At 41.6% G+C, this 143,024-nt stretch overlaps 8 protein-coding genes across 24 annotated transcripts; 6 read left to right on the top strand and 2 right to left on the bottom strand.

The window, feature by feature from the left end:
• Positions 1–976: 976 nt before the first annotated feature.
• LOC112848306 (uncharacterized) lies at positions 977–6,390 on the bottom strand. Of its 5 annotated transcripts, none has more exons than XM_025911942.1 (5): positions 5,346–6,390; positions 4,426–4,479; positions 2,522–2,677; positions 2,182–2,277; positions 977–1,932 (listed from the first exon to the last, which is right to left on the bottom strand). In XM_025911942.1, exons 3-5 carry the CDS (start codon positions 2,624–2,626, stop codon positions 1,615–1,617), a joined length of 519 nt encoding a protein of 172 aa, XP_025767727.1. In that variant the 5' UTR covers positions 2,627–2,677; positions 4,426–4,479; positions 5,346–6,390; the 3' UTR covers positions 977–1,614. The 5 variants fall into 5 exon arrangements, 3 of the variants coding, with proteins under 3 accessions (XP_025767727.1, XP_025767726.1, XP_025767725.1); XM_025911941.1 differs by having other exon boundaries at positions 2,522–2,577; XM_025911940.1 differs by lacking the exon at positions 5,346–6,390 and adding an exon at positions 4,937–5,177.
• A 4,279-nt stretch (positions 6,391–10,669) lies between these two features.
• LOC100709402 (HRAS-like suppressor 3) lies at positions 10,670–12,405 on the top strand. Its single transcript, XM_003460478.3, has 5 exons — positions 10,670–10,742; positions 10,945–10,961; positions 11,077–11,185; positions 11,388–11,641; positions 12,231–12,405. The coding sequence occupies exons 1-5, from the start codon at positions 10,721–10,723 to the stop codon at positions 12,324–12,326; spliced, it is 498 nt and encodes a 165-aa protein (XP_003460526.2). The 5' UTR covers positions 10,670–10,720; the 3' UTR covers positions 12,327–12,405.
• A 12,853-nt stretch (positions 12,406–25,258) lies between these two features.
• On the top strand, positions 25,259–33,570 carry LOC102080023 (GTPase IMAP family member 4-like). Of its 10 annotated transcripts, XM_025911889.1 has the most exons (7): positions 25,657–26,411; positions 28,129–28,206; positions 29,716–29,771; positions 30,223–30,467; positions 31,249–31,282; positions 31,800–31,859; positions 32,007–33,570. In XM_025911889.1, exons 5-7 carry the CDS (start codon positions 31,261–31,263, stop codon positions 33,095–33,097), a joined length of 1,173 nt encoding a protein of 390 aa, XP_025767674.1. In that variant the 5' UTR covers positions 25,657–26,411; positions 28,129–28,206; positions 29,716–29,771; positions 30,223–30,467; positions 31,249–31,260; the 3' UTR covers positions 33,098–33,570. The 10 variants fall into 10 exon arrangements, with proteins under 10 accessions (XP_025767675.1, XP_025767679.1, XP_019220980.1 ...); XM_025911890.1 differs by lacking the exons at positions 25,657–26,411; positions 28,129–28,206 and adding an exon at positions 25,259–25,390; XM_025911892.1 differs by lacking the exon at positions 28,129–28,206 and having other exon boundaries at positions 31,252–31,282.
• A 4,390-nt stretch (positions 33,571–37,960) lies between these two features.
• Positions 37,961–61,907, top strand: LOC100702798 (GTPase IMAP family member 8). The gene is made up of 5 exons (XM_019365403.2): positions 37,961–38,297; positions 46,205–46,239; positions 53,587–53,640; positions 54,774–55,406; positions 55,850–61,907. The coding sequence occupies exons 2-5, from the start codon at positions 46,218–46,220 to the stop codon at positions 58,603–58,605; spliced, it is 3,465 nt and encodes a 1,154-aa protein (XP_019220948.1). The 5' UTR covers positions 37,961–38,297; positions 46,205–46,217; the 3' UTR covers positions 58,606–61,907.
• LOC109194514 (uncharacterized) lies at positions 58,656–60,614 on the bottom strand. The gene is made up of 2 exons (XM_013267832.3): positions 60,309–60,614; positions 58,656–60,176 (listed from the first exon to the last, which is right to left on the bottom strand). Exons 1-2 carry the CDS (start codon positions 60,588–60,590, stop codon positions 59,523–59,525), a joined length of 936 nt encoding a protein of 311 aa, XP_013123286.2. The 5' UTR covers positions 60,591–60,614; the 3' UTR covers positions 58,656–59,522.
• A 12,006-nt stretch (positions 61,908–73,913) lies between the features above and the next one.
• On the top strand, positions 73,914–96,445 carry LOC109194522 (GTPase IMAP family member 8-like). Of its 4 annotated transcripts, XM_025897201.1 has the most exons (8): positions 73,914–74,663; positions 84,861–84,932; positions 88,048–88,163; positions 88,274–88,393; positions 89,285–89,333; positions 90,562–91,719; positions 91,843–92,153; positions 95,053–96,445. In XM_025897201.1, the coding sequence occupies exons 5-8, from the start codon at positions 89,315–89,317 to the stop codon at positions 96,067–96,069; spliced, it is 2,505 nt and encodes an 834-aa protein (XP_025752986.1). In that variant the 5' UTR covers positions 73,914–74,663; positions 84,861–84,932; positions 88,048–88,163; positions 88,274–88,393; positions 89,285–89,314; the 3' UTR covers positions 96,070–96,445. The 4 variants fall into 4 exon arrangements, with proteins under 4 accessions (XP_025752986.1, XP_025752985.1, XP_019220974.2 ...); XM_025897200.1 differs by lacking the exon at positions 73,914–74,663 and having other exon boundaries at positions 83,847–84,932; XM_019365429.2 differs by lacking the exons at positions 73,914–74,663; positions 88,048–88,163 and having other exon boundaries at positions 83,847–84,932.
• Positions 96,446–109,248: 12,803 nt separating this feature from the next.
• LOC100704245 (actin, cytoplasmic 1) lies at positions 109,249–113,531 on the top strand. The gene is made up of 9 exons (XM_003444484.4): positions 109,249–109,400; positions 110,440–110,564; positions 110,648–110,776; positions 111,060–111,170; positions 111,351–111,435; positions 111,642–111,803; positions 111,934–112,125; positions 112,571–112,752; positions 113,072–113,531. The coding sequence occupies exons 2-9, from the start codon at positions 110,442–110,444 to the stop codon at positions 113,213–113,215; spliced, it is 1,128 nt and encodes a 375-aa protein (XP_003444532.1). The 5' UTR covers positions 109,249–109,400; positions 110,440–110,441; the 3' UTR covers positions 113,216–113,531.
• Positions 113,532–129,998: 16,467 nt separating this feature from the next.
• On the top strand, positions 129,999–137,157 carry LOC100702261 (HRAS-like suppressor 3). Its single transcript, XM_013270883.2, has 6 exons — positions 129,999–130,241; positions 131,883–131,973; positions 135,139–135,194; positions 135,334–135,442; positions 135,621–135,868; positions 136,696–137,157. Exons 2-6 carry the CDS (start codon positions 131,937–131,939, stop codon positions 136,789–136,791), a joined length of 546 nt encoding a protein of 181 aa, XP_013126337.1. The 5' UTR covers positions 129,999–130,241; positions 131,883–131,936; the 3' UTR covers positions 136,792–137,157.
• The last annotated feature ends 5,867 nt before the right edge of the window (positions 137,158–143,024 follow it).

Here is a 143,024-nt window from a genome sequence, read left to right as displayed (position 1 = left end):
TCACGAAGATGGCCCCAACTGACAGCGTGCTCAGTGAATACCTCAGGCAGCAGAAACCCAAGAAAGAGGAGGAAGGCGAGGAACCATCATGGAAGGACAGGCCCCTGCACGGTATGTACCACCGGCAGATAGAGGAGGTGGCTGATATCCAGAAATCCTACCAGTGGCTGGACAAAGCTGGACTGAAAGACAGCACAGAGGCACTAATCATGGCAGCACAAGAACAAGCTCTGAGCACAAGATCCATAGAGGCTGGGGTCTATCACACCAGGCAAGACCCCAGGTGCAGGCTGTGTAAAGATGCCCCAGAGACAATCCAGCACATAACAGCAGGGTGCAAGATGCTAGCAGGCAAGGCATACATGGAACGCCATAACCAAGTGGCCGGCATAGTGTACAGGAACATCTGTGCCGAGTATAACCTGGAAGTCCCGAGGTCAAAATGGGAGATGCCCCCAAGGGTGATGGAGAATGACCGAGCTAAGATCCTGTGGGACTTCCAGATGCAGACGGACAAAATGGTGGTGGCTAACCAACCGGACATAGTGGTGGTAGACAAACAGAAGAAGACGGCCGTAGTGATCGATGTAGCTGTCCCAAATGACAGCAATATCAGGAAGAAGGAACACGAGAAGCTGGAGAAATACCAAGGGCTCAGAGAAGAGCTCGAGAGGATGTGGAGGGTGAAGGTAACGGTGGTCCCCGTGGTAATCGGAGCACTAGGTGCGGTGACTCCCAAGCTAGGCGAGTGGCTCCAGCAGATCCCGGGAACAACATCGGAGATCTCTGTCCAGAAGAGCGCAGTCCTGGGAACAGCTAAGATACTGCGCAGGACCCTCAAGCTCCCAGGCCTCTGGTAGAGGACCCGAGCTTGAAGGATAAACCGCCCGCAGGGGCGTGCTGGGTGTTTGATATATATATATATATATATACACATACATATATATACATATACACACACACACACACAGGAAAAAAGAACCATGTCAGTTCAACATTGTTCACAATGATTTATTTTAAACAGCTTTTTTGTGAATCACACATTTAGCAGATTCCTTCTCTGAACACAGTGAGCTGAAATCTGTTCTACATTCAGTGGATAAAACCTGGATGCTAACAACAAGAAAAATGTACCTGCCATACAAAGAATAAAAGTGGCTCAAGTGAACGCAGTGCTTTGCCTTTTCAGAAAAGGTCAAATGACAAAAATAAAATTAAGATCCCAAAAAAATATAAATCCTGAAAAAAAAAAAAAACATTTGCACTGTGACATAGTTTTTAACATCTTATTTTTATTCCAAAAAATTTGGGAAGATTATAACTAAAGAGTGACCAAAAAACATCCATAATTTAAATAAAAAGGTTTCAAAAAGGATTGCGCTAAAAAAACAAAAACAAAAAAACAAAACAAAAAACAAAACATACAGAAGATACTCTCCCATTTACACCTTAATGTGAATCTGGAAAGTTAATACAAAAACACAGTTTATGGTCCAAACATTATTTATGAACAGGAATGTCAACACAATGTAATGCCGCAACTGAACCTTTTGATGAGCATTACATGTCACTTAACAAGTCTAACACTTTAAGAACAGCCCTGTGAAATTTTGTCTACAATGAACAGAGGTCATTTTTCAGTCTTTGAACCTTGACAGAAAGGTTTCCTGGATCCAGCTCCTTGAACACTTTTTGAAATGCTTCAAATGTGCATTTGAAATTCTTGGGGTATTTCAGATCCAGAGCATAGCACAGTCCCAAAAGATAGCAACAGGCTTTGCTCAGATTCCCAAGTTTGCCCAGAACAGTAACGCCTTCAATAACAATCCCCACATCAGTAGGCTCGCCTGACCTGTCTTGATTCTGCAGCAGGTAAATCTTCATCACCTCCTCAGCCAAAGCCTCTTCAACAAAGACAGCATCAGCACCGTCCTTTAAAAAGAGAAACAACTGTTTTAAGCTCACATATTTCCAAACATTGAAACAAAAAGTTTCATTTGTATGACATCACCGGTACTCATAATATGTGGACACTGTGCTCCAAAATCTTTGAGCAAATGCTATTCTTTTGTATGCTTTGAAGTGGTTTTTTTTCTTTAGAACAGTATCTTAAAACTTTTCTATGATCTCACAAGCTAAAATAAACTACTAATATTCCTAAAACAGATTTATTGCACCAACCTCAAAGGTTTTGATTAAGGCACTTGGATCCTCTCCCAGATGGTCAATGAGACATCTGATGATGACTTCTTGTTTTTTCTCGATGGAATTTCCACTCTGTAAAACAGGAAGTCTCAACTGAGGCAAAATTTGCACATTTAAAACATGACTTACCATTTCTAGCTTAAACATAACTATTTTTTTTCTGTTGTTGACCTGTTTTCACACCCACCATCAAGGTAAGAACACCTGTGGAGCTAAAATATTGAATAGAAACCTAAGAAAAGCCGTTTTTAGTGGAAGGGCCTCTTCAATGCTGTGTTGGAACGTTTTTGTGGTTAGAAAATGCAATCTTCCTTACCTGAAGCAGAAGGTTTAACTGTGCCCTGTGGTGTTGTCCAGCAGCACCTTTCTTGGCTTCAAACAAGGACAGGAGTTTGGATGAATACAAGTCCAACGACGACATGAACTTTGGTTCAAGGTTCAGGGTCGTGATCCTATGAAACTCTGCACTGACCTGGATGGGAGAGGACAAAAAACAAAGGACAAAAAATCTGAAGGCCAAAATTCTGATTCAATCAAAAAAAAAAATCTTTAAGTGGAACTACCATTTTTTGCAACCTGGACCTTATTTTCTAACATGCAAAGGATTAATTTACTCATCCAGACATAAATCCATATAAGTGGAGTTGTTCAGTATGCAGACTAAAGCCTTAACATAAAGTATTATTTTCCAAATTTCAAAGTCATCCACATAGAGAACAAGGGAAATACTTAAGTCCTCAATAGCACAAAGTTGGTTTTGCTTGAAATATTGTCCATTGTGGAAAGAGGATAACTGTGAAGTGTTCAAATGTCTAGTTAATATACTGTTAATATCTTCTTTACTCAGTAACAGCTGCAAGGACTGAAGAATAGGCACATACTGAAAAGTGGAATTCTTTTCTGGATCCAAACAGTATTCTACTGGTTCAATAACACAGAAGTTTTCCTTGAAATATTTCTGTCTCTTATATCTTGAAGCAAAGGGACCATCGGGACTAAGGGCTGCACATAAAGGACTACAGTGACATATTTTTTCAGCCAATTCACTGACAAAAGACTGATCAATATTACAGTTATTCTTAATAAGAATATCACTTATTGACTTTGGAATATACTGAAGTGATAATGTGCAAATATAATTGAGCTGTTCCACCAAGTCATCCACACATTTACCAGAAACATTATAGATGCTTTCCAGTTTTAACAAGAGCACACCAATATTTTTCAAAATTTCATTTGTTGTTTCCCTTTCACAACCAAGTTCAATGGTGACATCCAAGTCCTCGTGATCTTCTAATTCCAGTGCTGGTAAGAAGATTTCATTAGATGTACTGACAGTTTGCTTTGAAATCAAGTTAGTTTTAAAGTGCTTCCATGAACAAAATCTGTGCTTTCGACTTCTGTGAGTCGCATAAGTCCCACAAATGTTTGTCTTAAACTCACAACCATCAAAAACACACTATGGTTTCATGGCTTTTCAAATGGGAATTTATATGTTGAAAATAGTCTTTTGTGTTTGGGTAAAAAGAGTCACAGATTTTACATCTAATAGTTGGAAGGACCTCACACTCTTCCGTTTCATGCGAACTGTGAGACCTAGACAAGTGTGAGCGTAAGGCACCCCATGTCTTAAAAGAGCAAGGACAATTCAAATGAAGACAGGGTATGGAATAGCCATGACCAAATGTACCATGTTTCACTCGATAATGTTTGAGTAGTGACACTTTTGATGACTCCTCATGTTTGCAGAGTTTACACTGCCATCTCATCACCTGTGACCTAAAAAATTGTGAGAAAATATGTCTCACAGTATGAAGATGACAGAATGGTGTATAACCATATTTACATAGTTTTTGTATGATTAACTGATTGAATAACCAATACTCACTACCAATTCAGGTGGAGGATACAACTTACAAATAAGTCAACATGGAACAAAGTACAATACTTAACCACATTGAAATAATCTGAATCACATCACCACGCTGTATAAATAAAAAGATAGTATGGTGACACTAGATGACAGACCATGAACTCATCAATATATTTACCGAACTGAAAAATTCTCAAAATTTAGATTTGGCATTTGTATGACTAAAATAACCCACCACAAAACCAGTATAAATATTTAGGTGGTATCACCATCCACTACTCAGCTTGTATAAAACAATATCATATCATTCCAAAATTTAACACATCAAGTCCTCTGAGTAAAATTACCTGCTTTACTTTGTAGTTGATGCAGATTTTTTTCTCCTGGTGGTGAAGATGGTGCTGAAAAAATACAAATCAAAACTTTATCATTACAAAACATGTCACTGAGTAATCTGCCATAACATCAATCTCTTATAAGAATTTTTAGCTTGGATTGAAATAAACATTTATTTATGTAAATTGGGAATAACTATACTGGAAATGATGGTACTTTTGGCTTGACCCAAAGGACCAAAGCTTTTTTTTTTTCATTATTTTCTGGGATCTGAAAGGAAGTAGGGCCCCGAGTCTAAATTTACTTAAGTCTTAATTTACATAGGCCCCATTTGGACTGGCCCTGGATGAGGTAATCTGCTGACCCGGGCGGTCCTCTCAGCGTTCTCTCAAAAACTGGCCCTGTTCGGGACAAAGCTGAAAGCAGCGTCTTATATGCTCTGAAAGCCCCCACATAGAACAAGAAAGCTAAGCAGCATGGTTGCTGCTATGAACTGTTCCGCGGGCAGGTCTTCTTAGTTACCAAAGCCATTGATGACGTCTGTTCATCTCCTCCTGAACAACCTGACAGAGTGAGTCAGGCCGCGTGACTACCGCAGCTCCCGCACCGCGACTCAACAGGGCCATTTTCTAGAAATGTCTGAGCACACCTGCTTTCACGTGGTTCCTAAAATGCCCCCGATTAAACGGTCAGGTCGCTGGTACCGGGACATTCCGGTCAAATTACCCGGAACGCAGATAGCGACTCAGAACGTAAAAGGATAAAAGGGCACGGTTTCCCGCCGCCTTGACTGGAAGACGGGTTGAAAACTTAAATTAACGTGCACAAACACACTGCGAAAAGTGAGCCACCATGACAAACGCTTTCTTCAAAACATGTTATAAAAGAACGGTGTGGATAAAGACAGCTAATGTAAGAATTGGTCACTTACCTGAAAACGTTACCAAGTCTGCAGTGGATGTGTGTCTGTCTCGTTCAACGTGCAGAAAATCTCCCATGAGGCCATGCTCCTCGCGTGCGGTACATGCCAAAGGTCATTAGTCTTACTCAAAGTTTTAAGTTAGTACTGGGGGACAAAATTATATTGATTTTGAACCATTAATAATTAAAGTTCAAGACAATGATAAGTATGAATACCAGTGTCTCAGTTATTTTGAGTACTTTCTATGAGATATATTGAGTAGATTTAAATAATGCACCCTGTGTTTCAAATACAGAATTTTTTCTTTTAAATAAACTTGACCAAAAGAGCTCAGTTCAACTCAAAAACTGGTGTTGAAAATTTAAGCATTCTTTTCAGTATTTTCAACTCAAGATAACACTTTTGTGATTTTCAAAGATTTAATCAAGGTCATCTAACTTAGAATTATAATGATATTTACTAAGCCCCTGAATAATTTTTTAGGGTGCAGTAATATCTGCTGTAATAGTTACACCTTGATTAAATCTAACGAGTGTCTGATACCAAAATTGTTTACACAGAGTTTGTGTACTTGTAGAGTGTTCTTGCTGTAGCCATTACTGTTCTGGGACTATCCACCATTTGACCCTAGAACTGAAGAAGCTTCTCGGAGGAGAGGTGAAACGTCTTCAAGTAACTTAAAGAAGTCCAGACGCTTTTCTTTCCAAGCTCCTTAGACCTCAGGAAGGGCCCGTCCCAGTACCTGGCATGCTCTAACCAAGAGCTGATAAACTCAACCGGCCAGACACTGTGCCTGGGCAGCCAGCAGGGGGCTGTCCCGGGGACAGGTGAGAGCCGCCAGAGGAGAGGATGGACACAGTGTCAACGTCCTCAGAGGCAAGGCCCAGAGGCAAGACCATGGGAGGGAGCCATGGGAGGGGCCCGGTAAATAGCAACAGGGGAGGGGACCCAGCCCCCACGACGCGACAGCTCCCCAAAAATGAAGCCAAAACGTCTCTATCGCCCCCTGGTGTCTGGCTGCAGTATAGGTCATAAACCCCGCCTCCCCCATGTTAGTGGATGGGACTGGGGTCAGACTAAAATTAATTAATTCTCCTCAGATAATTTTTTTCCAAAGATTCTTTCTTTTGTTATCAATAGTTCTCATCACGCTGATTGATGTCCAAGGGGTCTCCTTTCCCATAAGTTTGATTCTAATTCCTACCGCGGTGATGTTAAATTGGGGTGAAACGTCATCATAACAGCTTTGACTGCAGTCACGGAGAAACTTGCGTATCTGTGTTCGGGAATAGCAGATAGAGCGTAGACTCTGAGAGGAGGGCCAGCGTTTACGCTACGAAAACACGACCGAGTGTTTTAACCTGAAAGCCTGAGGTGTTCTTCAGTAAACTGGACTACCCGACAGAAGGACCCGAGGCCCCGCTGCACTTTTTCGGTTCGTTTAGCTGTGCAGGTGAATGAATTTACTAAAGAAATCAAGAGAAACGTTCCGGGCTGCTCAGTCACTAATGACTGTTACTGTACTTTTATTACAAGTATTATACTGTAAAAGCAACAGGCTGCACGCTGCTTCAGCTCCTGTGCAGAGCTGAATATTAAATATGTGCAAACAACAGCATGTTTTCAGTCTCTTGCCACATCTGTAAAGACAGTAACATCTTTTTTAAAAGCTTGTACTTCAGTAACTCCTCATTAATCAGGAACTATGGATTAAAGTACTGTAGTGTACTGTAATACTGAAAAAATGTAAGAGAAGAACTTCAGATCCTGAGTGTGTGAGGACAGAAGAATCAGCTTTATTTCAGTTTTGAGGGATAAAATTTATATTTGAGTTTGATGGTTCTGTTCTCTTTGTGATTACAGGAGCTGCCCTCAGATTCAGACCTCAGCACCACCCAGTGACAGCAGACAGATCATCCAACATGTTCACATGTTAACTGCAAAATGAACTGATGAAAACAGTACAAAAAAGTACCACATGTGCTGTAGTGAAAGCTGCAGCTTTATTGATAAAGTTAAAGAGAAAAAAACAAAAGGATTAATCACTCATGTAACTGTGTCACTATATATCAGCATTAACAGGACCTCAGTTTGGTGTTTCACAAAGCTGCTGATCTCAGACCTGCACAGCTTCCGCTTTAAACACTTGATGTACTCAGCTGCATGAAGAGCACGTTTGAGTTTCTCTGACACAATTAAATAAAACCTGATGAAGGTCAAAGGTCGTCACTTGTATGTTGAACTACAAACTTGTCATCTGGAATTTTTTCACAGTTTTTTGCAGATAGTGTGTTATTTACCATAAAGTGATTCAGAGTTATTCATACCAGAGTAACCAGAGAGGATCATATATTTTTAAATATATAACTTTCTACAGGACTGAATATAATATCTTTATGTAAAAGTCTGGAGCCTCTGGGGAGTATCCGAGTATTTATAACATTACACAAACCAAAGGTCTCCATCACAGTGTTCATGAAATGCTGGGTTTATCCATCTCCTGGGGCGGGCCTACAGAGGAGTGCTGAAGATTTCCCTGTGAGGGAGCTGCTGGTGAAGATCTTGAGTCCTGCTTGATCAGTGCGATGAGCTTCAGTCTTCCTGGTGTTTCTTAAATGATGCCTCTCTCAGTGGGTCAACAGAACTTCTGGCACAGGACAGCTGTGATGAAAGAAAAGGAAGAAGTTTCTCCAAACCTCTGGACCCAGGAAACCCAGCTTGGTCCTGATGGTCTCCCTCACTAGTTTCTCTCCAGGGTGAATGTAGCTGTGGATATAATATGGACTCTATTATTAAATGAAAAGAACAAATTAGACTACACTACTGAAACGTTCTGCTGATGTTTTTAAAGTCTCCATGTTACCAGGCTGTAGAGGGCTCTGAAGATTTAAACAGTTTCAGATCCATTACACTCACAGTCTTATGTTAAAATCTCAAAGGACAGCATTATATTTTTGATATTAACAGTAACTCTGTAGAGTGTGCAGATGATCTCATCACTGTGAACATAATATTGTGTTTCATTAAATATTATTCAATGTGTGCTGTGCCACAGTGCACATGACAGTAGCAGGCCTTAAGTGAAGATCATTTCTTTAATCTTAATCCAGCATTAATAACAAATTACACTGTAAGGAAATCGCAAAAAGTTAAATCTGTTCTGAACAGAATCAGCTTTTTGAGATTTCCTTACCTTGATGATTGAGCACGCATCAAGACAAACTGTAAGTTGTGATTTCTTTTAAAACGCGACTTCAAACCTGCAGCATTTAACCCGCTGCAATCACTTCTGGCACTGCACTTCATTCTTCCTTCTTTTCCCTTCAGTGGATCCTCGTCACTCATGAAAAACTGGAAGTGAAACTATTCTTACTGTGTTTTTTTCCCCTACTTGGCTACTGTGACCTGCTGTATGATCACAAAGCTTTTACAGCGACTCTGACACCTTCCTAAAATAAACCGTGCAGAGCAGATTGGGTATCTAGTTTCATTTTTCTGAAAGCAAATATAGATGTTGGCCCCGCCGACCTGGTGGGTGTCTGGGAGGGGTGCGATCCTAAATGCTGCAACTGTGCATTAAAATAAAGAGGCACACAAGCTTGTTTACAACTCTGACTGCAGGATTTATGAACAACAGAAACTCATCAATCACTTCCAATGATAACCAGCATGGCAGATGTTGATACACTGTCACAAAGGGCATGAACAACTTCAGTAACATGACAACTGAAGCATCACAGAGTGAATCTCATGACCATGAATGTTCACAGTCACCATTATAACAATATCTGTTCTATGGCCACAATAAACCAGTATTTCATCCACTTATGCAAACATCTGCATCACCAAACACAATAAACTACAGACTCACAGCAAGTGACTAGCAAATAACCATTGATATAAATCCCATTACTGAAACATGAGAAGATTTCTTTAAAGATGAAAATCACCCAAAATATCACATCTGGTACATGAACATGAGTGTTACCTGGATCCCAGCACAAACCAGTCCAGCAGTTAAAAATAAAGAATATTGGATTAATGTGAGTTAAAATTCACATTAGAAATAAAAAAAAATAGTGATTGATAAAAGATGTTTATTGTATGTTTTACTAAAGTTAAAAACGATGCATAACAAAAAATAAAGGTTCACTGTGTGGATGATGTGCTGCATGAGTTAAAGTGTTGCTCATAAGGAAAACATGAGAAACACTTTAAGTACACAGGTATGTCTTTCAGTTTTGTTCTACTGCAAACTTTTAATTTCACTTTTACACTGACTGTGATGATGGGCTGGTCCACGTGGATATATAGCGCTTTACTCTGAGGACTCAGAGCACTTCTCTCTGCAGCACTGACTTCAGCAGGTGAGTGGAATGAAACTCAGACTTATCTCTGCACATCACACAAACACATGCTTCACTCTATTTGAAGGTCCTAAGTAAATATTTGGTTTTACTTCAGATCATCAACTTTCAAGTCAAAGTTATAAGATTTCTCTGCTTAAATATAAAACATTACCAGGAACATGATAACTCATAAAAGTTATTATAAAGCATAATAAAGTTATTGAATTGTGTTTATTTTCAGGAGTTTCAAAGTGATGATAAATGCTTTTAGAAAGATTTACGTTAAGTCTTAATAAGCTTTTTTGATGGTGGACATTAGTGGAGTTCAGGAACAGCCACCGATATTTCATTCTCATATAAAATTTCCTGTAAGCTCATCTCCATCTCTGCATGTCGCTCCGTCTTCATCAGCTACTCTTCTTCTTATTTTGCTCTCAGTGGTTCTTTTTCACTGTGAGAAAACGTTGTTCTGTGGGAGGGAAAAATTTCTTTCCTTTTTTTAAACTTCAGAATTATTAACTTCCGGTTTCATTCTTGAATGCATCAGTTATGACTTCAGAATTTCAGCTGGTGAATAAATGAAGCCCACACTGGGTCATTTCAATCTCAGCTCTGAATTATTTGTCCTTAAATCACAGTGTGATGAGGCAGACATTTGAGATGTTTCCACTGGCACTGACAGGGATGCTAATGAAGTGTGTGTAATGTAATGTATACTTCAATAATCCCTGTAGGGAAATTAGTCCTCTGCATTTGACCCATTCACTGAGTGAAGCAGTGGGCAGTCACCAAGGTAGCGCCTGGGGAGCAGTGTGTAGGGACGGTACCTTGCTCAGAGGTACCTCAGGGTAGCCTTTCAGTGGATTCAAACCCCCAACCTTCCAATCATGGCGCGACCACTTTACATACTGAGCTAATTGTGTTTTTGTGTGCGAATGTGTGTAAAACTGTTACAGTTAAACTCAAAATGTTCTTTGTTTCACCAGGTCCATTAAAAGGTTCAGTTCATCGTTTGTTTCTACGTTTGGAGACATCATGGGATCATCATCGTCTTCTTGTGAGTCTGTAACTGTTTCTTAGGATGTTGTCATTTCTCATTTGCCACAATTTACTTTCATGATTTCTGAAAAAGACAGAGAGGGAACTACTTATTGCCAAAATATGGTTCAATTAATCCAATAAAATAAAAAGCAAACATTTTCTCTCTTTCTGATGATCTGTACTAAAATTATTATTATTATTATTATTATTTTTTGCAGATTCTGGAGGGAATCAGGTAAGTCAGACCAGTCAGACATGAAGACTGTGACATGTTACTGAGACTGGTTGTAAAAATAATTTAATTATTTAATTGCAGAATTTAATTTGTTTTCCTTATTTTCTACTCCCAGAATGACAGGGAGCCAGAGCTCGGGGACTTGATTGAGATCTTCCGTGACAACTATGAGCACTGGGCTGTGTACGTTGGTGCTGGCTTTGTTGTTCATTTTGTAAACCACTGTAAGTTTCAATCCTGACCTGCTACCAAATATCAGCTGATCTAACAGCCCACATTCATTCACTGTGTAGTTTTCAGACCACAAACAATATGTTTTTAGACTAGACTGTCACAATGATCCACTTACCAGAAATTAATAGGTTTGCATTCAGTGAAGAAACTCTTCATAAGCCGTTTTTATTTTCCTCTGTTTTGTCCTGAAAGCTGGAGTCTCCAGCGGCAACCCTGTCCAAGCTGAAAATGGCACTGTGCGGAAGGAGAAGTTATGGGATGTGGTGGGAAAAGATAAATGGAGAATCAATAACAGCATGGACAGGAAATATAAGCCACGCCCAGCTAATGTTATAGTGGAGGATGCTAAAGCAATGGTGGGCAAAGAACTTGGATACCACCTTGTCGAATATAACTGTGAGCACTTTGTCAAAGAGCTGCGGTGCGGTGTGGCCGAATCACTGCAGGTGGGTTAAACCGTGTTTCTGCTTTTCAGGAAACAGTCTTTATGGAGCTGCTGTGAAAAAATGAAATAAAAAAGGCACCAATGTTAGTCTGCTGCTCATGGAAGAAGCAGCTTTACATTATTAGGACAAGTAACAAAACCAATAACACAATCATTGTGGTGTGTGATATTTTGTCAACTAAAACCAGATCATACATGACACTGATGGCAATTAGTTATAATATTTAGACACATGAGGGTGAAGCACACACAGAGAAATGGATTTACTGCAGTTATAAGCTGATAACCAGCAGAGCTGTGAGGGGCTGCTACTCAGATTTCACTTGTTTTGACAATTTTGTATTAAAAAGTTTCTGACAGGTGACCAGAATTATTGATGGCATAATAATTTAAAGAAATAAAAATTCCCATAGTCATAGTAATGCACCATGAAAATGATCGGCATGACCAACAGCTGACAATGCTCATTCACTTGTTCATGTGTTTTTACTAATATCTCAGAGTTGCTGAAAGTTTCAGTGGTGACTGATGACAATAATCTGCTCATAATGTTCCTGCAGAAAAACTAAAAGACGTTTTTCCTCCTGCAGGTGGAAAAACTAGCAGCAGTCGCACTCGTGGGTGGTGCAGGCGTTATCGGTCTGGCTGGCGCTATGGCATCTAGAAATAGACCCAGCCCATTTTGACTTCACCTACTGATCGTGATTCCTGCTGTTCATTCATTTTAAACAAATCATTTTGAACAGTCTGGAGCTGCTGTTTCTCACACACACACACACACACACACACACACCTGTTACCAGGACTGCGCTCTTCTGGACAGAGATTTCCGATGTTGTTCCCGGGATCTTTTGGAGCCACTCGCCTAGCTTGGGAGTCACCGCACCGAGTGCTCCGATTACCACGGGGACCACTGTTACCTTCACCCTCCACATCTTCTCGAGCTCTTCTCTGAGCCCTTGGTACTTCTCCAGCTTCTTGTGTTCCTTCTTCCTGATGTTGCTGTGATTCAGAACTGCTACATCAACCTCTACGGCCGTTTGCTTCTGTTTGTCTACCACCAGAAGAAGACGACGAATAAAGTAGTTGAAGCGTATAGAATAAAATGCTGTATCAATGTATGATTAAAACGTGACTTGTTAGTGTTTTGAGGTCAGTGAGACTAGATAAGTGTCAAAAATCAAGGCTGTAAACAAATGTTTGAACTTAAATCAAAGAAAAATGAGGCTGAATGCAGCCGCACTACAATAGGTTAACTGATGATCAGGTACATGATTCCCCAAATGCTTTATCTTAAATTTAAAAGAACTTGTCATCAAAATGTAATATTGACAACAATCAGCATCAATATTTCTGCACAGAACAGAGCCATGAGTCCATTTTCCAACAAAGAAATCCAGTGAGAGAGCGATGGCAAGCTAGCAGATGATCTCTGAGACTGAGGAAAAAGACCAACAAAGTCCCGCTGAGGGAAAAACATGAGAAACAGAGGCAACTGGAAAACCACCGGCAAAACAATCAGTCAGCGAGTTAGAGCCAGAGTTTTATTGCTGCATGTTACTGATTGAAAATGTGGGAAACCCACCATCTCCAAAATAAAAACAAAAACTGTGGGAAACCAGGAGGAAACCAAAACTCTGTAAACACACAATAGTAGACAAACACACAGACAGGAGACAAAATATAGAGGTGTTGTTCAGCACTGGAGGGAGGGCGACCACGACAGATGACACCACACGCTCTGCACTGCATTTTTGATCTTTTGGAGATGAAATAAATATTTTATAACACAGTGGGTTCATTCTGAGGCAGGAAAAAGCTTTTATTTGTGTACAAACCTTCAGTGATCCATGAATGAAACTGTGTCTGAGAATAACAAAGTTTGTTTTATGGATGACTTTTGTAACTGACAACACAGGCACGGCTTCTTCAACACGGGGCTTTGCTGCATTTATTGAACGCCGTGAAAAATAAAACACAAAGGCTTTAAGCACTTCAGTCCAGGGGTGATTCTAGGATCAGAGCTTTGGGGGTGCTGAGCACCCAGAGAGCTGTCCATCCAGGCAAGGTAAACTTTAGTCGTCATGATGAGACTTCTTCCCTGTCTCTGTCAGTCGCTGCATCTTTAAATGTCTCCAGTTGTCCAGTTGATTGTCTCTTTGGTGCATTTAAACCCCTGTTCCTCCCTGTCCTCGTCGTCTGTTGTCTTCATCTCCATTATCAGTCATCATAATTTTACCACCTCTGTGCGAGTCTGCAAATTTCTTTATTAAATCATGAGATTCTTAAATTCATCAAGTCTCTGTGTGCCTGGGTCCTCGTCACAAAACATGACATCACTGTTTTGTGCATTTTAACACAATTTAATCCCACATTTGTGAAAGAAAAGCAAAACACTTTTTTGAAAAGTCTGTAACAAAACCATCAAATCAGAGAAAGGTTATTTAAATGCTGCAAAAGAAGAATGGACTGGAATTTTAAAAAATACATATTCTAACCTTAGTTACTGCGGGAGAATAATGAATGATGCTCACAGTGAGTAAAAAGTAAACTGAGTGCATTTTTTGGACAGAGATTCACTTTTAATGTGTGTGTATAATATAATACAGACACATAAAAAATACACTCCAAAAATAGAAGAGTCCTTGAAATGTACAAAATATTATTAAAAAATTTGAAAAATGGAGACACCTTGGCCTATGGTACAATGTATACAATGTATGAAAAGAGTGCAGATACTACTATGGCTCTGCAGATTTTTTCTTTTCTTTTAACCTACCGGTATGTCGCCTCACCTTGAGGTTGGCAAATCTGTCTATCACATTTTGGTGGTCAAGTCTCTCAAGCATCTCTTTCTCAACTGACATCACAGCCAGGTGCTGGAGTCTGCTTTGACCCATGGTCCTTCTCAGCCAGGTATGGAGCTGACTCAAGACACTAAAAGACCTTTTACAGCTGCAAACTGGGTTTGTTAGGGCAACCTGAATAAATGGTAAATGGCCTGCATTTGTATAATGGCCTTTATTTGCTACATTCAGTCATTCACCCACACACTGGTGTAGCCACAGCTGCCCTGGGGTGCACTGACAGAGGCTGCCGGACACTGGCGCCACTGGGCCCTCTGACCACCACCAGTAGGCAAACGAGGATATCTTGCCCAAGGATATTTGGCCTGCAGCCTGAAGCAGCCTGGGATCGAACCACCTACCTTCTGGTTAATGGCTGACCTGCTCTGCCACCTGAGCTACAGCCACATAATATATACAGTTTTCAGTGTCCAGAAAGTTGTACAATGTTAACATATCTGGGATGGCACCAGCCTCACTCTTGAGCTTCAAAAGGTTTTTGGCAACCGTGACTTCCTCTGACTGAAGCTCAATATGGTAATGCAGTGCCAGGGCTGACAACCCAGTTTGTTTTGCAGATTCTGTATAGCAGCTTTAATGTAGGGAGAACACAACTTCCAGATTGTATGAGTAAAATTAGTTGGCGTTTTTTCTTTGCCAGTTTAACAGTTTCTGTTTTGCCTGTTATTATTCCCTGTTTTCTTACCTGGTTCTTCCTGACCTTGTACTTTCTCCTCACGTTCCCCTCTTTCCTCTCTCCCTCTTTGGACTGACAATCATACACAAATAGATGGTATTCAATTAGATTAAAAAAAAAAAATTATTAAGATCACTAATAAAAAAAACCAAAGCACATGTACATCTAATAAAGGATATAAATATTGAAACACTGATCCAACATTAACCTCCCCCTGCTCTTGTGTCCTTTCTTCACTTCATCTATCAAATAAACCTAAAAAAAGGTCAAACAAACTACTATTAAAAAAAAAAAAAACACTACAGAACCGGACCGGAGCAACTCCAGGTCACAACATGATAACTAGGCATGAAGAATGCATCACTTTTCCAGGTCCAGTGTTTATGCTCCCGATCAAACTGAAACCTTTAATGCAGATTAATTTCACTGATCTGTGCTTTTCTTAGAGTTACACAGATGTTTAGTCCCAATTCCCTGAGTGTCTTTCTATTGTGTGTTTGTATGTTAACTTCCATCCATCCATTTCCCTCCGCCAAGGGCGTAGATTTGGCATGGACGGAAGGGACATGTCCTCACCAATATCCAGCGATTATTGAATTGTCCCCACCAATAATTTGATCTCCTCGAGTAAAGAAAAACAAACCCGATAGAAAGAGAAAAACGATCTGTCAATGTCTCATTCACCTAGTGGTGCACAAAGAGTTAAATAACGTTCTATACTGGAGTCCTACCTCATGTGACAAATATATCCAATGTGATTGGCTGTGCCTTTCAGGGAGCTTTGTTTAGTTTTAGCAGCGGCAAGCCTGCGCTGTGAGGACCTGCAAGGAGGAGAGGAGGATGGCAGCAAAAAGGAAGAACCTGGATATAAGAAAGTATTTTTCAAAGAAACCTGTAAGTCACTTGTAACCGAGGACAAGGTAAACGGGGCAAAGAAATAAATTGATCATTTATTTATTACACTAATTAGACATACAAATTCCCAGTTATTTCCAGACAGGACTTACAACTAGGGATGGGTACCGGTACCGGTTCTGACATAAACGGTAGTAACCAGACCGAAAAGCAGCGCACATTTCGGTGCTTTTTTTTTTTTCCTGAGCCAAATCTAGCCAATCATTTTACGTTTCCGAGGATAGTAGGCGGGCCCAGGTACGTACGTTCTTTTAGAGCAGAGCTACAGATTAAAAATGCCCAAGGCGAAGCGGTCAAAAGTCTGGCTGTACTTCACAGCAAAAGATGCAAACTCAGCAGCCTGCAACAAGTGCTTTAAGCTGATACTGTCAAAGGAGGTAACACCTCGAATCCGATGAAACACCTGGCGACGCATAGCGGGTTTTTTAAAGCCGAGGAATGCACCGTATTTGATAGCTTGCTGCGAGACCTCACACCGAGCACATCTACTGGGAGTGTGGTGCCTGTTATCGGACCTGGAGTTAGCAACATCCCCCAAAAACTCGAAGAGTAGAGTCCTGGCCCCTTAGATTACATTAGTCTTGATACAGCCTCTGCCACCACATCAGATCAATTGCTCTGGGCTCCTTTGATCAGCTCCATCACCTAGTGGGGGTGGGGGGTCATAGTTTGGTCCTGCCTTCACTGTTGTGATTGGTGTGGGGGTAGGGACAGGCTTAGGGCGTCGGGGGGTTCCCCAGGAGCATCTTCCTTGGGGGGCTCAACCCGGGGTAGCGGTCATTGCCAATTAAGGGCTCTGTTGGCTCTTAGGTGACGGTTTCCTCGTGGCTGCGTGCAGCGGGGCTAGGGGAGGGTCTGTGCTGACGGACGTGGGTTACTGACCTGGTAGCCTGGCTGCCCCTGGGTGGGTCCGGGATGGGCGTGAGGTTCTGGGGCGCTCCGTCTCTCGGCTGGGACCCTGGCCGGGCCTCGGAGGCTAGTGTCCTGGTTGGTGTGTTGCCGGGGTTGTGGGCGGGTGGGTTTATGGGGCCCAGGGTGCCGCCAGTGCATCGAGCCACCTGGGGGGCTCTTCAACTGGTGGGGAGGGGGGGGGGGGGGGGGGGGTGTCACATCTTGCAGGAGCTTTCGTCTCTTCAGGAATTCTCTTTGCAGGAGGGGGAGATACAGGAGAGGTGGAGGAAGATCTCAGCCTGGGCGTCTATTGTCTTGTGTAGTCTGGAAGATGGGTGGATGATGGGGTGGGTGCAGTTTTCTCTGTGGTGGGGTCGGGTGGACTGTCCCGGGCTCTGAGGGGCCGGGCGGCGCTGCTGCCTGGGCCCCGGTCCGGATGGGCCTGGGCCCCCTTTCCTTGGTGGATTGCGGAGTGTGGGGGTGCCTACTGGGGTCAGCGGGGGAGCTGGCCCCAGGGAAGGGTCACCTGCCCCTCCCTTCCTTCCCTACCCATCTCCAGCTGCCTCCCTCTTCCCGCTCCACCACAATCACCCACACATGCAGGGCCCTGGAGTAAAGGTGTGTCACCAGGGTGCAGAGGAGGCACCCCCCCGTCCCCTTCTGGCTGCCTGTGCCTCAATTTTGTCCCACAACTTAGACATTCACATTACTCACACTCTCATTACACATACATATAGGATCTTGGGGGTGGGCACGCTACACGGAATCCAAATTACCATCAGGGTGTACAACCTCACCCCTGGCGTCGTTGCCCACCTCTCAATTTTAAATACACGTAGACATTGAGGGCTAGCAGGAGGGGCTATGCGCTTACCTGCTGCTCTGGCAGGAAGCTCCACGCCCTCCTGGGTTTTAAATGCACCTTAGAACACACATACATCAACACTACATATGAGCGGGTGGAGGGAGGTTTGGAGTCTTCTCACACCCCTGTTCTCTGCGGCCTGCTGGAGTGGGGGGGCCAGGAGGAGGAGTTGGCCATCTGATTAGGGTCTGGATTGTGGGGCCTCCCTGCTGCTGCGGAGTCGGGGCGGTCTGCTTCTCTCCACCGAAGGGAAAAGGGTAACACCACCTGTGTCTGGGTGCAGTTTCCCCCTCCAGGGACAAGGGTACCTAGACCCGGTTCTTAGAGGGGAGTGTGATTGTGTGTACAGTGTCTCTTTATGTCTGTCTCCACGTTGGTTGAGTGTGGAGTAATTGCATATGAGAGCATGAGGGTGGGAATGGATGTTTGTATCTGTGTGTGCCTGTATGTCTGTGTCTATATGTCAGGTTGGGTATCAGACGCCACCTCTCTGGGGACATCTCAGGTCCTCCAAGGTTTGGAGGTCTATCTCCCCCCACCACTTCCCCTGCTGGTGGTGGACGCCCTCAGACATTGGTGCGTTGGTGGCTCTTTGTGTCCGGGGGTGGGCGCCCAGGTACACACCGGCTCACTCCTTGGCGGCTGCTTATCGGGGCCTGGAGCCTGGGGCTCGCTCAGGCCACTTCAGAGGTGGGGTGCCCTCGGCCTCTCGGCCCGGAGCTCGGTCACTCAGGCACAGCTGGCTGCTGGCGGAGCTCACGGGCACGTCACTGCAACCCCCCCTGACTTCTGCTCCGCGGCTGCTGAGTGACCCCTCATCTGGGACTCTCCTCAACTTTTTCTGGGACAGTGGCACGGCTGCCCCTCTGTTGGTCTTCCTTGGTCTCTTGTGTTCTGGGGGCCTCTGGATGTCTGGAGTTTTGATCTCCTCCATACCTGCTTCATGCCCTGGAGGTCGGGGCTGTGGCCCCCCCACACCCTCTAGCAGATCATTACATGAAGGAACCTTTTAAAAAGACAAGCGCGTCCATGCTCACAGGTGTACACACGGGTGCTCACACACACAAACTACACCCTTTTTGGCTCCTACCTCAAAGCACACTGTGCGCTGTCGATCTTACGTGCTGCACAATAACGTTTAACATTTAGTATTTACTGCCATATTCCCATGTATCATTGTGATGTTGTTTATTCTATTACTCTTGTTTTCTTCTGCTTGTTTTCTTTTTTCTTTCTCAACAGGTGATCCAGGTGGTCAATATGTATTTTTTGTCTGCTTATTCTGTTGGTTTTTGTTTTTTGCCCTTTTTCCCCGTCCCTCTTCCCAGCTGATTTTCTTTCCCTCAGTAAAGTCTGTCCCGCATACAACAAGTGAAAATAAAATAAACAATTAAAGGTGAATCAAATAGACCATTACGGCAAGGCTGGGATGGTCCATTTGGTAAAGTAAATCCGTTGGGCATCTTTCTTCGCCTTTAGATAATAATTCTGATGGCAAAAGAACCAAACGGGACAGGCGAAAAAAAAAAAAAAAAAAAAAAAAAAAAGAGTCCTGGCCCCTAGCCCTGTCAGCGTAGCAGAAATGATGACGGATGATGATGGCGGCAGCAGCCGTTCTTCTCTGCGTGAGTAGCTAAATGTTGTTCGTGTCTAATTTACGTTGAGTAGGCTAACCACGTTATTAAATTAATGCATGTAAAGTGAACTAGCAAACACCGTCGTAGTTACATGCGGCTGTCTTCTTGTTTGATGGCAGATGCTCCCTTCACCCTGGCCAAAAAGGCTAAAATGACCAAAGAAAAAGTGGAAAACAGTTAAACATGAGAGGTTTTTGGACCAATTTTGTTTTTTTCCATTGTTTAAGCACTGCTTCCAGCCAAGAGTGATACCATTTATGCCCTATAGCTGCAGAAAAGGCTAACATTGTTATCTTTTTACAAAAAAAACAGCTGAACATGAGAGGTTTTTGGATCAATTTTGTGTTCTCCATTCTTTAAGCACCGGTTTGAGCACCGTTTAAGCACCGGCACCGTTTCAAAAGTACCGTTTTGGCACCGGTATTGGATAAAACCTAAACGATACCCATCCCTAGTTATTATTCTCTAATATATTAAAAGGTTATGAACCTACTGAGATCATGAACTGGAGCCAGAGATGACCAAAGTGAAACTGAAAATTTCTGAGCTGCAAAAAATGTTTGAAATGTATTTACATGAATTTGTTCATTTATTTTCTGTAATATACTTGGATCGGTGTGGTTTGAAAAACAACATACCAGGTTCCTTACTATAATAACTCAAAAACATTCTCACGTCACAAAAGTGAAACAGGTCTTCTTTAGTTTGCAGAAGAGCTTCCAGTCAACCTGCATTGCTGGCGCACTGTACATAAGACAAACTGTACTCTACATTTTTTCTTTGTTGAACAGAAATTATCCAGAAACATTTTCAAAAAAATTTCAGTATGAAGTAGCTGAAAAGTAAAACACTCCAGAACAAAAAAAAAGTTCCAATAAAAAAAAAAAATAAATAAGTACCTAAATTCTGGCTATGATTCTATCATCAGTTACTTTGTCACGTCCGTGATTACTGTAATGAAATCCTGTCCTGGATTAAAGCTGAGAGACTAAATGGCTCCAACAAATGCAAATCTCTGTTGTAGGGTTCCCACTGGCAGCAGAGCATGACCTGGAGGTCTTTGAAGAGGAAGGTCATGCTGTCAGCGGCTGGTGTAACTCACCTGCAGACCACATTACCTTTGTTAGAACCAGAATTTGGATGGGGGAGCAGTCTGTGGCAGGGTCAGCCTGAAAGAATCTGTTCCCCCTGTAACTTTACTGTATAAAGAGCTAACATCTCCAAAATTCCAGGAGTAATAAGTCATTATAAGGAGTGTTTGTGAACTAAAATTCAAGCATACAAATTGTTGCAAGGCCAGCCTGATAGAATGTAATAAAATAAACACTGAATAAAGCTAAGGCCCAAATGATGTATAACTCTGGCAGATCTAAATTTAAAGTGCTTTTCATTTAAACAAAGAGTAGGTTGGAAACAAGGCAGGTGTGTCTCAAAATATAATAGAACAATGTAAAAGGAGTAAAAAAAAAATCTGTTTTATTTACACTGTATTAAAAGTGGCATGTAGAAAATTATTTATGCTCTTCTCAGGATCACTGTAAAAAGTTTTATTGGTGTTCAAGCGTTCAAACCTATTTTAAAACAGCTGAACAGCTTTTTGCATGTTTCTACTAGTATTTTGACATTCTTCATTGGTGAAGAGGGTGCACGGTTTCTCTATCAGATTCAACATAGAACTCTGGTCAGGATTACTTCCAGGCAGAAGATTATTTAGTCATTACTTAGAGCAGGGCTGGACTGGGACAAAAAATCGGCCCGGGCATTTTGACTAGAGACCGGCCCCCCAGGTATTAAAGCCATAAAGCCTTTGAATGAAAACAAACGCTGTTGTGACAGTGATGTACAGTCTTGTTGGTATATGTATGATTACTATACATTTTACGTTAGATAAAAACTTTGGTTGTAAGATTCAGATAATTATTTAATAACAGCTAAACACTTTAAATGAGAATAAGAAAGTATTTCTTTGTGCCCCCCTTTCCCTGTTAATGCCCTACCTGGCCCCCTGGCAACACTTTGCTAGACCCGCCCCTGCACAGTTACCAGCTGTCAGCTGCTTAGAAAAAGGATCCTGGTGTTATTTGTCTCTCAGAAACAGTTCATAATTTCAACTCATCCATGTCACCCAAAAGGTAAACCTGTTTCTCCATCACCTGTTCAGCTCTGATGATTCAGTAAGGACATCTCCTGGTTTCATCTGCATGTTTCCCTCTCACCAGATATACAAACCGACATCATGACCAGCAGCTTTACAGCTGTGGCTCCAGCAAACATCAGCTGATACTAGAAATTAATATTAAATAAATTCTAACAACAGCTGATCAAGCTTAAACCTGCTGCTGTTGTTTAGCGCGACATCTGGCGGTTTCTTCTTTCTGGCGCAAAGTGGGCGATAAATAAACAAGAGAGAAAAGCCGATCAGCTGATCATTGATCAGTTTCATGATTGAAGCAGAAACAGGAGAGGGATGGGGGAGAATGAGAGAAGAAGAGGCAGCTGTGCAGCGTAACGACAGAATAAATCCAGCTTTGTGTCTTTCTCCATTGTAGCTGAAGTCCAGGACAAACTGTTCCTTTTCAGCTCAATACGAAATGCGAAATATTTTCTCTGAATGCAGGACGATTCCGTCTTTTTAGTACGCAGTAGGAGTTGTAACTGACTGTAAAAAGTCAGCACAACGAAAATAAACTCCACCTAAACTTGGTTTATATCTGACCCAGATAGACTGCAGGTCATAACTTCTTACCTGAAGTTCAGTTCACCTGACACTCGGACCGGCGGCCGCCTCGGGTCTCTGCTCCTTTTGCCTCCCCTCTCCCTCATCCACCTGCTGGCCTCCACCACTTGCTAATGTTACCGAATCTGTGGAAGCTCCGCGATAGCCACCACCACACAACTGAGTTACTTTTACACACCGGCAAATGCCCGGAGGGCTGATGGCCAGTCCAGCTACGACTTAGAGCAGTGGTTCTTAACCTTGTTGGAGGTACTGAACCCCACCAGTTTCATATGCGCATTCACCGAACCCCTCTTTAGTGAAAAGTAATTTTTTTTTTTTTTTCAAATTCAAGACATAGATATGTTTTTTACTGGTGCACAAAATGAGCCGTGCATGAACATCACCTTGTTCAAAGAACAAAACCAACACAATGCATGAACTTACAACAAATTACATACCTGCAAATCAGTGTGACTTCTGCTGTTGCCTTTGAGAGACCAGTTCAGATATGCGTGGCTTCACCTTGGCAAGTGCCAGTCTCATGTCATTTTCACAGCAAAGTCTGTTCCTTTTCTTCGTTTTTATGTCCAGCATCGTCGAAAAGGATTGCTCGCAAAGATATGTTGTAACAAATGGTATAAAAAAATCCAGGGCTTTCTTAGCAATAACTGGATACTTGTCCATTTGTCGACACCAAAACGTTGAGAGCGTTGTTGTTCTGAAGACTTGCTGTTGAACCTGGCTCTGCTGAATTTCAATGATTTCGTCAAGGTATTCATCATTGACATCTGCTGTCTCAACAGCAAACGTGAACGGCTGTCTCACCCATGCTGGATATGACTCTCTTGTAGGGAAATATCTCGAGAGAGACTTTACAAGCTCATCTAAGTGCGTTGCAGTTGTTTGCTTCAGTTCCATGGATACAGACATATCTCCGATTCCAGACACATCTTCGACCTTACTTACACAGTTGTCCAGAAGGGGGAAGTTTGCGAAGTTGTTGTTCTCTGTTCGTTGTTTCCATAACGTTAGCTTTTTTTGAAAAGCCTTCAGGTGTTCTTCCGCTTCTATGATATTGACTCCACCACCCTGCATCTGCTGATTGAGATGATTGAGAGCTGCAAATATATCAGCCATGTACGCTAAAATGAGAAGGAACTCAGGATTTTTGAAGCAATTTGCATGACAGTGTTGGTGCTCTTGCAAAAACAGGGCTAATTCCACACGCATGGCAAAAACACGATTCAGCACCTGTCCCCGGGATAACCACCGAACATTAGAATGGTACAGAAGTACCTCGAATTCAGAGCCCATTTCTTTACACAGCTCACTGAAGATGCGGTGCCTCAGAGCACTATTTCGCACATAGTTCACACATTCCACCACAGTTTTTAATACTTCTGCCACTTTTGGAGGCAAGGTTTTTGTTGCCAATGCATGCCTGTGCAAAATACAATGAGTCACAATGATGTGTGGTGCATCGGCTTTTACTAGCGCACCAAAGCCAGAGTTTCTTCCCAGCATGACTGGAGCTCCGTCTGTACAAACTGCAGAAACCATGTCCCATGAAAGATTGTTGTCTCTGAAGAAGTCATCCACAAGCTTCTTCACGTCGGCTGCCTTAGTTGTTGTTGTAAGAGGCTTACAAAATAAAAAATCTTCTTTTATCATGTCATCTTTCATATAGCGCACAAAAACAGTAAGCTGTCTTAGATTAGCAACGTCTGTGCTCTCATCGAGCTGAAGGCTGAATTTTGCCGGGCTTGAAATCAGATCAGCGACTACTTGAGCCAAGATGTCTTTACTCATGTCTTCTATTCTGTCGCTGACGGTGTCATTTGAAAGAGGAATTTGGGATAATTTACCTTCGGCCACTGTTCCGAGTATCAGATTTGCCATCTTTAACGCAGCTGGTTTCACGAGTGTTTCACCAATGGTGTGTGGCTTGCCCTGCTTTGCGATCAGGTAAGCAACTTCGTATGATGCTGTGAGGATCGGTTTGTTAACGGGTACAAATCCAAGAGCAGGCAGAGTGGGTCTTTCATCGAATCTGGCTCTCTTCACCTTGAATTCAGCAAGTGTTGTGTTCTTGTATTCCCCGTCTCCATGCAGCTTCAAGAAGTGTTCCTTTAGTTTTGCCGGTGCGAGACTAGAGTTGCTCAACTTGGCATTGCAAATCATGCAGATAGGACGCTCACTCCCATCACGTTCCGTGATACATGTGAATCCATACTGTACATATTCGTCCGACCACTTTCTTCTTTTGCCCGACATAGTTAGTATGGATTAAAATGTTAAAATAAATCACACGAAGTACTACCACGACATTCACATGTTGACTACTGCGCGCGCTACATTCCCCGCAGCCCTGATTGGCCAAGCAGTGTAGTGTGACAGTCTGCAGCCAGTGATGGCCAGAAGGGGGCGTGTCATCACCAATTTACATATAATTCGGGTGTGTCTGGACCTCTGTGACCTCCGCGGTGGAGGCTCTGCCGAACCCAGGTTAAGAACCACTGACTTAGAGTAAACCTAAATACGGCAGGGGGATGAATCATTTGGGGCGTATCCAACAGTGTCTGTTCTAACGTCAGGTTTCTTAATTCACACCACGCTGCCAGAATCTGTAACCTCCATCTGGTATTTACATATCTTTAAGATTATGATTAGTTTCTGCTCTTCTGATCTTTGTCTTTTTCAGTCTTTCTGCCACAGTCTTGCACAGGGTCGGCCCACAGCTTCCCTGTTAGGCTGAACAAACGCACTCTATGGCAGAACACAGAGGAGCGCAGGGAATGCAGTGCTCTTTATTTACAGTGTCAGGATTATCTACACAGGGTGGGAGATTGCGTACAGTGAAAAATAAACGGAGGGAAACCAGGGAAGGGGGCTGACACGCACTCGGAGGGAAAGGGGTAATTGGCGCACGCAGGGTGGATCTACGAGAAAAAGGAAAAACTAAATTTTAGGGGAGATACCAAACAAACGGTAAAATGTGGCAATAAACATGGGGAGAGTGGGAGAGCTCACTTGTCACACTGGCAGTACAGGCTCGGACGAGAATCTCCGGGATGCGAGAGAAAGCTGAGATTGATCTCTATAGTGATCCCGGAAATACGGCTTCACGAGCAGCTGACAGGCAAGCGCGTGATGGGTCCGACTAAGGATACAGAACAACAGGTAAGCAGGCAAAATCCAAAACATGGGTTGGCCGTAATGCACACCGCGGACATTCACAAACACGTTCCCACTCAGAGAGGCGACAATACTCCGACACCAGACCTCTGTCGCGCTGCTCCTAAATAACGCTCCATCAAATGACGTCTGATGTACCGCCGGTGTGCCAGCATCCCGTGACACACCGCCCCGCCTACCTGCGCAGAAAGAGGAGGCAAACCCATGACACCACACCAGAGACACCCACCAACTCCTAATATCCCCCCTATTTGGGAGGAACCGATTCTCTCAGGCTGACCCTGTCACACTGTCCCCCCTGTCAAAATCATAGACAAACAGTGTCCCACATTCTTGTTCTTCAGATACAGAAATGTGTTTTACCAGAATAAAATAGAAAGCTGTTTTCAGTGATGAACTCAGAAAGCTGTATTTTTGTTTCCAGCAGACATAACGTTTGGCGATGTGAACCAATCAAAGCAAACAGTATTTTTTATAGGACATCTGGAAATTAACTCAGAGCCGTTTACTTGTTGAGAACATGAGCTTCAAGCTTATATGAATCACTTCACACAGTCGTGATGACCTCTTATTAAGGAAAACGCCCTCAGTTTGTTGAAATAATCCACGTGAAAACATAAATGTATCATTTTCTGTTGTAACCCACAAACTGAACTGTAACGTAACGACACTTTCACTTTCTCAGTAAAGTAAAACGTCACTACTTCCACGTCTAGTTGTTGGAATGGAGGCGGAGTCCACTGGGTCCGCTCTCCATGTCTAATGCGCGCTCCCGACGGAGGGGAAACAGATCCTGTTGGGGATACTGATCCACCGGAATCCAGCCAAAGTGGATTCTGGAGTGTTCCCATCCTCCTGTTAGAGATCCTCCATCTGAATGTAGCAGGCCTACTGGCCCAGATCTATGGGGCTGATTTCCTCTAATAACGCCCAGTGAATTGACTGATAACATCCGAAGCGGGCGTTCCTTTCTGACTGTGGAGGTAAAAAGACATAACTATTTCAGGTGAGTAGATGCAACCAAAAATAAATAAGAAAAGAGAAACATATTCTCAGTGTTGAGGGACAGAAACAGTTGAACTGTGATGCATGATTCTTACTTCATTCTTGTGTTGTTAAAGTCTGATTATATTGCGTTATATTAAAAACATTGAATTTTCTCAGTCTTCTCAGTGAATGGTAATTTTGAAATTGGTCTGTAACTGCTAAGCAGAGAAGCATCAAGCTTGGGGTTTTTTTTTAACAGTGGGTGAATAACAGCATTCTTACAACAAACAAGGACCTGACCAGAAACCAGTGAGGTATTGATAATTGTGAGCACAGGGACCAATAGACTGAAAGACATTTTTAAACAAAGTTCCAGGTAAAATATCAAGAGAGCAGCAGGATGCTTTCATCGAATTAACTAACTTGAGCAGCTCAGGTAAGGACACAGGGAAAAATCTTTCTAAAATAACAGGCCAGGGTTGAGTTGGAGCAGACAACAGGTACACAGAAGGAGAGATACTGTTCCTCACATTACTGACTTTTTCAACGAAGAAACAAAGAAGATTTTTTATAATCTTCATTCGATGAAATTGGGACAGTAGGTGGAGCAGGAGTAACAATATCACTAATGGTGCCAAATAACACTGCTCTTTGAAACTAGGTCTGAGAAATAGGCAGCCCTCGCACCTCAAACTGAAGTGTTAAAAGAAAATAAAAGGTCCTTTAAATGAAGGAGATGGACATGCAAAAGAGTTTTCCTCCATAATCACTCAACTTTACGGCAGGAACGCTTTAAACAGCGAATGCTGTCATTTATCCAGGGGGACGACTTTGAAACAGGAGCTAGTCTGGTTTTGACAGGACAAACATCGTCTAAAATAGAAAGACAAGAGTTATTAAAAAGATTTGTTAGAAGATGAACATCGTTATGAGGAGATAAAACTAAATTAAAAGCATCAGCAGTAAAGGAGTTTATGATGCAAGAGCTAACCACATGTCGAACAGGAGAGAGGGACAGATGGAAAGACAAGTTAAACAGAATACAGCGATGGTCCGAAATAAAAATGTCCTCAGAACAAATAAAACCAATGTTTAATCCTAAAGTAAAAATGAGGTCCAGTCCTTTGGTGTGTGTGGGACCAGACACATGCTGTGTAAAATGGAAAGAGTCCATGACACTAAGGAAACCTCTGGCAAAGAGGTCAGTCACCATCAATGTTTATGTTAAAATCCCCGACTATAACCAGTCTGGACAGCTTCAAGGTGGAGGATAAAAAGTCACCTAACTCCTTTAAAAACAGGCTATTTAGGCCGAGTGGACGATACACTACAGCGCAGTAAAATGGATCTTTATGTCCAACTCTAACAGCTGTAATTCAAACAATGAAAAATGTCCGACCATTACTGAACGACAGTGAAACCGGCTTCCAAACACAGCAGCAACACCTCCTCCTCGACCGGACGTCCGCGGCTGGATGGAAGGAGAACCCACCCGGGCAAAGTTCGATGAGGGATGAGTAGTCACTGTCGCGCTGCCAGGTTTCAGTTATAAAAAATCCAGTTTTTTGGAAAGAATAAAATCGTTCAACAAGAACGTTTTATTAGTCATTGATCGGGCGTTAAAAAGCGCCACGCTCAGTGAGGCAGAAGTCAGATTATTAACAGAAGCCCCAGAACAGTCTGAGTCTCACCTGGACACCTGCTCTTTTTCCTCTCCTCCTCCGTGATTTGCATAGACCCAGAAAGGCACCACTGATGACGCCTGACGAAGACCCAGACACCAGTGATAGAAAATACCATCACAGGAGGATGAGGTATCTTGACCCAACACAGAAGATCGGATAGATAACAGCGCCAGGCGATCATAGACCAAGGCAGCCAACATATCAGTGACAAAAAGCAAAAGGAAAAAGAACAGCACTAAAGCAAAGCGATACAAACTACAGCCGACTGGTGGTTGGTTCCACAACAGAGGTCTTATTTTTCCTGCTACCATCAATCTCAATGAATCCAGAGCCAAACATGAGTTTGTTCGTGGCCAAGCCAGAGATTTTGGGATCTGATGTATTGTTAACATAAATCCTGTGGCACAAAAGAATTTGTCACTTGAACCTAAATTTCCTTGTTTTGGGAACAGTTTTCTGTATCGGTTTAAGTCTAGTCTTTCTTCTTACATGTAACTCTCGTACAAACTGAATTTTTCTTCCAAACATATATGTTTGGAAGAAAAATTCAGTTTGCTTTTTTCCAAAGCTGCTGTCCCAGCACCTTAACACTGACTTTGTGTTAGGACTTAATTACCAGAGAACTGTGATACTGGTTATATGAACTGGATCTGCACCGCGCCATCTTTGTTTTTAGTGATCATGCTCTGTTTGAGTGTTTGAGATTTTGTCTTTTCCAGAGAAATATTTTGCAAATCCAGTTCATAATATGTGAAAGGGGAAAAACTGTATCCAAACACTGTAATGAAATACATTTTTGCAAGTTAATCACTGTGCAGGTAGACCCTAGAACAGTCGCCAATCAGTTGTAGGGGTTACACAGACCTCATATTCACACCTACGGACAATTTAGAATCGCCAAGTAATGTAACTCATGCATGTCTGTGGACTGTGGGCTGAAGTACTCAGAGAGAAGGCACATGGAAAGCAAGCAAAGTCCACTCATCTCACGATAAACTTCAAAAGGAATTATGAATTATGACTGATTGAACTTTTTGAATTACATTTTTTATGTACCTAAAATAGCTTACATTAGTAATTCTAACATTCATTAATTTGTGATCAAGGCACTGAAACCTGGGTTAATGCTTAGTTACTACAGTACTGTGATAGTGGATACTGTGACTGTTGTAAGTCAATGACTGACAATATTAAATCATAACTTTAGTTCAGTGTGACTCAAGAGAGATTCAAGTTCCACCTTTATATGATTATGAGGTTTTTATAAAGTCTGAGGTGTAAACACGACTGCGCTGCTCCTATTGGCTGCATCACTCACAGACCTCTTCCTTAAAGCGGTGGGTGCAGCAGTCATTCCAATATGATTTAAAGCAACCTCCAACCTGTGCAGGTGTACCCTGCCCCTCACCCTTTACCAGCTGGAAAAGGCTTCAGCCCACCCTCCAATCCTGAGTTGGATAAGTGGAAGAAGATGGGTGGATGGACACCAAAACATTTTTCAAAACATTTTTATATAAGCATTTTTACATAGGTGTGTTTCAAAAACGATCTGTGTGGTAAATAACTATTTTATTTATTGTCTTCATGAAGAAATATTCATCTTATTTCTCTCAACTGCTTAACTGCTCTCATTCCCAGGTCATCAAATACAGCCACCACATCCAAACCATCTGCATCTCACAGACACACACCAGGTAACTCTTCCTGTCTATAAAACATTTGTTGAATTAAAGTAAGTTTGCACAGGTTTCAAAAAACAGTATAATATAATGATATATACTTTATTTATTTCCTGTATGTGAGGACTGTTTACTGCTGCCACACACATTGGCTGGCAAATAGGAATGTGGTTCTCAAACTGGTATAAGTACAAAATACTTTAACATCTTTTTCAGATATTCAGTCTCTTAGACATCAGTGTACAGATAGGAATAGACAAATATGATTCATGTAAATATGAACACTACAAAATATAATCCTAACCCTGTGGATACACAACAGATACTACAGTATGACATGAGATATAAACACAGAATCATGGCCAAACACATAGAAATAAATTAGATCATAGTTATTCTTTTATGTTTTAGGCTATTGCTAAATAACAATAGCAACAAATTAACTTCTTTCAGCTCTCCCCAACAGGAAGTATAGGTTGGGGAGAGAAATAGAAGAACTCCCTATAGAACTGATATCGACAACAAAGCCTACAGTATGGCGTTGATAATGTCTGAAACAGCTTGGAATGAGGAGCTGGGGTGGGAGTGGGTGAAAAACTGGTTTTTCAGGTTTGGACTCAGCAGACATCGTAAACAAGTAGTTCCTGCTATAAGCCTCTGAATATAAGAACAGCTTGGACCCCACAGAAGACCATCATTATTCACTGCCTGGTGAGGCGTGCTATAAGAAGAAATAGAAAATGCACCAAAATATTGCTCTGGATTCATACTAATGTATAAAAATTATGTGCACAGATAATACAGGAAAGCCTCCATGACATCACGAACTGGTTAGAAAAGTCCTGTTATGAAGCCTGAGCTGAGCATTTTCACCTGCAGGAAATTACACGTTCATTGGTTCATTTCATCTTTTCTGACTCTAATAATGAAGATAATTTACAAAACAAATGAAAGTTTTTATTTAGTATGACCTGAATTCATCAGCTGATCCCATAAACTCACAAGGAAAGTATTTACTGAGGTCAGAGCGAGGGAGCTGAAAGCCGTTTTCCTTCCTATAAACATCTGTACAACTGAAAGTCTTTTTGCGTCCAGAGGAGGCGCCCTCTGCTGGCCATTAAAAAGAATGCAGATTTCAGGCAATCCCACCTTGGCTTCACTTATCATTTTCAGAAGCTAGATCCAGTTTTATAAAAATATCTTGTAGAGTAGCATAGATGTTTCATTTCTTTTTATTTACACGCCTTATTACAATCAATAAACTGCATAGAATCTACTCAACAGGTCCTTTAGCTGAAACTGGATCAATAGTTCTTTTGGAGCAAAGCATAAAGAAATGAGGGCATCACTCAACTGTTTAACACAGTATATTATATGATATGATATTATATTATATTATAATTTTTTTATCTGTTTCATTCACATGAAACTTTATGGACAGTGTGTAATTAGACAGAGTAAATACTGTTTAATTATTTTCTCCTGTTTCCAGCAGAGCGACGTCATGGCGACTGCAGCAATGTCTGGTGAGTCAGAAATATGCAGCTGCCTTTCTGCTGTTTTCATCATGAGTAAATATATTTTAGTTGTATATGATTCTCTGTATGTATCATTGTAGGGTCTACCTTACAGTATAAAGCGCTTTGAGGCGACTGTTCTTGTGATTTGGCGCTTTATAAAAAAAACTGAATTGAATTGAATTGAACATGATCAAAGTTTGTAGTTGAGTATGACACATACACACGGGTATGATGGAGGAGCTGAAACAGCAGGCAGGGATGCAGTGGAAGGATACAGTAAAGGTGTGTTTGGGACGTCATGTGGGGACACTTCCAACTCTTAGATGGCACCACAATGAATTGCTGCCAGTGTCGAGATGTTGCTGTTTGTTTTTGAGCGTTTTCAGTTTTTCATCAGTTTTCATGTTTATTCAGAAACAACAGCAGGTTGGATTTACATGTGTAAGCTGGCACAGTGCAGGTTACATGTGAACTGTTAAATTAATGTCTTGTATAGTTTTTTAAAAAATCTTTCTCATCACAGATGATCAGCCGCCCCTGAAACGCAGGTGCAGGAACAGGATAAATTTCCTGCCAACACACAGTGAGTCAGACCAGTTCTGCAGTTTAAGATCATATTTTGCTGTATTCCGTTATTCTACAGATGCTGTGGAAGAAACTTAAACCCCTGAATGTAATGGGTGCTGAACTAAAGATGAATATTTGTAAGTTGCCCTCTGCATCTTTGCAGTGTCTGAGCTGAAGGTGGTTCTGCTGGGGAACAGCTGCTCTTTGAGGAGAAATGTTAGGAACGCCATCCTGGGACAGACCAATTTCAGCACTGAGGAAGAACCAGACTGCTGTTCATCTGTCAGAGGACAAATGGAAGACAAAGAAATAGTTCTGATCAACACTCCAGATCTGCTGCTTCCAAACATCTCTGAGGACAAACTGAAGGAACACGTAGAAACCTGTGTGAGGCTCTCTGATCCTGGACCTCATGTGTTCCTGTTGGTTCTACAGCCTGAAGACTTCACTGAGGAGCACAAACGGAGACTCTGCAGAGTCCTTCAACTGTTCAGTGATCGATCATTTGATCATTCGTTGATTCTGATATCAACATCCAAAGAGGAGGTCTCAGACATCACAGAGCAGTATCCAGCTGTGAGAGAGATGAGGAGCTTGTGTAGAGACAGATACCTGTTACAGGAGAAATCTGAACTTTCAGACCTGTTAACACTCATGGATCAAATTATAACAGAGAACAACGGAGAGCATCTGAGTTGTGATGGATTTGATGAAGCGAAGGATTTCTGTTTCATGAAGAGATCTGAACACATCAAACCATCTTCAACTCTGGAGCTGTTTGAAGAACCAGAGAAAGAAAAAGAATGGGAGGAAGAATTTGAGTGGAAACAAAATGAATGGTGGGAAAAACGACGCCTGCAAGATGAACAGAAATGTGAGATGGAGCAAGAAAAACTTAAAAAGCTTTGGGAAGCGTATGAAGAAGGAAGAGAAAAATATGAAAACAAAAGAAAAGAAGCTGAAAGGAGAAGAAAGCAGGAGGAGAAGGAGAAAACAGAATTAAAAAGAATGGTTCATGACATAAAGAAGAAATATGGAGAGAAGGTCAGAAAACAAGCTGAAAGATTAAATAATAAATACACCAGTGAACTCGAAGCCCTGATGAAAAAACATGACGAGGAACTAAAAGCTGTGAAGGAACAGCACGAACAGAGCCAACGAGAAAAAGAAGAAGAGCTGAACGACCTGAAGAGGAAATATGAAGAAATGAAGGATTCATCCGAGAGACGCAGAAACAGCTGTTCAGTCTGCTGATCATCCAAACACAAACTCTAAATACGACAAACCAATCAGACTCAAGAATGAAACAAATCTAACATCCAGTTTTACAGAAACACACTTTACCAACATCTTCTAAAAGAAAGTCTCAGCGCTCAGCAGCCACGTCGGCATTTCTTAAACAGTTATTTTGAAGCATTATTAAAATGAACTTCAAAGTCAAGACATGAAACTCCGTTTAGAGAATTACCAGTAAGAAGCTCTAATATAAGGTTTTTGTTATTTTCATATTCAACACTGCTGTTTTTCTGTTTTGACTTCAGAAATATAAGAGTTATGGTTCAGTGATGGGATCACGTGAAGTCTTTTTATCAGCAATGTTCAAAATCTCTGTTTCCTCCGTTAAAGGTTTCAGCACTTTTGTGAGTTTCTTCTTTGTTTTATGTGATTTGATTAAATATAATACCACATGCTTTAATTTAATTAATAAATGAATATCTCTCATTCTTTTCATGTACAATTTAATCCATGTGAAGCTCTGAACCAGTCAGAAAACAAGTTTATCAGCTTTTAGGACATTTCGTCAAGCAAACCGATGCTTTATGATTACAGTCCAAAAATGCTGCAATACAGTCAACATCACAAAAACCTGATTCACAAACCTGGAAATGACAACAGATTGTTTCAAAAATGATTTGATTTGAAAAAAAATTCACTTTGATGATCTAAAAATTGTAAATAAACTTCCCTGACTCAGCGATTTCTTCTCTGGTGATGAAGCTTTCTCTTCCATCACTTTGAGACTTTGTTGGATAAAAAATGATTTCATGTTTGTTGTTCTGTTTCCTGTTGATAGCAAAGTGACTCCGGATCAGATCCACAGGCTCTGAACAGAAACACAAACTAAGTCCGATCTGAGCCTTCGTGGAACAGATCAGGACCCGATCATATCTGGACTCGGTGATGAACCAGCTCATCCTTCTTTGATCCATTTTGGATTCATTCATAGTGGCTGACTTTTCCAACATGAATAAGCTCTAAGTAAGCTCAGTCATGTCTTAACTTTACTGATAAATATTTACATCCAGTAAAGATACTTTTGAAGTATTAATTAGTAATTAATGTTTACTCAACAGTTACTGAATAAATGAAATCCTCATAAACTGTAGCAAAAACTATTTTTATTTAATAAAACTCAAACTTATTGACTTTCACTTCTGTTTCAAGACCTTCATGCATTATTAGACAATGGAAATCTAACTCTCTGAAGAACAAAACTAAGGAAAGAAATGTTTTGGGTCATGTACTAAAGAACCAGTGTTCCATAACATGGATTTTAAGATTCAGGTATAGGAACAGCTGCTCAAGCAGATTTAGCATCATTTGTGGAAAGTGGAAAGTTCAGTGATGGTAACCAGCGAGTCCTGGATCTTCCCGTCTCCTTTTTCCCTGCTGGCTTGCTGGCATCGTCACTATAGTGACTGTCCTTTCTTTGAGTTGTTTTACTCTCTGTTTTCTCTCCTGTTCAGTTTCCTTTCTCTCTCTTTTGATTCTTCTTTTCATTGCTTCCATTTCTTCCTTGTGCTTTCTTTGAAGTTCCTCCTCCTTACTCTTCATCTCTTCTTCCTTTTCCTTCAGAATCTTCTGCACTTCCTTCTGCATTGTTGCCTCAGCCTCTTGCTGAGGCATCTTGCTCAGCTGCCTCCATTCTCCTTCAGCGTGTTATCAGCCTTTGTCAGCAGCTCTCTGAGTTGTGTGTCTGTCTTGTCCTTATTATTAAAGAGCTGATATCTGCCTCCACAATCATGAATCCGTTTTTTGTAAAACACTGTCACTGTTTTTTACATAATGCTGAACTGAATCACTGAGATCATCTCCTCTGGTGAATAAAATGATCACGAAATCTTCAGATATTTAGTGTCAGAACAATTATATTTTTTATGGTAAAATCCACAAACGTGTTTAGCGAAGTATTTTTATAACTTGAAATGTAAATATATATTGTAAATTTAAAAAAACTTATGCATAAATTCTGCAAACAGCAAATTCTACCAACACCTCAGGCATTTTGTCTATAACCATTTAAAACTACTCAAGCTAAGATTACAGAACAATCAGGTGTCACAATAAGATGTGCTGGGATTTATTTATATCCCTACAGCTAATATCTCATAATTAGCATCACATATTAATGTGTTGTCTTTTACTGCACAGTGTATTGTATAATAGTTTCAGATTTGCTCTGATACTAACAGGCATAAACAGAGAGAATCATTCTCACAGGAATGTGGCCTCCATCATAGATCAGGTGTTAGGACATGGTACGCACTCTACACCCCTTCTTTAACTCTACAGGCCTGACCGGAGAACAACATATGGTTGTCATGGTAACAGGAACGTTGCCCAGAAAGCTGCAGAAGAAGAAACATGAGCCAAAGTGGTGGATCTCAGCCTGTGGCGTTCCTCCAAATGTCCTGTTTATCACACATAATAAAAAGCATTTACTGTCTGGGTGTGGGGTTCTGTGTTTGTTTGGGTCTCCTAAGTTGAGCAGAGAGACACAGCAGATGTTTTTTTTTTTTTTTACTTGAACCCTCAACTGTTAAATAAATTTAAGAAAATGAACTTTGAGTATATTTGTCTTCTCTCTCTCAAAAATGAACCCAACAGATGCCCCACAATATAATTTGTTCTACTCCAAAAATAGTTTCTGTCCACCACAAGAGAGAAGAGAAATCACAAGCCTGATACCAGCAGCCCTGACAGCAGGAGGTGTATCACTCTGCCTGTTTCCACCTGGAGACAGCATTTAAATTACAATCTGCCTGCACTACAAGAAAACTGGCTCATATGAGGACGCCCCAGGAAAGGAAGACCAAGAGTCATTTCTGCTGCTGAGGATACATTCATCTGAGTCACCAGCCTCACAAATCACAAGTTAACAGCAGCTCAGATTAGAGCCCAGATAAATGCCACACAGAGTTCCAGTAGCAGACACATCTCTACATGTTCAGAGGAGACTGTGCGAATCAGGCCTTTATGGTCAAATAGCTGCTAATCTTTTGGATTTGACAATTTTATGCATGCTTTTCCTAAAACTATTGAACATTCAAATTGGACATCTAGTATTTGAAAAATGTTTAAAATTGTAGTCAAAGGAGTTTGCAAAGAAAAGCGTCTGGACTTCTTTAAGTTGCTTGAAGACGTTTCACCTCTCATCTGAGAAGCTTCTTCAGTTCTAAGGTCAAATGGCCGAGAGTCCCAGATTTAAACCCAGTGGGAGTATCCCCCCAAAGAGGGACAAAGGACCCCCTGGTGATCCTCTAATCACATGCGCCAAGGTGTGAAAGCGGGTGTGGGTCCCAATCAGCCAGGCTTAGACTACAATGACCTGGATGACTGAGAACCTTCACAGACATTTTTAAAATTGTAGCACAAATTTTGCACCACACTAACTTTAACACTCACTGCTCTGTACTGAGGAAACAGTGTTACAGCACACAGTTGTATATGAGCACAGTCTGCGCATTGGGTTAATGTTTGGATTTGAAATTTAACTGAAATTTAATCAATATATCTTAACCAAATTATGCTTTGATGAATAGCACCTGAAATTCTCCGAGCACACCACTGACTGCTGAGATTTCACTTGTCACGTAAGCCGAGTGTTGTGATTTCAGATGAATTTGCTTTGATTACGTTTTCTCTCTCTCTGTTGTATCACAGTGTCTGCGTTCAGGATTGTGCTGCTGGTGAAAAACAAGCACAAGAAGACAAAACTTGGGATGTACTCCTAAAGTACCTCCTGTCACCTCTTCCTAACCTCTTTTCCTTGACCTTGATGACATTTTCGTTAAGGTCAAGGAAAACAGGTTTTCATGAAACAGCCAGGAAATGAACAGAAATTAGCTTCTTTTTTTTCGGCTTTGTTTGTACTGATGCATTTCCCCTCTGGATAAATTTGCAGTCCTAATTCTCAGAACCTTTGGCAGTTATTTCTTATATCAAAAGCATAGTAATTCTTCTTCAGTCTCCTCTCATTTGTCTGAACTGTTGCACTGTTTTCACAGAAATCAAACAGATTTTTGAGCTGCTAATTTGTGCCGAATGCTGTTTTTAACTGAAGATTTGCTGCATCTTTGTATATAAATTACAGCATATTGTTAGGTGATCATCTTGCCAATGTGACATCACAATATTTTGCCTCACTTGGTAAATCTGCGAGATCTACAGAATATTGTATTTGTTTTAAATGTTATGTTGTTATGTGGTGCATGTGTTTTTGACTTTTGCTGCCATCATGTCAGGTTTCTCTTAAAAATAAGATTTTTAATCTCAATAAGATTTTTACCTGAATAAATAAAGGATTAATAAAAATAATAATAAAATAAAAAATCTGTCCCAAGGCATATAAAATTAAACACATCTTATTTTCTTATATTTACCTGCTGTGTAGCTCCTTTCCTTTCTGTTTAGGATTTCTGTGACTGCAGTAAAATTTCCTCCAGCCATCACCTATTCCAGTTGACCTGGACTAAAGTAAAAATTAATCCTAAAGCAAAGGACATTACTAATGAACACTGATTATACAGAACAATAAACATACTTCTTTTTAGTTAATATAGATTACAATCTTGAGCTTATTGAGCTTAGTTTTCTGCCTGCTTCAGCAACAACTCAGCAAAAACTAGTTTTTATTCCGCAGTGTGATATTCAGAGTTCATCTGAGAGTTTAACAGACTATTGTTAAAACATATAAATATATCAGCAGGTTATGGGTGAAACAAAAAATGCAGTTACAATGAACATTTCCATGATCTGGGCAACTGATGTCGCTGGTTTTCATAAATAGTCGGATGATCCGTCGCAATGAATTATGGGATGGCATTTTCTCCTCCCTTTTCATAAAGGATGGTCCAGTGTATCCTATGCTAAAGGAAGCAATAAAGGAAGCATTGAAGCTCCTTTCCTCAGTGTTTGGAGAATTGGAACAGCTCTTACTGTGGCCACCACGCAGATACTTCCGCGTCACGTCTTTCAGTAGGAACCTTTCTAAGCAAATCGGAATAAATTCCGCCCTCGAATCAAATCAAGCTGAACGTTTTAAAACGAAAAAGAAATATATAGACGAAAAGCTGGATGCAGTCAGTGCGTTGGCTATATTGACTGAGTTTAATAATAATTGATTACTGGCTGCACGAGAGGACAAATTAGTCGCATGACCGAAGAGTCTCTGGTGAGTTTGTGTTCAACCCATTTTTGCTGATAAAACGGTGCATGTGCTGCAATCAGCTTCGTTAAACAAAGAGACAGAAATAGGCTTCTCTATCTCACTGAACTCCTGATTTTAGGAAGTTTTTGTGACTTCAGGTTTAGTTTTAGTTCAGATAAATGCGGATTTGACACGGAAATGGCGTAGGGTGTACAGGGGCGGATCTAGAGAAATTTTCTTAGGGTGGCATGAGGGTGGCCCCCCACAAACACATATGCAGGTGGTTACGGTAAATATAAATATAGTCTATAACTTAATTATTGTCTGTAGCCCACATAATTACACACTTTAGTTACATAAAACATGTGAGTTTTGATGTTATCTACTGTATAGCCTGTATAATAAATAAACATGTAGCCCAATAAGTATAAAATCCAGAAAGCTACACAACATGGGGCGGTTCATTTACAAACACAAGTCTAACTTAAGTTTCACTGTTTTTTGTTAGAAAACTATCAAATTGTTACAGCTTAAATTACACTAAATGTCAGAAATCTGCACTGTCATGAACAAAAATGTAAACCTAATTTTTCATGATTTGTTGGATTCACCCTCTGAGGTCTGAAATACAATCGGCCACTTTTGACTCCTTTTGAGTTTACGTTTGTATTTCACCCTCAGATTGTTTCATTTGATTTTTTTCCCCTTGCCTTCTTTGGTATCATTCTTTTCAGCTCAACTGAATTGAGTTATTTTTTTTTTCACTGACATACTGCATTAGTATCACTGATCTGAAATCACACAAAGAACCTACAATCCTAGTCGTATTTTTTACTGTAAAAAAAACACAGACATGTTGAGTTAATTTTTATAACTTGAAATGCAAATATAAATTGTACATTTTGTAAACATATACAACTATTTATCTAAAAATGCAGCCAATACACCTGCTGTTTTTTTTTTCATTTTATGCAACCATTTAAAAATATTACTAAAACTAAAGTGAGAGAACAATCAGGTGTTGCAATAAGATGCCCCACAAATGATATGTGCCAGTAAAAGACAGAGGAGAACAGCACAGGGATAAACCTGCAGGCCTGACAACAGCAGGTGTATCACTCCGCTGGTTTTCTACTTAGTGACAGTGTTTATGTTGCAAATGTGCCTTAGTGACATTCATTAGTGCCCTCACTGACACGCAAAACAAAACGACTACACAACAGAACAACTACACAAGACAAGACAACACACTAAGTATAAACTCCACACTAAACGTCACAAATCTCCCACATCTAAAAACTCTCCCTCTCTCTCTCTCTCTCTCTCTCTCTCACTCGCTCGCTCTGTCTCGCTGCCGTTACCGTCACTCCCAAAACTTTTCCCTCTTCCTAAACAACCAAATCCCAGGTGTTGACTTTTTTTTTAATTGGTCAACATGGTACATTTTTCCACCGATAGGAAAGAGGTGGATTTTTTTCCTTTCTTTACTGTTTTCGCGCTGTCCTTAGAAAACGCTTAAAACACACACACACACACAAAAACGTGACGACAGTATTTAGAAAAAAGCGTGGCTTATATATATTATCATAACTCTGGATTTACTGGCCTGTAATTAAAATTTAAAAACTTTGAAGTCCGAAATTTCAATGTGGGCTGAAATACAGACTCAGCGTGGCTGCAGCTTGTTGCTATGTCAGCTTAGATCAGTCATGTGATTTAGAGGTGCAGCGTGTCCGTGGACCACAGAGGGTTAATAACACTCACCTTCCTTCCATTTCCAGAGTGTAACATCCAACCACCTGTGTAAAATCTTTTTTTTTTTTGCCTGTCCCGTTTGGTTCTTTTGCATCAGAATTATTGTCTAAAGGCGAAGAAAGATGCCCAACGGATTTACTTTACCAAATGGACCATCCCAGCCTTGCCGTAATGGTCTATTTGATTCACCTTTAATTGTTTATTTTATTTTCACTTGTTGTATGCGGGACAGACTTTACTGAGGGAAAGAAAGGGGAGAAGGAAGGAGGGAAAGAAAAACAGCTGGGAAGAGGGATGTGGAAAAAGGGCAAAAACCAAAAACCAACAGAATAAGCAGACAAAAAAATACATCTATCAATCACCTGGATCACCTGTTGAGAAAGAAAAAAAGAAAACAAGCAGAAGAAAACAAGAGTAACAGAATAAACAACATCAGAATGATATATGGGAATATGACAGTAAATACTAAATGTTAAACATTATTGTGCAGCACGTAAGATCGACAGCGCACAGTGTGCTTTGAGGTAGGAGCCAAAAAGGGTGTAGTTTGTGTGTGTGAGCACCCGTGTGTACACCTGTGAGCATGGACGCGCTTGATTTTTTAAAAGGTTCCTTCATGTAATGATCTGCTAGAGGGTGTGGGGGGGCCACTGCCCCGTCCTCCAGGGCATGAAGCAGGTATGGAGGAGATCAAGACTCCAGACATCCAGAGGCCCTCAGAACACAAGAGACCAAGGAAGACCAACAGTGGGGCAGCCGCGTCACTATCCCAGAAAGAGCTAAGGAGAGTCCCAGATGAGGGGTCACTCAGCAGCCGCGGAGCAGAAGCTAGGGGGGGTTGCAGTGACGTGCCCGTGAGCTCCGCCGGCAGCCAGCTGTGCCTGAGTGACCGAGCCCCAGGCCGAGAGGCCGAGGGCATCCCACCTCCGAAGTGGCCCCAGGCTCCAGGCCCGATAAGCAGCCGCCAAGGAGTGAGCCGGTGCGTACCTGGACGCCCATCCCCGGACACAAAGAACCACCAACGCACCGATGTCTGAGGGCGTCCGCCACCAGCAGGGGAAGTGGTGGGGGGAGATAGGCCTCCAAACCTTGGAGGGCCTGAGATGTCCCCAGAGAGGTGGCGTCTGATACCCAACCTGACATATAGACACAGACATACAGGCACACACAGATACAAACATCCATTCCCACCCTCATGCTCTCATATGCAATTACTCCACACTCAACCAACGTGGAGACAGACATAAAGAGACACTGTACACACAGTCACACTCCCCAAGCGTACTCTAAGAACCGGGTCTAGGTACCTTTGCCCCTAGAGGGGGAAACTGCACCCAGACACAGGTGGTGTTACCCTTTTCCCTGTGGTGGAGAGAAGCAGACCGCCCCGACTCCGCAGCAGCAGGGAGGCCCCACATTCCAAATGCACCTTAGAACACACATACATCAACACTACATATGAGCAGGTGGAGGGAGGTTTGGAGTCTTCTCACACCCCCGTTCTCTGCGGCCTGCTGGAGCAGGGGGGCTAGGAGGAGGAGTTGGCCGTCCGACTGGCACCTGTGTACCAAGGGCGTCGATTTGGCATGGACGGAAGGGACATGTCCCCACCAATATCCAGCGATTATTGAATTGTCCCCACCAATAATTTGACCTCTTCGGGTAAAGAAATACAAACCCGATAGAAAGAAAAAACGATCTGTCAACGTCTCATTCACCCAGCGGTGCAGAAAGAGTTAAATTACGTTCTCTACTGGAGTTCTACCTCATGTGACAAATATGGCCAATGTGATTGGCTGTGCCTTTCAGGGAGCTTTGTTTAGTTTTAGCAGCAGCAATCCTGCACTGTGAGGACCTCCTTGCAGCAGGAGGATGGCAGCAAAAATGAAGAACCTGGTTATAAGAAAGTATTTTTCAAAGAAACCTGTAAGTCACTTAAAGTCAAGTTCACTCATAAAATGTGTCCGTCATAATAACGTTGCAAGCAATACCAGGCCATACATGCCAACCCTCCCGATTTTTCCGGGAGAATCCCGAATTTCAGTGCCCCTCCCGAAAATCTCCCGGAGCCACCATTCTCCCCAAATTCTCCCGATTTTCGACCCAGACAACAAAACTGAAAAACCATATCCTAGATTGGCCCAGCCAATTCCAGTTTCCAACAATGGCTACTACTACTGCAGCTACTTAGTATTAATATTACTCTTATTACTCTTTCTGGGTCGCAAAATAAACTTTTAACATATTTTCAGGCGAGAATGTAGCTGTGTAAACCTCAAATAACTTAAACATGTTATTGTTTGGCCTTTTTCAGTGTTTTATTTGTTCGTGAGTAAATCGGTTTGGCTGAGATTAAAGTTATTAGATTAGATTGAATAAAACTTTATTAATCCCTCGGGAGGGCTCCTCTGGGGTTTTCACACAGCTGAATAAATGTCAAACAGAAAACTGATTAAACAGAAGTGTGAGATGGTCGAGAATCTACGCAATATATTATTTTATTTAGACAGCAAGGAGCAGACGGCAGAGGTGACGTAATTATGAAGGCTAGACCCCCCCCCCCCAATTTCACAGTCGCTCATTTCCGGTCTACCCGGCTTTCGGAGGACCCGGCCCACTTAGACCGCGAAGGCCGGGTGGACGCAGCCTCTGAATTTGGACACCCCCGGAACAGGCCGGTGACATTTAACTTATTTTTTCCGATAAGTAAACACTGTAAAAACCCCTTTGAATGTCTCCCTAATTCTGAGGTCTCAAGGTTGGCAGGTATGTGCTAGGCTTTGGCCCACATCAGTCTAAAACTGTATGTAACCATGAAAAAAGTGTTGCCATGTCCACCAGGACAGTATAGTATAGACAGTATAGTATAAACAGTAGTATAGACTCCTTCACATAGTGGACATTGAGTTGTTGTGTGGGGCACCAGTAGTCCATGTCTGTTGCTGTAACAGTAGTTCATGTTTAGAATATAAAATCCCAGCTCACTGATTTGATCGGGGCAATAGTGCCTAAAATGTTGCATAATTTTGCTGAGAGATCTTTTACTTTGTGGTAATCTTAGATGAGTAGTTTTATGGACAAAAACCAGCAGGTCATTCAGTGTTCCCTTAGTGCTAATGTGTAAGAGATGTTGGTGCACTATAACTGAAGTAATGTTGTTAAGTCCTTAAAGTCATATTCTTTTATTGTCATGACTGTATTTGAAGCTTTTTTTTATTTTTGTATGATACCTGATTTATATGGAATATGACTGAAGTAAACTAAACTCTAAAATCAGTCATTTGTTTAATAGTAAATTAACATTATATAATTCACATATAAAACTATGAATTGTAATTTTAAATGGTTTAAAAGCATGTAGAAGAGCATATGTAGGCAAGTATATTTCTCCTTTTTTTATCAAGAAGCAAAGACAAAAAGGAAAAAAAAAAGAAACAGGGCAGGGTTCGGTGGTTGAATCATCCGTCCCCACCAATGCCAAAACCAAATCTACGCCCTTGCTGTGTACAATCTGAAATTCCCATGGTGTTGTTCAAAATATGCTCTGGCACAATCATAAGCATCGCTTGCTACTGAAAACAAGAAAAAACCCGGTCCTGCTATGGGCTGAACCATTTGTTAATAGCGGAGGGGGGAACACGATGCAATATATTCAGTTTTAGCATTTATCTTCACTGTTGACTGTAACTACGCTCAAACTGTTAATGCTATCTTATTTTAATAAACAACACTGTCATATGCAAAACTGGGGTGGCACTTGGGGTGGCAAGGGATTATTTTAGGGTGGCACTTGCCACCCCATGCCACCCTTCTAGATCCGCCCCTGGGGGTGTAGTATTATTTACTCGGGCACGTCCGCGTACATATTTGACTGACATATATTTGTTTCCAAGGTTACTACTGCACCACAGTGGAAAGTGCACATAACTCAACTATAACTGAGCAAAGTGATCAAAAGTCAGACTGAATTTAAGAAGTCGTTGGCCTGTCCATCTTCATTAGTTCCTATTTAGCACACCCAAAATGCATGTCCACTTTAGTGCTAATACTTCTATTTGATTTATTTAATATTCTCATTGTCATTATGTCATCTCTGGAGCCTGCACACGTACATGCTGCTTACAAGGATGGGCAAGTGTGCAAGTCTCCTGTAAGACTCGTTTTCATTCTTCCTTTGGGATAGTTGCTTGCTCTCTAACTTTGTTGCCATCTCTTCACCTTATGTTTTCTCTGGTGAGTTCAGAGAGTTATAGACACAGTAGTGTGAAAAAGTGTTTCCTCCAGATTTCCAAGTTTTTGTATATTTTTCACATTTAAATGTTTCAGATCAACAAAAAATTTAAATATTAGACAAAATTAAGACAAGTTAACACAGAATGCAGTTTCTAAATGAAGGTGTTTATTATTAAGGGGAAGAAAATCCAAATCTACATGATGCTGTGTGGAAAAGTGATCGTCCCCTGAACCTGATTGTTTGTTGGGCCACCCTTAGCAGCAACAACTGCAATCAAGTATCTCTGATAACTTTAAGTGAGTCTTTTACAGATTTGTGGAGGAATTTTGGCCCACTCAACTTTACAGAATTGTTGTAATTCAGCCACACTGGAGGGTTTTCGAGCAGGAACTTCCTTTTTCATGCCACAGCATCTCAATCCGATTTAGGTCAGGACTTTGACTAGGCCACTCTGAAGTGTTCAGAGAAACTGAAAATACACCTGTGATAAACCACAGTTAATTTATGTTTTAACATTCATTAATGGTAATAGCAAATTTATACAGCATATTTCATTATACACGAACTCAGGCGATTAAAAACGGGAGGGAATGAAAGGGAGTGAAACCAGCAAAATAAAACTTTACAAATATGTCTGTGAAGGTTCTCAGTCATCCAGGTTATCGTAGTCAAAGGAGCTTGCAAAGAAAAGATTATCTGATTATCTCTACTATAACTGGTTTACGACACCAACTGTCTGCCATCTATAATCCAGTTTTGAGTTCCCTCCCCAGACGCCTTAACGCCCACTCACATCCTCGGCCATCTGACCTCAGGAAATCACATGACAAGGTGGGGCCAGGTTTCACAATGAGCTCACCCGAAACCCTGGCTGATTAGGTCCCACACCCGCTTTCACACCTTGGCTCATGTGATTAGAGGATCACCAGGGGGTCCTTTGTCCCTCCTTGGGGGGATACTCCCACTGGGTTTAAATCTGGGACTCTCGGCCATTTGACTGAAGAAGCTTCTCGGATGAGAGGTGAAATGTCTTCAAGCAACTTTAAGAAGTCCAGACGCTTTTCTTTGCAAACTCCTTTGAGCTGGTTTTGAATGTCACCACAGATGGAACTGATCTTGGGTCAGCAGGCAACATTTTCCAAACAACAGGACAATATGTCTGTGAAGGTTCTCAGTCATCCAGGTCATTGTAGTCAAAGGAGTTTGCAAAGAAAAGCGTCTGGACTTCTTTGAGTTGCTTGAAGACGTTTCACCTCTCATCCGAGAAGCTTCTTCAGTTCTAAGGGTCAAATGGTGGAGAGTCCCAGATTTAAACCCAGTGAGAGTTTCCCCCCAAAGAGGGACAAAGGACCCCCTGATGATCCTCTACCTAATCACATGAGCCGAGGTGTGAAAGTGGGTGTGGGTCCTAATCAGCCAGAGTTTCGGGTGAGCTCAATGTGAAACCTGGCCCCACCCTATCATGTGATTTCCTGAGATTTCCACCATTTGACCCTTAGAACTGAAGAAGCTTCTCGGATGAGAGGTGAAACGTCTTCAAGCAACTCAAAGAAGTCCAGACGCTTTTCTTTCCAAGCTCCTTTGAAAACAACAGGACAATTTATTAAAACAAAGATGGCTGATAATTTGACAGTAAATAATGTTTTGGTGTGCTTCTATACATTGCACAGGTCAGCTGCTACAGTCACTTTGTTTACTGCTTTATTGCAGTACTCTTATGTGAAAACTGAATTTCAACCAATGTAACTGCAGAACATTTTTAATGAACAGTGTGTGAAACACTCTGTGAAACAATTCTGTAAAAATGCTGAAAAGTTAGAGGACATAGCTTTATGATAAGTCATCCAGATCACAGAACACTGACATAAGTAAAATTTCCCTTGTGTTGTTTTAAAACTTGCTAATTATGTTATTAATAATTCTTTTTTTTTAATGTTTTTAGAGGTGCAGGTCACATGATGGCAACTGCAGGAACTGGTAAGTCCAGTCATTCTTTAAATCCTTGTAACAAAGCATTATTTAAAAAATAAATCAAACTGAAGGTGATTACATAAGCTCACAGAACATCTGACGGTGTGCACATGTAAACACGGGTTTTAGAAGGTTGTTCCAAAAGATTTATCTCTGACACTTGATTTGGTGGATGGATGGGGTTAGGTGGATCAGTGAATGGATGATTTCTTTTTCTGTACATCAAATAATTACAATTAAAAATCAAACCAAACAGCACTTTTAAAAGCTGTGCAAAGCATAAAATTAGTATAAACTTGCATCACTAACACATCCACCATCCATTTCTTTAAAGATAGCACAGTACAGCCATCTAGTGTAACACAAATATACAATGCAATGTACATTTGATTAAATATCCCTTTTGATTGAGTGGTAATCAAATAATTGGAAGGTTAAGCAAAGTCTTCTAAAATTATAGGGTTCTGTTTTCATTCTGATGGTAAGGAGGTAAAAGGCCTGCCAAAAACAAAAATAAATTTATGAAATTTGTCACACCATGCCTCTAAGTAACCTACTGCTTGTACTTGATTGTTGATCTAGAACTTTCTGATCAACCACAGTGGTAGCAATATGCTAGTGTCCAAGAAACTCTGAAGGAGGTTTTTGCCAGCTGGTTGGAGAAAACACATTTTTTCGTAGCAACAGGGGTTGTCAGGGAGTCCCTCATGACTGGTGGTTGCCAGATGATTGCAGGCCAGTCTCTAGACCTGTGCACCTGAGGCCTGGTGCACATTTTCACTGTGACTATCACACGCCCAAAATGGTGGACAAGGTAACATCACGTGTTTAGTGGTCACATCAACAAAACCTCAATACATCACATCTGTTATAGCTGCCTCTCATTTCTCCCCAGTGGTGAAATTTGATTAGATCAACTCAGAGAAGGAAGGGCTTATGGTGCTGTTGCTGAACATTATGCAAAGGTGAAAGGAACAGGAAAAAAATAAATATAAACTGTAAATTTATTTCTTTGGGGATTTTATTCTACACAAGTGCTCGGTTACACCAGAAACGTCAGAATCTCAGGTTAAAGCTCAGAAAACTATTTCAAAAACCGTCAAACGGCTAAAACAGAAAATTAGAGCAGGAAAACAGATTCCGCACAAAGATGTAAACACAACACGTGGATTGTTTACCCGACCACACGTACACGCTGTCGGCGCTGAAAGCCGACATCTCATAGATTCTGAAGCTGCAGGTTTCATTGCGCCGACCAAAATTCACTGAACCAGCAGCAAAAGAAGATCAAACTACACTTCAGGAAAATCTCCTTCGTGTTTTTCAGTTTTATCCTGAGTTACTTTGACACAAAGGCATCTGCTGTGATACTCACACATCTCAGAATTGTCAGCTTTGTTTTTATGCCTAGATAGTTTACACTGAGTTTGTAATGGCAAAGAAATAATGAAATAATTTTGAATTAAACATTTTTAATTTACAAGGTTTATAGGGTTCTTTCCACAGTACATATCCAAGATAAATGATCATAATTATAATATTTCTGACTGAGTCAAAATTGAATTGAATTGAATCGAATCGGGGATCGAATTGAAATTGGGACCTTGTGAATCAGAATTGAATCAGTTGTAGAAATCATTGATGATACCCATCCCTAATCGTAATATGGGGTGTCTGGTGATTCCTATCTCTGCTGAATAAGTGGGCTTGGTACAAGCTGAGCTGCAGCAAAAAGCACACATTCCCAAAAATTAGAAGCCTCTAAAATGAAACAGGTGATATGCTGCAGGGTATCCAGTATGTCACACACTACAAGAACAATACAGACAGCACTGAGATCAGAGATGTCACCCTGGCGGACTGCCTGAACAGTTCCTATGCAAGATTCGACAACCTTAACACAGAATCCCAGACCAAATTCTCCCATGACCCTGCAGACTCTGCTTTACAAGTGACACACAGATCTTGAAGGCCCTAAAGCAGGTGAACCCCCATAAGGCAATGAGCCTGACCATATCGCCATATGACCAAGAGTTCTAAAGTAATATTAATACTTTAATTTAGTAATAATAGTAAATTAAAATCAATTAAATTGGCTGAAGGACTTAAGGGTAGTGGCAGTCATGTCAGTGGCCATGAAGAGCTTTGACAAACTGGTACTGTCACACATCAACTCTTTGGTGCCACTACTTGGTCAGTACTTAATACTCCTTGATATTACTCTCTACTTGTAGAGAGATGCATATCACTTCATGGCATACGTTATGTCATATGGTTTTAGAGGGGTTTATGATTATGATGTAGGTACATTGTGTTAAGGTTCAAAAATATAGGGAAGGAAACACAGGAGGAATGCAAGTAACCACACTGGTCCAAAGGGTAAAGACGATGATTTTAATGAAATGACACGCGTGGGAGAATGAGCGGACTCCGTAAGCAGACAGCCCCACAATCTCATCCTCCAAACATCAAAATACAGTTTTATATGCATCCGAGTATATTTAGTGACGCCCCCTCATTGCGTCATCACATACATCAGCTTCAAAACCACAAATGTTCTATTCGACAACCTAAGGCACAATTAAAAGTACACTGGCTTCCATCTTCTCCCCGGTGGTTTCCCGTAAGCCAGCTCAGCTCTCGCATCGTGCATCTACTGCTTCATCCGTCAACTCTCACCTACACCCTAACAGTGTGTGTGTATGTGTCTGTCTGTGCGTGCACAGAGTTTGCCTCTGCTCTCTGCACCTTAGTTGACCTCAACCCAGGCAACCAAGCTAAGGCCATCCTGTGTTGTGATGATCTTAACTTCTATGTAAAATATATAAAACAAATATTTCAATCTACTACAACTACTTAAAACTTAATCAAAGCTTAATCAGACGTATAAATGCATAAAAGATGATAATAGCATCATCAAAACTCTGGTTTTGGTTTCACTTCCTGCAAAAGCATGTAACTTCAAAGACATATAACTTCCTGTCTTCTTTTAGCACAGAGTTACTCTTTCACCCTGCAGTCTGCATAAACATTAAAATTATAAATTCAAAAGCACTTCGGGTTATAAATTCAACTCAACAGTTTAAAGTGGTTTTTTACTGGACCTGTAATAAAGGCTAATATGATACCAATATGTTTGAACATCTGAATGCAATATCAATACCTCTTGTATCAATACTTCTTGTATACATATGCTTGCTACATGATTATGATGCAACAGTAATGACAGTAATAACAGAAATAACAAAATAATAAAAATAGACTTAACAAAAATAAAATAATAAATGGAAATAACAAAAATGACAAAAAATAATACTTCGTTCTCAACAATTGTAACCAGCATGTAACAAAATATATAAACAATGGGCAAATCAGAAGACTTCAGGAACGGCAGGAGCCTAGAGGATGGGTAACCACAATGAAAACACAACCACAAATGAAGCAATGGTTCAACTGTATTTGAAATTTGTGCACTGTATTGCATTTGACAATAATAACCAAAATTGTGTGTGCGCGCACAGATACCCAAAATAAAAGAATGTCAGACCCGGGTCTTTTAAAGTGTCAATATAATCCAGTTCAGGCCTGTTTGGTGATCTGGCAGTTTATTGGTGTGAGTTCAGTCCACGATCGATGTATGGTTTGCACAGTTTTATCCTACCATAGCTCAGGCAAGCAGACTTCAAGATTCAGTTCTATATGGGCTGTGGCTCGCCATCTATTGCAATGGAAGATCATTCCTCTTCTACGGATTTCCACAAAGTCTGTAATCCAAAGTTCTCCGTGGAGTCTCAGCTCCTTTCTCCAATTCCAAAAAAACCTGATCAGTGCAAAGCACTTCGTATTCATAAAACTAGCTTCGTATTTCCAAATCTGGCAGCTAATCAAGCAGACACCAACAGCTTCGCTGTTTCATCAGCTACCACGTTTCTCTTACAGGTACAGCTATGGCGCATGTGGTCTAAGCAGCCTTAGCAGCGCAACCAAACATGAAAATACAAGATGGGACAAACAATCCCATTGGTTGAACTGCATTTGTATCCAGGTCAAAAAAATAACCTTTAAAAAACAAAAATGAATAAATAACAGAAAAAATACAGTTCCATACTAAATAATTTGGGTTTGCTTGCTGTGCAACTTGGATGAGGTCACTGCAGAAATAAACACAGCCCACATTGTTTTTACAGCCCTATGCATTGCCAAGAAAACGGTCCTCCTTAACTGGAAAAATAAAAATAATCTTAATTCTAATCAATATAAAAACCATCTAATAGATCACATTAGTCTTTATACAGCCTCTGCCACCACATTTGATCAATCCCTTTGGGCTCCTTTGATCGGCTTCATCACCTAGTGGGGGTGGGGGGTTGTGGTTTGGTCCCGCCTTCGCTATTGTGGTTGATGTGGAGGTTGGGACGGGCTTAGGGCATCTGGAGAACCCCTAGAGACGTTATCCCTGGAGGGCTCAACCCGGGGGGTTGTGGTCATAACCTGGTTAGTGGCTCTGGTCGCTCTTAGAGGGTGTTCTCATCGTGGCTGCGTGCAGCAGGGCTGAGGGAGGGTCTGTACTGGCGGACGTAGGTTACTGGCCTGGTAGCCTTGCTGCCCCTGAGTGGATCCGGGGCAGGCGTGGGGGCTTGGGGTTCGGGGGTGCTTCGTCTCCGTGATGGGGCTCTGGCTGGGCCTTGGGGGCATCGGTCCTCGTCGGTGTGTCGCCGGGGTTGTGGGCGGGTGGGTGCACGGGGGCTCAGCCCTGGCGCAGGGGGCCTCTGGTGCATCGGCCTAACTGGGGGGCTCTTCAACTGGCAGGGAGGTTGTTCCATCCTTGCAGAAGTCCACTCTGCAGGTGGGGGAGAGACACAGGAGAGGTGGAGAATAAACCTAACCTGGGTGTCTGATGTCTTGTGTAGTCTGGAGATGATTAAATGTTGGGGTGGGTACAGTTTCCTCTGCGGTGGGGTAGGGTGGGCTTCCCCAGGTCCTGTGGGGCTTGGCGGTGCTGCTGCCGTAGGCCCGGTCTGGATGGGCCTGGGCTCCCTTGCCTTGGTGGGTACTAGAGGACGGGGGTGCCTACTGGGGTCAGCGGAGGAGCTGGCCCTAAGGAGGGGCATCTTGCCCCTCCCTTCTTTTCCTCCCCATCCCCGGCTGCCTCCCTCTTCCCGCTCCACCACACCCACCCACACAGGTAGGGCCTTGGGGTGCGGGTGTGTCACCAGGGTGCAGGGGAGGCATCCCCCCCCCTCTGTCCCCTTCTAGCCACCTGTGCCTCAATTTTATTCCACAACTTAGACATCCACATTATTCACACTCTCATAACACACACACACATATACATATAGGGCCTTGAGGGTGACTACGTTAACGGCGTCCAGTGGACGGTCTGTGTATTCAAACCTACCTCTGGCGCCGGTGCCCACCTCTCAATTTTAAATCCATGTAGACCTTGAGGGTTCTCGGGAGGGGCGTGCTAACACCTGCTGCTCTCTGGCAGCAGCACCATGCCCTCCCTTGTTTTAAATGCACTTTAGAACAACACGCAGCAACACTACACATGAGCGGGAGGAGGGAGGTATGGGGTCTTCACACACCCCCGTTCTCTACTAGCCATCGGGGCGGGGGGCTGGGAGGAGGTGTTGGCTGTCCGATTGGCCTCCCTGCTGCTGCGGACCCTGGGGCGGTCTGCTTGCCTCCACCCCGGGGGAAAGGGTACATCTCTTGGGTCTGGGTGCCGTTTCCCCCTCTGGGGGCGAGGGTACCTGGACCCGGGGCATAGAGTATGTTTGGGGAGTATGTTTGTGTGTACATGTCCATGTATGTCTATCCCTACGTCGGGTGAGTGCTGAGTGTTTGTATATGTGTGCATGAGGGTGGGAAAGCATGTTTGTGTCTGTGTGTGCCTGTTTGTCTGTGTCTATATGTCAGGTCGGGTCTTAGACTCCACCTCCCTGGGTACTCCCAGGCCCTCCAAAGTGTGGAGGCCTATCTCCCCTCACCACACTCCCTGCTGGTAACTGATGCCCTCAGGGGTCGGTGCAATGGTGGTTCTTGGTGTCCGGGGCTGGGCGCTCAGGTATGCACCAGCTCACTCCCGGTGGCTACTTGGCGGGGCCTGGTGCCTGTCGCTCGGTCAGGCCTCTTCCGGGGCAAAGGGGGCCCTCGGGCCTCCGGCCTCGGGGCCTGCGACTCGGTTCACTCTGGCACAGCTGGCTGCCGGCAGAGCTGGCGGGCACGCCGGTGCAGCCCCCTCTGGCTTCTGCTCCGTGGCTACTGGGTGACCCCTCGTCTGGGGATCTCCCCAGCCCTTCCCAGGAGGTTGGCACGGATGCCCCTCCAGTGGTACTCCTTGGACTCCCACACTCTGGATGCCTGGGGCCTCTGGATGTCTGGAGCCTGGATCTCCTCCATGCCTGCTTCATGCCCTGGGGGACGGGGCTATGGCCCTCCACACCCTCTAGCAGACCGTTACATGGGGAAACCTTTTGTATACAAGCGCGCTGATCCACACAGGTGTGCACACGGGTGTTCACTGTTCGTAGACATAAACTACACCTTTCTTAGCTGCTACTTCAAAGCACATTGTACGCTGTCTGTCCTGCGTGCTGCACAACAACATTCAATATTTAGTATTTACTGCTGTTCACACTTAGCTAGATTAACGTGATGGTGTTGTGTTTAGTATGTTGCTTTGTTTTGTTTGGTTTTTGCTTGTTTTCTCTTCTTTTTCTCTCAACAGGTGATCCAGGAGATTTTTTTTTCTCTCTTTGTCTTTGTAAGTGCCCTTTCTCACTGTCCCTTTTCCCTTCTGTTTTTCTTTTCCTTCCTCTCTTTCTTTCTCCCTTTCCTATCCCCCAATCATGTCTGTCCCATCTGTAACAACTGAAAATAAAATAAATAATAACAACAAAGTTTGATCAAATGGACCAATACGGCAATGCCATGATGATCCATTTGGCAAAATAAATCCATTTGGTATCCTTGTTGGTCTTCAGACAACAATTCTGACGGCTTAAGAACCAAATGGGACAGACAAAAAAAAAAAAAATAATAATAATTTGGGTTTTTCCTTTAGAGTCTTTCTCCAATTGTGAGTGTTTTCAACTGAATAGAATAAAACCCCTTTAATAATAATTACAATAAACAGTCTCTAAGTGCACATGTTTGCCACTGGGCTACAACATCATAGGTTAAAAGCTTATTGGCCTAAGTGATAAAATCAGGAGCAATGAGAAAGTATTCCAGCTTCCACTTTGGTGATACTCCACCACACGAGCGGTATTAATCCCCCAAAGTCGGTGTTTAAGTTATGATTTAAAAATCAGTGCTAAAAATGTGTCTTTGTCCTTGTGCTCACAGATGATATGAAACCACTGACACGCAGTTCCAGCTATGAGTTAGTGCCACCAAACAGTAAGTCTGTGTAAAATGTATATGTCTGTGTGATGGAGGTGTATTATGTAATGTTTTTTTCGTTGGTGTTGAAACAACTGTTGGGTGAAATGAATGCATTTCCTGCAAGATTTATTGATTTTAATTCCCTAACTTAAGGGGAGAAATAACCTTTCAATCAATGCCTAATATTTAAGTTTTTGTAATGATGCATGTTTATTGTATCCATTGCATTTAGACTATAGTTATAACTTCCCAGTCAGTTTGATATGCCTGTTATGTGCACTGGTTTCCTTCTGCATGCTGTGAAGAATAGCAAAGAAACATTTGCCAGCCTCAACTTACATATGGCCCAGTTGCATATCTGGTAATACTTGAACACAGAGACCTTCTTTGCACTGATGTAAACAATTTGTCGCCAGCATGAACACACAGACCCCCCAGTGGTCACAGGTCACACGTATCTCACGTACTCTCTGAAACTGTACACACATTGTGCATTAACCTCTCCCTGAGTACAGATACCAACTCCACATGTTTACTCAATGTTTCTTAAATGAAATTTATACGTGAATGTAGGAGTGTTTGTAACTTGTGTGTCTGTAGAGTGTCTAGTTTTGGGTGTGTGTGTAGGCATGTAGCTTTGTGTGTGTTACATGTGCATGCAAGTCGGGGTGCAGGTCTCTGTGTCTATTGTTCTGTATGCGTATATGTGCTTCTACCTAAATGTCTCTGTGTGTCAATGTATCTATTATTATATGTGTTTTTTTATAGATGTGTGTGGAAGAAAAACATCCCTGTTGTGTAATGATCTGCACTTGCACGTTAGGCAGGCCTCTTCTCTTTCTGAGTTTAAAACTCTTCTCAAAACATATTTATTTGCTGAAGCCTTTGGTACTTTTTAAGGGGTTGACTCGATTTGTTTTAAAATGTTTGATTTGATTTATTTAGTTATTATTTATCTTTGTTTATTTATGCTATTTGTATATGTACAGCACTTTGTGAGCCCTGGTTTTATGTTAAAATGCTTTATAGATAAAGCTGGTATGGTATGGTAACCCAACAATTTTATATTTGAAGTATGGATAGTCAATTCTTGTTCTGATTCTCTTCAGTTAATTGTCTGGAAATAAATGATTTATTTCTCTTTGCAGTGTCCGAGCTGAGGGTGGTTCTGCTGGGGAACAAATGGTCAGAGATGAGAGCAGTGGGGAACATGATACTGAGACAGGAGAAGTTCTGTACTGAAAAAGCAGCTGACTGCTGTGTGAAATTCAGTACACCCTTCAAGGAAAAACAAATAGTTGTCATTAACACCCCAGACCTGCTGCTTCCAAACATCTCTGAGGACAAACTGAAGAAACATGTAGAAACCTGTGTGAGGCTCTCTGATCCTGGACCTCATGCGTTCCTGTTGGTTCTACAGCCTGAAGACTTCACTGAGGAGCAAAGACTGAAGCTCTGCAGAGTCCTTGAAGAATTCAGCGATCAATCATTTGATCATTCATTGGTTCTGAAATCAACTCCCAGAGAGAAGAGCTCAGCTTTGATGGAAGAAGATCAACCCTTAAAGGACTTTATCAGAAAATGCAAATACAGACATTTGATGCTGAAGAAGCTTGAACGTGCAGAGCTGCTAACACGCTTGGTTCAAATTGCAAAAGAGAACAATGGACACATGGTCTGTGATGTATTTGAGGATGCAGCAACAGGTCTGACTTCTGAGCAGGAAAACCTCAAACAAGAAAAAACATCAACCTTTCAATTTGGTCCAACAATGGAAATTGGTAAGTTATTGTTTATGTCATGATCCCTGGGTCCATGACCCAGTATTTTGAGTTTTGTCTCTTTTCAGTATTTCCTGGGGTTTCTGTTTATTTATGTTTCCCAGGTTTGGTTTTCCTGATTTCAGTTTATATTATATTTCCTTTTATTTTTGACTCCCTTATCTTCCCATGTCGGCCCTAGTCTTGTCTTGTCTCCCAGTGATTATTCCCAACAGTGTAAGTAAATCACGTTTTATATATATATATATGTATATATATATATGTGTATATATATATATGTGTATATATATATATATATATATATATATATATATATATATATATACTGTATATATATATATATATACTGTATATATATATATATATATATATATATATACTGTATATATACTGTATAACGTGCTTGGTGGCGTCTTAATCTTAGTATTTTTGTTAATTTACAGCACCTGGACTCAGAATTGTGATATTTGGAAAAAGTGAGGTCAAAAAGAAAACGCTCTGCCAATTCATCATAGAGAAAAAACACTCTCAGTTCTTTAAATTAAACCCGAGCAAGCAATGTGAGGTGGCTCACGGAGAATGGAAAAGAAAACCAGTAACAGTGGTGAAAACGCCAGACATGTTTAGTCTGACTGTGGAAGCAATTATTGAAGAGATGAGAAGCTGTGTGACTCTTTCCCTTCCTGGACCAAACGTTCTGCTGCTGCTAGTGAAACCTTCTGATTTCACTGAAAAGAACAGAGCAACTCTGAAGGTCATCCTGAGTTTGTTTGATCAAAATGCCTTTAAATACTCGATGGTCATCTTCACACATGAGAATGAAATGAGTTTCTGTGTGAATGAACTCCTCAGTGACTGTGGAGGAAGACACTACAATGTGTTTGAGGAAGACCACAAACAGTTAATGGAGAAGATTGAGGACATTGTGAATGAAAATAAAGGAAAATGCCTCACACTCACTGAAGAGACCACACAACTGAAACCATCTTTAAACCTGGTTCTGTGTGGAAGGAGAGGAGCAGGGAGGACGTCAGCAGCCAAGGCCATTTTAGGTCAGACTGAGCTTCATTCAGTCTCCAACTCATCAGAGTGTGTTAAACATCAGGGAGAGGTGTGTGGACGTTGGGTTTCCCTGGTGGAGCTGCCTGCCTTGTATGGAAAACCTCAGGAGGCAGTGATGGAGGAATCACTCAGGTGTATCTCCCTCTGTGATCCTGAGGGTGTCCATGCCTTCATCCTGGTCCTACCTGTGGCTCCCCTCACTGATGAAGACAAGGGAGAATTAGAGACCATCCAGAACACATTCAGCTCTCGAGTCAATGACTTCACCATGATTCTGTTCACTGTGGACTCAGATCCTACAGCTCCAGCTGTTGTTAACTTTGTGAAAAAAAACCAGGACATCCAGGAGCTCTGTGAGAGCTGTGGCAGAAGATCTGTTGTTCTCAACATTAACAACAAACAGCAGATCCCACAGCTGGTCCAGGCTGTGGAAAAGGTTAGAGAGACAGGACCCAAATCCTTCACAAAAGACATGTTCATATTAGCTCAGATGGAGAGAGTGGTAGAACAGAAAAACATTAACACAAGACTTAAAGCTGAAATGCTGGATTTAAGAAAAAAAAGGGATATGTGTGTTCATGATAGAAATCAGAACAATGAATGTCTCAGGATGGTTCTGATTGGAAAGACTGGCAGTGGAAAGAGCGCAACTGGAAACACCATTCTGGGCCTACGGCAAGGGAAAGAACGTTTTAAATCTAAACCCAGCGGGAAGTCAGTGACAAAGTACTGTGAGAAAGCAGAAGGAGAGGTCGATGGACGTCCTGTTGTTGTGGTCGACACCCCCGGTCTGTTTGACACGAGTCTGTCCAATGATGAAGTTGAGCAGGAGCTTGTGAAATGCATCACCATGTTGTCTCCTGGACCTCATGTGATCTTACTGGTGCTGTCAATTGGCCGGTTTACAAAGGAGGAAAAAGATACCGTTGAACTGATCAAGAAATACTTTGGGAAAAATTCACAACATTTCATTATTGTTACATTCACCAGGAAAGATGAACTGGGCGATCAAACATTTGAGACTTACATAAAAGAAGATTGTGATGAATTTGTACAAAAATTGATTTATGACTGTGGAGACAGATATCATGTCTTTAATAATAAGGATGCAAAGAATCGGGCTCAGGTCAGTGAGCTGCTGACAAAGGTTGAGGTAATGGTGCACGAAAATGGAGGCAGCTGCTACACCACTGAGATGTTCCAAGAGGCTGAGGTGGCAATAAAGAAGGAAGTGAAGAGGATCCTAAAAGAGAAGGAAGAGGAGATGATGAGACAGAAAGAAGAGCTTGAACAAAAACATGAGGAACAGATAAAAGCAATGGAAAAAAGAATGGAAGAACAGAGAGTGGAAACTGAACAGGAGAGAAAACTGATAGAAAAACAACTTAAAAGAATGGAGGATAACATAAAGGATGAACGTGAACAGAGAAAAAGAGAACAGGAAAGGCGAGAAGCAGAGGACCGCCAAAGGAAAATACAAGATGAACTTCAACAACAAGAGTGGGAACGAAAGCGTATAGATCTGGAGAAAAAACTAAAGGCAGAATCAAAGGAAAAGGAAATAACTGACCGACAGCTGGAACAAAGCAGAGAAGAGATGAGAAACCAACGAGAGAAGTGGGAAAAGGAAAAGAGTGAGTGGTGGGACAAACGACATCAAGAAAATGAACAGAAACAAGCAAAACTTAGAAAACTGCAAGAAGAATACGAACAGGAAAGAGAAAAATATGACAACAAGAGAAAAGAAGAGGATCGAATGAGAAGAGAGCAAGAGGAGAAGGAGCGGAAAGAACTGGAGGAAAAGTATAAGAAAAAACTGGAAGAAATGAAGAAGAAATATGAAGGAGAAGCCAGAAAACAGGCTGAAGAGTTCAATGAGTTCAGACAGAAATACACCAAAGACTTTACAGCTCTGGTAGAAAAACACATGGAGGAAATAAAAGAACTGAAACAACAACATGAGAGAGAAATGCAGCAGACAGAAGTGAGACAACGTAAAGATTACAAACAGTTGGATGAACTCTCCAGTCACAAAGAAAAATTTCTCAAAGAACAAATTGAGGACTTGAAGAAAAAGCATGAGGAAGAAATAAAGGCTCTAAAAAAGAATTATGAGAGCAGCTGTATTATCCTCTGATCATGAACATTATAGACCTTCAGTAGTTTTTCATATTTTTTTCCCCATTATTTTTTTTTTTTTGCCAGTATTTTTGGAGATTTATGAAATATACTGGACTCCATATTCTTAATGAGTCTAGAGAGCCTGTCAGATACATCCCCGGTAGTGAAGATTAATAAGAATATACATATCTGTAGTGTATGTGTAATATTTGCAATGTTAAGTAAATTCTTTGATGTACAATATTTACAGTTTTTTCCAATCGCTAACAAGCGCCTACCCATACTTCAGATACGTTTTCTAAACTCTTAACACAGACTCACACCTACAAAACACAATTGGCCAAATGGATAATTTTCTTCCCAAAAATACATTTTGTTAAATATATACTAACTCTTCATTTCAAAATAGAACACATCTTTCCCTGCACACACTAACTGTACAAAAACACTATAAATCTGACTCAAAATGAAATTAGTCTGCCAAAGAATAACACTTGTTTTCACTTCACAAGGTACATGCAGTCAATCAAAGTACACCAGGTTTCAAAATACTGGCTATTATTGACATTACAAAAACTGCATAGACTTTTATGTTTCAGTTTTACAGGTATTTGCATGCGAAACATGCAATCCACCATTTTGACACCAGAAATGTCTTGGTTGGTAACTGTATGTCCACATGTACAGTAATGTTCACATTCAAAAGCATTCCAGTAAAAAGCAAACAGGTTTTTGTTTCTTTACTGTTTACTACAGGAGGTACAGTAGAAACACGGTATGATAGGACAGAGAAAGTTTTACAGTATTGCTTACAGTGAACAAAATATCCATGAAACACACAAGAGCATTCTGAACAAAAAAACAACAGCAAAAAGCCAAGATAAAAAGGGGGGGAGGGGGAGGGGGGCTAAAAAAAAGGCAAAAAATTTGCATCTAATCTCTGCGATCTTCAGGGTTAGGCCACATGTTTTCATCAACATCACATCTGATGTTATCCAAGTCGATGCACCTGGGATAAAACCGCCTGGTATGTCGGATCCACCCTTGGCAATCGTCAACTGTGATGTCCCTGGAGCCAGCATCCATGGCTTCAAGGAGGGACATCTGGTCATGTGGCTGATGGTCATAAACCTTCCACCTCCATGCAGAAAAGAACTCCTCTATGGGGTTGAGGAAAGGTGAATAGGGTGGAAGGAAGAGACTTACCAGTCTTGGGTGGACTTCAAACCATGTTGTTATTGCTTGCGAGTGATGGAAAGCCACATTGTCCCAGGTAATTACAAAGGTCCTCATGTTTTCACCCTCCTGACCCTGCTCTGGAACCAGGCGCTGGTGGAGATCATTGAGAAAGGCAAGCAAGCGCTCTGTATTATAGGGTCCAACCTGACATCTGTGAAGGAGTAATCCTGCATTTGCAATTGCTGCACACATGGTAATGTTTGCCCCTCTCTGTCCTGGCACATCAACTGTGGCCCTTTTTCCAATTACATTTCGTCCACGTCGACGCCTTTTGGCCAGATTGAATCCTGCCTCATCGATGTATATGAATTCATGAGGGGCCTGGTTGGCCTCCAATTCCATAACTCTCTGAAATAAAGTTTATGTAAGTCATGTTATTACTGTATACCATACTGTACTGTAACCTAGTATTGTGTAGGTTACCTACTTGCAAAGTGCAAAGCTTATAGAACTGGACATTGGATTGAATATATACTATACCTGGACATATTGTCGTCGTAGCTCCTTGACCCTCTCACTGTTCCTCTCAAAGGGAACAGTGTAGAGCTGCTTCATCCGCACTGTGTGTTTGGACAATGTCCGCGTAATGGTTGTGAGGCTGATTCTATCGATATTGTCAAATATCTCATGGTCCGCCACAATTCTAGTTTGGATTTCACGCAGTTTTATTGCATTATCTGCAGCAACCATTTCTACAATGGCAAGCTCCTGATCATTACTGAGGAGCTTTCCTCTTCCCCCAGAGGGTGGAAGACGTTGCATTCTTTAGAAAGACAAAAAATTCAACATATGCATTACTGTATGACCATATTGACATGTCAAGTGAGAATAGAAACAATCCATGTAAAATGCAATACTTACCTGTTGGTTTGTTGAAAGATGCGTATAATGGAGGCAACCGTTGACCGCCTCAAATTGGGCTGCACTCTTTCACCAGCCTCTCTTAGTGAAAGACCATGGTTGATTACATGGTCAATGATAGTGGCACGAATTTCATCACTGACTACTGTTCTTGCAGCCCTTGGAATGCCACCACCACGCATTCTTACACCTCTACCTTGCCCTCTCCTTGGGCCTGCTCTTCTCCCTGGGCCCCTTGCTCTTACTCTTCCTCGACCAGACATTACAGTGTTTGTCTTTTTTTTGTTTCCAAAAACATCACTCCTCAAGGTCTTGCCTTATAAACCCCACTGAGTCTAAGCCAGACTGGAATAAGCTGTGGTTGGCCCAATTTACCCAACATAAATCAGCTGTGTGTCAATTATTCAATTGTTTGTTTATTATCAGCTGAGATATATTTTTGATATTGATATTGTTTTTGTACTGATATCATTGCAGAAGCAGAGGTTTTTATACTGTATCTAAGGTTTGGAATATTGTTTTTGCTATTGTGGGATGTTGTGTGTTAACATTCGTAAATACTACAAACACAGTCCATAATTTTGTTGGGAGGTATAGCTTGTCTGTTAAGAAAATGTAAGCATTGTGGAAATGTGTTCACTGACTGCATATTGGGTGAACACGACATGAAATGTGTGAATGGTATGGCCACGACAGACCGATGCTGTGCTAATTGTGTTTAGAGTTTTGCAAATGTGACAACTGTTTGGACAAACGCTTGTTAGCGACTGAAAAAAACTGTAATATGCAATACAATTGCTCCTCTCTCTCATAATCATTTTTATTGTCATTTAGGGACTGAAATAATAACAGAATGAAATTGTCCATATGTTCTTTATGTCATATCAAATGTCACACTGGGAAAATATGTAATGACCCTAAATTTTCCATGTACAAATATGCTAATTTTTTCGTTGTATGTGTTTTCATATTTTCTATAGTCCCAATTTCACTGACTTCCTTTTTAAATGAATTTGTTTCTTTAATTTTTTTTCTTTCTATATTTTTAAGTGGAAAATTCAAATCGGAAAAAGAGGATTGTTTTAGGAATTTGAGTTCTATCCTTTAACATATGAGTAGTGTTAAAACATCATCAAAAAGATATCTGTCATATAAAATATTTGATGTAAAGCTTTAATATAATTGACACTTGAAGTTTTTTAAACTTTTAACTTTGTACTTGTTTTTGTGGTTTACTTAATTTTACTACAACTTTTACTTGCAGTGAAATATATCTTTTGACTGTGTAACATGGGTTGTATTCAGTGGTTGAGAGGAGGCAGCAAAAACACTCCGCAGAACGGTCAAAAACTCATGACTACAGTGGTAGTGGGAGTTCCACAGTGTTTGTCCTTTAATAAACACACTCTTTACCAACCCTACAAGGCCCGGTTGAATGGCTGCTTATCATACATGAAGTGAGCAGCAATCATACAACCCGTAACATTACTTTGAGTTAGGGAGATAAAGATATGAAGTCCATCTCACGCTTCTCCCACACGCTACAGAGGGCAGTGGCGCACACTTGTGATATCACTAAACATTAACTTAGACTGTCTTAAATGGACATTACACAATTGCGACTGTTACAACTGATAATTTTTTCTTGGACTATTTGCAGACATCAATTTTATTAAAGAACATAAAAAATGCCAGTTTGCTTGTTTATATGAAAAAAGAAATATGGGAAATATAAGAAAAAAGAATATGGTCTATGTGAAGGAAAAGAAAAAAAGCTCAGTGGATATTCAATGCAAATGTTCATAGTCCTCAGTCAGGGGAAAAAAAGACTTTCAAAAAATGAAAAATAAATTGTAAAGAAAATACACTGCTCAAAAAAAATAAAATAAGGGAACACAAAAAAGACATCCCAGATCTGAATGAATGAAATATTCTTATTAAATACTTTGTTCTTTAAATAGTTGAATATGCTGACAACAAAATAAGGTTTGAGCCACTGTCTGTTGTAGTTCTTACCACTTTCCCCCTTATTTTGTATTGACAATAGTATTGACAATGAATGTCATCAAGGGCACCAGCTAGAACATCAAAGGGACCCTTTCAACCTCTGGCAAGCAAGGGCAGCAGATCTCCTTTCCAAGGTTTCCTCATCTATCCAATGAGTTGTGACCCCTATGAATCTTTGCTGGTGCACTGTCCAACAGTCCATAGTGGTGGCAGCAAAGCTAACTTTACTGAGGTGCAACGTATAAGTTTTTTTTTCATCTGATTGGCAGCTCCCTCTGTTCTGGTCCTGAGAGTGGGTCTGGAAATGACTTTGCATTGAGGATTCAGTGTCAATAAAAGTTCTTTAAAAGAAGGTTGTTCAGCCACAGAAAATGGATGAAGACCTTTTACAAATGAAATTAATCTTGAGCTTGTCAACGTTTGTCTGTGATACTCGTCTGTTTGCACCCACTGCCATCACATCACTGATCCTTGAGGGTTCTGGTTGTTCCAGGGCTCACTTCCGCGTTGCTATAAAGTCACTGAAGGCCTTCAGCTTGGATTGACGTTTTCTCTGTTAACAATTTTTTTTCATCAGCATGTAAATCAGTGTTGTTTTCATTAAATACACTGAATTTTACATAAAATATTTTCCCCCGTACGTCCCTAATAAGACATCAGTGCATTCAAAGCTACTGCTGATAAATCATTATATCCCTCACTGCTGGTTGGTTTACTACTGGATGCCAATATACGAGGACATAGACCTCTGGTCTGGCGATGCCTGTGGTGTCCTCATGTTTTTTTTATTGGACAGTAACAGGCTAGTTAACGGGGGGGGGCGTGTACTATTATTCACTCCAAGATCTAAACTAGCAGCACTGACTAACAATGGGCTGTGACGTCAGTTTCTTCATCATTATTATGCAAATTGTCATGAATGTTGATCAAGAAACTGATCTTACATTGTTCACCAGTGGTGCTAGTTTCAGTCATTATGCATATGTACTGTTTTTAAGGTTGGGGAAACCTGCTGAGACTGAAGAAGTCACTTGGATGAGTGATGCAACATTTCTCCCACTGAAAACGCTACGTCTAAATGAACAGAATCTACTTTTTGGGATTTACTTACCTGGATGATTGAGCATGCATCAAGACATTCCAAGATCTAAAGCTAATCACTCATGTAAAATCCATGGTAAAATATGTACTGTTGATGTTTTATGATCATAGTGTTGCCCCCCTGGCCTGGCAGGTGTCAGGGAGGGATGTGATCCTAAATTGTGCAATTGTGTATTAAAATAAAGAAGCACAGATCATGAGCTTGTTTACAACCTAAATTCTGCAGGCTTACCTCTAAGGGGGTTTACCTATGCGCCACCTAGTGGTATCTTTAAGTAATGCCATAGAACATATTAAGTGTAGTGAGATAACCACTGAATCAGTTATTAAATACATAATAAACAAAAAAAAATATTACTGGGATGTCCATTTTTACCTTTTTTAAAACATGAACTGAGCTGTAATCCCATAATTTATGATTTTTTTTTTTATCTCTTGATGTTCACTATTATTTAAATCCATATTTATGTCTTAAACACACATTTTTAACCTTTCCCAATAGCTGATAAAGGACTTAAAGCTCAGAAAGTCATGAGTGATATAAAAACAGAATACTGTACTAAAAATTGTAATTAAAAAATTAATGTATGACTTTACTAATGTGTTACTAGTATGTTGAGTCAGTTTTAAATTCCTGGCAATTGAATACTGGAATATACTGATTTTAAGGCAGTAACATTCCTGTTGTATATAGGTTGTGATTTTGAGATTCCATGGAAAAACCTTTGGAATTCTCTATGACAAAGCAGATGGTGAGTCACTACTGAACCTGATCACCTTCTAACCCTCAGAAGCTGATCAGAGTTTTCAGTGTGCCACAGGAAGAGACAATGCCCTTCACCTGAATTCACCTTCATGAGAAGGCACAGTACTAAAAAACTTACAACAACTTTAAGTTAAAGAACTTTGTTTGATTCAGGAGCACTTCTGGGCCCGTATCCCTAAAGATTCTGAGAATCCCCTCAGAGAGCTCCTAACTTAACCTAAAAATTCCTTGCCAGGAGTTTTAGCTTAAAAGTGATTCCAGAACATTTTCAGTGAACTCTGAGCAAGGAATGGATGAAAAATCCTATCTTAGTGAGGAGGTGTGGTTGACCCCGTTGCTAGGTATGAGTCATCATTTCAAAAGCCGTGATTGGTTGATCCTACAAGTTTGATGGAAATGAGCTTTTGGTGAGAATGAGCAAAGGATGTACCCACAAATCAATAAACATGATTATACACTCTAATGTTATGCTGACTATAATTGTAAATAATATTTCACATTCAAGAAAATATCTGGAAAATGAATAGTAAGCTGTAGGGGTTATAGCCTAACATTAGAATCTAAAATATGTGAAAACTTAAACTCATTACACCCTGTTCAAATAATGATTCGTGTCTTATTTGCTCATATCAATATCCTAGCTGGCATATTTTGTACTTTCACTCCCATATGGACCCCATTGAAAACAAGATGGCCTATCTCAAGGGGCTAATGAAGTAGAAATCACAACGTTACAAGTCCAGTGTGGTCTTAACGAGGGTAACATGGCTCAGCTTTTATCAATGTCTGTGATTGCTGGCTGGTCTATTTATAAAGGCTTGTTAACAAATATCCTACAAACACAGAAAATGGAGAAAAAAAGGACTCGCAAGCCGAACTGGACTGAGGAGCAAGGTTTGTTGCTGGCCCAGTTGGTGAACGAACATAAAGGTATCTCTCCTGCCTCTTCTGTTGGCCATTTTGTGCAGCTGCTTAGGGGAACTCCTAAGCCACTAAAAGTCCTCTTCCCTGCTCTTAGCAGGTCTCGCCTTAGGAGCCCTTTTAAGCGCTAGGAATCTTGAGGAATAGCTTTTATATTAACTGGGATTGTCGTGTCACTTTTAGGGGAAATTCTAAGAAAACGTCATGACTCTGAGAATTTTCTTAGAATTTGGCCGCTAGGAGCCACTTTTTGCACAAAGATTCTTTAGGGATACGGGCCCAGAACTGAACTTAACTAATGCTGGCTTATCTGAGTACAAACCAAACTGTCACTTCGTGTTCACTCTATCACTTCCTGTTCCAACGCACAGTGGTGTTTTTGTGTAGCTTATCTGCATAGCAATTTATTTAAAAACTTTTAGATATCTTCTTACTGTACTTCATAGTGTAATCTTCACGTGCTTCATCCGAAGCACACTCTCTGTGTACTCACTACCTAATTTATATCCAAAGTATTCACTCACTGTGTCTCTACTGTTTCGTTAGCTTAGCTTAGCTCGTAGCCGACTCGTTAGCACCATGGCTACTTCACCTGTCCCTCCTACACTTTCCTGCTCATTGTGTCAGATGTTTAGCCCCTCCTCAGCCTCCTTTTGATACCTGTAACAAATGTAGCCTATTTTCAGCTCTGGAGGCCAGGATTACTGAATTGGAGACTCGGCTTCGCACCCTTGATACACCCGTAGCTAGCCAGGCCCCTGTAGCAGTCGAAGGTAGTATAGGCCCCACTAGCTGTCCTCCGGCAGGCCCTGAGCAGCGGGGGAAAGAGGGCAGCTGGGTGATGGTGAGGAGGAAGCATAGTCTTAAACAGAAGCCCCAGGTACGCCACCAACCTGTTCATGTGTCTAACCGTTTTTCCCCACTCGGCGACACACCCGCCGGGGGTCAAACTCTGGTAATTGGTGATTCTGTTCTCAGACATGTGAAGCTAGAGACACCGGCAACCATAGTCAATTGTCTTCCAGGGGCCAGAGCAGGCGACATTGAAGGAAATTTAAAACTGCTGGCTAAGGATAAACTACATACAGTAAAATGTCGGCGTGCTGTCGCCTCTCCCGATCCTTTTTTCTGACCTGGTGAAAAAACAAAATGAACGACTTGAGACAGACTTCTTCAATTCAATCAACTTCTTTATTTCAACACCTGCGCAGAAGGGAATCAGCTCAGCATGAAGGCTCTTGCAGATTCGAAGGGCAGTCCTTCGAACTGTTACATTTATAATATTCCAAAGTTCCTTATTTACCTCCCACATTTCCTGTTATTCTGTTATCACGTTCGCCTATACGTCATACATAGTTTCGATCAAAACAACTTCCTCCTCATCTATCGTCTTCTACCTTTCCTTTTAAGGTCTTGCCCTATCTTTAACCCCTTTTCTTAATTGCATATCTTAATTGTGGATGTGTGCGTGTGATGTACGTCTCTGTCTGCAATGTGTGTGTGTTCCTGTCTGCACTGTATGGGGGTGTGTGTGTGTGTGTGTGTGTGGGGGGGGGGTCATGTCAAGTGTCATGAGTGTGCACTTTGTAGGTAGGTTTGAAGTGTGTTGCGCCGGGGGTTTACGCTCTCCTCCTTAGTTCTGCTTTTCTAGTCTATACTTATCCAAGGTGTTAGACTGTTCTTCAGGGCCGTGCAGAGACGTTTAAGGGGAGGTAAGTGACGGAAGTGACAGACAAGGTAAGCGACTCATGTTGTAACTGACGTCAGACGCCGGAGATTTTGGCGGAAAATTAAAGAGAATGGTAGTTTAGATTTGAACAAATTCCTTTAAGCTTCAGTATCACCAAATACACTTATCAATTGCCTTATAACTAACAACATTTGTCCAAATCATCTCCAACACCCTGTAGAACAACGGGGAGAGTGTAGAGGCTCTCCAAGATTACATTGATCGGTGCTTCCAGGATCTCGTGATGAAGAAGGCTCAGCGTGCAGCTTCCCCGGCCAAACCTGACACACCGTCGTCGAAAAGACTTCGCCCGGCAGATTCCCCCGGCACAACATCGCCAGCCGGCAAAGATATTGTCGACATACTGGAGTCAATCGACCAACAATTGTCCAGTTTCGATGCAAGGCTGTCCTTGGTGGAGATTCTTCACCGGGAATTTAAATCCTTGCGAGAATCCCTGGAGTTCAGCCAGCAGCAGGTGGAAACGCTCGCTGCTGAAAATGCCACGCTAAGGGAGTCGGTGAAATGTCTCACAGACAATGTTACTCAGCTAAATAGAGAAAATAAAAAAATAAAAGAAACAGTTATTGATCTACAAGCTCATGGCATGCGTGATAATCTGGTATTTTCTGGTATTCCAGAAGCTGCTGGAGAAAACGCGGAGACTACGGTGAAAAGCTTCATTAAAACCCACCTGAAGCTGCCGGAGGACACTGTGAAGAACATTGTCTTCGATAGGGTGCATCGCATCGGCCCCATGCGGGCTGCGGCCGGGAGACCACGTCCTATTGTGGCCAAATTCGGCCACTTCAAACAAAAGGAACAGGTGAAAAGCCGCGGCAGGGAATTAAACGGAACGGACTTCAGCGTGAACGACCAGTTCCCCAAAGAGATCCTGGAACGACGCAGGGTCCTCTTCCCAATCCGACGCGGCTTCATCCAGAAGGGCTCCCGCGCTGTCATCGCTGTGGACCGGCTGTACGTGGACGGACAGCTCCACCGCGACCCCGACATCACTCCGTGGCTGTATTAACTTCACACCAGATAAGAATTCGCTACACCCTTTCCCTATCCACGCACACTAACTTGCATTAACATCTGTTTAACTTACTAGTATCAAATCACATCTTAAGTGTGATTTGATAGCAGAATTAACACCGTCACTCTCCGTCAATGGTTTGATTGGAATGTTTCCGGGGTTTTTTTCGTTCTCGTTTTTTTTTCTCTCTTTTTCCCACTCTTGTTTTTATGATGCTCACCCTTGTCCTTGGTTTCTTTCTTTTGTATTTTTCTTTCACTGCTTCGATCACCTGCTTCCACACTCATCCACCAACAACATCCTTTATTTCAACGCACAGCACGATCACGCACAGTCATGCGCTCAACGGCAGCACATTTACATCAGTCAGACAGCGCACACAGACCTACAGGATACACACACTTAAGCCAAGCGTACTCATATTAGTAAATATGCACACACATACCGGTAGTCAGACTCAGGGAGCATCTCACCACACATTTTTTCTCTCTCTCCTTCTCTTTATTTACGAACAAGTGAATGGAATGTAAATAGAGCTGTTTCCAGAGAAAAGAGGTTAAAAATATTTAACCAACTCAGAAAACTACAGGCAGATGTTGTCCTTTTACAAGAGACCCACAGACCTCTTAGAGCAGGGGTGTCAAACTCAATTGCACAGGGGGCCAAAACTCAAGGCACACTTGAGTGATAAACATTTATTGAACACACTAAAACAATGTTTTTTTAAACATAAATATGAATAAAAACAGACAGGAATATTATTCCAGATTAAATAAACTTAAAAAAAATAAACTTTAACTATTTTGCTCTTCATAAAAATATATCCTGTCAAAATTATGCAAGTTAGAAATATGAACATGCTGCCAAAAACCCCAGAAAAAATAAATAAAAGCATACACAAGTTTCGAGCTGCATGTAGACGGAGCTGGGCATTGCTTCAGGAATGGAACTAATAAACTGTGCGGGTCACTCAGTGTCGTACTTTCCCTTGAGTGTATCATTACACTGCAGCTCCATCTGAATCTGTACAGGTGCAGTTCAGCAAAGTGCGCTGACTTGGTTCACATTACTTGGCAACAGGGAAAGTGAGGCAGGTTGCACTGGTGCATTTGTGACAGCTTCACTTGAAACGCCTTCACCGCATCATACATGCCATGTCCATGAACTGACAGATTTCCTTGCTGAGCTCAAAAACACGATTGAGAATTTTTATCCCAACTCAGCCAACGGACCTCTGTATGATGAGGAATGTCGGGAAACTCTGAATCTATTTCCCACATAAAAGACTGAAATTGATGGTGATTTTAACTTTTAGCTCAGATAAAATTTATGGTTTGCGTCACGGTGATCATTACATGCTCCATTTTTAGGACTTTACCACACAGCGTTTCCTGGTGTATGATAAAGTGATATGCTGTTAACTCACCGGTACAGTTCTCCTCCTGCATCTTTACTCGCATCCTGCTGACTAGTCCACTTTTTTTCACCGGCGCTCCATCTGTTGTTAGTCCAACAAGTTTGTCCCAGGGCAGTTTCATGTCGGTTACACTTTGACATAAGTTTTAAAAAATGTCTTTTCCTGTCGTTGTCCCGTGCATCGATTTAATGATGAAGATGGCCAGCTGTGCAATGTCCATCATGTCTGTACTTTCATCCACACGTTATTGAGAGTATGCAATAAAGTTTTTGCTTCTTTCACACAACTGTTTTCTTAAATCAGTGGCCATCTCACAAACCCGATCAGCAATCGTATTTCTGCTCAGGCTGCGTTTTGTCTGGACACAAGACGTCACACAGCTTCATCATGCAGCTCTTCAGAGTGGTACCGGGCTGATTTGGCTATCTCCTCTGCTACAGTAAAACTTGCTTTCACAACAGCTTCACTTTGTGATTTTGCTCTGGTGACAAACGTCTGCTGAAATGTCAGATTCTTCTTTAGCTCTTCTACTTTCTGTAGTTTCTGCATTTAGGTTTTTCAGCTTATCCTGATGTTTTGTCTCGTAGTGCTGTCTTAAATTAAATTCCTTAATTACAGCCACATTAGCTCCACTAATAAGAAACATGGGTTTACCAGCAATGTCTGTAAACATATATTCAGTCACCCACCGGCGCTGAAAGGCTCTGCTTTCAGAATCAACTTTTCTCTCCACCATTGTGAGTGGCTACCTTCGCAGAAGTTTGACTTGAATGACGCGGGAATGTTCCCCGTTAGCCTAGCGGTCAGCAAGGAGGCTGCAGCGCTGCATTATCAGATCTGTAGTTTGTATATTATTAGCGCCTCATATCGCCGGGCCATGCATAACAATAATAGTACATCTATATAAAATGATCTCGCGGGCCAGATATAAATGTACGCCAGGCCAGATGTGGCCCGCAGGCCTTGACTTTGACATGTGTCTTAGAGGTTCGAATGAACTTAAAACACCTGAGTTTCCTAATGTGTTCTCAGCTTGTTATAATTCTAGACAAAGGGGAATAGCAATTTTAATACATAAAAATATTAATTTCACAGTACTCGATACAGTTATAGATCCAGAGGGCAGATTCTTAATCATTAAACTATCTATACTTGATAAAAAGCTAGGTATTGTAAGTGTATCTGGTCCAAATGTTGATGATCCCTCATTCTTCCACGGTTTTTTCAGTGCCCTCTGAACACTTAGATGGCACACTTGTTCTTGGAGGCGACCTCAACCTGGGACTAAATGAAGGAATGGATAGGCTCAACACAGCAGGAACTCAGCGTAATTGGCAGTCCACAAATATAATCAAACAGTATATGAGCGACTTTGGTCTTTGCGATGCATGGCGCTCCCTTCACCCCACCAGTAAGGAATATACTTTTTTCTCACATGTTCATCACTCCTACTCTCGTCTGGATTATTTTTTGGTCAGCAGCTCACTGCTGAGTGACATTTCAGACACTGAGATTCACCCTATAGCTGTCAGCGATCATGCTCCTGTATCTTTAACACTAATGCACAAGAATAATACTACGCCAAGTAAAAACTGGAGATTTAATACATCACTGTTTAAAGATGAAGAGTTTATCAAATACTTTAAAAAAGAGTGGACTTCATATTTAGACTTCAATGACACTCCTGGAACATCAGCATCTGTCCTCTGGGAAGCAGGGAAAGCCGTGATGAGAGGTAAAATAATTTCTTTCTCATCACATAAAAAGAAAAAAGAAAACAAAAATATTCAGGAATTAGAAAAAACCATCAAATCCTTAGAAGAAGACTACGTGTCCCACCAAGATCAGGAAACATTGAACAAAATAACTGAACTGAATTGAACAAAACTAGAATTAAATGAGATAATTAATAAAAAAAAAACAAAATTCTTAGTACAAAGACTACGCTTACAAAATTATGAACATAGTAATAAATCCGGTCAATTTCTAGCAAACCAGCTAAAAATAAATAAATAGAAAACAACTATATGTGCTGTTCAAGATTCATCTGGGAACACAATATATGAACCGAAACAAATAAACAACATTTTCAGGGATTTCTATAAAACATTGTATTCACCACAAATAAACCCATCTAAAAAGGAAATTGATCAGTGTTTAGGACAACATAACTCTCCCAAAATTATTAGACTCTCAAGCAATGGCACTGGATTCACCACTGACATCAGGTGAACTCCAGGAAGCCCTGATAAGTATGCCCAATAATAAGGCTCCAGGTCCAGATGGCTTTCCTGCAGAATTCTACAAAGAATTCTGGACGATTCTAGCACCAGTTTTTTACAGAACGTTGTTGGAAATCAAAGAAAATGGCAGACTTCCATCAAATATGAATTCTGCAAACATTAATCTCCTGCTAAAACCAGGCAAAGACCCTGTATATCCCTCAAGCTATCGTCCAATATCCCTTATAAATGTAGACCTTAAAATAATCTGCAAAGCTCTCTCAAAGAGATTAGAGAAAATAACCCCCCTCTTAATTCATCCTGACCAAACTGGTTTCATAAAAGGTAGGCACTCATCAACAAATACACGTAGATTACTTAATTTAACAGACTACTCATACAGTAAAAACCTTGAAACTACAATATTTTCTTTAGATGCAGAAAAAGCGTTTGACAGAGTTAACTGGAAATTTCTATTTGCAACTTTTGGAGTTTTGGAACCTCTTGCATTAACTGGTTAAAAATATTATATAATTCCCCAACAGCTTGTGTCAGAACAAATGACCAAACATCCTCCAGCTTCTGTCTCCTGAGGGGCACCAGGCAGGGATGCCCACTCTCCCCTTCACTGTTTGTGTAATGCAATCTGTACTTAAGCCAACGCTTGAAGGCTTGGAAATCAGGACTGTTGACCTTGGGCAGTTCACTAGGTGTCGGTATCATCAATTTCACCCCGATGTCTAGGCCCAGAATCACAGCTTCTCTAGAAATAGGTTACAAGAATTCAAATGTGTCCCAAATATCTGTATCCCATCAGAGGCTAGTTTCGTAAAGAAGATTGGTAGTAGCTGCTCCACCACAGGAACAATAAGGCTTCCAGCACACAATGGACACCACACTCACTTAACATAAACACATTTATTTGACACAATTTTAAATAATAAGCCCTTTTTTAGTGTCTTTCCATTCAGTGTCCCAATAAAAATAAAAATAAATGCAAATATGTATCTTTCAAGGTCCTTTGGCCAAAAGAAAATCACCTGAGCTCAGGGAAAAGTAAAGTGCATCGTTGGGGCCCTTTGAATTGTTCCCACCGCTCTGTTGGAACGGTGTAACATCCAATAATAGCATCCAGCAAGCAGAAGCATCCGTCCTCAGCAAAGACCATCTACCAGCTGAGACATCAGATGAAGACTTCCCCGAGGCAGTTCATCCAGCAGGATCCAGGGTATCAAAAGGGCAAACAAACCAGCCTACACACAAGGGTGCAGAAGAATTAACCAAAAATGTTCACAAGTCTCAGTACCACTGACTCAGTGTCCAAGTCACTAATGGCTTATTTAACAGTCTTACCGCTGTAATAATACAGGTTTGTCAAAATAAAAATATAACAGTACATAAATGCTGTTAACAGTGCTTATTAATGCTGTTCCCTTAGGCATAACATAATAACTCTGTAACTGACCTCGTGTCGGCGGCCATTTTAGGACATTAGCCAGGCTCGCTTAATGGCTAGCTTGCTAACAGTCAGCTAATAACACACATTATACAATATTTAGCCTCTTTCTTAACAAACATGACAGTGGTAGATTTGATACCTCGCTGCAGCATAATAAGGCACAAAACATCTAATGTGAACATGAGCTGCAAGCTAACTCACCAGAGGGGTTCACGTAATGGTGAATGGCTGTCGGATTCAGCTCAGCTTCACGTTCGTAACCGCTACAAGACTCCTTTTTCTAACAACATATTAAAACATTAGCTTCAAGTATAAAGGTTTTTAAAACTATTTACAGCAACTCAATATCTACTGTACCCGAATTTCCAGCTTGCAGAGGGCACGAGAGCAGCATGTGCCTTCTTCTTCTTCTTCTTTCTTACATTTGTATTGGCAGTTGGCAAACAACTGAAAGGTGCATTACCGCCACCAACTGGTATGGAGTATGGTCTGGAACAACGCTCAAAAAAAAAACCAAAAAAAAACCAAAACCCTCAAACCCTTTCAAACAGTTTCCCTTCTTTTAAAAACTGAAATAAGGCCTGACAACTCTTACTTCCCGATTCCTGTCGCAACAAATCAACAAGATCCAGTTTGATTTTTAGGTTACTGAGATTTTGAATCAATTGTCTCCTTTCAACCTGATACCTCTGACACTGCAATATGACATGTTCTATAGTTTCCACAGTAATCACATTTCCCAGTACTATGTTTCCCTATCATGAATAATGTATTATTCAAGCCAGTATGTCCAAATCTCAGTCTGGATATGATCACCTCCTCCCTCCTAGTCCGTCCTGCATTTCTCATTCCTCCCACCCTCCTTTGAATTTTATACAACCAGCGTCTCTTCCTTTCCTCCTCCCACTGCTTTTGCCATCTTGCTCTCATATCTTGCCTGGCCATACTCCTTATCTCTGCTTGGCCAACACTAACAGCCATGTCAACCACCCCATGTTTTACGGCCTCCTTCGCAACTCTATCTGCCTTTTCATTTGCCCATACCCCACAGTGCGCCGGAACCCATAAAAACACAACTGCAAGTCCCATCATGTGTATCCGGAAAAGTGACTGCTGAATGTCCACCAAAACATCTGCTCTACTGTCTGAGTGACTATGCTGTAGACTGACCAATGATGAACTGGAATCCGAACAAATGACAGCATGTAATGGCCTCACGTCTTCCACCCACTGAACCAGCATGTGCCTCACCAGACGAATGGAAGAAAAACTCGGTAGCTGGACTAGGGAGTGGCTATGCGCACGGCACAGTGGTGCGTTCAGAGACTACCAAATAATCAGAAATCCCATACTCAAACAATGACCTGGGTTACATTTGCAATTTTTATTAAACCACTAGCAGCAGCAATTAGACAGAATTCAGTAATTAAGAGCATAAAATGCAAGAATGTGGAACATAAAATCAGCCTTTATGCGGATGATTTGCTACTTTTTCTCCAAAACTCACAAACCAATATCTCTGGGGTGATTGAACTGATAAACTCTTTTGTAAGAATATCAGATTACTCAATTAATTGGTCAAAATCTACAGTCCTTCCGATTAATTGCCCCTTCTATAATTCTTCTTCTACACCACTGCAATCGGGAAATATAAAATATTTAGGTATTAATGTTTCTCCCAAGCTTGCAGATCTAACTAAATTAAACCATATCCCACTTTTAAAGAAAGTAGAAGGTGATCTGGCTAGGTGGAAATGTCTACCCATATCACTCATGGGAATGGTTGCCGCTATAAAAATGATGGTCTTACCAAAAATAAATTATTTATTCTCAATGATCCCAACTAAACCGCCACAAGATTGGTTCAGATCTCTAGATTCATATATGTCCAAATTCCTTTGGAAAGACAAACCCCCACGTATAAGCTTAAAAACACTACAAAAGACCAAGGATAAAGGAGGATTAGAACTACCTGACTTTCAGCACTAGTTCTTAGCCAACAGGCTTCAGTTTATCTCAGGATGGCTAAAACACACCTTCTTAGACGAACCTTGGCTAGATGTAGAACAGGCACTTTGCAGTAATCTAGAGATTTCAGATCTACCATTTATCAGCTCAAACATCAAACGACATGAATGCTTCAAAAGCGTCAACATCAGCTCTTCTCTGACAGCATGGTGGGAGTTTCTGAAGTTGACAGAGTCTTCATTAATCCCATGCAAACGTACACCTATCTGGAACAACCCTGACATATTACAAAACAATAATATGATAAACTTTTCAGATTGGAGCGGTAAAGGAATCAAATATTTAGAACATATATTAGAAGGAACAGAATTTATTCCATTTGACAGACTAGTTACACAATATGGGATCAACAAGAAAAGAGTTTTAGAATATCAACAAATTAAATCCATAGTAAAAAAGAAATTTAAACCGGGTCAAGTTGAACTACAAACACCACCAAGTGTGGTTCAATTTCTTACTCTTAAAACCCCCAAATTACTCTCCAAAATATACAGAATGCTTTCTAAAACAGATGAATCAATATCACTTCCTATTGCAAAATGGGAAGCGGATTTATCAGTTAACTTAGACCAAAACTTCTGGTCTCAGATTTGCTTAAAAACCTTTCATCTAATTAGAAATCCCAGTCTTCAATTAATTCAATACAAAATACTACATAGAGTGCACTATACAGGTCATCGGATGTTCAAGATGGGATTTACGTCTACCAACAACTGCTCACACTGCCAAACCAATTCACCGGACAATTATATCCACGCTCTTTGGTTCTGTCCACCAGTTCAGAAGTTTTGGCGCGAGATATGTGAAGACTTATCAAAGTGTCTGAAATGTAACATCCCAACTTCCCCTTTAGTGTGTTTGTTGGGCAGCTTAGATAATGTCACTACAGAAAAGAATATAGCCCATATGGTTTTCACTGCCCTATGCATAGCCAAGAAAACAGTCCTCATGAACTGGAAAAATAAAAATAATCTTAATTCTAACCAATATAGAAATTATCTATTAGATTACATTAGTCTTGATACAGCCTCTGCCACCACATCAGTCCAGATCAATTGCTCTGGACTCCTTTGATCAGCTCCATCACCGAGTGGGGGTGGGGGGTCATAGTTTGGTCCCGCCTTCACTGTTGTGATTGGTGTGGGGGTAGGGACAGGCTTAGGGTGCCGGGGGATTCCCCAGGAGCATCTTCCTTGGAGGGCTCAACCCGGGGTAGCGGTCATTGCCAATTAAGGGCTCTGTTGGCTCTTAGGTGACGGTTTCCTCGTGGCTGCGTGCAGCGGGGCTAGGGGAGGGTCTGTGCTGACGGACGTGGGTTACTGACCTGGTAGCTTGGGCGTGAGGTTCTGGGGGTGCTCCGTCTCTGGGCTGGGGCCCTGGCTGAGCCTTGGGGGCTTGGGTCCTGGTTGGTGTGTCGCCGGGGTTCTGGTGGGTGTATGGGGACCCAGCCCTGGCGCAGGGTGCCGCCAGTGCATCGAGCCACCTGGGGGGCTCTTCAACTGGTGGGGGAGGCTGTTACATCTTGCAGGAGCTTTCCTCTCTTCAGGAACTCTCTCTGCAGGAGGAGGAGATATAGGAGAGGTGGAGAAAGATCTCAGCCTGGGCGTCTATTGTCTTGTGTAGTCTGGAAGATGAGTGGATGACGGGATGGGTGCAGTTTCCTCTGTGGTGGGGTCGGGTGGGCTGTCCCGGGCTCTGTGGGGCCGGGCGGCGTTGCTGAACTAGGCCCCGGTCCAGATGGGCCTGGGCCCCCCTTTCCCTGGCGGGTTGCAGAGTATGGGGGTGACTACTGGGGTCAGCGGGGGAGCTGGCCCCAGGGAGGGGTCACTTGACCCTCCCTTCCTTCCCTCCCCATCTCCAGCTGCCTCCCTCTTCCCGCTCCACCACTATCACCCACACATGCAGGGCCTTGGGGTAAGGGTGTGTCACCAGGGTGCAAAGGGAGACATCCCCCCCCGTCCCCCGTCCCTTCCTGGCTGCCTGTGCCTCAATTTTGTCCCACAACTTAGACATTCACATTACTCACACTCTCATTACACATACATATATGATCTTGGGGGTGGGCACGCTACACGGTATCCAAAAGACCATCAGGGTGTACAACCTCACCGCTGGCGTCGTTGCCCACCTCTCAATTTTAAATACATGTAGACATTGAGGGCTATCAGGAGGGGCTATGCGCTTACCTGCTGCTCTCTGGCAGGAAGCTCCATGCCCTCCTGGGTTTTAAATGCACCTTAGAACACACATGCATCAACACTACATATGAGCGGGTGGAGGGAGGTTTGGAGTAGGGATGGGTACCGGTATCCGGTGGCATGATGGCATTTTGGTGCTTTTTTTTTCTTGAGATGTCATACACTTTGGATTCTAGCCAATCATTTTACCTTTACAAGGATAGTAGGCGGGCCCAGGTACGTACGTTCTTTTAGAGCAGAGCTACAGATTAAAAATGCCCAAGGCGAAGCGGTCAAAAGTCTGGCTGTACTTCACAGCAAAAGATGCAAACTCAGCAGCCTGCAACAAGTGCTTTAAGCCCCACGCCCCCGGTACCGCAAGCAAAAAGGAGGAGATCACGTTTAATCGGTTATAACACGGGGTGAGAAATATAAGTCCAGACATGTGTGGTATCCACAGAAACCTCTGAATCTCAGCTAAAATGTCATATAAACCATTTCTACAACCACCAAACTCAATGAAAACAAGCCATGATTAAACGAGCAGTTATGTAAATCCGCACAAGTCCGCTAAACAAACAAGGCGAACCAGAAATTTTCCAGACTTCATGTAACCGGCTAAAGAACAGCTGGTTATCTTCCAGAGCTATCACCAATTCCAAACACCAAGTTTCACCACACTCTGACCAAAATTCACTGAATGAGCCGCAAAAGAACACACAGCGGCGCAAATGCGCTAAGACAGAAATTGGCTTACCGTCCAGATTTCCTCCGTTATTTTCGCCGGTAGCCGGTAGCCATGTGACTATCAGCACCGTTTAAGCACCGGCACCGTTTCAAAAGTACCGATTTGGCACTAGTATCGGATAAAACCTAAACAATACCCATCCCTAGTTTGGAGTCTTCACACACCCCCGTTCTCTGCAGCCTGTTGGAGCGGGGGTGCTGGGAGAAGGAGTTGGCCGTCCGACTGGGGTCTGGAATGTGGGGCCTCCCTGCTGCTGCCGAGCCGGGGCAGTCTGCTTCTCTCCACCCCAAGGAAAAGGGTAACTCCACCCGGTTCTTAGAGTACGCTTGGGGAGTGTGATTGTGTGTACAGTGTCTCTTTATGTCTGTCTCCACGTTGGGTGAGTGCTGAGTAATTGCATATGAGAGCATGAGGGTGGGAATGGATGTCTGTATCTGTGTGTGCCTGTATGTCTGTGTCTATATGTCAGGTCGGGTATCAGACGCCACCTCTCTGGGGACATCTCAGGCCCTCCAAGGTTTGGAGGCCTATCTCCCCCCACCACTTCCCCTGCCAGTGGCAGACGCCCTCAGACATCGGTGCGTTGGTGGTTCTTTGTGTCCGGGGGTGGGCGCCCAGGAGTGAGCCACACCGGCTCACTCCTGGTGGCTGCTTATCGGGGCCTGGAGCCTGGGGCTCGCTCGGGCCACTTCGGGGATGTGGTGCCCTCGGCCTCTCGGCCCAGGGCTCGGTCACTCAGGCACAGCTGGCTGCCAGCTGTGCCTATGTGGTGCCCTCGGCCTCTCGGCCCAGGGCTCGGTCACTCAGGCACAGCTGGCTGCCAGCGGAGCTCACGGGCACGTCACTGCAACCCCCCTGGCTTCTGCTCCGCGGCTGCTGAGTGACCCCTCATCTGGGGCTCTCCTCAGCTCTTTCTGGGATAGTGGAGCGGCTGCCCCTCTGTTGGTCTTCCTTGGTCTCTTGTGTTCTGGGCGCCTCTGGATGTCTGGAGTCTAGATCTCCTCCATACCTGCTTCATGCCCTGGAGGACGGGGCTGTGCCCCCCCCACACCCTCCAGCAGATCATTACATGAAGGAACCTTTTAAATACAAGTGAGCTCATGCTCACAGGTGTACACACGGGTGATCACACACAAACTACACCCTTTTTGGCTCCTACCTCAAAGCACACTGTGCGCTGTCGATCCTACGTGCTGGACAATAATATTTAATATTTAGTATTTACTGTCATATTCCCATATATCATTGTGATGTTGTTTATTATGTTGCTCTTTTTTTTCTTCTGCTTGTTTTCTTTTTTCTTTCTCAACAGGTGATCCAGGTGATTGATAGATGTATTTTTTTGTCTGCTTATTTTGTTGGTTCTTGTTTTTTGCCCTTTATCCCCGTCCCTCTTCCCCGCTGTTTTTCTTTCCCTCTTTCTTTCTCCCTTTTCTTTTATCCCAGTCAAGTCTGTCCCGTATTCAGCAAGTGAAAATAAAATAAAATAAAATAAACAATTAAAGGTGAATCAAATAGACCATTACGGCAAGGCTGGGATGGTCCATTTGGTAAAGTAAATCCGTTGGGCATCTTTCCTCGCCTTTGGACAATAATTCTGATGGCAAAAGAGCCAAACGGGACAGGCAAAAAAAGAGAAAAAAAAAGAAACAACAGGAAAGTGCTTTAAAAAATCCTTTCAGTCATTGATTGCTGCAAGTAACCAAGCAGCAGAGTGTAGGCATTGTGAGGGGAAAAAGTAGTGATAATTTCTAGGTAAACTATGTATTTTTAATGAACCTGGAAAGAAGACAACTGGACTTCTGTCAGAGTTTTACCCCTGATACTGCTGCATAAACAGAAACTCACTCAGAAACGAGGTCACACAGAGCTCAAGTTTTCACTTGCGAGGGGGAAGCAGTTGTTTCCAACCCACTTCAACTTGCTTTCCCCCTGCAGGTTGTTTTTATTGGTTACACACATGAATATTCATAAAGCTTATGGCTGTATTACCTATGAGAAATTACTATATCTGGTTACAAAGTGTGATTGTGCTGTGCAAGCATGGTTATACAATGTGTGGTTATATGATGGGACTGCAGCTCTCCCAGGATGTTGTCGGTATCTCATCCCAACCAGGTGGCTTCCTTCATTGAGTAGAATCTGTTCTTCTCAAGGCTGCTGGTCCCCTTATCGAGGTCGTGCACGTACTCGTATGTGTGGGTTACATAGAGAGAAAACAGAAGCATTGTAGCTTTTTAAATGGCAGCCTACAACACATACATTAAACCTAACAACTTCTTTAGGTCTTGATGCATGCTCAATCATCCATGTAAGTAAATCTCCAAAAGTTGATTCTGTTCATCTGGATGCAGCATTTTGGGGGAGAAACGTTTCGTCACTCATCCAAGTGACTTCTTCAGTCTCAGCTGACTGCAGGTTTCCCCAAATCTTATAATCAGTACATTTGCATAATGACTGAAACCAGCCCACTGAAGGAACAATGGGCTGTGAGGTCAGTTCCTTAATCTTAATTATGCAAATTCTCATGACCATTGATCAACAACCACTGACCAAAACCCACTGATCAAAGAACACTGATCAATGGCCATGAATACCATTCACAGAGAGTTGGGGAATGGCTGCAAATCCCCAATGCAAAGCCCCCAGCATCCAACATCACCATGGAGGAGAGGAAGGCACTCACATCACTTAGTAATGACAACAACATTATCATCCTTCCGGCAGACAAGGGTAGGTGCACAGTATTGCTAAACCAGAAAGACTATCATGAGAAAATTTTGTCACTACTCAGTGATGAAAATACTTATGAGCCCCTGAAACGAGACCCAGGAAGTGGCTACAGGAAGAGGGTGATAGACTGTCTGAAGCAGTTAGAACAAGACAAGGCTATCGACCGGACCTCATACCACAGGCTGTACCCAGGGGAGTCTACACCAAGTCTGTATGGTTTACCGAAAATACATAAACAGGGTGCACCTTTAAGACCGATTGTCTGCATGATCAACTCTGTCACCTATAACATCTCCAAGTTTCTGGCTTCGATCCTCAACCCGCTGGTGGGCAGAACACCACATCCAGAAGACTTTGGATTTTGTTGAGAAGGTGAGAGATGTCATTATGGAGGCAGATGAAACCATGGTCTCGTACGACGTTACATCTCTCTTCACTTGCATCCCAGTCACAGAAGCGTTGGAGGTAGTCCGTAAGAGATTACAGGATGACCCCAACCTTAGCAACAGCACCGCTCTCAGCATCGATCAAGTGTGTTTGAACTGTGTCTTCATTCCACCTACTTCACATACAAGGGTCAGTTCTACAGGCAGAAACATGGGTGTGCCATGGGCTCCCCAGTTTCACCCATCGTGGCTAATTTGTACATGGAAGAAGTGGAAAAGGGCTTTGCTATCCTACCCTGGAACACCACCAAGCCATTGGTTCAGATATGTGGATGACACCTGGGTGAAAATCAAATCTCAGGACGTACCACAATTCACGGATCACATTAACTCGGTGGACCAACACATCAAATTCACCAGGGAGGATATGAAAAGTGGCAGGTTAGCCTTCTTAGACTGTGAGATTTCCATCAGTAATGGGGGACATCTACAAGCTGACGGGTACCGTAAACCTACACATACGGATCAGTATCTAAGGTTTGACTCTCATCATCCACTGGAGCACAAACTGGGTGTCATCAGGACGCTACAACACAGAGCGAACACCATCCCCACTGACACAGCGGCCAGGGAGGCAGAAGGACAGCACATCAAGAAGGCCCTGAGTAAATGTGGTTATCCCAGCTGGACTTTTGTCAAAGCTGGAAAGGCACCTAAAGAAAGCTCCAGCTGAGATAAAGACAATCGCTGCTTAAGAGAAAACCTGTAGTGATACCGTATGTGTCAGGAGTATTGGAGCAACTGAGACGCATCTTTTCTAAACACCGGGTCTCTGTGGCTTTTAAACCCCAAAACACGCTGCGCCAAAAATTGGTCCACAAGGATCGGGTCCCCCGACACAAACAGAGTAACATAGTGTACGCTGTTAAGTGCCAGGAGGATTGCCAGGATTTATACATCGAGGAAACCAAACAACCTCTGGCGAAGCGGATGGCACAACACAGCAGAGCTACCTCGTCAGGCCAGGACTCTGCAGTCTATTTACACCTACAGGCCAGTGGACACTCTTTCAATGATGAGGATGTACACATCCTGGACAGGGAGGAACGCTGGTTTGAGCGCGGAGTCAAGGAGGCCATTTACATGAAAAGGGAAAGACCATCTCTGAATCGAGGAGGGGGCCTAAGGGTACATCTGTCACCATCTTACAATGCTGTGATTGCAGCTATTCCTCAACTCTCTGTGAATGGTACAGGGGGTTTTGATCAGTAGGTTTTGGTCAGTGGTTGTTGATCAATGGTCATGAGAATTTGCATAATTAAGATTAAGGAACTGACCTCCCAGCCCATTGTTCCTTCAGTGGGCTGGTTTCAGTCACTATGCAAATGTAAAAGAGGAACTTGTAAAAGAGGAAATGTGATGTATTTGCATACACGATGTAATCTATAAATAAAGAGCTATCGCTTGCACTCAGTGTGAGTCTCGCCAGAGTCCTCACCTGTGCACGTCGCTGTTATTACATTCTAACTGTCTGAGTGTCTTTATTCAGCCTGAAGAATGTCTTTTTAAACATAAATACCTGACAACCTTTATGGAGAAAAAAAAACTGAAGAGAAAACAAACAAACAAAAAAGAGCAACATAATAAATACAGCACCATCACAATAAACTAGCTAGCAGTAGATACTAAATATTAAATATTATTGTGCAGCACGCAAGATAGACAACGCACAATGTGCTTTGAGGTAGCAGCCAAGAAAGGTGTAGTTTGTGTCTGTGAACACCCGTGTGTACACCTGTGTGGATCAGCACGCTTGTATTCAAAAGGTTTCTCCATGTAACTATCTGCTAGGGAGTGTGGGGAGCCAAAGCCCCGTCCCCCAGAGCATGAAGCAGGTATGGAGGAGATCCAGGCCCCAGACATCCAGAGGCCCCAGAGTACGAGGACCCAAGGAGGACCACCAAAGGGGGGCAACCGTGCCACCCTCCTGGGAAGAGCTGAGTAGAGCCCCAAATGAGAGGTCAACCAGCAGCCACGGAGCAGAAGCCAGAGGGGGTTGCAGTGGCGTGCCCGCGGGCTCTGCAGGCAGCCAGTTGCGCCAGAGAGGACCGAGCTTCAGGCCCAGAGGCCAGAGGCCTGAGGGCACCCCAACCCCGGAAGGGGCCCAGCCGGGCCACAGGCGCCAGGCCCCGCCAATCGGCCACCATGAGTGAGCCGGTACATACATGAGTGCCCAGCCCCAGACACCAAGAACCACCAACACACCAACGTCTGAGGGCATCAGCCACTGGCAGGGAGTGTGGTGAGATAGGCCTCCATACCTCGGAGAGCCTGAGATGATCCCAGAGAGGTGGAGTCTAAGACCCGACCTGACATATAGACACAGACGAACAAGCGCCCGCAGACTCAAATGTGCATTCCCACCCCCATATACACAAACAAATACTCTGCACTTACCCAATGTGTAGGCAGACACAAATAGACACTGCACAGACAATCACACTCCCCAAACATACTCTATATCCCAGGTCCAGGTACCCCCGCCCCCAGAGGGGCAAGCCGCACCTAGACCCAGGAGGTGTAACCCTTCTCTCTGGGGTGGAGGCAAGCGGACCGCCTCCTTATCTGCAGTAGCAGGGAGGCCCCGCATCCCAGACCCCAGTCTGACAGCCAGCACCTCCTCCCAGCCCCCCCAGCCCTGACGGCTAACAGAACCGGGGTGAGTTGTCCCTTAAGAAGGTCATACACCCACAATAGATCATGTGCCTCATCACATGAGCCAAGGTGTGAAGAAAGGTGCGGGTCATTATCAGCAGAGGTTTTGGTTGAAATCCTTGTGAGACCTTCCCTCACCCCATCATATGACCTATTGAGGTCATTTGACACAGGATGTAAGTGGGAGTTTAGACATAGGGAAGGATCTCAAAACTGCATCGCAGGTGGCAGACAGTTGGTGTCTTTAGCCACCCCCTTTAGCCATTGGATGGTCGTTCACAGTGCACATAGATGGAGTTTTAGAGGATGCCATTGTTCACATTTTCAACCAAGAAGAGGATTGGTGTTAAAGAACAGGCCATCCAATATGTCCACTCTGAATGACCACTGGCTGATTCTTGAAATAAACACTTAATTAATTAATTAATAAGCAAAAGACTACACTTCTCAGAAGTTGGACAACATCCTTTATTTTTCTATTTTTGGCAAAATTTCATTTAGCTAGTGTGTCTCTCATATTTCAGCTCTTGTGTTGATTTAAGGGTCAGAGGCTAAACTGTTCCTCATGTTTTCATAATAAAAAAAGGTCATCTAAGGTTTACAACTTACACATACCTGTGGGAAGTAATGGTGTCCATGTTGTGGGGTTATTTTGTCCAATCAGGTTCTTTACTTTCTCCTGACACACCTTCTTTCTTTTAAATGCATGAACTCTGTTCTCAGTGAGTCAGTGATCTCTGTGAAGTCTGAACATTCCTTTCTGAGGGTGGAGGTAAACTGGCGTGGTAATGTCAGGTGAGCAGACTCAACCAAAAATGCATAGAAAGAAAAATGACTGTTTCAGACTGACAGGACAGTCATGATCCTTTCTTTACTGTTAAGTTACTGATGTTTTTGTGTGCTTATATAATTCTAATTCTGTGTTTGTACTATCATTAGTGTTTCAAATATTTTCATAATATATAGCAACAATTTTTGCTCAATTGTAAGGACAAAACCACAAAGTTTAACTTAAAAGAAACAGGTTTGTAGGCTTACAGGAGAACGTTTTATTATGATTCTTGTGCTACATATTAGTACTTTTAAACTATGATTATGTCATATTATTCTGAAAGCTCCAACTTCTCAATCCTCTAGAGCAGGGCTTTCAGGGCCGCTGTCCAGAAACTTTTCCATGCGTCCCTGCCGCAGCACACCTGAATAACATTAGTAGCTCATTAGCAAGACTGTATAGAACTTGACTGCATGCTGAGTTGGCAATTCAGCCATTTAATTCATGTTACAGCAGCTCATGAGTGAAAGAACAGCAATAAAAGTACATTTAGAAGTACATTTTTCCAAACAATGTCATTTATTTAAATTTACTTGAGTAGGTAGGGTTAGGGGTTACCATCTCAGCATGCAGTCAAGTTATATAGAGTCTTGCTAATGACCTACTAATGTTATTCAGGTGTGCTGCAGCAGGGACAAATGTAAAAGTTTCTGGATAGCGGTCCTCGAGGACTGGAGTCTGACAGCCCTGCTCTAGCATATCTACAAAAACTTAAAAGAACTTATCTCATGCTTCATATAATGATACAATTCTCAAACTGAGCAAAATGAATCAGTTTCATGTGATCAATAAAACATTTCACTGTTCCAAAGTCTAAAGTTTTTATAAAGATGTAGTTTTATCAGGACCAAGTGATACAAATTACAGGTAACCACAGTTTCTTTTACTTGTAGCTGCTGATGCTTTGATGCACCCACAGAGTATGGTTACATCTTAGTGTTAAAATGACAAATGAAATTCTATGTGGCCTCTACCACAGCACCTTTGATGCACCTTGTATCATACTTAAATTATTAAAGGATTTTAAATATAGATAGTATGGATCTCTGGTTATATTATAAGTAAATAATTGACAATGACCGAAGTTTTTATATGATACGTCAGTATCATAATAAAAACAGTGAACTGCAGGTTAAAGGTTGGCTTTATGGAATAATGACTCGCTGCTTGGACAACTGGAACTGACTTCTACACTTTTCTTTGTTTAACGTTTTTGAGTGTTGGTGTCTTTGCAAGGCCAGCAATGACATTATTGATATTGACAGAATTTGTTTCCCATCTACAGCTCAACATGAACTGATAAACACTGAATGGTTTAACTGTATCTCACCTTTAATATGGATGTCAAATAATATCAGGGAATCTTTAAGAAAAAGACACAAAGTAACGTCAACATTTAGAATATAAACTAGATGTTTTAAAAAAGAGTATTAATAGCATAAAAATAGCCATTACACTGGCTGCCTGTCCATCAGAGGATAGACTTTAAAGTTCTGATGCTGGTCTATAAAGCTCTGAATGGTTTAGGACCAAAATACATCAGTGACCTCCTGACCCAGTATGAACCTTCCAGATCCCTCAGGTCATCTGGATCCGGTTTTTTATCAGTTCCCAGAGTCAGAACCAGACACGGAGAAGCTGCATTCAGCTTTTATGCTCCTTATATCTGGAACAAACTCCCAGAAAGCCTCAGATCAGCTGAAACACTCAGTTTATTTAAATCCAGGTTGAAGACTCACCTGTTCTCAGCTGCATTTGAATAAAGCACCAAATCCACACTTTTAAGCTTAAATCTCAAAACTTACATTTTAACTACTGATTTTATCTACTGTTTTGATTTTTGATTTTAAATACTGTTTTTGTTTGTTTGTTTGTTTGTTTGTCTTAATCAATTTTAAATCATGCTTTTTATTTGTTTTTGTTTTTAATGTCTCTGTAAAGCACTTTGAATCACCTTGTTGTTGAATTGTGCTATATAAATAAACTTGCCTTGCCTTGCCTTAATATCAGGGAAATAAAATGCTCTAATTACAGGAGAAAATAAATTTTCTAATATATTACAAGATCATTTTTTAGTAAAGTCAAACTCATTTTAACTTTGAGCCACATAGAACCTAATTTGAGATCAAGGGGCCCAGAATACTGAAACCATAAGGACATGGGAAATCCAGTGTCTCCAGATTTTACTTTTGTGTTAGTGTAAAGAAATTTAACTACGCTTTTGCAAACCAGATATCAAACCGCATATGTTTAGAAAAATATGCAACTCACTCTACTGCCATTACACACACTTTATAGATCTCAGTAGATCTACAGTTCTACAAAATGTTCACAGTTTACAGTACTTTTAAAATGAAAAAGTTTATTTCTTTATGAACTTAATAACTTGTCAAAATAATTTAAACTCCTGTAGGATACGTACTCTTGTACACACTAATGTACTCCTGGCACCATTTTTTATTAGTATTAGGAGTCAAATCCTGTGCAGTTTCAGAATGTCGTTTAGGTGTTTCTGTGTGAGCCTGGAGTTCATTTTTGTTTTGCTCGTTCACAAAGGAAATTAGTTAAAAAATGTAAAAAACATTTGCAACACGGCCTGTCAGTTTGTGGTAGCATGGTAAGAGATACTCAAAAAATGTGTCCAAACCAACAGATGTTTATCCTTCAAATCTGAATCACACTGCAAATTAATTACCTCAAGCTAGACGCTGTGGTCAGATCAGAAGCACTGACTGTGAATGGTGAATGAAAAACTTTGATTCTGTTTTGAGTTCATCAAACACCTGAAAGTGTTGCTGAAACCGCCACACCAATCATGCCTCATTAACATCAGTTTCAGAGGTGCATTCATTACTTAGACAGGTTAAATGAGCAGAGTCATCACTTGACAGCTGCGTCTGCCACAAACTTGGTTTCAACTGGAAAGCACGTGTGCTGTTTTAATACCACCTAACAACTTTGTTGCTGCCTTGCAAAATTTTGTTGGTCCCATAAAAACAGGATCCTGCAGCCATTCTGCTTCCTGTAATTCAGTGGTTATCACTTTTGTTCGATGAACTGTCTTGTGTCCTCTCGTAGGTCAGTGAAACACAGCAGGGCGGCTTAACCATGTGACTTTAGCTTGGTACAGCAGACCACACATGATGCCTTTGTAATGAAGAAGGCTGTGAAACTGACAGTGATTCAGAACTCAGGTGTGGACGATATTAGCAGTTGGGACAATGACTCTCATTACATGATCCATTTTAAGGACTTGCAGTATCCAAAAAGGTGTCCCTCCATTTACAGCCTGTCTTTGGTCCAGCTGTTGCAGGTGCTCCATCAGTAGCCAGGCTGACAGCATGGGCCCAGTCCACCCCGACCTTCTCCAGTTAAGAGAGTTAAAAATGTCATCGGCACCAAATTGATGAATTCCTCTGTGACGGTCAGTGTCTCGTCAACACCACAAATTAATATGGCAACTTGAACATCATCTGTAATATCTGTGCGCTCATCAATCTCATGAAAATGCAACAAATGACTTTGTGCGTAATTGATCCAAATCTCCAGCAAGATCCAAAATCACATCTGCCACAAAGTTTCATGTCAGGCTGATATTTGCAAAAGCCTGTGGTTTGTGGGAGCACCCAAGTTCTACAACCTTCAGCAAACATGTCTTCAGCTTTCACTGCTGCTTCACCAATCTCTCATCTATGAGTAAAGAGTGATTGTTGTTTCCACAAACCTACCAACAGCTCGTTTATCTTCTCTGTTCTCAGTTGTTCTTGTATGATTAGTCTCATAATGCTGCTTAATATTATATTATTTGAGCACTGAAACGTTCTGTGAACACAGCAAACACACAGCTGTCCCATTTATTTCTGAGATAAATCACTTTTTTATGAAGATATTTTTAAAAGGTTTCCATGAACATCACCATACATTTGACCTTCACACCAGCATGTGTTTCTGTAGCTTCAATGAGCTTGATACTCTAAATAGGATAGTGAGACACCCAGTGGACAGATCAGGAATAACATTGAATTTTATTTTATTTTTCCAAGTTTTTGATATTAAAAAAAAATCTGCAGTTATTTAAAGACATCATGCAAACCTGATTAGACGTTGTTAGCCAGGACAACCACAGTCTAAATGAGATTCATATACATGCGTATGTGCAATTTATAAATAAATGCCTATAGATATTATAACATATTATGTGACCTAAATGTGTGCTTGTGCCTGTAATTTCAAGCAATAAGTGGAAGTAATTTCAAGTAGTGAGCAGCTTTGAGGTATTTCAAGGAAACGAGACTTCTTTATGTTCTGCCTGTAGTGTCGCTGATGGTTCCAGCTGAGTGACGCTATGGCAACCGCAGCATCTGGTGAGCAAATTCTATTACTCTGAATCAAATGCTGTCTCTTCGCACTGTTGATGTAATTAGCATGGAGAATATTTGTGTGGCCTATACATTTTTGCTAAATATGTAATTTTTACAATTTTATTTTTTATTTTTTGAAATAACTACACTTGTAGAGAAGAATGGAAGATGCATCACTTTCTGTATTTCTATTTTTTCTATTTTATATATTATTTTATTTTTTTAATTTTATCATTTTATTATTTAATTTAATTGTGTTTATTTTTTCTTTTATTTATTATGGATGGATGGATATGTAGAGGTTGTGATTTACCCAGCTCACTGAAACTCTGTGTCTTTGGGGACAGAGGAGTCCTACTGTAGCTGAATAAGTCTGTAATGGGAGTACTGATGGCTTGTTTAAAGGCTTGTATCAGACAGATTCTCAGGTTTTGGGAAGAATCTTAAACTCCAACATTGACAATGTGAACTGAACAGATGATGTTGCCTGTGAGGAGATTTGAAGAAGGCTAAACTGTGATGAGATGGAGCAACAGAACAGTTTCTGTGACTTCATATCCAACGACAAAGTAAAAACCATAACTTGATATGAACTGGATAGTGTGTACTGCATGTTTGATGAATATTATCCAATAGCTTAATTGCCCTGCATACCTAATTCTGTGTCATTGTCTATGAAGGGTTTTTGTTCTGTTTTCATAATTGCACGAAGAAATCAAGAAAAGTAGCAAGCTGTGCCTAAAGACCAGCAATGTTCACATTACATGTAAATATGTCAGTTAATGCTGTTTACATTTCTCCGTCTTTATCATCTCAGATATTGATTTCATTCCACCAGAGTGTGAGTCAAACTGTTATTCTGGAGGTTGTGCTATTTAGTTGATACACTATAAGAAACTAAAATGCCTGAATATAATTTAGTATGTGTTTAGCTGTGTTTCTAAGCCTGAGTTGAAGGTTGTTCTGCTGGGGAACAGCTGTTAGGAGACATTTAAATCTTTTCAATTTAAAAATGTTGTGCCACCACTTTCTCTGAGAAATCCACCACACCATCGTCCATATCCACTTTTCCAGATTGAGGAAATACAATTTTTATATTCAGCTGTATATGAACACAATTTATATCACAAATTAAATTAAATAATCACATTTTAACCAAAGTATGAAAACACAGATGACGTCAGCCTCTCATGCATGTGTTTTACTTTTCTTTCTCTCTGTTCTGTCACAGTGTCTGTGTTCAGGATTGTGTTGTTGGGGAAAAGTGAGCACAAGAAGACCAAACTTGGTAACATCATTACTGGTTGTGAAAGTTTTCAATACCAAAAACAATCCCTAAAAATGCAATGTGTGGCCTCCTGTGGAGAGTGGAGAGGAAAATCATTAAGAGTGGTGAAAACTCCCGACATGTTCGGTCTGTCTGAGGAGAAAATAAGACGAGAAGTGAAGAGCTGTGTGAGTCTCTGTCCTCCTGGACCAAACGTTCTGCTGCTGTTAGTGAAACCTTCTGATTTCACTGAGGAGAACAGGAAAACTCTGAAGTTCATCTTGAGTTTGTTTGGAGAAGATTCCTTTAAAGACTTTATTGCCGTCATAACCAACAGGGATGAAAATAGTGAATCTGTAAATGAACTCCTTAGAGAATGTGGAGGAACACGCTACAACATGTACGAAGGTAACTGTAGATCATTAATGAAGAAGATTCAAAAGATGAGAAATGAATCCTGTGAACCTCCCCGGCAAAAACGAGAACCATCTTTAAACCTGGTTCTGTGTGGGAGGAGAGGAGCAGGGAAGACGTCAGCAGCCAAGGCCATTTTAGGTCAGACTGAGCTTCATTCAGTCTCCAACTCATCAGAGTGTGTTAAACATCAGGGAGAGGTGTGTGGACGTTGGGTTTCCCTGGTGGAGCTGCCTGCCTTGTATGGAGAACCTCAGGAGGCAGTGATGGAGGAATCACTCAGGTGTATCTCCCTCTGTGATCCCGAGGGTGTCCATGCCTTCATCCTGGTCCTACCTGCAGGTCACCTCACTGATGAAGACAAAGAAGAGTTGAAGACCTTCCAGAACACATTCAGCTCTCGAGTCAATGACTTCACCATGATTCTGTTCACTGTCCTGTCAGATTTTACTGATCCAGCTGTTCTTAGCTTTCTAAAAGAAAACAAGGACATCCAGGAGCTCTGTGAGAACTTTGGGGGACTGTATTTTGTTCTCAACATGACGGACAAAGACAAGATCCCAGAACTGTTGGAGACTGCAGAAAGGATGAGACTGCGTAAAGATAAACCAAGCTGCTATACAAAAGAAACTTTTGGACATGCCACAATAGCTCAAATTATAACTGAGCGGAAGATGACTAAAGCACTAAAAGCTGAACTTAAATCCTGTAAGTACACTTAGACTAAATATCTGTTTATGCCATATATAATGATTCACTCATATTATAATGTTCTCTTTTTTCTTTCTTCTTTAAAACTAGCATTTAAATCCAGCTGTTCTTATTTTGTAGATGAGGATAAACAGAGCAGAGACCCCCTCAGGATTGTGCTGATTGGGAAGACGGGCAGTGGAAAGAGCTCTACAGGAAATGTCATTCTGGGCAGAAAGGCCTTTGAAGCCAAAGCAATCCAGATGTCACTCACCAAACGTTGTCAGAAAGCATATGCTGAAGTGGACGGTCGTCCTGTTGCTGTGGTCGACACTCCTGGACTGTTTGACTCAACTTTGTCTCATGATGAAGTTCATAAGGAGTTGGTGAAATGCATCAGCCTCCTGGCTCCAGGACCACATGTCTTCCTGTTGGTGATGCAGATTGGCAGATTTCAATTCAATTCAATTCAATTTTATTTATATAGCGCCAAATCACAACAAAAGTCGCCTCAAGGCGCTTTATATTGTACAGTAGATAGCACAATAATAAATACAGAGAAAAACCCAACAATCATATGACCCCCTATGAGCAAGCACTTTGGCGACAGTGGGAAGGAAAAACTCCCTTTTAACAGGAAGAAACCTCCGGCAGAACCAGGCTCAGGGAGGGGCGGGGCCATCTGCTGCGACCGGTTGGGGTGAAAGAAGGAAAACAGGATGAAAGACATGCTGTGGAAGAGAGACAGAGATTAATAACAGATATGATTCGATGCAGAGAGGTCTATTAGCACATAGTGTGTGAGAAAGGTGACTGGAAGGGAAAAACTCAATGCATCATGGGAATCCCCGGCAGCCTACGTCTATTGCAGCATAACTAAGGGAGGATTCAGGGTCACCTGGTCCAGCCCTAACTATATGCTTTAGCAAAAAGGAAAGTTTGAAGCCTAATCTTGAAAGTAGAGATAGTGTCTGTCTCCCGAATCCAAACTGGAAGTTGGTTCCACAGAAGAGGGGCCTGAAAACTGAAGGCTCTGCCTCCCATTCTACTTTTAAATACTCTAGGAACAACAAGTAGGCCTGCAGTGCAAGAGCGAAGTGCTCTAATAGGGTGATATGGTACTACAAGGTCATTAAGATAAGATGGGGCCTGATTATTTAAGACCTTGTATGTGAGGAGCAGGATTTTGAATTCAATTCTGGATTTAACAGGAAGCCAATGAAGGGAAGCCAAAACAGGAGAAATCTGCTCTCTCTTTCTAGTCCCTGTCAGTACTCTTGCTGCAGCATTTTGGATTAGCTGAAGGCTTTTCAGCGAGTTTTTAGGACTTCCTGATAATAGTGAATTACAGTAGTCCAGCCTGGAAGTAATAAATGCATGAACTAGTTTTTCAGCATCACTCTGAGACAGGATATTTCTAATTTTAGAGATGTTGCGCAAATGGAAGAAAGCAGTCTTACATATTTGTTTAATATGTGCATTGAAGGACATGTCCTGGTCAAAAATGACTCCAAGGTTCCTCACAGTGTTACTGGAGGCCGAGGTAATGCCATCCAGAGTAAGAATCTGCTTAGATACCATATTTCTAAGATTTTCAGGGCCGAGTACAATAACCTCAGTTTGATCTGAATTAAGAAGCAGAAAGTTAGCGGCCATCCAGGTCTTTATGTCTTTAAGACATTCCTGCAGTTTAACTAATTGGTGTGTGTTACCTGGCTTCATGGATAGATAGAGCTGCGTGTCATCTGCATAGCAGTGAAAATTTATGCTATGTCTTCTAATGATGCTGCCTAAGGGAAGCATGTATAATGTAAACAGAATTGGTCCTAGCACTGAACCCTGTGGAACACCATAATTGACCTTAGTGGGTGAAGAGGACTCTCCATTTACATGTACAAATTGGAGTCTATTAGATAGATATGATACAAACCACTGCAGTGCAGTACCTGTAATACCTACAGCATGTTCTAATCGCTCTAATAGGATATTATGGTCAACAGTATCAAACGCAGCACTAAGGTCTAGCAGGACAAGCACAGAGATGAGTCCACTGTCAGAGGCCATAAGAAGATCATTTGTAACCTTCACTAAAGCTGTTTCTGTGCTGTGATGAGCTCTGAAACCTGACTGAAACGCTTCAAATAAGCCATTCCTCTGCAGATGATCTGTTAGCTGTTTGACAACTACTCTTTCAAGGATGTTTGATATGAAAGGAAGGTTGGAGATTGGCCTATAATTAGCTAAGACAGCTGGGTCTAGAGATGCTTTTTAAGTAAAGGTTTAACTACAGCCAGCTTGAAGGCCTGTGGTACATAGCCGATTATTAGAGATAGGTTGATCATATTTAAGATCGAAGAATTAATTAATGGCAGGACTTCTTTGAGCAGTTTTGTAGGAATGGGGTCTAAAAGACACGTTGATGGTTTGGAGGAATTAATTATTGAAGTTAACTCAGAAAGATCAATTGGAGAAAAAGAGTCTAACTTAACATTGATGGTACTAAAAGTAGCTGTAGATAATATTACATCTGTGGGATGATTATTGGTAATTTTTTCTCTAATGATAAAAATTTTATTTGTGAAGAAGTTCATGAAGTCATTACTAGTTAATGTTAAAGGGATTGTTGGCTCAGTAGAGCTCTGACTTTTTGTCAGCCTGGCTACAGTGCTGAAGAGAAACCTGGGGTTGTTCTTATTTTCTTCAATCAGTGACGAATAGTAAGATGTTCTGGCTTTGCGGAGGGCTTTCTTATAAAGCAGCAAACTATTTCTCCAGGCTAAATGATGATCCTCTAAATTTGTGACACGCCATTTCCTCTCCAGCTTACGAGTTATCTGCTTTAGGCTACGTGTTTGAGAATTATACCACGGAGTCAGGTACTTCGGATTTGAGGCCTTAGTTTTCACAGGAGCTACAGTATCCAGAGTCGTACGTAGTGAGGAGGTAAAATTATTAACAAGATAATCGACCTCTGTTGGAGTAGCGTTCAGATAGCTGCTCTGCTCTATGTTGGTACAGGGCATTGAAGATGATAACAGTGGGTGGATTATATTCTTAAACTTAGTTACAGCACTTTCAGAAAGACATCTACTGTGATAAAGTCTACTCTCCACTGCTGTGTAATCAATTATTGTAAATGTAAATGTTATCAGGAAATGATCAGACAGCAGAGGGTTTTCAGGAAACACTGTTAAATGTTCAGTTTCTATGCCATATGTTAAAACAAGATCTAGAGTGTGATTAAAGTGGTGGGTGGGTTCTTTTACATTTTGAGAGAAGCCAATTGAGTCTAATAACAGATTAAATGCGATGTTGAGGCTGTCATTTTTAGCATCTACATGGATCCTTCTCTTCACACCAGAAGAGAAGGAGACACTCGAACTGATCAAGAAATTCTTTGGAAAAGATTCTGAGAAGTTCACCATCTTTCTCTTCACAGGAGGAGATACACTGGAACATGAAGAGCAGTCCATTGAAGAGTACATTGAAAAGGGATGTGATGATTATTTTAAGAAGCTGATCTCAGACTGTGGAGGAAGATACCATGTGTTCAATAACTATGATAAAGAAAGCCAAACACAAATCAGTGAGCTGATAACAAAGATTGACACCATGGTGAAAGAAAATGGAGGCAGCTGCTTCACCAATGAGATGCTGCAGGAGGCTGAAGCAGCGATACAGAAACAACAGGAGACGATCCTGAAAGAGAACGAAGAAGCGATGAAGAGAGAAATGCAGGAGCTTGAAAGAAAACATGAAGAAGAAATAAAGACAGAAACTGTAAATGACACAGAACTGACAGAAAAACAACTTCGTGACAAGAAGGGGAAGATTAAAAAAGATGATCCACAGAGAAAGAAAGAAAATGAAATGAGAGAAGAAGAGGAGAGGAAAAAGAAAGAGGAGGAAAAACATCAACAAAAGAAATGGGAACAAGAACGGGAAGCTTTAGAGGAACGAATCAGGTCATCGACGAACAGGCCAGCAGCTGATCAGAAACTGAAACAGATTAGAAAAGAGATGGAAGAAAAACGTGAATCCTGGGAGAAGGAAAGAAAAGAGTGGTGGGAAAAACGACAGGAAGAAAATGAACAGAGACGTCAAGAGGAGGAAAGGAGACATAAAAAGCTTCAAGAAGAGTATAAACAGGAGAGGAGAAAATATAAAATGAGGAAAAAACTATACAGAAAAGAGAAAAAAGAATTAGAGGTAAAGTACAAGAGAGAGATGGAAGACATTAAGAGGAAATATGAAGAGGAAGCGAGAAGGAAAGCTGAAGAATTCAGTGAATTCATAAAGAAATACAGCGGAGCTGTTCCTTTACAACCAGCAGCTGAAGATTTTCCTAAAACCTGCGCGATCCTGTAACGACCTCTGTAACTGGAAACACACACACTGACACGAGGAGACTAAAACACTGATGATGATTTATAAATAGTTAAGTTGGCTCATTTTATTCATGTAGATGAGGTTATCATTAATGATTAGGAAACTGTGACGCTTTTTTTTTATTTCTTCTGTTTTTCGAACTATATTACAAAATATGTTTTGTTCCTTTACATTCATGAAGCGGATTTAAACTAATTATATGAAAACTTCTTCTTTTTTTTCTTTCTTTTTTTTCCTTTTTTTTATACAAACCATGAAGTCTAACACTTAATTACAGCCGCAGGCTCGAAGAATGAATTCAATAAAGACACCATTAAATCATTAATTAAACATGTCAATTGATTAAAATGTGAAATAAATAAGTAATTGTGTCAATTATTAATTAATTAAATATAGATTGAATTAATGTGTAATTAATTAAATAAAATTTAAAATAAATAAATAATTCATTCATTTTGTCACTTCTGGGGCTCCATATTTCTTTCCGTCTTGTGAACAGCATCGATGTGGTGACGTTTATTTGTCTGCCGTTTTCGCGGTCGCCTTGTGCATGGGAGCTTGGTGTCATGGTGCCTCCCTGGGCCTACTATGGAACGCCATCCCAGTGTGGCCACAAATGCTTGTTTTTTTGCTCTCTCTCTCTTGTCTGTCTGCCTGGGCGGAGCTCAGATTGGACTCCCGCCCTTGGCCTACGCGCCTGCAGCTGATCACCGGTGATTTGCAATTTGATCTCTGGCTCTTCTTAAGGCAGGGGCTCTGAGCTACTTGTCGCTGGAATATTGAGTAACTCTCGTTAGTATTGCCCGGCTCTATAGCGATTCTGTTGTTCCCGTGCTTGCCTTGGATTAATCCTCGTCTCTGTAAATAGGTTTCTCTGGATCTGCCCTCTTTGTGACCCCTTGACTGAAAGTGAGCTGCTTGTGTGGAGATTGTTTGGACGAGGAGCGGAGTGAGTACGAAGACGTGTGTTTTCCCCAACCTGTTGACCCCCAGGACCCTGGTGTTTCCCCCCCTTCACGTGTATATAGCGCACCAGTGTGATTAATAAAGAACTGTTTGAACCGTGCTTTCTCAGTCTGCGCCTGAGTCCGTTCCACCGCCGTGACACTTGGAAAGAAAAGCGTCTGGACTTCTTTAAGTTGCTTGAAGACGTTTCACCTCATCCGAGAAGCTTCTTCAGTTCTAGGGTCAAATGGTGGAGAGTCCCAGATTTAAGCTCTGTGGGAGTGTCCCACCGAAGAGGGACAAAGGACCCCCTGATGATCCTCTACCTAATCACATGAGCCAAGGTGTGAAAGTGGGCGTGGGTCCCAATCAGCCAGGGTTTCGGGTGAGCTCATTGTGAAACCTGGCCCCACCCTATCATGTGATTTCCTGAGGTCAGATGGCCGAGGATGTGAGTGGGCGTTAAGGCGTCTGGGAAGGATCTCAAAACTGGATTATAGATGGCAGACAGTTGGTGTCGTAAACCACCGCCTCTGTTCAAAGATGGCCGCTCACAGTGGACATAAATGGCTGACATTCAGCAGTCACCTCACTGTTCTGACACACACAACAAAACTATCCACTACACACTCCAAACATACTAAACGTCACAAATTTCTCACATCTCAAAATTTGGTCTCTCTCACTCACTGCCATCACTCCTAAAACTTCCCCCTCTTCCTAAACAACCAAATGTCATGTTGCCATATCATTTTTTGATTGGTTGTCATGGTACATTTTGCCAGCAACAGGAAAGGGCTGTTTTTTCTTTTCTTTTTGGTCACAACCAGAGAGTGCTTGTTATCGCTGTCCTTAGCAATGTGATGATGGTATTCAGGAAAAAAACCCATTGCATATATTTTGAACACAATTTAAAAACTGGTATATACTTTGAAGTCCCCACTTTCAACAAAAAATGGAGAGTCAGGGTTGCTGTGTCATTTTAAATTGGTCATATGATTGGTTTAACATGACTACTTTTGTTTCTCAGTCAGCAGTTTAATTTAACCCAATTTAATCACTCACTAACTAAAGGTCTGAGCCTGCTTTTTCTCTGGAGTTTTTTGAGGCGGGCAGGGCTCTGGGTACACACAGTTATGCTATCCAATCAGGTTCCATGTTTTGTCCTGACACGCTTCCTTCCTTCTCTATGATCAACTGTGTGATTGTGATCTCAGGAGTACCGTCCTCTCTGCGTATGGAGGTACAAAGACATGCTTACTATTTCAGGTGAGTAGATTCAACCAAAAATAAATAAATAAAGAAATATATTCTCTGAGTGTTAAGGGACAGATACAGCTGAACTTGTATTGTTAAAGTCTGATTATCCTATTGTGTTATATTATAAACTTCAACAAAAAAACTGAAAGAACCTGCGGTAGATTCTGACACATCTCCAAAAAACACTGACAGCTCAACTGTAGTAGAAAAGGTACAAAGAAAATAAACTATAAGTTCAGATTAAAGGTGTGACTACTGCCGGTTCCAGTAAGATGGTCTACTATTTCCAATCTGAAAAGTAATGTTCTGTAGTGTCTGCAAGCTCAGATCACAAAAACATATGAAGTATTGTTTTAACAACATACGTTTTCACTTCCAACACTGTTCTTATAGACTTATTCAGAGAAAACTCTGTTCATCCCACCTTAAGAGTCAGATCTTCTAATATGACTAACCCCGTAGGAGTGGCTGTCAGACTTTTTCTTGTCATTAAAATTGGTGGATTTCAGTGAGTTAATGTTTTTCTTCTTTCTTCATCCAGGACACGTTCAGCTCTCGGGTCAATGACTTCACCATGATTCTGTTCACTGTGGACTCAGATCCTACAGATCCAACTGTTCTTAACTTTGTTAAGGAAGAGAAGGACATGCAGAAGCTCTGTGAGAGCTGTGGAGGAAGATCTGTTGTTCTCAATATCAAGGACAAACAGCAGATCCCAGAGATGTTTGATACTGTGGGGAAATGTTATAGTTTAGGGACCCATATTTCACAAAGAACACGTTCACCAGAGCTGTGCCAGAAACTTTTACTAAACCTACCATAACACACCAAGATGTAAAAATGAAGAGTGACAAGGTAGTGATAGAATCAGAGCAGAGAGCCTCTCAGGCTGGTGCTGATTGGCTGAATGGGAAATGACCAGAGTGCAATTGGAAACACGATTCTGTGTAAAAAACAACAAACATTTTAAATCTAAAGGCAGCTCGAAGACAATAAAGTGTCACAGATCACAGAGGACTCACACACAGGACTCCGATGCTTGAGATGAACACAGTGGAATCTATTAAACACTTCACCAGGTGTATGCACAAACAGTGCAGGAAATAGTGCTAAATGCAACAATGACAGAGGTAAGGGCTCCGAGAAATCGGGGGGTAGACAGGGGAAAAACACTCTCACTCCTCTTCGGTCACACTCTGCTTGCTGCTAGCCGCTCTCCGACCGTTCACGACAAGAATCCTCTTGGGAAACACAGGGACTGGTCCAGGGAATCTATGCACAGAATATACACACTAGCATGTGGGATGAGAGTGTGAACCCCGACGAGAGAGCAAGAGAGAAACAATAACACTACTGATCAGCTACCTGCTGATCCACCGGGCCGTGACACAAAGCTCTGTGAGAAAGCAGAAGGAGAGGTCGATGGACGTCCTGTTGTTGTGGTCGACACCCGCGCCCTGTTTGACACAGACTGTCCAACAAAATGTTCAAGAACTCGTTAGATGCATCATGTTGTCTCCTGGAGCTCATGTGATCTCACTGGTGCTGCAGATTTACACAGGAGGAAAAGAACTCTGTGGAGCTGATGAAGAAATACTTTGGCAAAAAATCTGAAGATTTCATTTTCATTTTCTCACCAGAGGAGATGATTTAGAAAGGGAAATAATTGAAAGTTACATAGAAGACTGATGACTTTGTGAAGAAACTGCTACACAACTCTGTAGGGAGACATCAGGTCTTCAACAGCAACAGTCAGACAGATCGCACACAAGTCACAGAGCTGCTGACAAAGGCAGATAACATGGTAAAGAAGAATGGACGCAGCTGCTTCTACAGTAAGATGTTTTCCTGGCTGAATGACACGACCCGAGCTGTCAGACATGAGTGCTGTCCAGCTGAGCGCAAGTGGAAAAAGGACAAACTACAAGTGTCATTCCACATGCTGAAGGACTGTCGGCGTCAGTATCAAAAGACTGTAAAAGATGCCAACAGAAAACACTTATCTGACATTATTCTGTCAAACTGCCACAACCCGCGTGTTTTATTTAAAACCATTAACTCTGTTCTTAGTGCACCATATACTGACTGTATCGAGCCCTCATCTGGAGCCTGTGGAATTTTTTTCCCCTTTTTACTGAGAGGGTCTCCTCCACCTGGGCTCACATGTCTCCTTGTGCTCGTGACCTCTCAGTCTCTGCTTCCTGCTCTGCTGTCTTTGACAGGTTTGAGCCTGGGACTCTGTCCTCTTTAAAGGAGACTGTTGGCTGTTTTAAGCCTGCAGGGTCTCCAAATGATGCTGTCCCTCCTCGACTCTTAAAAGAGGTGTTACCTACAGTTGGAATATAAAATAAAAAAAAGCACAAAAGGTCCAACTGTAGGTAACACCTCTTTTATTATTTTTTGTTTTTAGTTGATTTTATCTTGTTTTGTATTATTTTAATATATGGCTGTTGTAACATTTATATATTAGCTGTTTTATTTAGTTTATATTTTTTGCTGTTTCGTTTTATGTATTGTTCCTAGCTTATTTACTGTACAGCACTTTGGTCCTGTGCTGGTGTAACAGCGTTTATGTCGTATTATTCAACTTGCCTCAAATGTTAGTCCAATGGAGAAACAGCGCCCCCCCGTCGGTGTGGCCGGTTAGGTGAGGCTGGCTGCAGTAATCGCTGCCAGTCTGCCGTAGCCATACGACAGGTGAGTTGTATTGTTCCACACACAATGTAGCTGAGTAGTACAGACACATAAAACTTATGTACTTATGTAGTTTTATGTACTTTTCATTTGTTTATTATGGTGTAAAACTGTAAGCTACATCGGAATGCTAACGGGATGTTCTGCCATAGTGTGCTGTGCAGAGTGGTGTAGTGATGGGATTTCCGGCTCTTTTTAGAGAGCCGGCTCTTTCGGCTCCTAACCGGCTTTTCAGGTTGTTTTGTTGCTTTAATTAATTTATTATTAACAACAATATAAAATTATGCACAAAAGGAATTACTAATGTAAAAAAACGACAACATGGTTTTATTTATATATGTTTATATATAAATATATGCAGTGGCCCCTACAGACAAAGCACGTACAAACTCCAAAACACATTTCTAGCATTAACTGAATTTCCAAAACAGAGCTACTAGATCACTTAAATTACACAATTGAAAGCCACCGTAAATATACTTTTATTTATTCACTCCACATAAAATGTAAGAAATAAATCATATAATACAAAAACCAACTATTCACATTTCAACTTTTAACTATTTAAATTTTCAGCTTTTTTCTTTTAAACAAATTTAAAGTGAAAGAACACAAAACACTGCAAACCACAACACAATTAAATATAAATTAAGATATGAAAAAGAAGATGCATATTCTCTGTCATATGGGCCTGCATGAATAAACTTTCTGAATCCTTTATCATCTGCAACTGAAAATAGTTGTGGATGATTACTATACCTTTCTAATGTGACGTTGTTGTCCCTGGCTCTCTTTCTCTCTCTCTCCCTCCCGCTCTGTTCCTGTGCTACTGAGTGTAACTACCGCCCCTCCCCCCTCTGCCCAGCGCAAAGCACAAGGCTCGCGTGAAGTGGGAAAAAAAGTGTGAGAGAGAGGGTGAGAGAAAGAAAACACTTCAAAGAGTTGGCTCTAAGAGCCGTTTCATTCGCGACCGACACATCACTAGTGGTGTGTGGCGAGCCCTTTGGACTATTACAACACCGTTGTTTCCATTCAGAAAATAAAGTGGCAACGATGGATCAGAGACTCCTTGTCTTCTTAAAAACACAACACAACGCAGAGTCGAGGAATCTGTTTGGGCCGAACTGTTGCAGCGGGGTGAAGCAGAAACCGGTTGTGGCTGTTTTAAAGTGTTCTATAAATAAAATTAGATTGAAAGAATAGAAGATCCTGAAGGAAAGGGAAGAGGAAATGAAGGAAGGAAGAACTTTAAAGGAAGTACAAAGAAGAAATGGAAGCAATGAAAAGAGAATCAAAAAAGAGAGAAAATTGAACAGGAGAGAAAACAAAGAACGAAACAACTCAAAGAAATGGAGGAAATAATGAAAAAGAGTGAGAGCAGAGAAAGAAAAAGCAAAAACTCAGAGAAGATGGAGACGGGAAAACAAAAGACCAGGAACAACATCAACAAGAGCAGTAGGAACGAGAACGAGAAGCTCTGGAGAAAAAAATCAAGTCAGATTCAGGAGAAAAAAAAATCCCTGAAAACTGGAACAGACCAGAAAATATAAAAAAAGGACAAGAAGCCTGAGAGAAGAGACAAAAAGAAAGGTGGGAGAAAATGACAACAGGAAGATGAAGAAAAACTTAGTAAGATTCAAGAAGAATATGAAAAGGAAAGAGACAAATGAGAAGAGAAGAAAAAAGAAGAAAAGTGATGAGACAGAAATATGAAGAGGAGGTTAAAAAAAAGGCAGGAAAAAAACTGAAGAATTTAAAGAATTTTAAGAAAAATATAGGAAACGCTTTGAAGCTCTGATGGAAAAACATGACGAGGAGCTCAAAGCTCTGAAGGAACAGCAAAAAGTACAAACTGTTAGACGAAACCTCATGAAAGAAGAGAAAAAGAGTACCGAGTACGCCAAAGGACTTAGAAATCAGACATGACAGAGAAATAAAGGCTTTTATGTCATGAACTAGCTGTGTGAAGGCAGATGAGGACCCAAAAGCAAACTCACAGAGACAAAAAGCTGAACTCAAAATCACTGCTTTATTGCAGGCTTCACAAAGAAACAGAACTAAACTGGGGATGCTAACTGAGGACCGAGGAAACACAGGAAGGCACACAGGTTCGGGGAGGAGACGTTGACGACACGACACTGAACTGAGGGAGACGTGGACATAAATACACAGAGGGTTAACGACGGAAGTGGGAGCGCACGGGGAACACAGGTGACACAGATAATCATAACGAGACACGACAGGAGTAAACACAACACTGAGGGGAGACTGTCAAAGTAAAACAGGAAGTACAGATGTGCACACAGGAGGAGAGAGAGAGAGAGAGAGCACAGGCATAGCGGGCTGGGGAAACATGGAATAAAACACGAGGGGAGACGAGGGCTCACAGATACACAGAGGGGCACACAGGGGGTAAAAGTCACAAGGGGAAATCAAATAAGGAACAACTTAACAGAGCAACCCAGGAACCATGGCCTAAATAAAGAACAAAATACAAAAATACACGAAAACTAAGAATGCTGGGCCAACACGGCCCAGGATCATGACATTTTAAGGAGAAAACCAAAAAATGATGCTCCATCTGCTGATGACCCGTTCTACTTACAGAACTCCCACCGTTATTCACTCATGACATTAAAATATTAATTAATCATTTAATGAATTTTAACTAACAATGTTTTTAGATGCACTCTTGTCAATACTTAAGACTTAACTGCAATCAGCCTGCAGAGCCTTGAAGTAATAATTCCTGTCAGTCAGCATGTCTTCATGTCCTCATGGCTAATTCTCTGATGCACAGGACGGAGCTGCGTCTCTCACAGAGAAACAGACACTGTGTGGAAAGATCTTCAAGTCTCTGCATGCCGAGTTTCATGAAAAGCAGTTTGGCTTCATGAAGAACACGCATGACTCTCAGGGACACTGAGATGCTACCCAACCAGTCCAGGAAGTTTCTGCTGCAGCTTTCAGGCCTTTTTTGGTCTCTGTGTGGTTCCATGTTAATCAGTTTGAGAGGGAGGAGCATGCCTGGTTTCACAGACGGGCCGACACGCCCCCGTCTCCCTGAACAGGCCCGAACCAGCCGGAGAATGTGGACAATGTTGGCTCTGCCTGACTGCAGGGCGACATGCACACCGGAGATCTAAATCAGCGTGCCGAGGCAGACCGGTGCGCCGCCTCCCTGCAGAGAGATCAGTGCTCTGCAGCCAGGTGACACGATCCAAACAGTAACAGGGAGGAAGAGTTAAACTCTTCCCCTTATTTTACTGCAAGGTGGATCACTTCCTTTTTAGTCTCCCCAAATCTCCTGCAGTCTCTTGACATTGGATGATCTGGTTATGGTGTAAAATCCGTGGTGATAAAAAGAATGTGTTCATTTGATTTAAGTGTGACTGAATCTACAAACTAGCTACAGTCAGAATGATGTGTGTGAATATTTATGGGCAGTTTGTGTGTGAAACAACAAAAACTGGTGTTTTTGATTTTCACCACAGATGATCTTTCTGCTTCACATTTATTTTCTCAGTGAAACTTAAACTCTGTGAAGCGTCCTGTGTTCCTGCACGGTGACGTACCTGACAGCAGAGTCGAGCTGCTCTGCTGTCAGGTACGTCCATATAAGGAAGCAGCAAACCTCAGAGTTAACAGATGTGTACAATACTGTTCAGTGCTCAATAAAGCTTTGAAATCTTCTGTCTCTAAATATTTAAATATTTGAATCTCAGGTTCTGAATCTCTGCTGTGAGTCCTGCATGTGTTTAAATAAAGTTTCTTCACCGTTCAGATAAATCTGTGAAAGTATGAAACGCTACATGTTGTAAAACTTTCTCCCTCCTCTCTGCAGTAGGTGTGTCAGCTGTAGTGAAGTCCATACAAGGACAGACTGAGTGACAGATGGGGTGTGTGGGTGTGTGTGTGTGTGGGGGGGGGGGGGTATCCCTGGGGGAGGACAGACTCTCAGGTATCACCCAGCAATCCTGTAAATCACATCCTGAAATGTAAAACAGGAAGAGTCTGAGAGTTTCTCACATACATAAATAAATACATGAAGCCTTTTAACTGTTTTATTTTGCGGTTGAACGCACAAACACGCCTGTGCAGGTTCAGGGCGCGTCACAGAAACAGGAACACGTCTGTGAAGCTAAAACATACAAATGTGCAGCAACTGTGAAGCAGAAACGTTCAGCCTTTGTTTTGACTGCATTAAAAAAGGGATATGAGCACAGACGGGTGCTTCCTCACACAGTGAGAGATAAATGATAAACACAACACAACAGCAGTTTTACTGAACTGTGAAGTACGACACGAGGAAAACAGAAAAAAATCAAGATTGAAATCAAATGTAAAAAAATAACAACCCCCCCCCCCAAAAAAAACAAAAAAAAAAACATTAATAAACTGACTTGATGCTGACCTGTGTGCACCACGAGAGCACAGGTCCAGTATGTGTGTCGTTCTAATGGACATGTCACTGATTCAGAGCACTGAGAGGAAGAGGATGAAGGCTGGACTGAACATTAAAACATGAGAGGCATGAAGACAACACTGAAACCACAAAAACTTCACCTTTCTGTGAAAAATCATCTGAAATCTGAATTTACAACCAACTAACAACAGCTGACAGTGTTGATGCAGCTGCAGAGACATTTCACCTCTGTACCAGGAAACTGTCAGTGTGAACAAAGGTTTTCTTCTACAGAAAGTTTGTCTAGTTAAAATAATGAGAGCATGTGAGGCTGTGAACACAGATAAGACCTGACTCAGAGTGAGTTTTGCTGTGGATCAGTCACAGGTCCACCTTCACAGTTTAACTCACTGTGCTGCTGTGAAACTGGAAGCTGCAAATAAGGACAAATTCATCTGGAAGCTGTATGACTGTGTGTGATAATTGTGTTCAGTGAAGGAAAGATGCACATTCATGCTTGTTTGTTTGATTTTTGAACCAGTGATCTGACTCAGCTGCATCAGCTGCTCTAAGACTGCTTCACTGCACTGTGAGGGTCTATGAATGTGCACACATTCAAACAGAAAAGGACTCAGCATGATAAACCTGAACGAGCCCAGCAGCTGTGTTAGTGGGATTTATACAACATGTTCATGATGTCACACAATCCTAGCGAAGTTTGGATTTCTGTTTCTCAGCTGACTGAGATGATCTGAAAAAGTCAAACTTTCAAAGATTTCAGTTTTGCACATTTTATTTTATTCTGAGATCATAAATCGAGTAAATAAATCTTTAGATTTGGTAACAACAGAAACATATCGGCTTGTTTTCCATGTAAAAATGTCATGCTGTGGCTGAGAGAGAAAAACAGTGAATACTTTGTTTACTTACATTAAAGGTATGACTACTTTTTATAATACACAGCATTTCAGTTCAGTTTTATTTAGACAGCACCACATCACAGCAACAGTCACCTCGGGGCACATTTAACAATTAACAGCAGCTAACGGCACAGAAATCGTATCATTTGTCATAAAACTGGATTCAAATTCTCCAAAAGTCACGAACAGAAGAAGCAAAGTCCAGACGTCAGGTTCAGGGACTACAGGGACTGTGTCACCTTCTACCTGTCAGTCAAAGAGGCCACACCCCCAACTTTAAGATAGGTAATTTAAACAAATGAGTTAATAATAAAAATAAAAACCTCCCATACAGATGTATGATGTGACGGGGGAGATTAGTTACAGAAACCAAAACTATTTTGGTATCAGGATGTAAACATGATTATTTCTAGTCTAGTCTAAAGTCAGTCAAACATTTTCAAGTGTTCAATCTGTGATAACTTTAAAAAAACACACTGCGCAGTTTCATTAGATTTACACAGGAAAAGAAAGCGCAGCAGAAGAGGATGTAGATGACAGCGAGCATGACTTTGTTCTTGTAAACTCACAGCCGCCTCTCATTCAGACTGAAACTAACACAAAACCAAAACTCATTTTCTTTTACATCAGATCAGAAACTTTTAGAAATCTGCATCTGTGTGAAATTCTCTCTCCACTCATCATCTCTCACATGATGACTTTACACATGCATCAAAGGCAGAAAACCCCAATAATCAGCTGCTCTTAGTCAAGGCTGTGGTCTCAGGTGGAAAAGGTCCAGGTCCGGAGCTGGAGAGCCACTGTGGGACAACTGGCTCCCCGAGTGGAAGAGTTTCTCCAGTGTCTCGAGGTCTTCCTCATGATTGAGGGGAGGAGAGCCTGACAGACAGACTGGTGCAGCTTCTGCAGTGATGTGGATGCTGTACAGGTGTGTTGTGGTGAAGATAGAGCTGACCCTGAAGCAGTTCATTTATAGGTCAACCCCACAGGTTTACTCTCACCTGTGGTTACGACCTCTGTGGAGTGAATCATGGATACAAACAACAGAAATGAGCTTCTTGTGTCCCTTTTCCGTCTCTTCCCTAGAGAGAGGGTGGAGGAGCTGCTGAGGTGGGTCAGGCAGGAGCAGGACGCCCTCAGAGCCAGCTCACACTGACAGTCCATCTCTGAGCTGCCTGGTTGTTTATTGTTGGGGTAAAACTGACTCTGACTGGTTTGATCATATAAATAAAACACATGTAATGCTTACTTAAAATGACTGTAAACTCTGTGATACCAGAGTCAGAGGATCACATCTGTTTTCTTTAGATTAAAAAAATTGTTTATTTACATTATGAATATGTAATATTTATATATTACATATTTATATATTATATAATATATATAATATATTATATAATATATATAATATATTATATATATTATATTATTATATATATTATATATATATTTACATAGTTAATAACAAATGATGCTTTGAGAAGAAATACTGATTGTTGTGGTTTTTAATTTGCTGTTATATTTTCTTACTGCAGTAAATTATTCTTGTGCAGGGACCCCGGCCGGTCGCTCCATGGTAGGATGGACTTTCAGCATGAACTGCTTTTACCCGCACAAAACAACATCAGAGAAGCACGATTACAGAAACGTGCCGCCGCAGTGATTCATAGCCAGCATGGAGTGAGACAAACTGCTGTGTGATAAAAATCTGCATGTCCTGGAGTCATCTGATAGAGTCCAGCGTGCAGCAGAAAACACTGAGCTGGAAAAAAGCTTATTTGTATCATCCAATATAGATTTCAAATATCTGATTACAGATGTTTGTGCAGGTGCTGCACGGTGTTCTGTCTCTGAGGGAATGTCAGTGATTTCATGAAGCTCAGTTCACTAAATATTTGTTCACAGCTCATAAGCCTTATAGATGCTGCACAGCCCACATCCCAGAACAGCCACTGATCGTTAGTTTAGAGTCAGATTAATTTAACTGTTTAGAATGAATGATTACAAAGACGTTAGACTTCAGGCCTTCTACACTTTTCTCACCCACAGTGCTCTGATTCAGCTCGCAGGCTTGTGAAACTCTGTTTTTTCCCATGAATGTTAAAATAATAACCTTGAGTTTGGAAAGACCTTCTGTGTGAGAGAAAAAGATCAAAATGTGTGTTAGAAGAGGAAAAATACATTCAGACCATGACCTGAGTGTGTCTGAGTGTTTCAGCCTGTTTCTCTCAGTCCGGCTCACAGAGGCAGGAACAGGACGTGAACACTTATTTTTGCCTCAGGTGGAGCGTTTATCTGTACCTGCACAGACCTGTGGATCATTGGGTCGATAGCAGCTCTGCAGAGCCACAAAGTCACACCGAGTTCTTCGACAGTTCCCTGGAATTTTGGGAATCTGAGGTTCTTGTTTCATGAGCAGCTACGATTACTAAACTGCTTCCTTTCACGTTTCTGTCTCAGAGAGGAGTATGATGAAGGCATGTTTGCTTTCACCCCTCATACTCTCGCTTCACTCCAGTCACAGTTTTCCAAGTCAGTGGTTCCTGATTGCAATCATGTGACCAAACATTTGAACTTGAATAAATAAATAAAGGTTTTTTTGTGTTATTATTTCCTCCTGTTTGACCTTCTGGGTGATTTGTGTGATGTATTTGGTTTATTGGGGCTTTCTTGAATATTCAACATGCAGAGAATAAACTACATTTAACCCAGAGCGTACTTCCGGTGCTCCTGGCCAATCAGCGTGCTCGTTCTCAGGCGGACTCCATATTAGATTAAAACCTTTGCAGGATTTTTGTGCTGGAGGAGAAATCAGGATTCCGTCTCTGGTACTGGCCCCTCCCCTTTGACGGATGCCTCCTACAGCCAATCAGCGCGCCAGCTGAGAGCACCTGAGAGGTCCTGGTCACCTGGACCAATCAGAGCGCGAGCTGTCAGAACGTTACCTTTTATGGGAAACGCCAGCCGTCCCGCGAGCGCGGATAAAACCGGTGCGCTCGCGCTAATGTTGCTGCAGTAACCGCACAGCTGGGCCTGAGAAACATCCGCGAGACTTCACCACAGACACGCCTGACTCACCTGCACAGGTAACACTCAGAGTACAGTTTCTCATGTAGTTCGGAGGTCAAAGTGGAACAATTAGGCTGAAGCTCGGTTTAATTAAAGAGCTCAGATTTCAAGTTAAAGCTGTCGCAGCTGAAACACGGATGTTACTCAGAGCTGCGGTTTCATTAAAGAGGCGCTAAAGAACAAACCGGTTCTCAAACCGCTAACTTTGATCTGACTGAGCTCACAGAGGCCGGTGGAAACCGTCTGTACAGCAGCCTGCACGATGAAAACTGAATTATGATGCTGAGATCTTTAAGTAAAACTGGAGGAAAACGTACAACAAACTGAGTGATGTTAAAGAGAAAAAAGCCAAAGTCAGCCTCATTTCACTGTTGTGTAATATGTGCAGGTCATGTTTCTTCTGAAACTTGAAGTGAAAAGTGTGGTAAATTTCTTTAATGTTCATGACTCTCACTGCATGAGGTTTATTCAAGTTTAAAAACTGTCAAAATCCATCTTCAGTGGATGAGTGATGGCCCGAGGGAAGGGCTGCTCCTCTGTGCTTCCTGTTTTTAACTCTTACAAAATCAGACCTCCTGAATCTCACTCAGACCTGCTGCTGTAGTTTTCTGCTCAGCCAACTTAAAAAGATGCGTGACTTAGTGTGACCTGGACAAGTGCATAGAAACTACAGACCTTGTTCATAATGGACTGAGCCAGATGAGAATCTGGGTTTGCAGAGCAGGAGGGTTTGTTCTGTCTGAACTTGTTGAAATGTTCTCCACTGGAAAAAGGTGACAAAACAACTCAGTTTGGCCAGAAGCCACACCCACCATGAGCGTTCATGTTGTTGCCGGAGGGGAAACAAATCAGTGATGCAGGCTGAAGCTGAACCAGCTTAAATCTTAATTTTGAGGTGAAATTAATTTCAAGAGAAACCCCGAAACAGGAAAATGGAAAATGCTCAAACTTTTCTTTAATAGTTCAAGGCTCGTGCGTTCAAGGAGCACACGCAATCTTACTGTGTGTCAGACATGGAAGAAAACATTTGTCAGTTCAGTGACTGCCTTTTTTCAGACATGGAGGACGACATCTCTGCCCTCGTTGTTGATAATGGCTCCGGTATGTGCAAAGCGGGTTTTGCCGGAGACGATGCCCCCCGTGCCGTCTTTCCCTCCATCGTCGGTCGCCCTAGGCACCAGGTAGGAACATCACCTGAACATCACTCTCAGGAATCTGACTGCAAGCCTGTGCATCAGCCTGATGTGTGTAACTGTGTCTGCAGGGTGTGATGGTGGGAATGGGACAGAAGGACAGCTACGTGGGAGACGAGGCTCAGAGCAAGAGAGGCATCCTGACCCTGAAGTACCCCATCGAGCACGGCATCGTCACGAACTGGGACGACATGGAGAAGGTGATGGACTCTGTTAAAACTGACATCTTTCACTACAGTTTTCTTTAAACCCCTGAATGAAATCTGACCAGTTTCAACAGGAAACCACAACAAGCTAAACTGGTTTTAATTTTTTTTTTTTTTTAATTTTAGTTTTATTTTTGGGGGGTTCCTCTTGTCTTGCTGCTGAAAGATGCCATTTTCAACTTTGATTTCGTCACCTGAGAAGAATCAGAGTTCAGACTGAATACCTTCTGATTTAATCGTGCTTGTAGTTAACTTGCAAGCTGCCTTTGTCGTGCAGATCTGGCATCACACCTTCTACAATGAGCTGCGTGTTGCTCCTGAGGAGCATCCAGTGCTGCTGACCGAGGCTCCTCTCAACCCCAAAGCCAACAGGGAGAAGATGACACAGGTGTGTGTGAAAGACCATCTCTGATCAAAGCAGCTGATACGCTGAACCTGAATCCTGTACCTGTGAAGTTTTTCTAGCCTAGATGCATTTTGCACTTTAACTTCATTATGTTTTTTTTAATTTCCAGGCTAATAGTGTAATTATAGTAATTGTACATTAAATAGTCTTTCTCTGGTGCAGATTATGTTCGAGACCTTCAACACTCCTGCCATGTACGTGGCCATCCAGGCCGTGCTGTCGCTGTATGCTTCTGGTCGTACCACAGGTGGGTCTCCAGTATTTCAGGATCTTGCTGTGCAGAGTTCTGCTTCAGATTAACTTCCCTGTTTAGCTTGGGGCTCGTTTCTTCAGTTGGGGGTTGGTGCAGCAGGGTCTGAGTATTCTGTCCCTGCTCAGAGCAGCAGCTTGTATCCATTAGAGGAAGCACAAAGCTCAGTGGTTCCAGAGTGACCTGAGTGTTCTGTCCTGCAGGTATTGTGATGGACTCGGGTGACGGTGTCAGCCACACTGTGCCCATTTACGAGGGCTACGCTCTGCCTCACGCCATCCTCCGTCTGGATCTGGCTGGCAGAGATCTGACAGACTACCTGATGAAGATCCTGACAGAGCGAGGCTACAGCTTCACCACCACTGGTCTGTGTGCAGTTTTACCTTCAAGCATGCTGACGTAAAGCCATAATCTGCAGCTACTGCATTTACAAACCATGACCATGATGCGCACGTCCGTCTAAGTGTCCATTTAACTGTCAACTCTGACCTCCAGCTGAGCGTGAGATCGTGCGTGACATCAAGGAGAAGCTCTGCTACGTGGCTCTGGACTTTGAGCAGGAGATGCAGACAGCAGCTTCCTCTTCCTCCCTGGAAAAGAGCTATGAGCTTCCTGATGGACAAGTCATCACCATCGGCAATGAGCGGTTCCGCTGTCCCGAGGCGCTCTTCCAGCCTTCGTTCATTGGTTTGTAAATCATCAGTTAAGATAAGATGGCCTTTATTAGTCCCACAGGTGGGAAATTTGTTTTGTTACAGCAAAAGTGCAAAGTTATGTAGCAGAAATTGGAAAACACTGGAATGCAATAAAATAAAGTACTATATAGAATATAATAATATATACAATAGAATAAAATAGAAATACAAATGCTATATACAACTGAGTAAGAAAATACAAAAGTACAACTTCGTCAGAAGAAGAATTGCACATATAGCAGTCTTATTGCACGTGTGAGGGTTTGATCAGCTGCAAAAGTCTTTGTTGTGGAGTTTGACAGCAGTGGGGAGGAAAGACCTGCGAAATCTCTCCGTCCCTCACCGTACCCTCCAGAGACGCCTGTTGGAGTTGAAGCCTTGGTGCATCAAGTCTCTTGACGTCAGGTCTCTCACTTCTGCACTAAAACTTCATTCAGGTATGGAGTCAGCTGGTATCCATGAGACCACCTACAACAGCATCATGAAGTGTGACGTGGACATCCGTAAGGACCTGTACGCCAACACTGTGCTGTCCGGTGGCACCACCATGTACCCCGGCATCGCCGACCGCATGCAGAAAGAGATCACTGCCCTGGCCCCGCCCACCATGAAAATTAAGGTTTGTTACTTGGATCTCTTAAACTGTAAACTTGTGCAGTGTTGCACTTTAAAAACTGCAAACTTTAAATCTGTCATCAACTTCTGCCCATGCCAGACGGGAGGCTCGGTGTTGCCCTTTATCGGTGCCATTTAACTTCCTGGTTATTTACACCCTCCTCTGGCATTTGGCACTACTACATAAATCTATCTGAAGCTAGTTTTGCTGCCCTCTAGTGTACACTTTTTCAAACTTAACTACCTGCTGCTGTGCATCTCTAGACTGGCCTACAAATGTTAGGTACTTACCTGCCTCGTGTCTAATCTGTTCTCGTCTCCAGATTATCGCTCCCCCCGAGAGGAAGTACTCCGTCTGGATTGGTGGCTCCATCCTGGCCTCTCTCTCGACTTTCCAGCAGATGTGGATCAGCAAGCAGGAGTACGATGAGTCCGGCCCCGCCATTGTTCACCGCAAGTGCTTCTAAAATGCTTCCGTGCTCCTCCCCCTCCGCCTTGGCAGGAGTCGCCGTACTTCCACTGTCCCAGCTAGACGGGTGTCTGGTTTGTCTCACATGGACACGCCTGAAGATGCTGTGAATACGACGAATCAGGTTTAGGTTTTAGTGTTACAGTAAACGTTTCACTTCAACCACATTTAAAACACACTTAACAATTCTGGTCCAGTTTGAGCTGTTGCAAACGGTTAGTCAAGAATTTCCACTCAATCTCTCTGGTCATACAACCTGTCATGAAACTCTACAAACTGTTAAAGTCTTTCAATAAAATATCATTTATTTACTTAATCACTGAGTGGTTGTTTGAGTTTATTGCTATAAGCCTCAACTTTCCACCTCGTCTGAGTAATTTACACAAATCAACATGTACATTTCAAAATAAGGTCAATATTACGATCTGCCGCCATGGGAACGGGATTAGGAATCAGTTTCATGGTGCACTGCAGAGCGTCTGATGCTGAGAGCTACATAAGTCTCAGAAGAGGAAGGACATGTCTTCACCTCCCGCGTCCTCACAGGGTGACATTTAGGATTTCCTGCACTTTGTGCTTCAGTAAAGTGTTTTACACTTTGTTAAACGACGGCAGCTTTGTTTCAGTGTTTGTTTCCTGTAAGCTGATCTCACAGATGGGAGAAATGAAAAAGGCCACAGACGAGTGCGCTGATGTCAGGAAGACATTTGTCTAAGATTAGAAAAAGAAAATCACAGCAATAAAATGATGTCTCACCACTGAAGCACAGATGTAACTAAAGTAACATTAGACAGTTAAAGGCTTACATTCAGTGGGTAGGCCACCTTCATGGTGATGCACCTGTGTCCAAGCTGTCACTGCTGACTCGTCACATTTTGATTTAGATTTTTGTTCTTCACCTCCTAAATACACACTTGTTTCCTTTTTTATGCATATACACATGCATGCTTAGCATGTTTTAATACTTCACGTGTGTTTTTTCTGTGGTCTTTGCATCAGTGTGTTACATAAAAAATGAAAGCAATGACAGCAGCAGAATAATCCATGAATGGATGCAGTGTTTCATCCTCCTGCAGCTTTCTGTTACTTGCTTTCACCTCCTGGTTCAGTTTATCCTCTTCATGTATTCGCTGCCAGATCTCCGTTCTTTCTTTATCCCAAGCGTCTCGATGTTTCTTCACCTGTCTGTCTGTGAAGAGTGCTATATAAATAAACTTTTGCTTTGGTTCATGACATTTACTTACCTTTACTATGATTGCTTCCTTCATTCTTGTGTATGTTTTCATGTCTTTCTATTAAAGCACTAAATTAATCTCTGCGTCATGAAGCTTTTCTAATCTATGAGATGGGAAAAACATGAACAGTGTTGAAAACAGATGGATTTGTACTGCACAGTGAAAAGACTGATTATGTTTGAGAAGACGTTTGATTATTTGACATGACGTTAGTTCTGGGACAGCAGGTTGTCAAGGTTTACTTAGTGGATTTTCAGTAAATTATAACTGTATACATATAACGGTGAAATGTTGTTTCAGTTTTAGTTCCATTAATTAAAAAAGACTATATCCTAACTTTTGTTCAGAAAAGAGATGAAGCGATGAAGCAGTGTTGGACACTTTTTATGGACAGTGTCTTTTATGTAACAGCTCTGTGTGTGTGCTGTGTATTTCCAGTTAGAAACATGGGTGTCACAGTGAAGGTGGTGTAGTTATTGGCACTGACTCGATATTTCCAAATAAAAAAATGATATTATTTAGTAACTACAGATCATGCTGTAGTTAGTATCTGTAGTACTGTATCTGAGACTGAAATCTGCACCTTCTGATCAAGACCTGTAAAGGTCTCTACATCTGCTCTGGGTGTTGATGTCAGAACCAGTGAATGGTCAAAAGAATAATCACTGAAGATGTTCAGGATTTCACAGATTTCACAGAGCCTCAGTTTGTGTTCCTGTGTCAAGTCCTCAGGCTGTATCACCAGCAGGAACACATGAGGTTCAGGATCAGAGTCTCACACAGGTTTCCACATGTCCTCTTAGTTTGTGTTCAGAGATGCTGGAATGAAGCAGATCTGGTGTGTTGATGAGAAATGTTTCTTTGCTTTGAATGAGTCCACTGACTCTCACACAACAGTCGGTTCTTCCACTGTGTTAAATTTGTTCTCTCCCAGTATGAAGTTTCCCACTGAACTCCTCTCAGACCAGATGTGGGGCGACTGTGGCTCAGGGGATTGGGAAGCTCATCTGTAACCGCAAGGTTGCCGGTTCGATCCCCCTGCTCTCTGTCCTGGTTGTTGTGTCCTTGGGCAAGACACTTCACCTACCGCCTACTGGTGATGGCCAGAGGGGCCGATGGCGCGATATGGCAGCCTCGCTTCTGTCAGTCTGCCCCAGGGCAGCTGTGGCTACAACTGTAGCTGCCTCCACCAGTGTGTGAATGTGAGAGGGAATGAATAATGGCACTGTAAAGCACTTTGGGTGCCTAGAAAAGTGCTATATAAATGCAATCCATTATTATTATGTTCCCGAGCAGGACAGCCCAGACATGTGCAGAGGAGGGGGGGCAGGAGGGACTTGAGCACCCACCCCTTTCCTGATGGGTGCCCAAAATGCCATTTTGTTGAGGCAATTTTTTTTTTATTAAAAAAACCAAAAAATATGTGTGCGCTCGCAGAGTCCTGCCTGTGCCCCTCAACAATAATATTTAACAATTAATCACAGATTTGCTAAATAAAAGGATTTTTTGCTCCGTGGGCGGTCCGGAGCTGTAGGAGAAACACAAATTAACTCAGAGACAGACTGATGCAACACAACCAGTAAGTAGGTGTACAGCGTACACTGTAGTCTATAGCACACAGCAGTATTAGCTTATTACGTACACGTTGGTAAGCTGTCTTGTGGCAACTGACGAACTGAAACAAACGAGCGTGCTGTGTGTGCAACAGCGCGACAAACATTACCTGTCCTTTTATTAACTGCACAAGTAGTGCTGGTCATAGCTGCTGGCGCACTGGGTAAGGCTGTCATGGGTCTGTAGCTCTGTCGCCGTTTTAGTGAATATATTTAGTTTTAAAGTAAGTTACAGGGCTTTTCCTGCCTTTCTGGGGGGATTATATTTCACTTAAAACGATCTAATATGCATGTCCACATAATTATGGATTATTATAATTATGATATTTAAACACACACATTGTATTTTAAAGAACATACATTAAGAAACAGATTATATTAGATTTATATTTTAAATATGACAAAATGCTGATTTTCCAGCAACAAAATTATTGTGTCTCTAATGTTAAAACATTTAATAAATTTTCTGCCTGTACAGATTGGATAGTTAAACATATATTATTTTATATTATTATTTATTTTTGTATTCTTTTTACTTTATTATTATAGCACTAGGAAATACCAAGGGAAGGATTCTGGATCAGCACCATGATGCAGACTTGTGCCCACAGTATATACAGTATTCTGAAGAAGGTCTAAAATGTCATTATAGATTAAGTACAAGAGTTGTTAGTTGTAAATAATAGTTTATTGCAATAGCAAGTTGTGCCTTGTTCTCAGATGGACAGCAAGTGGAGAGTGATAGATGAGATGAGGGGATGAAGGAGGAAGAGAAGCAAAGAGTGAATCACAGGCAGAGCCGAGTTTATTTCTCACAGTTTTTTGTTGCCTTGTGGTTCCAAGCGCTGTCACCTATTTTTTCATTTTGTTATTATCTCATAACACTTGTTGATTCAGCTAACATCTCTCCTATGGACTTTTTAATGTCTACAGTCTCAGATCAACACAGCCCTGCCCTCCAGCACTATCAGCAGCAGAAACCCCTCAATAGCTACATTGTACCCATCAGGTAAAACACAGGCTACGTTTGCTTTGCCTTGTCCCCACCTGATGACAGTGATATAGTACGATGCCATCCCATTCTAGATTCTTAACTAATGTGTGTTAAGGGACGGGCGGGGGCATCTGCTGCAACCGGTTGGGGTGAGAGAAGGAAGATAGGATGAACAAGTATGATTCAATGCAGAGAGGTCTATTAACACATAGTGAGTGAGAAAGGTGACTGGAAAGGAAAACTCAATGCATCATGGGAATCCCCCGGCAGCCTACATGCAGAGCAACTAGGAAGTGTGTTCCAGACTCTATTTCAACACTCAACTGACAGTCACACCGTCCCCCACCTGTGGAAACACCTACAGTCATCCCCATCCCCAAAAGAAACAACCCAAAGTCTCTGAATGATCTTCATCCTGTGGCCCTCACCTCCCTGGTGATGAAGGCCATGGAGAAGATCATAAAACAGCACATCATAAGAGTAACCGACCCCCTGATGGACCCACTCAGTTTGCTTACCGAGCACGCAGAGGTGCCGATGATGCAAAAATCTTCATCTTGGACTCCATCCACAAACATCTGGAGCTCCCTGACTCCTCTGCCAGACTTCTGTTTGCTGATTTCTCATCAGCGTTCATCACTCTGCAGCCTCATATCCTGGCCGCTAAACTTTTTAGTGGCCAGGATATGGCCACTCCCGATTTCACCTGGATGATCAGCTGATACTGTGGATATTGGACTTTTTGATCAACAGGACTCAGAAAGTTCAGGTCAGCAACTCTCTTTCTGGTCTCCGTTCACCTCCACTGGCTCCCCCCTGCTCTTCATCCTCTACACCAGGGGTGGGCACCGAGGGCCGGTGTCCCTGCAGGTTTTACATGTGTCCTTGAACCAACACAGCTGATTTAAATGGCTAAATTATCTCCTCAACATGTCCTGAAGTTCTCCAGAGGCCTGGTAACGAACTAATCATTTGATTCAGGTGTGTTGACCCAAGGTGAGATCTAAAACCTGCAGGGACACCGGCCCTCGGGGCCTGGAATTGCCCACCCCTGCTCTACACTGATGATTGCACATCCACACAGCCAAACTAGTGTTTTGTTTCTTTTAAGTTACAGTGTAAAAGTTTCATATTCAAGAGATACTAGAAAAGCTGAACAATCTGCTCATTTCTATACTCAAACCTGTTTTACATTATGAGAATATGTATGTCGGTGTGGTGAACATATGGAAAATATAAAGTAGGGCACAAATTTTGGGACTTTTAATTGTATTTTTATAAGTTTTACATCTTTTCCTGCTGATAAAGACCTAAACCACAGCCATTCGTACAGCAATAAGAAGTAATGTAAAAGATAAACAATTAAATTATAGAAAAGTTCCTTTTTTGGTTTAGAAAAAAAAGAAAAGCAATTACACATTTATCATGTAGAAACACTGACATGTGCTGTTTAACTCGTACTTTTTTATCACATAATAAGATATCTCAGATTAAATGTGCAGTTAAATGTCAGCGTGTTTCTAAATCTGACATCTGGGCTCAAAAAGAAGATGCTAGGCTGTCTGAGCTAACAAACGAGTCCAGAGAAGCTCAGCGTCAACGTTTACTCTAATATATGTTTTATGCTCTTGTTGGGTTTAATACCCAACACATGAGATCACATGACTGGATTTGTTGACACTAAATTGTCTGTTGATTGTTGCCGTCTGAGAAATTGTTGCTACGATTTTGTCTTTCCTGATTTTAATGTTACATGTGACCACAAATGTATCATTGCTCTCACCTGTGTATGCTAATATATTTGATCATGTTCAGCAGCAGAGGACAGACAGCCTGATGTTAAAATAATTAATTTGCAACAGAAGCTGAAGGTGTTTTAATGCCCTATTATTTGTTTAACATTTAGACAAATACACCTAAGTGTTATTAGATTTTGCACAAATGTTATTTCACAGATGAGTCACTACATCCTCTCCATTATCTGAGAGATCAGCTCAAGTTTCAAGTTGTTGTTTGTCATAAACAGGCAACAATGGCACATCAACAATGAAATACTCAGCCTCCTCAATATTGCACACAGAAAAGTAAAAGTGCACATAAGTAACACTTAGATAAAAATAAGATAAACTATATAAATAAAAATAACATATATGAATAAAAACTAAGAATAAATAAATACAGATTCCTAAAAAATACTGTAGCAGCTGTAGTGCAGAGGTAGTGGTACATACATACAGTGTGTACAGTGATTGTGTAAACCAGGGGTGGGGACCTCCAGGCCTCGAGGGCCGGTGTCCTGCAGGTTTTAGATGTGTTCTTGAGCCAACACAGCTGATCTAAATGGCTAAATGACCTCCTCATCATGTGTTGAAGTTCTCCAGAGGCCTGGTAATTGTGGAATTACAGGGATTATTTTACATAACCATCATCTTATCATTGCATTAATTATCATTTCATCAAAGTGTTTATTGAAGCTGCTGGCATTATGTTATAATTGATATTATAGGGGTTATCATAATTAAATATTAACATGTTTATTACAGGTGCAGTTATAACTACTTTAAAATGATTGAGTTAAATATATATATATCATAACTCATATGCTGAGTATATTGGTATAGTAAAATAGTAGCTGAGCAAAGGCCTGAATGTATTCAGCTTCTTGTGGTATTTGAGTTTGCTTAGTTACAGGTGACGGAAGGATGTCCAGTCCATGGTGACCTCAAAAGCCTTAGGTCATCACCATATTCGGAAGAGTATGCCACAAGGAGGAACCTCTGTGTTTGCATTTAATTCTTAAAATACATGAATGTTCTGTACATGCAAATTATGTGCTTGTAAACGCAAGAAGGGGCGTTACAATACCCTGATGTTATAAAAGCAATCTTAGAGTGTATTTTGGGTAGAGATGTACAACTGCTTTGCAGTTTGCACCTCTCCACGCTGCGTGTATTCATTAAAATCAATTGTTTGATTGACCTCTTCTGGACCATCATTGTTTTACTCTCGTCCTCAATTTCGAACCCGTAACATTTGGTGCATTGGCCGGTTGAGGGAGAAAAGTTGGAGGTTGAGACTGAGAGGGTCCAAGGTGCTCAAACAGGCAGACACGAGTCAGTGGTCGAAGTGAGTGGACATAAGCCGGCTTATTCAAAGGTAAGGCACTACCTGTTGAATTATTTCCAAACAGTGCTGAATTGGTTCTGACAAAATTGAAAGTCTACTCACTGAAAATTACTGGTAAAGGTCTGTTTTGGTTTTGGTGAAAATCTCATGAGAAGTTGAAGTTGAAGTAATGATAAGAAAAAGAGTAAAAGTGAGTTAGAGTCTCACTAAAGGTACCGGGTTAAAGTCCCAAAGGAATAAGAATAAAGAGAATTTAGGATAAAGAGAATTTAGAATAATAGGTAATTGGTGAAGTTTGTGACATTAAAGTCTCAATTGAATATAAAGCCGGGCTTGGACACCGATATGGTGGGTTTGTGATTTTTGGGGTGTCTTCAAAATAATTAAATTGTATAGAGCGGGACTCTGGGAGTCTAACAAGTGCATTTCTCGGAGGTGACGCTCCAAATTTCCTGAGGACGCTCGGGATCTTCCTTGGATAGGGATAGTCCGACTTGGCCTTTCGTGGAGAACTTGGGAAACTCCAAAATAGGCCACTGACTGGGTCAGTTTGCCGTCCGGGGCGGTGGTTTGCACTTTTTTGGTCAGTAGAAACCGGGTTTCGGGCGTCTACCTTTTAACTTAAAACTTCGGGGAAGCCTGGGATGTGGGGTGTCCACATAACGGGGCTTTTCGGGTTGAGTTGATTGATGCTTTTAAATTGTGTAGGGTCTTAGATATTTGACCACGGTCCGGGGCCGAGACTGGTTAAATTGATCACAAAAAACTCAGGGAGTTTGTCCCTTGGAGGGTTAATTTAAAAATTGTCTAAATTGTGTAGGTTTTGGAATGAGAAGCCTAAAATCTGTGCAGTTGTAATCATAGGACGTCTGTGTAAATATATTAAGAGACTTGTCTGAGTCTGTGAGTCAGGCTGGTATTATTTTTAGACTGTGTGTGTGTGTGTGAGAATGCAAATAAGGCAGCTGAGAGGTCAATAGAGTATGAGGAAGTTTATAGAGACTGCTAGACATTGCTGATGCATGTACGCTGGTTTTGTTTATTACAATATGTAAGTAAAGTTTTATTTCTTGCCATGACTGTATGACTTTTTGCGGGGTTTTGAGATAGGATACATAAACTGTTGATACTTAAGACCGTTACCTGGGTTCTGAGAACTGAAATTGAATTTGAGATAATTTAATTAATAAAGATGTCTGTAAGCGATGTGTGTTTTGGGGTGTCGAAGTAAGATGTTTTAGGATTTTTAGATGGGTTTTGTTTCAGTTTGAGATAATATATACAGTTACATTTTCTGTGTGTGTGTTGTTGAGTGACAACATGCGCAGTTTAAATTGGGCGTTGTTCCTTCCTCTTTTTAGTTTCAAAACACAAAGGCTGTGAGATTAAAATTACTGTGAGTAACGGTTTGACTTTTGACTAGGGAAATAATATGCTTACTTTTGGGTCTATGAAGATATTTTACCTTCAGTGATGTTATGAGAGGTTTCAGTTTTCTTTTTCTTTTTTCTTTTGACTTGCTCTTTCTGATCATGGAAGGCATGTCCAAGATACTCGTATGAAAGCGTATTTTGTGTGATTTTAACTGTGTGAATGCTGTCAGTATTTGATTTGAGTGACTGGGTGATTTGTCTGAGTAAGTGAAAAGGGGAAGTCTGAGAGAGAGAAAGGCAGTGCGTGTGAGACGAGTTATGGCGTCTGAAAGAGGTTAGAGCATTTAAAAGGTGTGTATGGAATAAAGGAGTGTGAAATATATTTCTTGTGTGATGAAAAGTAGGATGTGCTAAAGTTTGAAAGTGCTTTTAATTCAAGAAAACAAAAAACAAAGGAGTTAGATTAGTTTGAGGAACAGGAAATATGGCTCTGTGTACCGAGGCTGCTGCAACAGGAAGTATGTGTGTGTGTGGGACAGGAAATGCATGCCCATAAAAAGGGAAGCTCACGGTGACAAGTGTGCACCCAGAGTAGAGAGAGAGAGTTAACTCTAGGCACATGAAGCAAATGAAGCCTTTAAGAAAAAATGAATATAATACTAATTATATGGTCAATACAGGTGGGCGTCTTTCAACTTTGCAACCTTGAGTTCAGCAGCAGAAAAGTAGATTAAAAGAATTGGGAAAATAAGCCAGTCTTTGGCTCGAAATTGTGCGGCTGGATCTCTCACTTTGTCCCTGAAGCGGAGAAGAAGTTCAAAGGACAGTTAATCGCCTGATGAAGACCGATAGAACATCGTGGACTTGAATACAGCAGGCAAACGGCAGTGCCACTGATCCAGTAACACTGATGACGACTGACGACCAGCAGCAGCATGTAAGTGTACTGTAACATGTACTGTGAAAATACAGGCTGGGCAGTTGAACAGTGGGATAAAGAATTGTGGAAGAGCACTGGACATTGAGTGATATTTTGCCATGCTGGGACTTAATCTGAAAGAAAGACTGTAAAGAAACAGAGAAGAAACAGACTGTGTTTGCTGGAGCTTTGAAGCCCGAACAGGACATTGTGCAGAGAAGACCAGTGAGAGATGAAGCTGGACGAGTTTGACTGCGAGAATATAGGATATAATTGGATTGAAAATTGAAACCTGAACTCATGAATTGTTTAGGGATGTCCACCATAGCATAACAAAGAGGTAAACATTAGAAAAGGTAAGAATAATGGAAGAAATAATTGTTATTACCTTAATGAATAGAAAACACACATACAAATTGTTACATGTGAGATTATTTTTGAAATGAATCAGAAGTGAGATAGTTTGAATCTAAAGCTCAGTGGTGAAATGCATAAATTAAATATGAATATATAGGATGCAATGAAGAAAACAGCTTACACTGCATTTACATGACCACATAACGCAAGGAAGAACAAGCTTACATACATGGCATAATTGGTATTTTTGACTAGAAAAAGAGAAATGGGTCGTTTAGGCGTCCGTGATAATAATGAAAATGTCTTAGTTTGTTATTTTCAGGAGTAAAGCAGACCCAGGCCAATTCTCCAGATGCAGGAGTCTGAAGAAATTACAGGTTAACATGAATGGATATGTTAAGGCAAGTTTCTGGTTGAATTGTTTACAGTGTCCAGGAACCTGAGAGCAAGCCCTAACTGCTGGCGGAAGGCCAGGAGGGCTGTGATTTAAGGTGGGAAATTAAAGTTGGGGTTAGTGATTCGGGGACGGAGAAAACTGACTCTTTAACTGGAGAATGGGAAAGTGTCTGTGAGACTGTGAAGCCATATATGCAAAATAGCACACACAAACATACGCAATGAAGATCGGCTTGCTACTTGTATGAGTGATAGAATGGTGTGAATGTTTAATAAAGTGATTAAAGTGTTTATAAGAGTGACTCAGGAGTGCTCTTGCACTGATTGATCAGAGTAAGTGATTAGTATAGAAAGAAAATGAAAATAATTCAATAATGTGATAAAGTTTAAACATGTATTTCTTTTGCCAAGTTAAATTGTTGAGATATGGCTGAGTATGGAAAAAGTTTGAGAGCTCGTGTGAATGTGGACAGAGGAGGTTGCTGTGTGTGTGTGATTGAGGCTTTAAAGGAGGGGTAGATTGTTCAGAGGTGCAAATTTGATTAGGAGGTGTATAAATTAGTGTTGACATATTGTGAGAACGTGCTTATATGTTAAGGTTGAATGTGAGTTTGGTAAAGTGCTTAAAGGGGATCTCGTGTACAAAACGGTGTAGCTTTTTTACGTTTTGGGTGTGTTCTATGGGTGAAATTTAAGATTGTTGAAGATTTTTGAGGTTGTTGTTTTATTTTTAATAGAGGGAGTTTTGATAAACATGGACATGTCTAAAAGGGCCCATAGTTTTTATAACAGTGCACTTATAAAGAAAAACCTGTCAGGTGATTTTGTTTTGTACTTTGATGAGCTGATACTCAGCTCTCTTTTTTCTCATTTTTGTTGTAAGCAGGCCTGCAAAAGAGTGGATAACAGCGCTGACAAAGTAAAAGGATTGCCGCGAGCCAATCCAGTCTAAAAGCAGAAAGAACTATTTTCTTAAAAACAAAGTAAAACAAATAAATGAGTTGATGTTGCTGAGAGTGAAGACTGAATATTTGCGAGATAGTCTCCACTGTCAGCAATACCTGATGTTAATGCATGTGAGTGAATGTGTGTAAATGGATGGTGACTGGACGGACGAGGCAGACCATAGGTTGGACCGACTGGACACTGACAAAAGACTGGACTAAGGTTGGACACATGACTGATAATTGTTCTGTTTTAACTTTTCTGTTATAACACAGGTTGGATCATAAGTGGAAAACTGAGTATAAAAGGTGACGTTCTGGTTAACACACAGGTTTTGTTTCCAGGTCAAGGATGCAGGCTGTGGATGGAGCCAAGAAAGGATTTGACATGATGATTAATTTGATTTCATTCCTTAAATACAGGTTTGAAGGGCCGGAGCATGTATGCCTAATATGATAGGACTAACTTTTTTCTTTTAATTTCCTAAGCTTGAGTGAAGGATTTTGAGTTTGTAACACATGAGATGTGTCACAAAAAGGGGGGTGTTAATATATGCGATTAGCTACATGAAATGTGCTCTTTTAGGGTTACTAAGCAAATGTCTACGTGACCTTTCTGAGTTCTGAGAATAACTCTGTTAAGTTGACAGGAAACACGTCGAGACAGCAATATAGGGCAAATATGTTTGAGCTTGTAATTAAATGTGGGGCTTGAAAAGAGGAAGCAAATTTGGTACAGGACGTACTTGAGATGATCAGACGAGAGAAAGGAGAAGAACAGAGCACAAATACACCGAGTTGTTTATATTACAAAGAAGATCAAAAGCTTGTTAGACACAGGTTATAATGGAAGCATAAAAGGGATGAGAGGAACTTTACATAACATAGAAATCCTGCAACAATTCGTAAATTGCCCAAACACAGTGTTCAGACCGGATATGCGCTACCCGTTAAAGGGGGCGAAGAAATCAGGCCTAAGTTTGAAAAATGAAATGGGTTAACTCGATAGAGGATGTTTCCAAAGGTAGAGAAAATAATGTAGGACCTTTTACCAGGAGAAAGCTAATTGTATCTTTTACACTTTACAGTGTGCATTGAGGGAAGTCAGGAATAGTTTAAACTAAGATTGAGAAAGTAAATGGGGTGAAAGGGGGTGTAGCTTCAGGGCAGTTCACAGCCTGGCGTAGACGCAAGGTGCTGTCACACAGCTTAAGTTATTTGGTTGATTTATTTTATGACAAAATAATAAGGAAATATTAAAAATATACAACACGTTGAGGAGATCTCTTATGTTATATTTTAGTGTTTAACATGGAAGATGCCTCTCTGGAGCTTCTCTCCTGATGCTACTCCACCAAAAGAAGTTTATTTATAGAGACTATGTCAGCTCCCAAACAGACAATAATAAACCAAGACTAGCAAAAAACAATGTAAATATAAAGAATAAGAAATAAAGAACAATACAGAATCCAAATCTGAACCAAAGAACAAAATAGTGAAATGTGGATTATTGGGTTTTTCTCTGTATATATGAAGTATTTGTAATGTGTATCTGCTAATGAAGGCTTGTAGAGGCCAGTTTATACTCACAAACGAGTGCTCAGCCAGACTGAAAAACAGGAAGCTTTAGTGCACAAGGCATATTAATAAATATAGACACAAAAAGAGGAACTCCCCATATAAACAACGTTCAAAATGTGTGAAGTATAAAGTACCGAAATAACACTATATAAGTCACAGTTGATGATTCTAATGTTAGAGAGCTCTTGCAATTGGCGTCTGAGCTGTGCAGAGGTCTCTCTTAAGACAGGTACTTATGTAGGTTAGCATGAGGTTGAGTCCAACAGAAGCAAGGCACCCTAAATGTGCACAGCATGCAGCAGGGGTGGCCAAAATAATATAGGAAACAGATAATCTGCCTTAGGATGACTGTATTAATAACGTGTTGTACAGTATTATTTTATGTTTGTCATAACAGTGATGTCTCTATTTACAGGTTGAGTTAATTTTATACACAATGCATAACTGCGCTTGTTTAGAGTTGATGTTCTATCCAAGAGGGTTTTAAGCTTCACTGGTGAGAGTGTCCAGGTGATACATGTTGAGGGATGATGAGAACATAGCAGGTGAATTGCATGCGCGCTTACAAACACACATGATTTAAATATAGGCCAGGCCAAAGGCCTGGACTTGATGCAGCTTTCAACTTTACAGCTCCTAACTTGCAGGAATGGCGTGGAGTGTAATGAATGAATGCAAAACATGCTTACGGACACAAACATGATATGAGTTTATTTTACAGGGTAAAGGTGGACCACAGGTTGCTTTGTTTCTGCTTAGCAACTACTGAGGTAAAAGGTGTTAAAGATAAATATGCAATAAGTGAACAGGAAATGTGTAAGGGTGAGCCGGGTGAAACAAAATGTTGTAGATAATGGAAACTTGTCTAACGGGCATTAACAGTAACCCTTGCATGTTATGTATATGCTTGAGGCCAAAAGAGGCGTAAATCCAGATAGAAAATTTTGAAGTGTGCTTTTTAGCGGAGATTTAGGCTGACATGGGGATGGTGTGTATTTTACTTGGGTTGTGTTTAATAAGACTAAAAGCGTTGCTCACACACATAAAGAGTATTGAGATTGAATAAAGTTAATATAATGGATAGAGCCCAGAACATGATAATATATAAGTGAAATCAAATGCAATGTGTGATTTCACTTTTATTGGGAAAATAATTAGCCAAGAAATGTGTATTGAACGCTCCACATACTTTGAAACTGCGCAACTCTGAGTGGGCAATGTAATGAAGCAACTGTTACATATTTGCATTAAACTAGCCAACATAGACTCACCACCACATGATGTTGCCCTGCAGCGGGGGCAGAAAATCATTTGCAAACCAGGGATCTTATGTTGATTATCATATTCTTACTTATGTACACACACACACACAGAAGAGAAAAATTTCAAAACAAAACAAAAAACAACTTCGCTTAACCTGTCAAGCACAGGAGTAAAATAAAAATCTCTTTGGGCTCTGTTAAAATTTCTTTAGTAAAAGTGTAAAAGGCCAAACCTAGGAAGTTCGGCAAACAGGAAAGTTCCTCGAGTATCAGGAGTTAATAGTCAGGAAACATTTCTCACATTAACGCCTTATATCTGACAAATCATTGACTCATAGATGCAGATAGACGCACAAGTGCACATACATCCAGATGTGCATTTAGACATTAAAAGTGTAGAGACATGTACACACAGATTGGCAAACCGGTACAGAGTCTAGCTGAAGAGCTTAACAAAGTAGACGTGGGAGTAGGGTTTGTGATTTTGCCTGATATGATATTGTGAACCAACTTTGAATAATGACAGGAACCTTAGATGAACAAAGTAGGTTAGTAAGGTGTAGCAGAGAAAGGTTGTTTGTTTTCTATCCCTTACAGGAGAAGATTTCCACTAGGGAGAGACCCACAAGAGGAGCGGAGATTACCTAAGCATGAAGTGTTTTCAAGTGGGGGCTGGTGTTTTATTGCTGGACCACCTAGAGGACAGGAGGTTATTGTCGGATTTGCTGAGTCAGGGGGCGGCTAGAGAGGGTCAGAGCGAAGGTAGTGGTCCTGGGAATGGTGTAGTGACGTCTTTGGAAGACGTCAAAAGGGGGAATTGTGGAATTACAGGGATTATTTTACATAACCATCATCTTATCATTGCATTAATTATCATTTCATCAAAGTGTTTATTGAAGCTGCTGGCATTATGTTATAATTTATATTATAGGGGTTATCATAATTAAATATTAACATGTTTATTACAGGTGCAGTTATAACTACTTTAAAATGATTGAGTTAAATATATATATATCATAACTCATATGCTGAGTATATTGGTATAGTAAAATAGTAGCTGAGCAAAGGCCTGAATGTATTCAGCTTCTTGTGGTATTTGAGTTTGCTTAGTTACAGGTGATGGAAGGATGTCCAGTCCATGGTGACCTCAAAAGCCTTAGGTCATCACCATATTCGGAAGAGTATGCCACAAGGAGGAACCTCTGTGTTTGCATTTAATTCTTAAAATACATGAATGTTCTGTACATGCAAATTATGTGCTTGTAAACGCAAGAAGGGGCGTTACAATACCCTGATGTTATAAAAGCAATCTAGAGTGTATTTTGGGTAGAGATGTACAACTGCTTTGCAGTTTGCACCTCTCCACGCTGCGTGTATTCATTAAAATCAATTGTTTGATTGACCTCTTCTGGACCATCATTGTTTTACTCTCGTCCTCAATTTCGAACCCGTAACATAATGAACTCATCATTTGATTCAGGTGTGTTGATCCAGGGTGAGATCTAAAACCTGCAGGACACCGGCACTCGAGGCTTGGAGCTGCCCACCCCTGGTGTAAACAGTCCAATATTTCAGCAGCTCAGTGAGGGTTTGTGGGCAGAAATTCTTCCTCCATCTGCTGCTGTTGATGCTCCTGTGAAGTGTACGGCTGTGGTGGCTGGAACCAGAGAGGATCTTCAGGCCTGTCTACCTGTAGAGGTCCTGGATGGCTGACAGAACCAGCCATCCAGGACCTCTACAGGTAACCATGTGTTTTGAAGATTGAAGACTTTGGGGTTCTCTTTGGTCAGGCCACAGCCAATAAGGTCTTGGCGAGATGGCCAATCACTTACACCAACAACAGATATACTGGCACTGATGCACAGGGATGAGTCTCCTGCTAAAGCTGAGAATGGGAAGTGCAAAGAAATCTAATCTTATCTGTGTTTCACGTAGTTTCATGCTCCATTTTGTTAGTGGGGAACACTGATGCCTCAAACTGTGTAAAATAAACACATTAACTAGATTTAAAGGGTTAAAGGTTGTGATGGTGACATGACTGCACTTGTCCAACTCCACAATGAAGCCACATGAGATTATTGCATGTTCAGCATCGTCTCATCAGATTTCAACAGATGTGTTGGTCAGAGGAAACTGCTCAGATCTATCATTCAATCATAGATGTGTTGTATAGAGACGTGACTCTTGGAAACATGGATGCAGGAGAGCAAAACCGCGCCGCACACAAGACGTCAGAGACGCACCTCAGGGGTTTAATAGTTTAATTATTTATATAGCACATTTAATTACAACAGGAGCGTTGACCAAAGTGCTCTACAAGAATACAACATACCTAATAAAATAACTTAGAGTATTAAAAGCAAACACCAAATATGAATGAACAAATAGGGGTAAGAACACTGATGCAGTGAGTGGGTGAAGTGAAGAAGAGGAAGTGTCTCGGTGTCTTTAACCGTCTGCGTGGACATAAACCATGTGGACACAGCTGTTCCCACACCTGCCTGCTGTTCCTGTCATCTCCTCCAGTTTGTGTAAATGATTCTTTAACGTTAGAAAGAAAAGTAATAAAAGCTGAGTTTCACAGTCAGTCTGTGTCCTCTGCATCACCGGATCTGCTCCACAGAAACCCCCTCTGTGCCCTCAGTAACAGTCTGAGTTTGACTTTTGTACAATAAAAATAATCAAATCTGAAAGCTGAGGGATCTGACTCTGAGTACAACAGCGTGTTTGACACATGCGCCTCAGATATGAAATATTTATTTTTCTTGAACATTTTGGTCTTTTAAATGTTTCAAAGCCTTAAACACAAGACTTTTAATGAAGGCGTTTGAACCTGGAGCACGAGCTGCCTCCAAGTCCACGGAGACAGTCACTGGTGAAATGCGTGACATCACGTGGATGGAGACACGGAGCCTGCGGTGTTTCAGCTCGAATGTTTCACCGTTTTTGTCCAGATTAAACTAGAAGAAAATCCCGAGTGACAGAAAAAGACACAAAATGTATTCTCGCTGAAAAAAGAGACACTGAAACATTGTTTGCACGGATGAACGTTTTGTGTTTGTGTTTGTCTGTTTTACATATTATAGCGTGGCACAGTTATCGCTCTTTACACGGACACGCGCGCTTTCCTACAGCTACAAACAGACTTCCGGTACTGCCTCATCCTCCGCTGCTCGAAACGTTACTCTGACTCTCGGTTTCACCTGCAGCAGCAGCATCAACAGGTCAGTGAACTAAACTTTACTCTTTATTGTTTTTTCAGTTCCTATTATTATCATTTAAAACGCGCACGTGATTGACTTCAAATTTACAATAATCATTAATCATTAGATCAGCTGCACGAGGTCTGACCGGCTTATAGATATATATAAGATATTTCCAAAATCAAACTCGAGTTTGAATTCATGTTTGCATCTTGCAGCGAGGTGAGGTTTGCGTGAGTGAAAGTTTTATTTTTAATCTTTTTGTCAGTGAGAAGAAACTTAAAAAAAAAATTTAAGAAATAAAAAAATCTCAGTTATGGAAAAATGAAGAAGCTCATAAAACAGAGGCTCTGCAGACTTTTATGTTTGTTTCCAGGTTTATCATGAAACACTCAGTGAGACAGGATTTAAACCTGGAGCGCGAGAATGACGTCGGCGTGTTCGTGTTCCGTTAACGAGTAACGTGTGCGCGCGGAGGATGATATGAGGCGGGTCCTCTTTACTGACCCGGTGCTGAGCAGCAAACACAGCAGCACCGACATCATAACCGCCAACCACAGGAGCGAAACTCCATTAAAGAAAGAGAAAATAATGTGACAGCTTTCCTTCTTTGTCCTCTAACTGTCACCTGGAGGAACAATCAGATTTGTTCTTCATTAAACTGTGTCTCAGGTACATTTCTGAATCTCTCACTCTGATCTGGTCAATGATCCTGAAAGAGCTCAGAGGTGTTTGACACAAACACTGCTGCTGCTGCCAAACGCACTACAGGGTGTCCCAGACTCAGCCAAAGAGCAGGGCAGCTGCCACCAAAACAAGGGTGCAGGTTTGATTCCTGTGACCTCAACAATGATCCTTTTCATCAGAGATGGAGTTTGTCTGCAGTCCCCGTGTCTGTGATTGGTGGAGAGCTCAGTGCTGTTAAAGAAAGGCTGAAGTCACAGCTTCAGAAAAACTCAGGACAGAATTCAAGGAGAGAACAAAGAAGTGCTCTAGTAGTTTGTTTGTTTTTTAATATTTTTGTTTATTTTACTTTTCAATATTAGATCATATTGATTAATACTTTTATCCTGTGCCTTTGGCCTGGCATGCTAAATTATACTGTCATTTAAGCCGACGGCCTCCATGCTGCTAAGACTCCCCAACATTTCCTGACATACAGAGAACGCGACCTTAATACAGCAGTTGCTTGTTTTTAGGCAAGTTTCATAACCACAGAGGAAACAGCCACAGTTCACGCTGGGTCACACAAAACTGAAAGTAACCTGAGACAGTAAAGAAATGCACGTCTTCTCGGTTATACACTGTATATAACCAAACTAAGGATATTTCTCTAAAGATGAGTTTATTCATATTAAAATATTTTATTCTGGTTTATTTTAACCCATCAGGTTTGATCTTTACCTTCTTTGGTGTTTAATGTAAAAAGCACAGTAAAGATATCATTTCTTATCTTATGTCACTGTTGACGTCACATAATTTACTGACTCACCTATTTTAATATTGCAGCAGAGGTTTCTTATATAAGTCTGTGGATATTCACAGTTTTAGCCTTTCTTGAAATGTAAATTCAGCTTCATCGGTCCTAAAAATCCTGCTGTGAAGATAAACAGAGTCATTAATGAAGTTTGTGTTTGTGTAACTGGATTTTAATTCTTCCAGAAAGCCCAGCAGTTCCTCTCATCTGTAGTTCACTGTTCTCAAGTTCAGTTGGTGATGGGAAGCACAGCATCAACATCGACATCAACATCTCGTGAGTCCTTCACACTTTAACCCTGAAACTCTGCTGGGTGCAGAGGGGAGGAGCTCTGACCCATGACTGATTCTTATTGGTCACAGTCTGATTACAAACAGAGTCAAACTGTCCAGTCAAATGGCAGATTGCTAAAAGATGAAGCAGATTTTTCAAAATAAGAGATGCCAATGTCTTCTTCATCTATGAGGGTGTAATTATGTTTTTTTAATAAAGGATGTTAAATATTCATAACAGTCATGTGAAAGGCTGATTTTAGCTTTCTGTCTAAAAAGTGAAGCAACTGTGGAAACATAAAACCTGCATTCTTTTTATTGGCCAACAGGGGGTGACACATCACTTTGTGTTAATCTCCAAAAGTTGAATCTGTTCATCTGGACGTAGCGTTTTGTGGGAGAAACGTTTCGTCACTCATCCAAGTGACTTCTTCAGTCTCAGCTGTCTGCAGGTTTCCCCAAACCTTATAAACAGTACATTTGCATAATGACTGAAACCAGCCCACTGAAGGAACAATGGGCTGGGAGGTCAGTTCCTTAATCATAATTATGCAAATTCCCATGACCATTGATCAACAATCACTGACCAAAACCCACTGATCAAAGAACACTGATCAATGGCCATGAGTACCATTCACAGAGAGTTGGGGAATGGCTGCAATCACAGCATTGTAAGATGGCGAAAGATGTACCCTTAGGCCCCCTCCTCGATTCAGAGATGGTCTTTCCCTTTTCACGTAAATGGCCTCCTTGACTCCACGCTCAAACCAGCGTTCCTCCCTGTCCAGGATGTGTACATCCTCATCGTTGAAAGAATGTCCACTGGCCTGTAGGTGTAAATAGACTGCAGAGTCCTGGCCCGATGAGGTTGCTCTTCTGTGTTGTGCCATCCGCTTCGCTAGAGGTTGTTTGGTTTCCCCGATGTATAAATCCTGGCAATCCTCCTGGCACTTAACAGCGTACACTATGTTACTCTGTTTGTGTCGGGGGACCCGATCCTTGGGGTGGACCAGTTTTTGGCGCAGCGTGTTTTGGGGTTTAAAAGCCACAGAGACCCGGTGTTTAGAAAAAATGCGTCTCAACTGTTCCGATACTCCTGACACATATGGGATCACTACAGGTTTTCGCCTGGGCAGCGGTTGTCCTTCTCTCCTGGATCGACTGGAGCTTTCTTTAGGTGCCTTCCCAGCTTTGACAAAAGTCCAGCTGGGATAACCACATTTACTCAGGGCCTTCTTGATGTGCTGTTCTTCTGCCTCCCTGGCCGCTGTGTCAGTGGGGATGGTGTTCGCTCTGTGTTGTAGCGTCCTGATGACACCCAGTTTGTGCTCCAGTGGATGATGAGAGTCAAACCTTAGATACTGATCCGTATGCGTAGGTTTACGGTACCCGTCAGCTTGTAGATGTCCCCCATTACTGATGGAAATCTCACAGTCTAAGAAGGCTAACCTGCCACTTTTCATATCCTCCCTGGTGAATTTGATGTGTCGGTCCACCGAGTTAATGTGATCCGTGAAATGTAGTACGTCCTGAGATTTGATTTTCACCCAGGTGTCATCCACATATCTGAACCAATGGCTAGGTGGTGTTCCAGGGTAGGATAGCAAAGCCCTCTTTTCCACTTCTTCCATGTACAAATTGGCCACGATGGGTGAAACTGGGGAGCCCATGGCACACCCATGTTTCTGCCTGTAGAACTGCCCTTGTATGTGAAGTAGGTGGAATGAAGACACAATTCCAAAAGCAAACACACTTGGTCGATGCTGAGAGTGGTCCTGTTGCTGAGGTTGGTGTCATCCTGTAATCTCTTACGGACTACCTCCAACGCTTCCGTGACTGGGATGCAAGTGAAGAGAGATGTAACGTTGTACGAGACCATGGTTTCATCTGCCTCCATAACGACATCTCTCACCTTCTCAACAAAATCCAGGGTGTTCTGGATGTGGTGTTCAGAGCTGCCCACCAGCGGGTTGAGGATCGAAGCCAGAAACTTGGAGATGTTATAGGTGACAGAGTTGATCATGCAGACAATTGGTCTTAAAGGTGCACCCTGCTTATGTATTTTCGGTAAACCATACAGACTTGGTGTAGACTCCCCTGGGTACAGCCTGTGGTATGAGGTCCGGTCGATAGCCTTGTCTTGTTCTAACTGCTTCAGACAGTCTATCACCCTCTTCCTGTAGCCACTTCCTGGGTCTCGTTTCAGGGGCTCATAAGTATTTTCATCACTGAGTAGTGACAAAATCTTCTCATGATAGTCTTTCTGGTTAAGCAATACAGTGCACCTACCCTTGTCTGCCGGAAGGATGATGATGTTGTTGTCATCACTAAGTGATGTGAGTGCCTTCCTCTCCTCCATGGTGATGTTGGATGCTGGGGGCTTTGCATTGCTGAGACAGGCCGAAACTTTCGTCCGTAGTTGCTCTGAGTCTTAACACTTTGTGTTAAGACTCACAGTTGCATTAAAGTGTAGGAGAAAAAGGCCTCGGCTCCTTTGATGTTGACTTCAATAAACACATTTGTGATGAGTTTATGAGGTTTTTGTAAATTATAATAATTTTAGAGGATTGTAATGGATAAAAAAAAAAAAACAGGTAACTGTTGTTTGACTACAAGGCAACACCCAAAAATCATGTTCACAGTCAGATTCACCCCATGTTCTTCATACCTGGTTATGAAACACACAGATCATACAGTAAAAACACTCCAGGCTTCAAAACAAGAGCCAGTGAGTGACATCAGTGGCTACATCCATCTTTTATACTGCATGTAAAGTGCACCACAAATTCAAAATGTTTAATTTTGAGTTAAAATATTCTGCTAACACTGATCTTTGATGCCCACATATCAGTGACAAAGCTAAATACCAGAAACACCTGTTTGATTCAGGTTTAACAAAAGGTGAACATTAAAGCTCTGAAGGAAGATGCCACATATATAACAACACTGCTGTTTTATTATCATCATCATTTTTAAGGATGCTCTATTAACATTCAGCCAAGACAATGTTGACATATCTCAGTGATTACACCCACATGTGAGGGCAGTAACCCCAAACATTATTACTGACTGTAAATACACACAGAAGATTGATCGTGTTAATACTGTGTGTGTTATTAGATTGATACTGTTTGTGGATGGATTTGGTTTATAAAATCTTTTCCTGCAGGTTCTGAACATCATCAAAGCAGTTCGAGGTCCGTGGATGAAGTACCCACTGACATGGTAAGAAAACTGTTTGCTTCTGTTGTCTATGGCTGTGCTTTGATTGATTGGTTTGTTTAATTTGAAGTCTCTCATCAATGTGCTGCAGTTACTGAGCACAGTCAGCTTCAAACACATTTTCTCTGTCTGTAAATCACAGAATGGTCGGAGGCCTCAGCGCGGGGACTTGATAGAGATCTTCCGTGGGAGCTATCAGCACTGGGCTGTGTATGTTGGTGATGGCTCTGTGGTTCACTTGGTCGTGCCCAGTAAGTCCCACACACACCTGTCACAACACCTCCCACAGCTTAACTCCTCCCAGTCTGGAAGAAGAAGCAGCTTAAATGACATCACACATTCACATGAAACTGATTCATAGCTCACTCTAAAGGATACAATCATGAAGCCTTTAGTTCTGATCCCAGTTTATCCTTCATGTGTTTGCAGGTTTCAACAGCATCACTGTCATAACTCAGAGGGGGGATGTGAGGGAGGAGAGTCTGAGGGTTGTGGTGGGAAATGACCGGTGGCAAATCAACAACAGGCTGGACTCCACCCATGAACCCCGCCCAGCCGACGTCATTGTTACAGAGGCCAGGAGCTGGGTGGGCAGAAACATAACGTACCACAGCATCTGGAGGAACTGTGAGCACTTTGCCACAGAGCTGCGATATGGTGTGTCTGCGTCGCAGCAGGTGGGTGGAACCATGTAGACCCTTCAGTGATTTTCTAAACAGAAAATACAGAATCTGTTTGCAAAGAACAAGACCTGTGCTGCTGGAAGCTCATTTCCTGTTTGACCCTTTATTTGAATTCTACTGATGAATCCCATTTCAGCAGGTTTTGACTGGATTCAGATTAACAGAGAATGCATTTGAGAAACATAATGTAAAAACATCATCTATCTCCTACTGACTAAACTTTAGCTTTAAAAAATATTCAGCACTGTGAATGTAAACAGGAGATCTTCATGTGGATGTTGTGTCTCCTGCTCTTTCACTCCCCTCATGGTGGCAGATGGCCCCGCCCCTCCGTGAGCCTGGTTCTGTTGGAGGTTTCTTCCTGTTAAAGGGGAGTTTTTAAATGTAACAGGTCACATTTAAAGTGTTTTGAAAATTGGATCAAAAACTTATTATAAAAACCTCATTTAATCACATATCACAATCAAAAAAACTTACACACACTTACTCGAAAATTATTTACTATTTACTCACTTATCGTGTAACTCGAGAGAGCACAAGCTCTGCCATTGTCATTTTCCATCAAACGCTCATTAAAACAGCAGCCTGCAGGCATGTTAGTGCACTCATCCCCGACTGTCCAGGGAGGGGCGGAGTCACACGTTGAAACAGATATGCAGAGGTGCAAGGCAGCCCAGGCGGAGGAATTTTGCTTTTACACTTTGCGACTCATTTTATTTCCCTATCTGATAAGAAACTAGTTCTGAATGGAGTTTTGAATCATGGCAGTCTTCTGTTCATCAGGATGTCTGCTCACTTGCTGTGATGTTTTCTCCCTGCAGGTGCCTCAAGGAGTGGAAGACTTTACCAGAGCGTGGGATACAGTTACTAATCCTGCAACAGTTATTCGTGCTGCAGGCCTGGGACGACTTTGGTAGGCCTAAAGCAAACTTTGTGTGAGACGCTAAAACATTCCTGTCGTTACCATAAAATCACACACAGTTCTGATCACTGAATCCACACGCCTACGTTAGTGTCCACAAAGAGATGGACAGAGGAATCAACAGGAAACCTCTGAGTTTATTTTAAAATACAGTAAGTGGAAGATAAATGTGGTTCCTCTGTAACTGCTGCAATGCCAGAGCTACGATTAAATTACCCCACAGTGCTTTTAATCATGATGTGTTTCCTTACATCACTTCATCCACTGACCCACTGTGTATAAATGCTGCATCTTCACAGAGTTTATTGTAATTCTTACATTTTATGACTAACAAATAATAAAACAGTTTTCCCCAAAAGTTGATTCTGTTCATCTGGACATTTTGTGAAGGAAAAAATTTCGTCACTCATCTTCAGTCTCAGCTGACTGCAGGTTTCCCCGATCGTATAACCAGGACATTTGCATAATGACTGAAACTATACAATAAAACCAGTTTCGTGGTGAGATGCATTGACTGTGCTGTCATTGTGTCATCGAGCAAAAATTAAAGGGAAACTTTTAAACTTTCTTTGATTCATGCAGAATATGGACAAAACTCATTTTCACTTTGTTAAATCTGCTTTTTAACTGTAGGATAGAGGCAGAGAGGTACTTTTTAATTGTCTTTATTTTGGGGTTGTACAGCTGAGGTCTATTTTCAAACAGGTGATATTAGGCACAGACTCTAAAACTTCTTTTCCTCTTATACTCATACTGACACTTTTTCAGTCACAGAATTGACAGAATCGTGTAATCAGCCACTTGCTTTGGTGTTATCAGTTCATTCAGTCGTTTTATTTAGCAGTAATCAGCCCCACAGAGAGGAGCTGTATGAACTGATGACATGTGAAACGGGTCAATCAGCTGTTTGCTTCATTTGAATTTCTCTGAAGTCTTTGAAAAAATACAAGATTCATCAGAAATTTAAGGATGTCACATGAAAATAAAAACAAAAAAACTTTGAGGCCAAAATTGATCTGAATATAAAACTTATAAAAGGAAAAATCTGCAGCTGACAGATTTTGTAAAAGTGTTAACACTACAACAACAAATCATTTTCATTCAGTTTTCTGAAAAACAGGAGAAACTTTCAGGGAAAGGAAGACAAAAACGATTTCTCTCCACAAATTTCAACTTTTGTTGATCTTTAAAACATGAAAAACAGTTCTGATACTTTCCTGCAAAACAACAAAGCACATCAGTTCCACTTTCACTGCTTCCACTCGTCATTTTTGTAATGATGTAATAATGATAATCATCTCTTCTACAACAAGTGAGACATGTATTCCTTTGGTTAACTTTATTAAACCTGAATTATTGAGTTTTTTATAAAGTGTTTCAATAAAGTAAAACGAGGGCCGTCTGCATGACTGTGGCAGATTCAGCTCAGGTCAATTACTCAAAAAGTGTCATGGTCCCTGTGCCCCGCTGGTCAACCCTCTATTAGGCAACATGTTTGTAGTTTTTTGCTCTCTCCCCCTCTCGCTCTCTCGCTCTCTCTCTCGCCGCGGCGACACTCATTGCGGGCTCCCGCTGCTGGCCCACACACCTGCTCTCATCACCGCACCGGCCGCTGATTCCAGCTGAGTACTGCACTACTTAAGATGGTGAGTCTGCACTAGTCTTCGCTGGATCGTTGAGCTATCAGCGTCAGTCAACCTTGTGTATCTGCCAACCTGTATCTGGAAAGCCCTTTGTTATTATCCCGCTAACCTGACCTTTTGTGTTTAGATCATTTTTGGAAACCGGATTCTGAGAGGAGTGACTGAGGAGGAGGAGTTTTTGTACAGAAAGTGTGGAGCACCTTTTCCCCTAACCCTGTTTCCCACAGACCCTGGCGACCCGGACCCCTTTCCCCTGCACGTTGTATATAGCCACTTGGTGATTGTGTTCACTGTGAATAAACGCACTGTTCTTCGCTTAAAGGAAGACCCTGGCCTGCGCCTGAGTCTCTTTCAGAAACCTCATCAAAAAGACTTAATACATCCATTAGTTCTCCAGTGTCTCAGTGTTCATGTTCAATTTAAAGGGTTGAAGACGACTTTCATCAGAAACTTTGAATTGTTCGGACGTCTTGGTTAAAGCACGATACTCAGTCTTAAATCCGTCACACCTCACATGTTCTCCATTGTTCTCCTTTACAATCTGACACGAGTGCTTTAACATCTCTGCGTGATTAAGTTTCATCTTCCACGAGTATCTGTCTCTGCACAGTCTGAGTAACTGATAGTTTGAATGTTAAAATGTTCATGTTGAATGAAAACCTTAAAGAGCAACAATCAAGACCTGACCCGATACGACCTTCACACTGCGGTGAGCTCAGATGGGAGGAAGAAACTTCAGCCAGAGATCAGAGACTGTGTTTGAAATTCAGATGTTCCTTAAACGCTGCATCCAGTGAATGCAGCAACGGACCACCTCAGACAAGTGAGGAAGCAGCACAACACAACTGCAGTAACTTTATAACACTGGAACTTTTTGTGACAAACACATTAAATCCTCATGAAGCTGGACTCAAACACACTTTGCTGTCCTCTGCTGCTCTGCTTTGTTCTGACCACAGAATCTGTAACAGAGGAATCACCGTTATATCGTCAGTCTGAAATAAAACTACGAAAAATTTCAACGTAAATATTTGGTGACATTTTCCAGCTGAAACCAGTCTGAATGAAAATCCACTGACTGTCTTTGCTTAATAAATAAATCAATAAATACAGAATCAGCTGATGAGCTGCTTCTAATTCCTCCTCAAATAATCTGAATTTCATCCGTAATAAGTTCTTTAAAGCTGATGCTCAGAGTTTTTGTTTAAAGTGAACAGAAAACTGGATTCAGTTCCGTCTGTGAAGTGTCACCAAAAAAATTATGAAACACACACACTCACCTCATGATCAGTTTTATCCAGTGTTGGGTAAGTTACTTTAATTTAGTAACTTAGTTACATTACTAGTTACTTCTATAAAAAAGTAACTCAGTTACTTCAAGTTACTCGTTACTTTCAGAGTAACTAGTTACTAGGGAAAGTAACTTTGGTTTTACTCAGAATTCTCTTGTTAATGTGTTGCTTCCGTAACTGGATACCCAGCAAGACTGCCAGTCTTCTAGCTTGCTTACTTGCCACAAGTGCACTGTGCCACCTACCAATAGAAAGGAAAAAATAATGTGCACATTTCCACGAGAGAAATCCCACGCCTGGACCGTCGTTGACCGCCGCCATGATTCTAGCCTGCTTTTTACATCCAACACAAAAACTGCAGTCGTGGTGCTTTTGATTGTACTCAGAACTTGGAAATTCTGCCTTCTGAATAGGAAGATGTAGGTAACACCAGACTGCAGATGAGCTGCATACAGAGCTGGACTGGGACAAAACAATCGTCCCGGGCATTTTGACTAGAGACCGGCCCGCCATTATAGGAAAAATCATAAAGCCTTTGAATGAAAATAAACACTGTTGTGACAGTGATGTACACTGTTCTGATGGTATATATGTATCAATCTATCAATTGTTTGTTGTAAGACTCAGATAATTATTTTTTTAAAAGCGAGACATTTTAAATGAGAATAATAAAGAAAAGTATTTCCTTGTCCCCCCCTTTCCCTGTTAATGCCCTACCTGGCCCCCTGGCAACACTTTGCTACATCCGCCCCTGCACAGTTACCAGCTGTCAGCTACTTAGAAAAGGATCCTGGTGTTATTTGTCTCTCAGAAACAGTTCATAACTTCAACTCATCCATGTCACCTAAAAGGTAAACCTGTTTCTCCATCACCTGTTCAGCTCTGATGATTCAGTAAGGACATCTCCTGGTTTCATCTGCATGTTTCCCTCTCACCAGATAACCAAACCGACATCATGACCAGCAGCTTTACAGCTGTGGCTCCAGCAAACATCAGCTGATACTAGAAATTAATATTAAATAAATTCTAACAACAGCTGATCAAGCTTAAACGTGCTGCTGTTGTTTAGCGCGACATCCGCTGGTTTCCTCTTTCTGGCGCAAAGTGGGCGATAAATAAACAAGAGAGAAAAGCCGATCAGCTGATCATTGATCAGTTTCATGATTGAAGTAGAAACAGGAGAGGGAGGGGAGAGAATGAGAGGAGAAGAGGCAGCTGTGCAGCTTCAGCTTTGTGTCTTTTTCATTGTAGCTGAAGTCCGGGACAAACTGTGTTCCTTTTCACCTCAGTACGAAACACGTAATATTTTCTCTGAATATGAGACGATTCTGTTTTTTACAGGACGGTTGGCAACTCTAATAATTAACCGTATGAACAAAATAAAGTTCAACATCAGTAACATAGCACCCACCCAGCTGTATAGAAACTCCGTCATGCTAGCTAGCACACAGTACGAAAATGTCAGCATACCGAAAATATACTCCACCTAAACTTGGTTTATATCTGACTCCGATAGACTGCAGGTCATAACTTCTTACCTGAAGTTCAGTTCACCTGACACGCGGACCGGCGGCCGCCTCGGGTCTCTCCTCTTGCCTCCCCTTTCTCTCATCCACCTGCTGGCCTCCACCACTTGCTAATGTTATTGAATCTGTGGAAGCTCCGCGATAGCGCCACACGAAGTAACGAATAACGAGCCTATCTAAATCCCAGTAACGAGTAACGCGTTCCTGATTTTGGCATAATAACTAGTTACCGTGCTAGTTACCACAATAATAACGTCGTTACTGTAACGCGTTAGTCCCAACACTGGTTTTATCTGTGAAGCATGCGATCAATCACTAATTCTCCTGATCAGTCTCCTGATCGATCACCGACACACTGTTTCTAACGGTTTGTTGGATCTGACTCGTGAGCTGAACTTGTTGCTGTGAGAGAAGTGTGGCTTCAAGTCCAGACGCTTTTCTTTGCAAACTCCTTTGACTACGATGACCTGGATGACTGAGAACCTTCACAGACGCTTGAAAGAGGAGGTGTGCAGAGTGCTGCACAAGTCTATATTTCACATTTTCCACTAAAAGTCTTTGGGAGTCACCTTAATGGTTCAAAAGACATTTTTATTACTGTCAAACTGTTTTCATTCAGGGCATTTTTCATAGATTCAAACATGTTCTGTGTTTTTGTGACAGGCTGCTCGTAACAAAGTGTTGAAACATAACAGACAGTTTAATCTTGTCTGTTATGTGGAGACAAAACTCTGGTTTATCTCTTCAGTCAGGAGCCTTTTTGTACTTCTGTGATTCCTAGATCAGTGTTGACTTACAAACAGAACAAAATAAACATTTTTCATCTAAAGGTCAAAGGTCACCCTTTCGAGGATGCCAGTGTTCACATTTTGGACAGATGGTTTGAAAGAGGAGTGAAAAAAGACATCTATGTCCACTGTGAGCAGAGGGCGGGGCTTATGACACCAACTGTCTGCCATCTATTACCCAGTTTTGAGATCCCTTCCCAGACGCCTTAACGCCCACTCACATCTTGTGTCAGCATACATGCCAACCCTCCCGATTTTTCCGGGAGAATCCCAAATTTCAGTGCCCCTCCCTAAAATCTCCCAGAGCCACAATTCTCCCGATTTTCCACCCAGACAACAAAACAGAAAAACCATATCCCAGATTGGCCCAGCCAATTCCAGTTTCCAACAATGGCTACTACTACTGCAGCTACTTAGTTTTAATATTACTCTTATTACTCTTTCTGCGTCGCAAAATAAGCATTTAACATATTTCAGGTGAAAATGTAGCTGTGTAAACTTCAAATGTCTGAGCCGAAGAGAACTGCAAACTCCCGACACATCGTTTTCAAACATGTTATTGTTTGGCCTTTTTCTGTGTTTTATTTGTTCCTGATTAAATCGGTTTGGCTGAGATCAAAGTTATTAGACTAGATTAAAATTAACTTTATTAATTCCTCAGGAGGGTTCCTCGATGTTTTCACACAGCTGAATAAACGTCAAACATAAAACTGATTAAACAGAAGTGTGAGATGGTCGAGAATTTACGACAGTGTCCTGTTATATTTTAGACAGCAAGGAGCAGACGGCCGAGTTTCACTCCGCCGAGAGAGCTCGTGACGTAATTCTGAAGGCTAGACCGTCACAGTCGCTCACTTCTGGTCTAACCGGCTTTCGGGGGACCCGGCCCACTTAGATCGCGAAGGCCGGATCCTCCGGCACACTACAGTTTTTAAAGAGTTTGACAATACGTGGACCTTCCAGCAACAATAGTCAACTG

This window comes from Oreochromis niloticus, linkage group LG12 (assembly GCF_001858045.2).
Source record: "Oreochromis niloticus isolate F11D_XX linkage group LG12, O_niloticus_UMD_NMBU, whole genome shotgun sequence".
NCBI lineage: Eukaryota > Metazoa > Chordata > Actinopteri > Cichliformes > Cichlidae > Oreochromis > Oreochromis niloticus.
The sequence above is the reverse complement of the archived record's forward strand: the minus strand, read 5'-3'. Positions and strand labels throughout refer to the sequence as shown.

Excerpts from the sequence above, each read along its gene's own strand:
- LOC109194522 (XM_025897201.1), top strand. Across the intron at positions 91,720-91,842 it reads AAAAGCTGAACTTAAATCCT|ATGAGGATAAACAGAGCAGA; the intron begins GTAAGTACACTT and ends CTTATTTTGTAG. Across the intron at positions 92,154-95,052 it reads TGGTGATGCAGATTGGCAGA|TTCACACCAGAAGAGAAGGA; the intron begins TTTCAATTCAAT and ends TGGATCCTTCTC.
- LOC100704245 (XM_003444484.4), top strand. The coding sequence starts at position 110,442 with ATGGAGGACGACATCTCTGCCCTCGTTGTTGATAATGGCTCCGGTATG. Across the intron at positions 110,777-111,059 it reads ACTGGGACGACATGGAGAAG|ATCTGGCATCACACCTTCTA; the intron begins GTGATGGACTCT and ends TTTGTCGTGCAG. Across the intron at positions 111,171-111,350 it reads ACAGGGAGAAGATGACACAG|ATTATGTTCGAGACCTTCAA; the intron begins GTGTGTGTGAAA and ends TCTCTGGTGCAG.
- LOC100702798 (XM_019365403.2), top strand. The coding sequence starts at position 46,218 with ATGATGGCAACTGCAGGAACTG. Across the intron at positions 46,240-53,586 it reads GATGGCAACTGCAGGAACTG|ATGATATGAAACCACTGACA; the intron begins GTAAGTCCAGTC and ends TTGTGCTCACAG. Across the intron at positions 55,407-55,849 it reads TGGTCCAACAATGGAAATTG|CACCTGGACTCAGAATTGTG; the intron begins GTAAGTTATTGT and ends GTTAATTTACAG.
- LOC109194514 (XM_013267832.3), bottom strand. The coding sequence starts at position 60,590 with ATGCAACGTCTTCCACCCTCTGGGGGAAGAGGAAAGCTCCTCAGTAAT. Across the intron at positions 60,177-60,308 it reads TACGACGACAATATGTCCAG|AGAGTTATGGAATTGGAGGC; the intron begins GTATAGTATATA and ends ACTTTATTTCAG.
- LOC100702261 (XM_013270883.2), top strand. The coding sequence starts at position 131,937 with ATGGGAAGCACAGCATCAACATCGACATCAACATCTC. Across the intron at positions 131,974-135,138 it reads AACATCGACATCAACATCTC|GTTCTGAACATCATCAAAGC; the intron begins GTGAGTCCTTCA and ends CTTTTCCTGCAG. Across the intron at positions 135,443-135,620 it reads GGTTCACTTGGTCGTGCCCA|GTTTCAACAGCATCACTGTC; the intron begins GTAAGTCCCACA and ends ATGTGTTTGCAG.
- LOC112848306 (XM_025911940.1), bottom strand. Across the intron at positions 2,678-4,425 it reads TCAACTACAAAGTAAAGCAG|GTCAGTGCAGAGTTTCATAG; the intron begins GTAATTTTACTC and ends TCTCCCATCCAG. Across the intron at positions 2,278-2,521 it reads AGTTAAACCTTCTGCTTCAG|AGTGGAAATTCCATCGAGAA; the intron begins GTAAGGAAGATT and ends CCTGTTTTACAG.
- LOC100709402 (XM_003460478.3), top strand. The coding sequence starts at position 10,721 with ATGGGATCATCATCGTCTTCTT. Across the intron at positions 11,186-11,387 it reads TGTTCATTTTGTAAACCACT|CTGGAGTCTCCAGCGGCAAC; the intron begins GTAAGTTTCAAT and ends TTGTCCTGAAAG. Across the intron at positions 11,642-12,230 it reads GTGTGGCCGAATCACTGCAG|GTGGAAAAACTAGCAGCAGT; the intron begins GTGGGTTAAACC and ends TTCCTCCTGCAG.
- LOC102080023 (XM_025911894.1), top strand. The coding sequence starts at position 31,261 with ATGGCGACTGCAGCAATGTCTG. Across the intron at positions 31,283-31,799 it reads GGCGACTGCAGCAATGTCTG|ATGATCAGCCGCCCCTGAAA; the intron begins GTGAGTCAGAAA and ends TTCTCATCACAG. Across the intron at positions 31,860-32,006 it reads AAATTTCCTGCCAACACACA|TGTCTGAGCTGAAGGTGGTT; the intron begins GTGAGTCAGACC and ends GCATCTTTGCAG.